Genomic DNA, 106,015 nt, shown 5'->3' with positions numbered 1-106,015 from the left:
TTTAAACGGTATTCCAAGAATCATTGACAGAAAATATTTATAGAACACAGTTATAAAACCAATTGTTTTCTTTATATTTTCCTGAACTATATGACAAAGTTCAAATGAAGGATGTGTGTTCCTCATTTTTGTTCAGCTTGTTGTTCAGCTGTGTATTTGCAATACACTGAAACTCTTAATGATTGTGAAATAAGAGCCTTCTACAATCAAGCATTAACCCTCCATCTCTTAAAAGGGACTTTTTCCTTCTCACTCTTGCCAAAGTGGTTGCTTATAGGGGGTCATATGATTGTTGGGTTTTTCTCTGTATGTGTTATTGTCGGGTCTACCTTACAATATAAAGCGGTTGAGTTTGAGGCTGATGCAACAAAAACCAGTAAGTAGTAGAGATGGACCGATCCGATATTACGTATCGGTACCGGTCCGATACTGACGTACTGACTCATTTAAAATGTTTAGCTTTTAATAAATAATTATCTGAATCTTACACCCAAAGTTTTAATCTGATGTAAAATGTATAGAAGTCCATTACTGTATACAGTGCCTTGCAAAAGTATTCGGCCCCCTTGAACTTTTCCACATTTTGTCACATTACAGCCACAAACATGAATCAATTTTATTGGAATTCCACGTGAAAGACCAATACAAAGTGGCGTACACGTGAGAAGTGGAACGGAAATCATACATGATTCCAAACATTTTTTACAAATAAATAACTGCAAAGTGGGGTGTGCGTAATTATTCAGCCCCCTGAGTCAATACTTTGTAGAACCACCTTTTGCTGCAATTACAGCTGCCAGTCTTTTAGGGTATGTCTCTACCAGCTTTGCACATCTAGAGACTGAAATCCTTGCCCATTCTTCTTTGCAAAACAGCTCCAGCTCAGTCAGATTAGATGGACAGCGTTTGTGAACAGCAGTTTTCAGATCTTGCCACAGATTCTCGATTGGATTTAGATCTGGACTTTGACTGGGCCATTCTAACACATGGATATGTTTTGTTTTAAACCGTTCCATTGTTGCCCTGGCTTTATGTTTAGGGTCGTTGTCCTGCTGGAAGGTGAACCTCCGCCCCAGTCTCAAGTCTTTTGCAGACTCCAAGAGGTTTTCTTCCAAGACTGCCCTGTATTTGGCTCCATCCATCTTCCCATCAACTCTGACCAGCTTCCCTGTCCCTGCCGAAGAGAAGCACCCCCAGAGCATGATGCTGCCACCACCATATTTGACAGTGGGGATGGTGTGTTCAGAGTGATGTGCAGTGTTAGTTTTCCACCACACATAGCGTTTTGCATTTTGGCCACAAAGTTCCATTTTGGTCTCATCTGACCAGAGCACCTTCTTCCACATGTTTGCTGTGTCCCCCACATGGTTTGTGGCAAACTGCAAACGGGACTTCTTATGGTTTTCTGTTAACAATGGCTTTCTTCTTGCCACTCTTCCATAAAGGCCAACTTTGTGCAGTGCACGACTAATAGTTGTCCTATGGACAGATTCCCCCACCTGAGCTGTAGATCTCTGCAGCTCGTCCAGAGTCACCATGGGTCTCTTGGCTGCATTTCTGATCAGCGCTCTCCTTGATCGGCCTGTGAGTTTAGGTGGACGGCCTTGTCTTGGTAGGTTTACAGTTGTGCCATACTCCTTCCATTTCTGAATGATGGCTTGAACAGTGCTCCGTGGGATGTTCAAGGCTTGGGAAATCTTTTTGTAGCCTAAGCCTGCTTTAAATTTCTCAATAACTTTATCCCTGACCTGTCTGGTCTCTAAATCCAATCCAGAATCTGTGGCAAGATCTGAAAACTGCTGTTCACAAATGCTGTCCATCTAATCTGACTGAGCTGGAGCTGTTTTGCAAAGAAGAATGGGCAAGGATTTCAGTCTCTAGATGTGCAAAGCTGGTAGAGACATACCCTAAAAGACTGGCAGCTGTAATTGCAGCAAAAGGTGGTTCTACAAAGTATTGACTCAGGGGGCTGAATAATTACGCACACCCCACTTTTCAGTTATTTATTTGTAAAAAATGTTTGGAATCATGTATGATTTCCGTTCCACTTCTCACGTGTACACCACTTTGTATTGGTCTTTCACGTGGAATTCCAATAAAATTGATTCATGTTTGTGGCTGTAATGTGACAAAATGTGGAAAAGTTCAAGGGGGCCAAATACTTTTGCAAGCCACTGTATAGTAACTGTTAAGTCTAATATACCCTAGTAAGCTATAGTACTTTTTCCTTTGGGAAGATACCATCTGTGCAGTCTGCAATTCTGTTGAAGAAAGATGTTGAATCTATTTAATTTTTTTTTTTTTTTTCACACTGCATCAAATTAAAGTTGATTACGTCGATTAAGCATCATGAGGTGGAGGGTGGGGGGTGGTTCCCTTTTTTTTTTTGCTGGGAGTTTGCAACCCTATTAGTTAGGTTGCTTAATATTTCTGCTAAGTACTCTTTAAAATACCAGAATAGGAAGGATGGAATAGGTTTAAATTTATTAGATTGATCAGTGTTGGTGAACTATGAAATATTTTGGGTGCAGTGTATTTTTTACATACAAGTATAACAGAATAGCTTTAGTGTTGTTGTTTATTTAAACTTGAGTATGAACTTGCAGCAAGATATTAAAAAAACAGTTTTATTGATTAAAAAACACACTATATCGGATTCATATCGGTATCGGCAGATATCCAAATTTATGATATCGGTATCGGTATCGGACATAAAAAAGTGGTATCGTGCCATCTCTAGTAAGTAGGGTGTACAGCGTACACTGTAGTCTATAGCACACAGGAGTACTAGGTTATTATGTATACGTTGGTAAGCTGTCTTGTAGCAACTGATGAATTGAAACAAATGAGCATGCTGGGTTTGTAACAGTGCAACAAACATTACCTGTACTTTTATTAACTGCACAAGTAGTAGTGGTCATTAGCTACTAGATAACTGGGTAATAGTGTCATGGGTTTGTAGCTCTGTCCACCATTTTAGGGAACATATTTTGTTTTAAAGTAAGTTGCCTTTCTGGAGGACTTATATGATCTAATCTAAAAATGATCTAATATGCATAGCCACATAATTATAGATTATTATCTAAAAAAAACCCCCACACACTGTGTTTTAAAGAAAATACATTAAGAAACAGATTATAGTAGTTTTATCTTTCAAATATGACAAAATGCTGATTTTACAGCAGCAAAATTATTGTATCTCTACAGTTTAAACATTTAAAAAGCTTTCTGCCTGCACAGAGTGGATAGTCAAGCAAATTGAATCCTCATAAATATATTATTTTATATTTATTACTTAATTTTTTTATTCTCATTATTTTATTGTTATAGCACTAAGAATAAATAATAAGGGAAGGATTCTGGATCAGCACCATGAAAACTTGTGGCCATAGTATATACAGTATTCTGGAAAAGTAAAAAATATCACTGTATGTGCATGTGTGTGTTTTATGCGTATAGATTTTAAAAAATATTACTCATGATATAACATTGTCCAGACCTGCCCTGTAAGGACATGAGCAGGAAACAGTGACAAAAGGAGCTGCATGAGGCTGCTAAAGGCAGTGGATCTCTCACCAACTGGATTAAAAAGAGCACAGATAACAATAACACATGTACTGGTTGTTGCATTGCCGAGGTATTCAAGTATAAAAACAATAATAAACACAATGTTTTGGTGCAATAACGTTTTTCTATCATTACTTTATTAGCTGCAAGAGTCGTTAAGTGTGGATATTTAAATAATAGATTAATGCAATAGCAAATTCTGCCTTTTTCTCAGATGGACAGCAAGTGGAGACTGATAGATGAGAGATGGAAGGAGTAAGAGAGGCAAGTGAGTCACAGGCAGAGCTCAGTTTTTTTGTTTGTTTTTTTAAATCTGGTGCTTTATGATTCCAAGCGCTGTCACCAGTCTTTGCATTTTATTATTATCTCATAACACTTGTTTAATCAGCTACCATCTCTCCCATGGACTTTTTAATGTCTGCAGCCTTAGATCAGCAGCAGGAGCAGCAGCAACCCCTCAACAGCAACATTGTACCCCATCAGCTAAAACATAGGCTATGTTTGCTTTGCATTGGCCCCACCTGATGACAGTGATATAGTGTGATGCGATTCCTTATTAGATTGTGAATGTGTGTTGTTTTTATTTGCTCTGGTTCTATGTGCCCTTTTTTAACTTTGAGCACCTACCCCTTCAAACATCTCTACACGTCCCTGGCCACCAGTGCCCCATCCAGGTCTGACCACAGACACAACCGAGTTGAACCCCCAGAGAAACCCGTCCCTAGGGAATCCCCAGGCATCCCAAGCCCGTACCTACCCCCACATCAACCACAATAACGAAGGCGGTACAAAACCACGACCCCCAACCACCTCTAGATGATTGAGCCAATCAAAGGAGCCCAGAGTAATTGTTCTAATGTGGTGACAGAGACTGTATCAAGACCAATATGATCTATCAGGCGGTCTTTGTAATGGTTAGAATTAAGATTATTTTTATTTTTCCAGTTCATGAGGACAGCCTTCTTGGTGATGCATAGGGCAGTGAGAACCATGTCAGTTATATTCATCTCTGTAGTGATGTTATCCAAGCTGCCCAACAAGCACACTAGAGGGGAGGCTGAAATGTTACATTAAGTCTTCACATATCCATCGCAAAAAACCTCTAAACTGGTGGACCAAAGAGAGTGGATGTAATTGTCAGGTGTATTGTCTTGACATTGTGAGCAGTTACTAGAAGACATAAAACCCATCTTGACCAGTATGGTGCACTCACCATTGACCTGTATGGTGCACTCTATGTAGTATTTTGTATTGTATTAATTGTAGGCTGGGATTTCTAATCAATTTAAAGGTTTTTAAGCATACCTGAGACCAGGAGTTTTGGTCTAAGCTGACTGATAAATCCCGTTCCCATTTTGCCATAGGAAGGGATATCGATTCATCTATTTCATCTATTCTGTATATTTTGGACAGTAATTTGGGAGTTTTAAGAGTAAGAAATTGTACCACACATGGTCATGTTTGTAATTCAACTTGACTGGGTTTGAATTTCTTTTTTACTATGGATTTAATTTGTTGATATTCTAAAAACCTTATCTTATTAATTCCATAGTGTATAACTAGTCTGCCAAACGGAATAAAGTCTGTTTCTTCTAATATATGCTCCAAGTATTTAATTCCTTTACAACTCCTATCTGGGAAGTTAATCATATTATTGTTCTATGTCAGAGTTGTTTCAAATAGGTATGCGTTTGCATGGGATTAATGAAGACTCCATAATTTTTAGAAACTCCCACCATGCTGTCAGAGAGGAGCTGATGTTGATGCTTTTGAAGCATTTGTGTTGTTTGATGTTTAAGCTGATAAATAGGTCTGAAATCTCTATATTATTGCATAGTGCCTGTTCTACATCTAGCCAAAGCTCATCAAAGAAGGTATGTTTTAACCATCCTGAGATGAATTGTAGCCTGTTGGCCAAGAAGTAGTGTTGAAAGTTAGGCAGATCTAATCCTCCTTTATCCTTGGTCCTTTGTAGTATTTTTAAGCTGATACGCAGGGGGTTATTATTCCAAAGCAATTTAGAAATAGACAATTCCAGAGATCTAAACCAGTCTGGTGATGGTTTGTTCGGGATCATTAAAAATAAATAATTGACTTTTGGCAAGACCATCATTTTTATTGCAGCGACCCTTCCCATGAGTGATATGGGTAGAGATTTCCATCTAGCCAGATCGTCATCTACTTTCTTTAAAGTGGGATGTGGTTTAATTTAGTTAAATCTGCAAGCTCATACCTAAATATTTAATATTTCCAGATTGCAGTGGGGTAGAAGAAGAATTACTGAAGGAGCAATTAATCAGAAGAACTGTAGATTTTAACCAGTTAACTGAATAATCTGAAACTCTTGAAAAAGAGTTTATTAATGTAATTACCTCAGAGTGATTGGTTTGTGAGTTTTTGAAAAAGCAACACATCATCCAAAGACTGATTTCATGTTCTACGTTTTTGCATTTTATGCCCTTAATTACTGTATCCTGTCTGATTGCTGCTGTTAGTGGTTCAATAAAAATTGCAAAAAGTGAAAGGGAGAGTGGGCATCCCTGCCTGGTGCCCCGCTGGAGACAGAAGCTGGAGGATGTTTGATCATTCGTCCTCACACAAGCTGTTGTGGAATTATATAATACTTTTTACCAGTTTATGAAAGAGTTTCCAAATCCAAATTTGTGTAAAGTTGCAAATACAAATTTTCTCTAATAGTAAATAATAAAAATAATCATGATTATTATTTTTAATAATAAAAATAATAAAAAATTCCTTAACTCTGTCAAATGCTTTTTCTGCATCTAGAGACAATATTGTGGTTTCAATGTTTTTAGTACAAGAATAGTCTATTAAATTATGTAATCTACGTGTATTTGTTTATGAGTGCATCCCTTTTATGAAACCAGTTATCTCAGGATGTATAATGAGGGGGTTATCTTCTCTAATCTCTTTGAGAGAGCTTTGCTGAGTATTTTAAGGTCTACATTAATAAGGGATATTGGACGATAGCTCGAGGGAAATACAGGGTCTTTGTCTGGTTTTAGCAGTAGTCTGCCATTTTCCTTGATTTCCTGCAACATTCTGTGGAATACTGATGGCAGAATTGTCCTGAATTCTGCTGGAAATCCATCTGGACCTGGAGCCTTATTATTGGGCATACTTTTCAGGGCTTCCTTAAGTTCACTTGATGTCAGCGGTGAATCTAGTGCTATTGCTTGACTGTCTGGTAACTTTGGAAGGGTTACGTTGTCAAGAAACGGATCAATTTCATTTTTAGATGGGTTTATGAATATAAAGGTGAATATAAAGTTTTATAAAAATGCCTAAAAATCTTGTTTATTCTTTCAGGTTCATATACTGTGTTCCCAGATAAGTCTTTAACATCACATATAATATAATTGTTTTTTCCTTCTTTATTTTTTACTGGTTAGTTAGAAATTGTTACCATGTTCAAAATTTTGCAAGCGAAGTCTTTGTACTTTGTTAAGTATTGATAATTTAATGATTAGAAATCTACCCTCTGGGTCTATAACTGTATTGAGTACTGTGAAAGTAATATTTTTATGTGTGTATGTATTAAAATTGCTACTACCCCTTGTCTAGAGCTCTAGCAGGCTGAGAACACATTAGGAAATTCAGGTGTTTTAAGTTCATTTGTAGCTGTGACAGGTCTATGAGTCTCTTGTAATAAAATAACTTCTGCCTGTAGTTTTTTAAGCTGGTTAAATATCTTTAACCTCTTTTCTCTGGAGTCAGCTACATGCCAGCTGATGTGCACCATATCAACTGGGATGACAACTTGGGAGCCTCCTTGGATGTGTAAACAAACTTATATCTTTAAAAGAACAATGTGAAATAACCCTGAAGGTAGAGTCAGAAGGACCTTTAACCTGCAAAGTTCAATGTGTCACACCTTAGAGAAAGATGCTTCGAGGCAAAACAGATTCATGTACATGTACCTCACATTTCTCTTATTATCTTTGAACTCTAAATAGCAGCAGAAAATTTTGATTTTCTTTAAAGTCTGAGTCTTTGAAGTGGTGTCGTAAGGTTACCTCACCTTATTTGCCAGCGTGGCCATCAAAGTCAGTAACAGTTCTCAAGATGATTTTCCGACTAGTGTAAGGCAGTGGAAACTGCTGTTTGAACTCAAACTACAGCATTACTATGTGCACATTTTTTCAAAAGGAAAATCTTTCATTTCTCTCCTCTATCACCATCAAACATAACAAACACCCACTTACATAAAACACTCCCCACAGCACCGATTTATGTGAAACCTAACAGTTTCTTTGTTTTGAGAAATTGACGTGGCAGATCTTAGCACTAATTGTGAATCTGGTATGTGGCTGTTATACAATATGGTGTCAAACAAAAAGGAATCTATTTTCAAGTCTGATGAGGTCAGGAAGGTGCTGAGAAAACAGGTGATTCAGAAAGCAAATGCAATCATATGTCTAGTTGTCATTATAAGGAATAGATTTAAAGACAAATGTTACAAAGCACAAAGAAAACTACTGCATAAGAGAAAATAGTAAAACAATGACAATATACAAACATGGAACCTTTCTAATGGGGAATTCGAGCAATTTTACATTTCTAAGTATTTTCTTTGCTAATGATGTGGTGCCTCTTAAGCCCCATGCCCCCGGTACCAGGGGCAAAAGGGAGGAGATCACGTTTAATCGGTTATAACGCCGGTTGAGAAATATAACTCCAGACATGTGTGGTATCCACAGAAACCTCAGAATCTCAGCTACAATGTCATATAAACCATTTCTACAACCACCAAACACACCGAAAACAAGCCGCGATTAAACGAGCAGTTACGTAATGCGCAGAAGTCTGCTAAACACGCAAACGAGAACCAGAAAGTCTTCAGACTTCATGTAACCGGTTATAAATAGGCTGGCTAGCTTCCAGGGCTATCACTGCATAAACACACAAAGTTTGACCACGATCGGACCAAAATTCACCGAATTAGCCGCAAAAGAAGAAAAAAATTAGGCGAGAATAAAATCTACTTCCTTTTTCTGTGTTCCAGTCTCAGTAACTTTGACACAGTAATATCCGCTTTAATATTTACACCTCTGATTAAATGTCCCAAGTGTTAGCTTCATTTTGATACCAAGATTGTAAGGACGGAGTTTGTAATTGCAGAGAAATAATCAATTTAATTTAGGCATTGCATTTTCGAGCAGGAAGCTCAGAAACCCCCTTGGGGCTGAAGAGGTTAACAGAGACTCACAATGGTTTTCATTTAGACAAATCAGTTTAAAATGACAAGATTTTAACTTGTAGATTGTATTTAAGTACAAGCTGTACTATTAATATAACTGTCAACTGTGTGTATTTTGGGTCAGTTTTATTCATCTTTATTTTAAATGAAGTTCACACAGTTGGATGTATTTTTCTGACTTTATACACATTTTTTCAATAAAATGAAATTTGTGAGTCATTAAACAATCCATGATATTTTTATTTGTTCATGCTGGAAACAGGTGTTGCAAGTATTTTCCGTAGTCTCTTCTCAAATAAAATATGTTCTCACAGTTTCCAGTTAAAGTTGTGGAACAACGAAATCGGCCAGTGGTCTCTGCAAGGCAGAGTCAGCAGATGTGAGCCAGCAGTTCATCATGAGAGGAGAGGCAATGCTATAGTCACTGGCATTGCCACTACAAAAGAAAGGGAGGGAAAAATTTCATTCATGTTTACATAGTAAAATATTGGTAAATATCATAAACAGCAACAAAAAAAGATATGTACTTGGTAACATTGATCTCCTGGTTTTTAATCTTTAGTTTTGTAGCCGGAACTTGTTGTACCTTCTCATAAACCACTGACTTTAGAGCTGGAAAAATAACATGAGAACAAACTCACATTGAATACTCACACAAGAAGGTCTTTTTACAGAAAGCACCACCTTTGGTTGCAAACTTTTATAATAATAATATGATGCAAACAAATGCAGCACACATTTCACAAGTAATGTATACAACTTTAAAAAACACACAACAACTTTTCACTCACCTAAAAGTCCATCAGTGTTGTTGGCCGAGGGATGCTGTCTTAAAACTGGCCAAAGGAATTTAATGCTGTTCTTCTCATGAACTAAAATAACCAGGCGCACGTCTCCTGCTGCAATGTCTATTTCATTGTTGCGCATAATCACTGTGACACTGGAAAAATATATCAAAAGGTCAAATTTTATATATATATAGATATATATCTATATATCTATATAGATATATACATATATACATATGTCAAGTCTTTAAAGGTTTGAAGTAGATTTTGGCAGATTTGAACCCTGTTGATGTTACCCTGTATTAGAAAGGTAAGTAGAACATACAGTAGTAAATATGTAAATCAAATTCCAATATTCTAATACTGTGATTCTTGAGTTGAGTCACTGAAAGTAATTCAAGCCATTAAATACCATGCAAGTCTTATTTAACCACATGTGAATACGGCCACACATCTGTACACAATGCTGAGAGTATGAGCCTGTAAAATCACCTTCCAGCAGTGACGAGATCCTGTCCAGTGTGATGTGTTTCTGTCTGTCCATCTCGTACAGTGACCCCTTTGGTGTCAATCTCAACATGCTGGTTAGTTTTGAAGTGTATGAAAATTCTCTTGAAACCTCTGTTTGCAACTGAATCAAGCTCACCATTCACAAACAGCTCTAGCACAAAAGAGAAGTGCAACTCAAAACCACACCACAAGTTGGAAGGTTATTATAAAAATGGAGATGAGAACCAATAATGAAATTTTATTTCACAGGAAATACAAAAACAAGAGTTCATTAGCTTAGCAAAACTGAAGACTACTGACCCCTGCTGGGATGATGAAGAAGTTTAAGGCTGAGAGCACCACTGACATCAAAGCACAGCGGAACAGTCTGATTCTCAGCTTTTAACAAAAACCTGTGGAGAAGAGGAGCTAGAGATACACGGATACAATGTTAGAATGGAAATATACATTTGACTTTTCTCTTGTGAACCAAAAATCAAGCACTTGCATACTCGTTTTCAGTTTCAGTAACATGTACAATCTTGAAGGTTTTTGATTGAGGGATCTGTTATTACATATAATACATAGATCCTGACTTATGGAGTATTTCATTCCTAAAAATTGGTTTGTTTTTTCCTAGCTGTTTTTCTCATGTATTTTGTGATTGTTAAAAACAAAACAAAAAATAACAAACTAACCAAAAATATTTTTTAGCGTAATATGTCAAAGCAAATAAAATAAATGGATTAAATAAGATTTTAGAGCCTGGCCCGTCCCATGTTATCGCAGGTTCAGATTTCTGTTAAAGTAGGTAATGCCTAATGCGGATGTTTAAAAATTTCAGAAAATTTTCATTAAAAATAATTCTATATATATCCAACTCCAACTATATCTATTTAATACAGTACCATCAGTTGCTTGCAGAGGATCGCCATGAAGTGAATAATGTTCTACGAATACATCAAGGAGAATTTCTGTAAACAGATTTACACAATGCTAGTTACATACACTAATATTGCAAAGCCAAAAAAACGTTAAAGTTTATTGTATGCCTTTGGGATATATTTGTATAATAAACATCAACATTTTTTGATGCATTACAGCAAAACACTAAACAGATATGTTAATCCAATTTTCACCACTCAGCCTCAGGTTTTATAAGTTTTAACTGTTACCCCACCTACGATGTAAATGTAGATAATTCAATTATTAGAGTGACTGAATTAGAGGCTTGTCCAGTTCCTTATTAGTTGAACACTGGTTGGTGTTACATATACAGAAAGAAAAAAAAGACACCTTTGAACTACAGTACACTACAGAAAAAAACATTTACCTTTTACAGTAGGTCGCTTTTTGCGGGATTGAGATGGCTTGGCTGAATGTTAGAATTAAATATATTAGTTTCTTTAAAAAATACCATTTTACATTTAGAAAATATTTTAAAAAACAACTCTAAAATATAGCATATAATACTCAAATGACTTTTTTACAGCAAAAAACAGAAGCAGAGACACATCCACAGATTCAATTTCATAAACCTGATTTTAATGGTTTACCTATAATACATAATACATAATACTACCCCAAATAGTATAAAAACGTGTGCGGTAGAAAAACAATTAAAAAGAAAATTATGAATTTTATGAAATATGATTTTCATATTATGAAAAAATTAAATAATTCATAAATCATTAGCACAAATGTGTATCAATCTCTAAGAAATAGTTTTTAACTTATCATCTCACAAATGTGACCAAATTGGCTCATAATTTTCTTGACCGGTAAAAAAGCCATGAATGTTAAACTGGTTCGAAAACCAATGTAAACTGAGTAGCAATTTTTCAGTAATGTAATTTAGACTTACCCACCTTCACTACATCTGTTCCTGGCAGCTTCACTGTTACACCTCTTTACCTCTCATTTATACAAATGTATTCTGTTGTTTACTGACTTTTCTCCAGAGCATACCTCCACTGCTCTGGGTTCTTGTCCTCCTTTCCCTTCTGTCACTACATCTTACTTTTGAAATCATATTGTGTTTTTTTCATGTTACTTTGGAATATTCTGCGTTTTTTTTTTTTTTTTTAGTCTAAGCATTTGATATTTTATTGGTGTAATAAATTTAAGAGGAAAATCTCTTAATAGTAGTGTTTGAAGTCTTTGAATTACAAGGATCACTATTCCCTATTATTGCTATACTCTGTAAAAAAAAAAAAGAAAATCCTTCTTAAACCACAATAATCCTTTAAATGTTGTGTTAAATATGGATTTATATCATCTTGCCACAAAATAACCCCAAACATATTTTTATGCATTTTCAAATGATAGAAACATGTTTTACTCGAAAAAGCAAAGTAAAAACAAATCAAAGCTAAATGTAGCAAAAACATCCAGCACAATGTTTAAGTGACACAAAATACATAATTTAAATCTAGATTACAAAAGAAAATAAAGTCAGATAAATTTTAAACTGAAAAAAATATTTAACTCCAAACTGTCAACTGCAGATTACACAGGTATGAGAGTTTGCTCATAAGATTATTTTTTAAATCACAAAAGACTGAAAAGCATATAAATCCCAAATACTCACCAAAGTAAAATCCTCTATCTGAAAAAAAGATAAAACAAACAGTGATTAATTTACTTTGCAACTTGAAATCAGTCTTAGTAATAGAAATAAAAACCCACATTAGATTAATACTAAAATTCTGCAAAAATGTTTAGCATTTCTGTGATGTATAAAAAATGAACTGACATTTACAGTGATTTTTCTGGTCTTACTGGCCACATTCATGTAGTACTTTATCTACTTCCCACTATAGAAACACACTGTAGAATTACCAGTTAACAAGTGTGTTAACTCCTATTTCCACGTATTCATCATACTGCTGCACTGAAATATTGTGAGATGCACACACACACACACACACACACACACACACAATACCAGCTTCATTTTTTTGTTTTTCAATTCATTTAGTTACTCTCCTCGCTGGATTTGCTCATTTCAGTGTAGCTTTAGTTCAAAAGTTTATTTGTACTTTAGTTAGTTTGATATTCAGTATAAATCTTTTCAGTAGCTACATCAGAATATAGTATGCAGCATGTGTCATATCATACCTTCAGTAAAAAATTGATAAATATCTACTATTTCTCCTGTAACAAGAACAGCAAAAAGAGCACGTGAAAGCAAGAAATAAACATCACATTTACATTTATAGTCAAATCAATTTAATTTAATGTATTTAACACCAAATCACATCAGTATCAAGGCACTTTATATTGTAAGGTGAAGACACTACAATAATTCAGAGAAAACCTGAACAATCAGATGACCAGCTATGTATATAATAATGAACTACTCAAATGGCCTAAAGGTTTCATGAATGAATCCAAGTGCCTTCCTCTTGTAAATCCAAACATTTCTTTTTGAAAAACAAATTAAAGCAGGAATTGCTTCTTTGGAGCAAACTGATGATGATGATAGAAGCTATCATTATTGTTATTATTATTATTATTATTATTTGAAGAAATTTGGATTAGAAAATTTAAAATAAATGAAAATTCAAAATTAAACTAATGTAGCTCCAAGAAAATACTTTCAACAAAGGCAGGCATAAGAGAGGGTTTGCATGGAAGGTTTGAACACAAAAAACTGTAAGGCTTCCAAAACCCTACAGAAATCATGTTACATGTACATGGTCACTGCTAGTACAAGTAATAATCATAATCATAGTCATAATATTATATCTGTATTTATAAATGGCATACTAAGGAGGAGTAATGCTGCAAACTATGAAACATTTTTGTAATATTTATTGAGAAATTTCAGATAAAATTATGGGAAACGTTTGAAATTTAACTGATGAGTCAGATAATGAAAATGTGTTTAATCCTATTTGAATTAATTAAGCATTAATTATTAACTGTAGGGTATTGCTGTTTAATGCTATACCATCAAATTGTAATATATTCAGCAGTACAAGATGGTAGCTATGTATTCATTTTTTTTCCATTGCCTTAAAAAATGTACTTAAAACTAAGTTAAGGGTTCTCATATTATACTAAACTACATTTTTAGGGAAATAAAATGTCTTAATAGTTAAAGTAGAAAACACCATATTAAAAAGTAGAGGTTGAAAATGTGCATGTAGGTACAGTATGTAAGAGTCAGTTGTTAAACTGTTGTATTCTGTCAAAACGAATACTTAATTATGGTAATGGTTTGGGGGTTTTTTTGACATTTTTATGTCTATAAAAAGAAAGATGCATTTTATTTAATTCTATCCTAACAGAGTACCTGGATCAAGTGAGGAGAACCAGCTCTCAAAGGCTCTCTCAACAGCAGGGTCTATAGTTGTTGCTGAAAAGAAAAAAAGAATTAATTGATGTGGAAAAAAATATGCCAGTATTTCAATCAAATGTAAAACAATTTAACAAATGTGCACCAACCTAAATACCAAACCTGAATAAATATTGATCATTTACATATATTTTTTAACTTAGGTTTTTAACTTTTAACTTTTTAACTATTCTGATCATTTTCTCTTTTTAGAAAAACCTTCCTGTGCACAAAATGTCTAAAAGTACACGTACAATCGCTTTTACTCACTTAAACCTTAACAGCAGGCTGACATTATTGTTAGCTTACAAAATAATCCCTGAAGTGCAAACCACAAAAACAAATCACAAAACGCACAACAAATTGAAAAGCGCAAAAACAAATTGAAAAGCGCAAAAACAAATCTCTTAACGCAAAAACAAATTGAAAAGCGCAACAACAAATCACTTAACGCAAAAACAAATTGAAAAGCGCAAAAACAAATTCACTTAACGCAAAAACAAATTGAAAAGCGCAAAAACAAATCACAAAACGCACAACAAATTGAAAAGCTCAAAAACAAATTGAAAAGCGCAAAAACAAATCTCTTAACGCAAAAACAAATTGAAAAGCGCAACAACAAATCACTTAACGCAAAAACAAATTGAAAAGCGCAAAAACAAATCACAAAACGCACAACAAATTGAAAAGCGCAAAAACAAATTGAAAAGCGCAAAAACAAATCTCTTAACGCAAAAACAAATTGAAAAGCGCAACAACAAATCACTTAACGCAAAAACAAATTGAAAAGCGCAAAAACAAATTCACTTAACGCAAAAACAAATTGAAAAGCGCAAAAACAAATCACAAAACGCACAACAAATTGAAAAGCGCAAAAACAAATTGAAAAGCGCAAAAACAAAAACCAAACCGGAAGAGGTAGGTACCAGTGCTGCAACAACAGGCATCACTGATTGGATGATGGATCCGGTAGCCTTTTGAACCGGAAGTTGTTCTGTTTGGAAGTTTGGTGACTGCTCTACCAACTTTTTTCCACAACTTGGACAAAACATGTTGGCTGTATCCCAATTCAGGGTCTGCAGCCTTAAAGGCTGCATTTTAAGGCCGATTACGTCACAGCGGCGCGCCGAAGGCCGTCCCAATTCAAAGGCTGCTCAAATGCGGCCCTCAAATTCGCCCTTCATTTCCTGAATTTTAAGGCTGTGGCGGTGTAGACTTCGTGGCCCAACATATCCCACAATTTATAGCGCGGCAGTCACTGTGGATAATTTTGCCGCAGACGGCAGAAGCATAGCGGCCGAAGAGTAAACTGTTAAACGTAAGTACTGAATATGATCTCACTTTTTTATGTGCAAATGTTTAATAATGAGGAACATTAAAACATTACTGTTGGCCACATGTCGGCAAAGTTATTTGCCATTAGCGATGTTTGTACTTTCAGCGTTTGCTTTGTTTTAAAGCATTTAAAATATAATAATACAATAGTTGACCTTAATCTTACAGAGAATGTGATGATTTTATGGATAATTAAAGTCAGTCATATATCCACAAACACAACAAGCTGAAAGTCAGTGATGCTGCTCGGTTTGCAGTCCTGAATATCACGGCACAAGCAGGATTCACTGCACTGTTAATGTTAGCTATGTTATATTCAGTGTTGGGTAAGTTACTTTAAATTAGTAACTTAGTTACATTACTAGTTACTTCTCTAAAAAAGTAACTCAGTTACTTCAAGTTACTCGTTACTTTCAAAGTAACTAGTTACTAGGGAAAGTAACTTTGGTTTTACTCAGAATTCTCTTGTTAAAACCTCTTCAGCCCCAAGGGGGTTTCTGAGCTTCCTGCTCGAAAATGCAGTGCCTAAATTAAATTGATTATTTCTCTGCAATTACAAACTCTGTCCTTACAATCTTGGTATCAAAATGAAGCTAACACTTGGGACATTTAATCAGAGGTGTAAATATTAAAGCAGATATTACTGTGTCAAAGTTACTGAGACTGGAACACAGAAAAAGTAAGTAGATTTTATTCTCGCCTAATTTTTTTTTGTAATTTTTAGCATATAACCCTTTTAAAAATATGCCTCAGAAGCATTCTGGTTCCAGAAATCCAGTAACCAACATATAAGCATAATCTGTGCAAAGATTTGTGTTTCTAAAGTAAAACAGTGAAAAACTACAGCCCTGTCAATACATGAATATCCAGACGTTGTACAAAAATGTCCAATTTTGGCACACAATTGGACACCATGCCAGTTTATTTTTTTAGGTATTAAAGAGCAGAAATTAATAAATTTTATTAACAGGCCTAAAAATGCTTTGTTTAAAAATATATTTTTGAAGAATTAACCACACATTTACATGCAATGGTCCTTTTCTGCCGTGCGCATGGAGCGCTGCATTGGGCTCTGGCCCTTTAAACTTTGAGGGGCTGTAACATTGGTTTCTTTCGGTCAATTTGCATGATTGACACCTCTTTTTAATCGTTTTAGCCAATAGATTCAAAGTAACGATGCCACGTTCACGTCACTTCAACCAATCAGACGTTGTAATGCCAAAACCCACGTGTGTCCAAATTTATTGCATGTGGCGTCTGTCCAGTCACGTGTCTGTAGGTGGGTCTAAAATGGAGGCTGTTGACGGAAACCGCTCTGATGCGGCTAGGTTGGCATGGTAATTACCGGCTATCACATGGCTACCGGCTACCGGCGAAAATAACGGAGGAAATCGGGACGGTAAGCCAATTTCTGTGTTAGCGCATTTGCGCCACTGTGTGTTTTCGTGGTCTTATTTTGCGGCTAATTCGGTGAATTTTGGTCCGATCGTGGTCAAACTTTGTGTGTTTACTCAGTGATAGCCCTGGAAGCTAACCAGCCTATTTATAACCGGTTACATGAAGTCTGAAGAATTTCTGGTTCTCGTTTGCGTGTTTAGCAGACTTCTGCGCATTTACGTAACTGCTCGTTTAATCGCGGCTTGTTTTCGGTGTGTTTGGTGGTTGTAGAAATGGTTTATATGACATTTTAGCTGAGATTCTGAGGTTTCTGTGGATACCACACATGTCTGGAGTTATATTTCTCAACCGGCGTTATAACCGATTAAACGTGATCTCCTCCCTTTTGCCCCCGGTACCGGGGGCGTTGGGGCTTAAGAGGTTAATGTGTTGCTTCCGTAACTGGATACCCAGCAAGATTGCCAGTCTTCTAGCTTGCTTACTTGCCACAAGTGCACTGTGCCACCTACCAACAGAAAGGAAAAAATGTGCACATTTCCACGAGAGAAATCCCACGCCTGGACCGTCGTTGACCGCCGCCATGATTCTAGCCTGCTTTTTACATCCAACACAAAAACTGCAGTGGTGGTGCTTTTGATTGTACTCAGAACTTGGAAATTCTGCCTTCTGAATAGGAAGATGTAGATAACACCAGACTGCAGATGAGCTGCATACAGAGCTGGACTGGGACAAAAAAATCGTCCCAGACATTTTGACTATTATAGGAAAAATCATAAAGCCTTTGAATGAAAATAAACACTGTTGTGACAGTGATGTACACTGTTCTGATGGTATATATGTATTAATCTATCAATTGTTTGTTGTAAGACTCAGATAATTATTTTTTTAAAAGCGAGACATTTTAAATGAGAATAATAAAGAAAAGTATTTCCTTGTGCCCCCCTTTCTCTGTTAATGCCCTACCTGGCCCCCTGGCAACACTTTGCTAGACCCGCCCCTGCACAGTTACCAGCTGTCAGCTACTTAGAAAAGGATGCTGGTGTTATTTGTCTCTCAGAAACAGCTCATAACTTCCCTTCAACTCATTCATGTCACCTAACAGGTAAACCTGTTTCTCCATCACCTGTTCAGCTCTGATGATTCAGTAAGGACATCTCCTGGTTTCATCTGCATGTTTCCCTCTCACCAGATAACCAAACCGACATCATGACCAGCAGCTTTACAGCTGTGGCTCCAGCAAACATCAGCTGATACTAGAAATTAATATTAAATAAATTCTAACAACAGCTGATCAAGCTTAAACTTGCTGCTGTTGTTTAACGCGACATCCGCTGGTTTCCTCTTTCTGGCGCAAAGTGGGCGATAAATAAACAAGAGAAAAAGCCGATCAGCTGATCATTGATCAGTTTCGTGATTGAAGTAGAAACAGGAGAGGAGAGAATGAGAGGAGAAGAGGCAGCTGTGCAGCTTCAGCTTTGTGTCTTTTTCATTGTAGCTGAAGTCCGGGACAAACTGTGTTCCTTTTCACCTCAGTACGAAACGCGTAATATATTCTCTGAATACGAGACGATTCTGTTTTTTAGGGGACGGTTGGCAACTCTAATAATTAACCGTATGAACAAAATAAAGTTCAACATCAGTAACATAGCACCCACCCAGCTGTATAGAAACTCCATCATGCTAGCTAGCACGCAGTACGAAAATGTCAGCATACCGAAAATAAACTCCACCTAAACTTGGTTTATATCTGACCCAGATAGACTGCAGGTCATAACTTCTTACCTGAAGTTCAGTTCACCTGACACGCGGACCGGCAGCCGCTTCGGGTCTCTCCTCTTGCCTCCCTTTTCCTTCATCCACCTGCTGTACTGCTGGCTTCCACCACTTGCTAATGTTACTGAATCTGTGGAAGCTCCGCGATATCCACCACACGAAGTAACGAGTAACGAGCCTATCTAAATCCCAGTAACGAGTAACGCGTTCCTGGTTTTGGCATAATAACTAGTTACCGTGCTCGCTACCACAATAATAACGTAGTTACTGTAACGCGTTACTTAATAACGCGTTAGTCCCAACACTGGTTATATTGCTGCCTCTGTTCGGTGGTGTCGAGCCAAACGGACTTTAACGTGTGTTTGAACGAGCTGACGGTTCACTCGCTAAGCTGAAAGAAAGATGCTTTAATCACAGGAGTCACACGTGTCCACTGGACCATCTGGGAACTCTTCTTGTTTAGCACTCATAATAACACAAACACTAAATCCTCCTTCTCTTGTGCTGTTTTGTAGCAGTGTATACACCTGAGACTGTCACCTGTCTGTCTGTCCTGCACTCTCTCTCTGTTTCTTTCTCTCTGATTGTGGAATAAAAGTATGAACATGTATTTATAAGTTACACTTGTGTTTGAATCCTGCAGCTATATCACATTTGATTTCCATGTGTGACAACTGCAAGTGTCCAGAGTGAGGACAGACTGAGGGACCCACTGCTGCACATCATCTGTGAGGCTTTGCACCCTGATGATCCACCAGGACAAACTCAGCAGTGTGTGAGGAAGAGGAGGAGGAAGAGCCAGCAGCAGCTGACAGATGGGGAGAATAGACAGACTGTTCCCTGTTTGTGAAGGACTGCTAGAAACATTTAAAATAACTAATTATCTGTCCTGAATCATTATTAGGTAATGTTCAGATAATTTGATCATTCCAGTGTTTTCAGTGTGGGAGAAAGTACTCAGGGCCTTCAAGTTACACACTATGAAAGGCAGCAACAAGTTTAATATTCAGAAACCTAAAGTATGTATCAGCAGCAGAATGGAGCTAAAAATAAATGTTTGTTTCAGTTCTATGAAGCTTTGAGTATTTTGGATTAGTAGTACTGCTGTGTTTGTTGCATCATATTGCTGTAATTGTTTATATGCTTTATATATTCTGAGGTAAGTTGATCTATAGTGTTACATCATATTCTATAAGGATGTTATGTGTTTGTATACTTTCTGCCCAGTTTGACCCATTTAGCAGAAGTCAGCCTGTTTAAGGCTCTGATGTCTATTCTGTATGACTTAAAGCAGTTATGACATGGTCTGATTTTCTCACCCAATAAAGGGATATTTAATATATCAGTCTACTCTTCATTCTATCAGACACAGTTATCACAGCTCGTACATTTTCTTTTTACACATATATGTAAGCATTGAGCCAAATTTAGTAATGCCAACATATTAAACGAACAATATTTGTCTCTTATATATAAAACATCTATATATACACTGTCAAAGACACTTGTCTTTGAGTGAAGATTTAAGGTGATAGGACATATAAATAACTGCAACTTGAATCTTTACTGAAGCTCAGTATTAGACACAGAGTTCACTCACATGAATTTCACTCACATGTGCTGTACCAGTGTACCTGCACATGTGATGTGACAATAGAAGTGATTTGATTTGAGAGTTCAAACTCACTGCTGTAATAACTTATGATTAATATAATAACTATGATATTGGCCATGTCATATTTACACTGACTTTAGTCTCATGAACAACATTAGCTAATTGTTATTTACTAGCTAATCTTACATGACTGTTCAGTACAGATATGAAGGCCAGCAATCATATTTTACAGTCCTGTGGTCTCAGCCTCAGATACTTATTAAATCACACAAAGCTCGTGTAGAAACAAACACACGAACAAAATATATTCTCCTTCATTTCCGTCAAAGCTGTATGAAACGTTTCCAGCGGTTGGTGTTATGGTTGCTAGGCAACCTGGGCAGCGCGACGGAGGCTAGACCGTCCCATTTCACAAGCCTCGCACTTCCGGCCTTAGCGGTCTTTGAGTACGCGGCCCTTGAGGATCGTTGAGGCTGCGTACTTTAAGGCTGCAGACCCTGAATTGGGATACAGCCGTTGACTGCTCTTTCTCATAACCACGTTCGGCAGAACAACTTCCGGTTCAAAAGGCTACCGGATCCATCATCCAATCAGTGATGCCTGTTGTTGCAGCATTGGTACCTACCTCTTCCGGTTTGGTTTTTGTTGTTGCGCTTTTCAATTTGTTTTTGCGCTTTTCAATTTGTTGTGTGTTTTGTGCTGGACTACTGTAATTCTTTATTATCAGGATGTCCTAAAAACTCACTGAAAAGCCTTCAGCTGATCCAAAATGCTGCAGCAAGGGTACTGACAGGGACTAGAAAGAGAGAGCATATTTCTCCTGTTTTGGCTTCCCTTCATTGGCTTCCTGTTAAATCCAGAATTGAATTCAAAATCCTGCTCCTCACATACAAAGTCTTAAATAATCAGGCCCCATCTTATCTTAATGACCTTGTAGTACCATATCACCCCATTAGAGCACTTCGCTCTCGCTCTGCAGGCTTACTTGTTGTTCCTAGAGTATTTAAAAGTAGAATGGGAGGCAGAGCCTTCAGTTCTCAGGCCCCTCTTCTGTGGAACCAGCTTCCAGTTTGGATTCGGAGACAGACACTATCTCTACTTTCAAGATTAGGCTTAAAACTTTCCTTTTGCTAAAGCATATAGTTAGGGCTGGACCAGGTGACCCTGAATCCTCCCTTAGTTATGCTGCAATAGACGTAGGCTGCCGGGGATTCCCATGATGCATTGAGTTTTTCCCTTCCACTCACCTTTCTCACTCACTATGTGTTAATAGACCTCTCTGCATCGAATCATATCTGTTATTAATCTCTGTCTCTCTTCCACAGCATGTCTTTATCCTGTTTTCCTTCTTCACCCCAACCGGTCGCAGCAGATGGCCGCCCCTCCCTGAGCCTGGTTCTGCCGGAGGTTTCTTCCTGTTAAAGGGAGTTTTCCTTCCCACTGTCGCCAAAGTGCTTGCTCATAGGGGGTCATATGATTGTTGGGCTTTTCTCTGTATTTATTATTGTGCTATCTACTGTACAATATAAAGCGCCTTGAGGCGACTTTTGTTGTGATTTGGCGCTATATAAATAAAATTGAATTGAATTGAATTGAATTGAATTTTGTGATTTGTTTTTGCGTTAAGTGAATTTGTTTTTGGGCTTTTCAATTTGTTTTTGCGTTAAGTGAATTTGTTTTTGCGCTTTTCAATTTGTTTTTGCGTTAAGAGATTTGTTTTTGCGCTTTTCAATTTGTTTTTGCGCTTTTCAATTTGTTGTGCGTTTTGTGATTTGTTTTGCGCTTTTCAATTTGTTTTTGCGTTAAGAAATTTGTTTTTGCGCTTTTCAATTTGTTTTTGCGCTTTTCAATTTGTTTTTGCGCTTTGTGATTTGTTTTTGCGCTTTTCAATTTGTTGTGCGTTTTGTGATTTGTTTTGCGCTTTTCAATTTGTTTTTGCGTTAAGTGATTTGTTGTTGCGCTTTTCAATTTGTTTTTGCGTTAAGAGATTTGTTTTTGCGCTTTTCAATTTGTTTTTGCATTAAGAGATTTGTTTTTGCGCTTTTCAATTTGTTTTTGCGCTTTTCAATTTGTTTTTGCGCTTTTCAATTTGTTTTTGAGCTTTTCAATTTGTTGTGCGTTTTGTGATTTGTTTTTGCGCTTTTCAATTTGTTTTTGCGTTAAGTGAATTTGTTTTTGCGGTAAGTGAATTTGTTTTTGCGTTTTTCAATTTGTTTTTGCGTTAAGAGATTTGTTTTTGCGCTTTTCAATTTGTTTTTGCGTTAAGAGATTTGTTTTTGCGCTTTCAATTTGTTTTTGCGCTTTTCAATTTGTTTTTGCGCTTTTCAATTTGTTGTGCGTTTTGTGATTTGTTTTTGTGGTTTGCACTTCAGGGCCACCGTACCAATCCTGAATATTTCTGCTCTCAGCTAATATCACATTAGATAACCCTTGAGATGGTCAAAAGTGCTTAGACTGACAAAAAAAAACTTAAGAATTTAAGTGCAATAAAATTATGCTTTTATAATTATAAAAAATTGAATAATCAGAATAACTTGACTTCTTGCTACTGGACTTGGTCTGTAGCTTGCCTCTTGTGCAGCTAAAAAGTTGAAGGGAAAGAGGCTGGCTGACAAAGTTGAAGTGAGATGGCTCATAAACAAATGGGCATCTTCTTTAATAGGCCACGATGTACTGTATCTGAGATAGCAGCTGCTAATGCAATTGCTCAGAGTGGTCGTAATAATTTCTGACATCCAAATTTGTGTCATCAAAGTGTAGTCACCCTCACTGTTTCTTTATCTTGATGTAGTAAAGCTGTCCCTGTGCAGTATGGAATCATTTTTATACAGGAAAATGTTTATAGTTTTCGGAGACTATAAGGAGAAAAAAAATTTTTGTGTGTGTGTGTCAATGTGTCACACACAATATAGACAAAGAAAATGTCATTGTGTTTACGCTTGTGGATCATATTATACACATCTGTAACACTTTGAGACATATTTCTCTGCATAAACAAAAATATGAAATTTAGAGAAAAAAAATCTTAAACAGTTAAAGTGTTTTTGTTAAACCTCTTGAATTAAAGCTAAAACCTTTCGGTGGTGTACAGAGTCAAAATTACCAAAAAAGCAAACTCATGCTATATTTAATGTTATTTTGGTGTAGAGTTTTTTTAAGTATTTAATTTTTTCAGTGAGAAATGTAAATATCTGCATTTAGGAAGAGTGAAAATAATCTTTAACAATTAAAAGAAAACGTCATGATGAATACTACTCGTTTTGCATTGTCTTTGTTTGTGCTGCTCACCAACATTATCACTCCTGTGACGAGTAGAAGTACCACCGTGTCTTGAAATGGACTGACGTCCAGGGGGCTTCATACTCTGCGGTGCTTCACATTCCTTAGGTTTATGAAGCACATGTATGGTCTCTCCCAGAGGCTTTGTGACCACCATAGATGTGAGCGGCGTCACAAAGCTGTACTTCAGTGAAAGCCTCAAAGCCTCCTTCTTCACTTGCTCTTTCTCAGGTCCAGATAACTGGAGCCTGTGTCATAAAGCATTAAGTAAATATAACGATTGATTTAGTAGTAATATATGATAAAGTAATTTACACATATTTATGTATCTTTAATTCTTCCATGTCCCCAGATATTCTGTATATACTGTATATACAGATATACTGTCTGAGTCCCAACTTTGGAAAATTAAAGAACATTTTAGTGGAATCTAATATGGACATAGAAACATGGGAAAAAAATAGATAAACTCATTGTTATGTAAACATCCTGCCTTCTTTTTATTTGACATATTTGAGCCAAATAAAAAGAAGACTTTAGAGCCAAGATGCTGAATTTTAACTGTATTCTGCTGCTGTAGTAAACATATTGCCTGTCTTTGTTGTAGCTGTAGATTTTTAACTTGTTTTGTAAATTGCAGCTTAGTTGTTGAGACCGTGGGATGCCATTTATGTTATGAATAAGCACACAACTTCAGAAGCTGATTCAAAAATCTTTTAGTGGACAAATTGTTTCTTGCCAGGGAAAACATTTTAAAATGGTCACTGAGTTCTTCAAACATGATCAAACTTGGATGGAAGGAAAGGAAACTATGACTTCCTTCTCCTTGCCCATAAATTCATGCTACATTGTAACTATTAATGTTACTTTTGACCAAATGAACTTTTGCCTTTTGGACTGCAAGTTACATCAAATGATTTAAAGACGTTACCTTGGGTTTCAGGGAAATATATGTGGGGCCTTTTCCAGTATCCCAGATTAGTTATGCACTCAACAGGTAATGAAGAGAAAAATTTGTGTTGCTGCCCTTTAAAAAGTAGCTGATTGGGAAATAACACAAGAAGAAAGATGGCATATATGGTACTTACTCTTTGTCCAGAAGCTGTTTAACTGTGAGGTAGGCCCAAACTCTCTGGATAAGGTCATCAGACACACTTCCACCAGATTCCACAATGCCATTTGGGTCAGAAAATACTAACCTTCTATTACTCTGTCATAATTAAAATATATTGTAATGTCAATATGCAGGGAAAAAAACTTTCACAAGATTACAGCTGATAAATATCTTAGATCAAACATTACCGAAATGGCCACAACTTGAAGTGTGAAGGTTTCAATGTTATTATCTGTGATCTCACCGGCCACCACAATCTCTGAACCATTATAATAGTGACTGAAGTTAGTCTGGGTTAGATTGGTCCCACCCACATAGATCATTGTCACATCTGTCAGCAGAGGAGTTGCCACCTCTTCATAGAAACCCTGTTGACATACAGTGTGGACATGATGCAAATCATGCTAATTTCTTCCTAAATTTGTAGTGATTTCAAATCATGTGGTAGGAAGAATACAAAATACCTTCAGCTGTAAATCAGCATCAGAGTCTACATAAATCCGTCGTGCCACACCGTTATTTTGCAGCGACATTTTCTCAAGGAACTCAAAATCAACATCAAAACCAAAACCCAGACAGTACAGTGGGAATTTGCCTGCAACAGCCTGTCTTACATTTGACTGTATTTTCTCCAGATTTGTCACCCCTGAAAATACATAAGACACAGTCAGTTCAGCTCAAAAACAATGGAATCCCACACTTGATAAAACAAAAAGCTAAAACGAAAAATATTGAATAACTGATCTGTACTCATTAATCTCCCTGCATTCTTGAGTGTTGTGCTGCAAATGTATTCTTTACATCACACATGCTGTCCAAACTCCATGCTGTCATCATCACTCCAGCCTTGCCTGCCTTCTACAAGTGCTAAAAATCTCAATGCTCTTCTATCAGCCTGCCTTTCAGACTCATTTGTAGTACCTCCTCATTTGTACCTAGTTGGAGATCCTACATCTCTACCTCTGCATCTAAACTCTGAGAAGTCCTGTCCTACCGTTACTGGACTCCACTCTGCCATGTTAATTTGTCAAAGTCTTATTGCCAAATCTCAAACTGTTCTTCATTAAACCATGTTCAGGTCTTTCAAATGATCTCTCCTTATTGAAATCACAATAAACTCATTGACTAAAATCATTAAGTCCAGAAGTATTTGTGCACATTTTTGTACAGGTGTCATTTGTTACAACCTGTGGTTGGCTGTCCATCTGTGAGGAGTATAAGGATTGATGCTGAACCTTCTCTGTCATGCGTGTTCAGCATATTTGCTCCTTGCAGCAGTGCTTGATTGATGTCTGTGTCTGAAAGTCAACAACAAAGTTTCAGTACTGTAATTCTTCTTTTAACGGTTTGATATTAAAAGATATATACTGATTTCTGCAACTCCTCACTTCCTCCAGCTTGAATGTTGCGTGCAAAGTTTTTGGCGCTTTCCACATTTTTACTGTTGGCCTGAACAAGTTCCAATTTCCAGGGAAAAATGTTGCCATCAAAAGTGATCAAACCAAAATGGTCATCTTCTGCCAGGTCATTCAAAATATGGATTAATGCGATCCTAGTCTGGGCAAAAACAACATTTACACATTACAGACTTTTATAACAGATTAAAAAAGACATTAAAAGAAATAGTGTTTTTGTAAATGATAGACATAGCAAACCCTTTAAACCATTTACCTGCTCTATTTTTCTGCCTTGCATTGAGCCACTTTTGTCAATAACAAGGACGACATTTTTGGAAATTCGGGGAAGATTGGATGGAGCAAAGTGATGAACAAAGTAACCAGCAGATTTCTAAAGAGCAGGAAAAAAGATTGCTTTAGTCAAATTTTTATTTAATAGCCAGACAAAGGATATGGTACTGATTTGCAAAACCTTTTCTGGCCCATGCAGTTTATGTTGTGTGTAAATTGCTAATTGATCAGGGTTTACCTTGATGTCTCCCAATTCATTGTTCCTGTTGACATCATAAACAATAACCAGATCTCCATTCATACCCTGCTCTCCACAGTTGTCACACATTGTCTGTTGATCCACTGTTGGATAGAAATACACCCATGCCTAGAAACAGAAAGAATTGCATTCTTTAGACTCTTGATCGAGTGAGAGGTCAGTGATTTTAATTTCTGTCAAAACACTATCCTGTGCTTCTCATTGCTTTGACTTGATAAATCTGAAAGGTGCATATACAAGTCACTGTTACCAAAACATTTGGACACTGTAGATTAGAAATAAAGAGAAAATGCAGTGATTTTTAAACAATTTAAACTCCCCATTGAAAAAAAACAACAACTCGGAATCTGAGTTTTTTTGTCTGAGGTTCAATAAAAGTTTTGCAATGCGTTTAATGCATAAAATATTAAAAGAAAATCAGAATTCATTATTATGAGTAAAAGTGAGGAATTGCTCAACATTCTGACATATATAGCGCAGGAAGACTTCAATAGTTCAAGACTAACATGACCCAAAACAACAATGCAAATACTGTAGGATTCGATTACATTATGTCACATAACACCAGAGATATGATACAGTACACAGGGACAGTTGAAATTAGTATTTAACAGATGTGATCATTGGGCATTCAGTTGGTACTGCATTAACAAAATTTGTAGTTGTAATCACTATCTTCTTCTATCTCTCATTCACACACATGCATTCTGTCATGTTTCTTGTTTCTGCTGACGTTCATTTATACTTGCCAACCTTGAGACCTCAGAATTAGGGAGACATTCAAAAGTGCTGTTGGGGGGGGGGGTCATATACATATATATACAAAAAAAACTTTTTCTCAGATGAAACTCGGATAAAATAAATTACATTTCACCGTTATTATTGTCCGGCTGGAAACAGCGGGGGTGTCCGAATTCAGAGGCTGCATCCACCTGAGGACCCGGCCTTCGCGGTCTACGTGGGCCGGGTCCTCCGAAACACCGGTAGGCCAGAAGTGAGCGACTGTGAAATTGGACGGTCTAGCCTTCACAATTACGTCACAAACTCTCTCGGTCTGCTCCTTGCTATCTAAAGTATAACCGGACGCTGGCGTAAATTCTCGACCATCTCACACTTCTGTTTAATCAGTTTTCTGTTTGACGTTTATTCAGCTATGTGAAAACCCCGGAGGAACCCTCCCGAGGGATTAATAAAGTTTTATTTAACTTTAATCTCAGCCAAACCGATTTACTCATGAAAAAATAAAACACTGAAAAAGCCAAACAATAACATTTTTAAGTTATCTAAGTGACTTATATTTAACCCGAGTAGCGAAAGACCGTGGGGGTTGAAAACGATGTGCCGCTCAGATATTTGAAGTTTACACAGCTACATTCCCACCTGAAAATATGTTAAAAGTTTATTTTGCAAATCAGAAAGAGTAATAAGAGTAACATTAAAACTAAGTAGCTGCCCCCATTGTTGAAAACTTGAATTGGCTGGGACACGTTATGAATTCTGTTGTTCAGGTGGAAAATCAGGAGACATTCGGGAGAATGGTGGCTCCGGGAGATTTTCAGGAGGGGCACTGAACTTCGGGATTCTCCCGGAAAAATCGGGAGGGTTGGCATGTATGCGTTCATTCCTCTTCTCTCTAGAGCATATCCCCACCTTTCCTCACTACAAATCTGTCACTTCAGCAACACAAAACACCACTGTTTCTCATGCAGTTCCACAGTTCTACTTGGCAATCTATCATACGTCATGTGAATCAACTGGCTTTTTACTCTTTATCCTCTTCGTAGCTGCCCTCACTTCTTCTTTAATAATCCTCTGCACTTCACGATTCACTGTCATTCCTCCATCTGTCCTTTCTGTCTAATTTTCTTCAGTTCCTCAAATTATTTATTCCATTTTTTCAACAAACTCTCTTCATTTGTTAATACATTACCATTACCTATTACGCTAACCTGCTGCACATTCTCTCCAGTTTGATCTCTCAATCTCAAAGTCCTTTTCTCCTTTCTTAGTGTCCAGCCTCACGTACAACCCACTAAGAGCCTTTTCCTTTGCCACATCTCTTTGCTGTATGCATAGATTGTTTTTTAGGCTTCCTCTTATTGCAAACTGTTGTGGCTCTTGGTGTTTATAAAACTGACATTTGTGTTATAACTGTACCTGTTTATTAACATGTGTTTTGGTGATGGCATTAGCGAGGGCTTTGGTGCTCAGGCCTCCTTTCACATCAATGAAATTGATGCCAGCTTCCTCGTGAATGTACACATCCACCTGGGATCAAGTATAATAAAATAAAACAGAAGTTCTAATCATGTGTGGTCTCATCTCAGCATTGTTTTCCTAAACAATCACTGAACAGATACCAAGATGGAAGTCACCTTGAAGTCTTTGACAGGCTGCATGGGTCGAGCATGAATTTGCAGCTCGTACTTGCCATGTGTGCGTTTCATCAGTTCCTCATATGTGAGTTCAAAAGTGACCTTTTTGTGAGCAGCCACAGTTACAGAGGTCTTAAATTCCTCCAGAGTCCTTCCTACAGAACTGTAGCAGAAACAATGATCATTTCATATAAATGCATTTAAAAATTAGTTATTCCTGAAGACCAAACATGATTTTTGAGTAAACTGACTAAAAAGAAAGGATTAAAGTGATATTTGGCAGGTGAGGGGACCCCCAAGATCAGGTAGTATGCAGTGTAGTGTGGGGAAACGAATTACTTTGTAATAAGTCACATATACATAATCCCTTTTGGGAGCTTTTTTTTTTGTTGACATTTTTCTTTATGTAAAGAGTGTGCTCAGCTAACCTGCGCTACTATTCCAGTTTTCACTGCTCTTTGTGGATTTGGACAACTGCATTCAAAAGTGTACAAACTTAGCTAGCTATAGCCTGTGGCTAATTTAGTACACTCAAATTGTTTTGTACACTCCTTCAGAAATTCAGAATTCAGCAAAACATCATGAATTGGTTCAATATCTGATTTAAAATATCTACAATAAATGAGGATATGACATGTAAGATTTAACTTTCTAATCTAAGCTACTGAGCTGTGCAACCCGGGATGTCATTGTTTCACTTTAATCCCTGCTAAAAGGTTTTTTCCTCCTCACACAGTTAAACAAAAATAATTTTAGAGAACTGAAGATAGAAGAAGACATAAAAAAAATGTTACAGGGATTTTTTTCACATAAACCTTTAAGTTAATTAATGAATTTAAATACCTGACAAGTCCAGCACTTTCACCACGTGACACAGCTTCAGTGTACTGCTGCTGAGCTTGCTCCTTAGCTTTCACAACACCATCATAAACTTGGCCATCGATAAACCTGAAGAGGACCAAGAAAAGCCCTTGTGTAAATGCACACACTGCTGAGTATCCTGTAATATGTTCTTTACTGTAGAATTCTTTATTCTCAAATGTCTCTGGATGGTTACAGATTATTTTAACTTCGCACACATTCGAAATTTACTGATGAAGGCATTCTTGGGAATCCGAACATGGAATTCAATTTCCTTTGACTCGTCCATACGATTGACCACACGGCTTGTGATGACAGTGGTGGCATAACGACTGGTCACTGTGGAGTTGATGTGAAAGCTGTAGATGTCCCAGTCATCCTGAGAAAAAACGACAGGCTTAACTGATCTCATTGACTGGTGTCAGTGGAATTTCATTGGTCTCACTGCAAAAACCCTCAAATTAGTTTTCATCTTGTATTCAGGGCACACACTCAAAAGAGCATGACACTCACTTACTTTTATACTTTTACTTTTTATGCATCAGAAGGGGACTTGTTAGAAATATCCAACACATGTTTCCATAGTTCAAACAACTAAACAAGCCAAATTTACCTTAACCAATCAACACCATCATCAAATAACAAGCTCTAACAATTAAAATGAGATCTGTGATTGTGGATGCATAGAAAGGATAAGGTAGACATACAAACACATACAGTTAGAATTCTTTCACTTCATGGGACATTACATGATGTTATATTGCTTAGCAGAACACTTCATCTTACACCAATCCTTCTTTTTGTCTCCAAAGTAATGCGCAGCTGCCAGTGTTAATGTGTCAGCTGACTTGTACGCACACACAGCACATGAACAAAATGAAATAATCCTGAGGATTGTCACAAGAACCTTCAACCCACTGAGTTTGGTGTTGAACTGACAGAAAGATGTTGAGACACAAAATATTCAATCGCACACCTCAGATACCTCACTATCTGTGAAATATTAATTGCAGAGGTACATAAAAAGGTTATTTTGTTTTCTTTTGTTTTTGTCTTTTAAACTATTTATTTAACTATTTATATTTAATTTTTAATTATGGATCTTTGAAGTGGTGCTATGGCCGTTTATGTATTTTGACCCTACCTTGTTTGGCAGTGTGGAAGCCAAAGCCAGCTGCAGCCCAATGAGGGTGAGCTGCACCACAGTTCTCCCCATGATGCCTCCTAGCAGAGCACAAACACAGCTGAAACTGTCTTTTGAAGTCAAACAAGGACAACATTATTATGTACATAATTTTTTTTAAAGGGCAAACTTCACTTTCTCTCCCTCCTCTTTCACCTTCCACCCACACAAAATACTCCCCCAAAGCAGTAATTTACCAGAAATCCAGCAGTTTCGGTAAACTTTAATGTTGACATTGAGGGTCAAACCAGTACACATCACAAGGACTTTGTTCTACGAGAATCTTTTCTGTGATAGGTAATACTGTTTTGGTCAATTTGAATGAAAGAGACAAATTGACTTCACACTAGAGAAGAAACAATTATGTGAATTGTTTGGTGTCAAGCAAAAATGTATATACTTCAAGTATTTCTAACCTTTTATAGAAGACAAATATCTTTCATGGTGAGGAAAGTGCTAAGAAAACCTGAGACAGTGATAGCAAATTTAGAAGTCACATGACATTTAGTCCAGAATTACATTTATTTATGTATTTATTTACTTGTTTTTCCAGAGTGGATTTCATATGATTGGCTTTGTAATATTCTGACTTTCAAACCAGCAAGTCCTTTTTAAAAATAAAATAAAGATTACATGAGTCATTCAGCAATGTGGGATACATATTATTTATATTATATATATTATTCATGTTGGTAACAGGAGGAAAGCAATTTATGTAATAGGTCCTTGCCTTATTTTGTTCTTAATGATTTATCTAGGGCTGCAGCTATCCATTATTTTAGCAATCGAGTAATCTATCGATTATTCCATTGATTAATCAGATAAGAAATACTTTTGTCTTATTAATCAGTAATAATTTTCAAAAGAGAACAAGACACAGGTCTTTCAAAATGAATTTTTACTGCATATAACATCTGTCAAATAACAACTAAACCCTTTGATTGTATGTATGTGCCATATTACATTTTTTTCATAAAGAAAACATTTTCTTAAATAGAAAAATGTATACAGGGTGGGCCATTTATATGGATACACCGTAATAAAATGGGAATGGTTGGTGATATTAAAGTCCTGTTTGTGGCACATTAGTATATGTGAGGGGGCAAACTCCTCAAGATGGGTGGTGACCATGGTGGCCATTTAGAAGTCGGCCATCTTGGATACAACTTTTGTTTTTTCAATAGGAAGAGGGCCATGTGACACATCAAACTTATTGGTAATGTCACAAGAAAAACAATGGTGTGCTTGGTTTCAACGTAACTTTATTCTTTCATGAGTTATTTACAAGTTTCTGACCACTTATAAAATGTGTTCAATGTGCTGCCCATTGTGTTGGATTGTCAATGCAACCCTCTTCTCCCACTCTTCACACACTGATAGCAACACCACAGGAGAAATGCCAGCACAGGCATCCAATATCAGTAGTTTCAGTTGCTGCACATCTCATATCTTCACACCATAGACAATTGCCTTCAGATGACCCCAAAGATAAAAGTCTAAGGGGGTCAGATCGGGAGACTTTAGGGGCCATTCAACTGGCCCACGACGACCAATCCACTTTCCAGGAAACTGTTCATCTAGGAATGCTCAGACCTGGCACCAATAATGTGGTGGTGCACCATCTTGCTGGAAAAACTCAGGGAACGTGCCAGCTTCAGTGCATAAAAAGGGAAACACATCATCATGTAGCAATTTCAAATATCCAGTGGCCTTGAGGTTTCCATTGATGAAGAATGGACCCACTATCGTTGTACCCCATATACCACACCAAACCATCACTTTTGTTGTTCCAACAGTCTTGGAGGGATCCATCCAATGTGGGTTAGTGTCAGACCAATAGCGGTGGTTTTGTTTGTTAACTTCACCATTCACATAAAAGTTTGCCTCATCACTGAACAAACTCTTCTGCGTGAAGTGAGGGTCCTGTTCCAATTTTCGTTTTGCCCATTCTGCATATTCTGTGCGCCGATCTGGGTCATCCTCGCTGAGATGCTGCAGTAGCTGGAGTTTGTAAGGGTGCCATTTGTGAGTAGCTAATATCCGCCGAAGGGATGTTCGACTAATGTCACTCTCCAGTGACATGCGGCGAGTGCTACGCTGTGGGCTTTTGCTGAATGAAGCTAGGACAGCCACTGATGTTTCTTTATTAGTGACAGTTTTCTTGCGTCCACATTTTGGCAAATCCAACACTGAACCAGTTTCACAAAACTTAGCAAGCAGTTTGCTAACTGTAGCATGGGAGATGGGTGGTCTCGTAGGGTGTCTTGCATTGAAATCTGCTGCAATGACCCGGTTACTGCGTTCACCAGATATCAACACAATTTCGATCCGCTCCTCACGTCTTAACCTCTTCGACATGTCAATGGCTGTGAACAAAGAGAAACTTCTAAATAACTCATGAAAGAATACAGTTACGTTGAAACCAAGCACACCATTGTTTTTCTTGTGACATTACCAATAAGTTTGATGTGTCACATGGCCCTCTTCCTATTGAAAAAACAAAGTTGTATCCAAGATGGCCGACTTCTAAATGGCCACCATGGTCACCACCATCTTGAGGAGTTTGCCCCTCACATATACTAATGTGCCACAAACAGGACTTTAATATCACCAACCATTCCCATTTTATTATGGTGTATCCATATAAATGGCCCACCCTGTATATGTAAATAATTTCAAGTACAGTCAAATGTCAAATCATATATATATCTATATATATATATATAGATATATATATATATATAGATATATCTATACATATATATGCCTTCTTGTTCCAGTAGCCCACTTCTCGTCAGGGTGCCCTGGTTCCTCAACAACAAGAAGGTATCGGTGGGCAAGAGACGAAAACAGTGCGTTGTTGGAATGTTACTACGCAAGTAACCCTGGCGGAAGGGGTTACGTGAATAGGATGAGGGACCTATGGATTCTTCGATACCCAACATCCACAATGACAGCGAAACAACTAGTAGCTCAGTGTTCCAAAATTGGAAGAAGGGACTGCTCTCACAGCTAGAGATTGACGAGGTACAACATAAATGCTACGGCAAGGGCGAGCCAGGACGCCAGGTCAGAGGGGAGATATCATCACCCCCACCCGAGATTGGGTACAAAGCCCCAAGTGCGATAGGAGAAGGATCGTTGAGTGCGAGAGGAACTGACCTGAAAGATAGGATCATGGCCAAGCTTGAAACCTGGATCCCCCATAGCTGGTTACCAAGATTACGTGAAGTACCCTCAGAAGGTCTGCTAGATGATGTTAATGCAGCACGACGGATGATACCTACAGCCACGCTTACCGAGACTAACAAGCTGATCTACAATACGGCAGCAGTGATCAGTGAGATGCAGAGATGGGCAGTAACGCGTTACTTGTACTTGTACTGTAATGCGTTACTGTAATCCGATTACTTTTTTCAAGTAACGAGTAATGTAAGGGATTACCATTGCAAAAACGGTAATTAGATTACCGTTACTTTCCCGTAGGAACGCTGCGTTACTGCGTTACTAAAACCGTGAGTTTTTTGCGAGAATGTCTCATGATAGTGACGTAAGCGAGTACGACGTTTGTGACAACAGCTGTCTGCAGATCAACAATGGATAATATATCAAGTATGGGAGAGAGTATGAGCGTGCAGCGTTTAAAGCGTGGAAGTACTGACCTTACTTTGAGTTTGATTCCATAAAAAGTGACAAAAACATTAGCGTCCGTTGTGCGTGGGAAGAAAACTTCTTTTTACAGCGAAAAAAAACCCCTTAACTTCCAAGCAAGCGCCAAGTGCGCTACGACTGTAATGGGAAATTCACAGAGAAACTCGCGGATTCTTCCACTGACCGCTGCGGCACACCTGCACCAGGGTAAACCTCCGCCTACCCCAGTCCTGCTTTACAGGTGAAAATAGGGCAACTAGCCTTTGACTTTATTTATTTTCTGCTGTGTTTTACTTGCATCTATTTGAAAGAGTGAGTGTAAACACAAAAAAATATTTTATTTTATGTGCTGGAATGTACAGAAAATAGGTTTAAATGTTAAACAAATTTCTTCCAGTCAGAGAATGTTGCATATAATTTAATTTTTGCTTGATGCATAAAGTTAAAAGATTAAAACTAATAAAACAAGTTTTAAAAAGAGACATTTCCATTTGATTACATTTTGTATGATGGATTATGCAGAAAAAGTAGAATTGGGCTGAAAGATCTATCGCTTTATCACCTATTCAGGTTGTAAATTGTGTTTTTAAAAAGTAACTAAGTAATTAATTACTTTTGAAAATAAGTAATCAGTAAAGTAACGGGATTACTTTTTGGGGGAAGTAATCAGTAATTAGTTACTGATTACTTTTTTCAAGTAACTTGACCAACACTGGTGAGATGCTTGGCTATAAGTTGAACAGCCACAAGGAGCAGTACCCTCCATGGAGAAGGAGGCTAGAGGGCAAGATCAAAGTAGCACGGAGGGAGGTTAGCCAACTAACGGAGTTGCAGAAAGGTGCGACAAAGAAGGTGCATAAAAAATACAGCAAGCTGTCCATACCTGAGGCCTTGGAAACTGCCAAGCAAAGACTCACAGCCTTGGCCAGCCGCTTGAGGAGGTACACCAGGGAGATAGAAGGCAGGAGAATAAACCAGCTGTTCTCGACAGAACCAGCAAAGGTGTACTCTCAGTGGCAAGGGAACAATAAGAGAACAGCACCACCAAGGCTGGAGACAGAGCAATACTGGAAGAGCATATGGGAGAAGGATGCAACCCATAACGGCAATGCTCAGTGGCTAGTGGATCTGAGGGCAGACCACAGCAACCTCCCTGAACAGGGTCCAGTAACCATCACGGTGGCAGACATCCAAGCAAGGGCCTCTAGTATGAAGAGTTGGACAGCACCAGGCCCCGACATTGTTCACGCCTACTGGCTGAAGAAGCTGACTGCACTCCACGAGCATCTGGCAGCACAAATGAACCAGCTGCTAGTTGACGAGAGACACCCGGAATGGCTAACCGAAGGTCGGACGGTCCTGATCTCCAAGGACCCCAAGAAGGGACCGGTCCCATCCAACTACCGACCAATAACCTGCCTCAGTACTACATGGAAGCTCCTGTCAGGCATCATATCGGCTAAGATGAACAGGCACATGGGTCAATACATGAGCGGGGCACAGAAAGGGATTGGCAAGGATACCAGAGGCGCAAAAAACCAGCTACTGGTAGACAGGACAGTCAGCCGAGACTGCAAGACCAGGTTGACCAATCTGTGCAATGCCTGGATTGATCACAAGAAGGCCTATGACTCAATGCCCCACAGCTGGATACTGGAATGCTTAGAATTGTACAAGATCAACAGGACCCTAAGAGCCTTCATCAGGAACTCAATGGGGATGTGGCGTACAACACTAGAGGCCAACTCCAAGCCCATAGCACAAGTCACCATCAAGTGCGGGATCTACCAAGGAGATGCTCTGTCCCCACTGCTGTTCTGCATAGACCTGAACCCCCTCAGTGAGATCATTAACAAGACTGGCTACTGATACCGACTACGGAACGGAGCAGTTGTCAGCCACCTCCTGTACATGGATGACATCAAGCTGTATGCCAAGAGTAAACGAGACATCGATTCACTGATACACACTACCAGGATATACAGCAATGACATCGGGATGTCATTCGGGCTGGAGAAGTGTAGTCAGATGATAACAAAGAGGGGGAAGGTAGTCAGAACTGAGGGGATCGAGCTACCAGAAGGCAACATTGCAGACATAGAGGACAGTTACAAGCACCTGGGGATCCCACAGGCGAATGGGAACGATGAAGAGGCCGCCAGGAAAGCTGCAACCACCAAGTACCTTCAGAGGGTCAGGCAAGTCCTGAGGAGTCAGCTGAACGGTAAGAACAAGATCCGGGCTATCAACACCTACGCCCTGCCCGTGATCAGGTACCCAGCTGGTATAATAAGTTGGCCAAAGGAGGAGATAGAAGCCAGTGACATAAAGACAAGAAAGCTCCTTACCATGCATGGATGGTTTCACCCCAAGTCCAGCACCCTGAGGCTGTACGCTAAGCGGAAGGAAGGGGGCCGGGGACTGGTGAGTGTCAGCACCACAGTCCAGGATGAGACAACAAACATCCAAGAATACATTGGGAAGATGGCCCCAACTGACCGAGTGCTCAGTGAATACCTCAGGCAGCAGAAACCCAAGAAAGAGGAGGGAGACGAGGAACCATCATGGAAGGACAGGCCCCTGCACGGTATGTACCACCGGCAGATAGAGGAGGTGGCTGATATCCAGAAATCCTATCAGTGGCTGGACAAAGCTGGACTGAAAGACAGCACAGAGGCACTAATCATGGCAGCACAAGAACAAGCTCTGAGTACAAGATCCATAGAGGCTGGGGTCTATCACACCAGGCAAGACCCCAGGTGCAGGCTGTGTAAAGATGCCCCTGAGACTATCCAGCACATAACAGCAGGGTGCAAGATGCTAGCAGGCAAGGCATACATGGAACGCCATAACCAAGTGGCCGGCATAGTATACAGAAACATCTGTGCCGAATATGGCCTGGAAGTTCCGAGGTCAAAATGGGAGACACCCCCAAGGGTGGTGGAGAATGACCGAGCTAAGATCCTGTGGGACTTCCAGATACAGACGGACAAAATGGTGGTGGCTAACCAACCGGACATAGTGGTGGTAGACAAACAGAAGAAGACGGCCGTAGTGATCGATGTACCAGTTCCGAATGACAGCAACATCAGAAAGAAGGAACACGAGAAGCTGGAGAAATACCAAGGGCTCAGAGAAGAGCTCGAGAGGATGTGAAGGGTGAAGGTAACGGTGGTCCCCGTGGTAATCGGAGCACTAGGTGCGGTGACTCCCAAGCTAGGCGAGTGGCTCCAGCAGATCCCGGGAACAACATCAGAGATCTCTGTCCAGAAGAGCGCAGTCCTGGGAAGAGCTAAGATACTGCGCAGGACCCTCAAGCTCCCAGGCCTCTGGTAGAGGACCCGAGTTTGAAGGATAAACCGCCCACAGTGGCGTGCTGGGTGTTTTTTTAAATGTATGTATGCATGCGATCTAACCCAAGGCATAAAAATGTACCTTTACTCTGGCTTCTTGAAGGCTTTCTGACATTAATAGGAGTCAAGTTCTTGTGCTGCTGGAAACAGACGTTATGACGGTCTAGATGTTAATAATGAATATTAATAATAATTCAGTGTTTCAGAGTTTAATGGCCCATGTACATTTTCATTGGCTTGGTAAAAAAAGCTTTTATTTATATATGTTAAAAATATTAATGCAGTTTAACCTCTTAGGACCTGGCGTCCACATATGGGGACATCACATTTTGGGTTGTCCAGACCACAATACTAAATTTTGCTCTTTCAAATGGCTTTCCAATGAGTCATATTGCTCTAAGGGGCACAATTGTTGTTTTTCATTTTGAGTTTTGCACATCATTACTCAATTGTGACTTTATAGTGTTGTTACGGTAAACTAGGGGACTCAAGCGTGGGACTCAAGAAATTTATTTACAAACGCCAGGTGATATGTAAAACAGTGAATAAGGTGCAATGCACAATTTCATTTATTTTATTTCATTTATTTATTTGTTTCACACATGGTTAAACAGTATTTCATTTCCTAAATTTTGATAGAACAGTGGCAGTATAATATCCTCGTAAGTGGATATCGGGCCCTTGTCTCGACCAAAACAACCCAAAATGTGATGTCCACATATGTGGACGCCAGGTCCTAAGAGTTAAAGAAAACCTTTTGGGCAAACTACGGCCCGCGGGCAACATCCGGCCCATTGGTCATTTTAATCCAGCCTGCCAAAGATTTCTACAGACTTGCCCAAATCAATTAATATCATAATTATGACTACATTAATTTGTCCTCGTCCCGTAATTCCTGACATTCCACCAGTTGGCGCATTAGGCGGAGTTGCTTAAATAGTTAAATACTATGAAAGGTAGCAATTGAAACTGATTGATCTCAATGTGTTGTCCAACTTTCTTAAACTGGATGAGTTTAAAAATTTTTAAGACCAGAAAAATGTCCAAACATTCAGAAGCTGACACAGAGGATGCTGATGTTGTTTGGCTCTACATGTGTGTGTGAACAGTCTTTTAGTGTGAAGAACACCAACAAAAGAACCCTACAGGTCCCAGTTGAGTGATGAACACTCAGATCTGTTCTGAGAATTGCCACAACAAAACTGACACCAGACTTTGATTCATTGGAAAAAAAAATGTTGATCAACAACACTGTTCCCACTAAAAGTGAACGCAAGTGTTAAGACTGAAATGCCGTATTTATGTTTATGCTTGATATGTATGCATCTGGTGCTGGCCCAACACGTCTGTCAAATTTTAAAAGTCAATGTATCTCCTGAGATGGCACAACACTGTTCTATAGTATAACTATCTTTCAGATAAATCACCCAGGAAAGCATATTTCATTTAAGTAAAAGAATCTAATTAGTTTTAACTTTCTGTTTAACAACAAAGTGTAGAATAAATGCCTATTAATGTCAACTCTATCTATTGTCATTTGTTAGATTTGGGTCAGATTAGAAGTTACACTGAAGTAACACAGTGGTGTTTTTCTGTGCAATTGTTTCAGTAGAATTCACATGGTTGGATGTATTATTTTGACACCACAACCTCCAAATCCTTATTTTTTTTTTCTTTCTTTAATAAAATGATGTAGACATGAGTCATTCTGCAATCTGGGATACTTTATTTGTTCATTTTAACAGGTGGAAGGACATTTTCCACAATAAGTTTATTATTAATAATAATAATAATAATAATAATAATAATTAATAATGTTTTCTCTACTTTTAAACCACATATTTTCTAGTAATTCAGCATAGTTCACACTTAAAGTTGTGCCATGAAAAAATCTGCCAGTGGTCTCTGCAGGGCAGAGTCAGCAGACATAAGCCAGCAGTTCTTTGTGACAGGAGGGTCGGTGCTGTAGTCAATAGCGCTGTCACTACAAAAGAAAAACAAGCTCATGTCTTGGTGGAATCTTAAACAGTTTTATGTTTTGAATGAAGAAACTGAAAACATTACAAAAATGTACCTTGTAACATCTGTCTCTTGGTTTTTAATCTTTAGTTTTGTGACAGGAACTTGCTGCACCACCTCATACACTGCTGGCTTTACAGCTGGAAAAAGGGAGTAAAATAATGAAACAAAAGCTGACACTGAAAACCAGATACTAAAACAGACACAGCAACAAGATACTTTTACAGAAACCACCTATGCTCGGTGCAAACTTTGTTTTTATTCTTAACATGACACTGACAAATTCATTAATTTCTTAAGCAATGAACAAAGTATGTGCATGCATGTCGTTTCACTCACCTAAAAGTCCTTCGGTGTTGTTGGTTGAGGGTTGCTGTCTTAAAACTGGCCAAAGGAGTCTTTGGCCATTTTTCTCATGTTGTGAGATGACCAGGAGAATGTCTTCAGCTGCAATGTGAATTTCAGTGTTGTACACAGTCACTGTAACACTGGAAAAATATGGACTTTATATGAATATTTTAAAGCTCTTTGAAGATTTGAAAGACCTTCACAGATCATTTCACTTGTCTTGGCTGACTACTGCCCTACTGAGGGCTGTAATAGACATTTCACAGTGTCACAACTCCATGTAATCCAACAAACCTGCTTCTACCTGGAAGGTTCAACAAAGCTAAAAAGAAAATGAGAATTTAATATACAGGGTGGGCCATTTATATGGATACACCGTAATAAAATGGGAATGGTTGGCGATATTAAAGTCCTGTTTGTGGCACATTAGTATATGTGAGGGGGCAAACTCCTCAAGATGGGTGGTGACCATGGTGGCCATTTAGAAGTCGGCCATCTTAGATACAACTTTTGTTTTTTCAATAGGAAGAGGGCCATGTGACACATCAAACTTATTGTTAATGTCACAAGAAAAACAATGGTGTGCTTGGTTTCAATGTAACTTTATTCTTTCATGAGTTATTTACAAGTTTCTCCTTGTTCACAGCCATTGACATGTCGAAGAGGTTAACATGTGAGGAGCGAAATTGTGTTGATATCTGGTGAACGCAGTAACCGGGTCATTGCAGCAGATTTCAATGCAAGACACCCTATGAGACCACCCATCTCCCATGCTACAGTTAGCAAACTGCTTGCTAAGTTTCGTGAAACTGGTTCAGTGTTGGATTTGCCAAAATGTGGACACAAGAAAACTGTCACCAATGAAGAAACATCAGTGGCTGTCCTAGCTTCATTCAGCAAGAGCCCACAGCGTAGCACTCGCCGCATGTCACTGGAGAGTGGCATTAGTCGAACATCCCTTCAGCGGATATTAGCTACTCACAAATGGCACCCTTACAAACTCCAGCTACTGCAGCATCTCAACGAGGATGACCCAGAATTTGCAGAATGGGCAAAACAAAATTGGAACAGGTCCCTCAGTTCACACAGAAGATTTTGTTCAGTGATGAGGCAAACTTTTATGTGAATGGTGAAGTTGGTGTGGTATATGGGGTACAACGATAGTCAATGGAAACCTCAAGGCCAATGGATATTTGAAATTGCTACATGATGATGTGTTTCCCTCTTTATGCACTGAAGCTGGCACGTTCCCTGAGTTTTTCCAGCAAGATGGTGCACCATCACGTTATGGGTGCCAGGTCCGAGCATTCCTAGATGAACAGTTTCCTGGAAAGTGGATTGGTCATCGTGGGCCAGTTGAATGGCCCCTGTTGTCTCCTGATCTGACCCCTTAGACTTTTATCTTTGGGGTCATCTGAAGGCAATTGTCTATGGTGTGAAGATGCGAGATGTGCAGCACCTGAAACTACAGATATTGGATGCCTGTGCTGGCATTTCTCCTGGGGTGTTGCTATCAGTGTGTGAAGAGTGGGAGAAGAGGGTTGCATTGACAATCCAACACAATGAACACATTTTATAAGTGGTCAGAAACTTGTAAATAACTCATGAAAGAATAAAGTTGCGATGAAACCAAGCACACCATTGTTTTTCTTGTGACATTGCCAATAAGTTTGATGTGTCACATGGCCCTCTTCCTATTGAAAAAACAAAAGTTGTATCCAAGATGGCCGACTTCTAAATGGCCACCATGGTCACCACCCATCTTGAGGAGCTTGCCCCCTCACATATACTAATGCGCCACAAACAGGACTTTAATATCACCAACCATTCCCATTTTATTACGGTGTATCCATATAAATGGCCCACCCTGTAGAATGTAATATATAATACCCGTAATAGAAACTTTTCTAAGCTTGAGAAAGCTTACCATGGGCAGGGCCTTTTATTCAAGCACTAGTTGTAAAAAGAATTTCATGAAATTAATGACAACTTTATGCATATTACAATCCCAAAATATCAGCACACACCTTTGGATTTCCTGCTACTCAATGGAAGACTGATAATCTTCACTTCAGTGTATCTTTACTTGGGTGCTTCTGTATAGATCTGCATACATGCATGCATCCCTGACTGATGACTGTCCTACAGGCCTGTTCTCTAAACCTCTGGGAAATCTGCATGTGCATGTGCTCTAGTGCTCTACAGCTGCAAGACATCTCAATACCTGGTGGTGTATCAAGTTGTATCTGCTATGTGTTAGACGTGTATTACAAGCAATCAGTAGCCGTGTCCAAATACAGGGGCTGCATCCCTCGGAGGCCGCATTTGAAGGCCGATTAGATCACAGCCCTGGTGATGAAGGCTGTCCCAATGCGAAGGCTGCTCCAAATGCGGCCCACAAATGCGTCCTCCTTTTCACCAGATTTGAAGGATGGGCCAGGTGGATCCTTCGTGGCCCAATATATCCCAGGATTCATAGCACAGCTGTGGATAGTTTTTCGAAAAAAATGCCACACGGCTCAAGTGGGTGGCCAAGAGTAAACTTTAAAAGTAAGTAAGTACTGAGTTTTATATCACTTATTTATGAGGCGATGCAAATGTTTTAATAACGAAGAACATCAAATACGTCACATGACATTAGTGATGTTAGTGCCGACGGTTCACTCATTAAGCTAAAAAAAAGGTGGTTTAATCATAGGAGTCTAACATGTGACCAATGGACCAATGTACTGGGAACTCATCTTGTTTAGTACTCCTTATATAACAAACAGAAAATACTTATTCTCTGTTGCTGTTTTTTAGTAGTGTTTACCACCTGAGACTTTCACCTTTGTGTCTGTCCTGCACTTTTCCCTTCTCTCTCTTTTTCTTTCTCTCTGATTGTTAAATAAAAGTATGAACATAAGTTACACTTGTGTTTGAATCCTACAGCTTATTGCATATTTGATTTCCATGTTTGAGAACTGCAAGTGGTCAGAGTCAGGACAGATGGACCCCACTGCTGCAGATCATCTGTGAGGTTTTGCACCCCTGATGATACACCAGGACAAACTAAGCAGTGTCTGAAGAAGCAGTCCCTTGGTTTAAATAACCAATTATCTGTCCTAATTATCAGTCTTATTAGGCAATGTTAAAATGATTTTATCACTCCAGTGTTTTCAGTGTCAGAAAGATTACTCTGGGCCTTTAAGTTAAAAACTATGAAAGGCAGTTAAACATTTTTATATTAGGTCATTTTTAATATATCAGTCTACATTTTCACTTTTCATTTTATCACAAACATACAGTTATCCCAGCTCGTAAATTTTCTTTTTACCCCTATATGTAAGCATTCAGACAAATGTAATAATGCCAACATATTTAAAAGCCAATATTTGTCTCTCTTATATACATCTATATTTACACTATAAAAGATGTATTGTGTTTGAGATGAAGATATAAAGTGATAGGAAATATAAATAAATGCAACTTGAATCTTTATTGAAGCTCAGTATTTGAAACTGAGTTCTAGTTCAGTGCTGTAAGTTTTTAATTAAATACAATAAATCTAATATTGACCATATTATATTTACATTACCAAATTGAGATGACACTAGTGTCATGAACAACATTAGTTGTTATTACTAATTGTTACTAATTGTTATTTATTACCTAATCTTAAAATTATTGTTCGGTATAGAAATGAAGCCCAACAATCATGTTTTTACAGTCCTGTGTTCTCAGCCGCAGATACTTAACAAATAAGAAAACCTCATGAAAAAACCAAACAAACAAAAAAGATCATTTTTCGCCTTCATTTCTGTCAAACATTCCTCTATAAAATGTTTCTAGCGGCTAGAAGCATGGTTGCTGGGCAACCTGAGCAGTGTGACTAAGGCGAGACAATCCCATTTAACAGCTTCAGACTTCCGGCCTTCTCGGTCTTGAAGGACCCGCCTCGTGAACAGTGAAGGCTGAGTCCTTCGAAGGATGCGGTCCCTGAATTGGGACACAGCTAGTATGTGCTTGAGACTGACTGGAACTGAACCGTGGGGACAGGCTGGGACAGGTGATGGAAGGATATCATGTGTTGTATGGCTAAAGAAGTTTATCCTATTTGTCTCCATGAGCCATTTTAAGATGATGCTTCAATCAGTGGCTGTTGATCAACGGTCAGGACAATTTGCATATCAGTGATCAAGAAACACACCTCACAGCCCATTGTTCATTCAGTAGTGCTAGTTTCAGTCATTGTGCAAATGTACTGTTTATAAGGTTGGGGAAACCTGCAGTCAACTAAGACTGAAAAAGTCACTTGGATGAGTGACAAAACATTTCTAGTTCTATTATTGTAGGGTCTACCTTACTATTTGGCGCTGTATAAATAAAACTGAATTGAATTGGATGAACGGAATCAAATTTTTGGCCTTTCTGCAAGTTGTTCCTAGCTTTTCCCATTCAAAACCTCTTTTGTCCTGGTATATTTGTCTTACAATATTCCAATATTGAAGGGTTGCTGTTGCATCCAGAACTAATTTTGTTGGATTCTTTTTCTTTCCTGTTGCTAAAGAGTGAGACCTCTCACCACCATGTTCTCAGTTTCTCTGGGTATCTCAGCTTGAGAGCTGGTGTGTAGGGTAGTTAAAGCAAATTACATAATTTGAGCATTTTAAAAATACTCAAGTAAATATTGTGCTACGAAGCTTATACACTGCTATTGATGTGTTTGTAGTTGTGATAGAAATGAACCTTTTATTTTTATTTTATGACAGACATGTTTAAATTAGTGAGATTTGGCCAAATCTCACAAAATACTCCATAAAAAAAGGGTACAATTAAAATTATTAATGGCCCAAATTGCCCTTTTTAGGTTGCATTTCCCAGGATATGTTGACATCAGAGATGTATACACTGATCGCCTCATGTAAATCTTGGGGAAAGAACTGAATAAGGGCGCACGTCTCTAAACAATACTGTGAGAACATACGTGTTGACCATTATACTGCAAAATCACCTGCCAACTGTCGAGGGATCCTGTCCAGCAGCTTGATATGTCACTGTCTGTCCATCTCGTACAGTGACCCTCTGTGATTCAGCGTCAACCTCAACATGCTGGTGAGTTTTGAGGTGTATAAAAATTTTACTGAAACCTCCGTTTGCAATTGAATCTAGCTCACCATTAACAGACAGGTCTAGAACAAAAGAGAAATGCTGCTCTTTAACCACTATAAAAACTGGGGGAGAAAAATAAAAATGCTCATGAGAAAGACTACTACTGACCTCTGCTGGGGTGGTGAAATAGTTTAAGGATTATAGCTCCACTGAAGTCAAAGCAGAGTGGAACAGTCTGATTCCCAGTTGAGTTGAGCAAAAACCTGTGGAGAAGAGGAGCTAGAGGTATAGAGACACAAAGTTAGACTCTGGAATCTGAAAATAATCTGAAAATAAAGAGCTGTGAAATCAACACTTACTCAACTCTTTTCATGCATTGGGCATTTTTGAAATTTTTTTTTCATGTTTTGGAAAAGTAGACATAAAACACATACTTTGTCTATTTCACAATTCTGAAAATGAATCCATTTTTATATATATATAAAAAAATAATAATAATTTTCCCATGCAGTCATAGAATGTTAGAAAACTTGCCTTAAGTTAAGAAAGTGTCATGGTGATATTGATTTTTTTTTAAATTTTCACCTATAAATACAAGTTTTCCAATAAAAGTGTAAGATACTTTAGAAAATGCATAGCACTAAAGACCATTTTATCCAAAAATTATTTTTCCCCTTTTTTTTGTAGGAATTTTTTTCCAAAGTCCCCTCTTTAAAATCTTTGATTTTCTTAGAACAAAAAAGTATTTCATCAATGCGATACTGTACCTGCAGTTTCGAAATCATAAGACATGTCGAAATCAGCTGTAAAAACATTTACACACATCTAATTACATAAAGTTAATATTGCAAAGCTGCAGAGTATATCATAATAAATAAGGATAATTAATTCATTTATAATTGAGTTTAATTGATGCTTTTATTAACATCCATGCTCTGACACTAAAGTTCTAAACTAAATCTTTAAACAGCTCACACACACACACACACACACACACACACACACACACACACACACACACACACACCTTTAGTGGTGTCTCCCATGGGGATTTGTAATCCATATACAGCAGGTGTTCCTGTACACTAACCTGGCCACTAGGTTGTACCTCCCAGTTTAAGTTGTCTCAGCTTGCATCTTACATCCTGCTTCTGTCTGACTCACATCTATTTGACTCAGTCTGTTACATACTCCCTTTCTTTCATTCACAGAACATCTCTGAACTGTAAGCGATCGTCTCCTCAGCTGAACTGGAGAATGTTGTTGTATTGGTTTGATTTGCTCACCAAACGGAACCACCCGCACTCTATAACCACTAGCAGGAGTAAGGTGTGCTAAATTGGGTTGACCTCCTGGCGACGGCCATCTCTGTGATGTTTCACCTTCCTTGGGTTTATGAAGCACATCTGTGTTCTCTCCTGGAGGCTTTGTGACCACCATAGATGTGAGAGGCGTCACAAAGCTGTACTTCAGTGACAGCGCCATAGCTTCCTTCTTCACTTTCTCTTTCTCAGGTCCAGATAATTGAAGCCTGTGTGACAAAGTATAAAATGGTGTTGTATGTAACTTCACACATTACAGGTGTTAAGCTAAATCCATGTCCTAAAATATGTATCTTAGAGACTTTCTTCACAGAAAGTCAATTCAGCAAAGTTCACCAAAAAACACACAATCTATTGTTTGTTACAGGGAAAATAAAGTCTAACCAAATCATGGAGATCCATTACCAGACCATAGACAGCCTGGCTGCCTATGTTGTCCAAATCCTTAGCTCCTGAGACACATACTTTTATGATTAAGTGTAAAAACTCTGCCTTTAAAAAGATGTGAAAAAAAGTTGTTTTTGAAATTTAGGGAGATGAACAAACATAATTGTACTAATATAATTTTATATGGGAGATGTTTAATAGAAAGGTAAGAAATGGAGATGTTGATGTTAAACTACCCAACACTGAAGAGAACACAGTTTATTACTGCAGCCATATTATCTGATGTCCCTTTAACAGACTTCTACTTGGAATTTTGGGACTAAATTTCAACCTGTTGCCCTGATCTAACAAACTTAAAACATTTACTGTTACTGCAGTTCACCTGTCCTTTTGATACCTTGTACATTCAAATTTCATTCTATACATTCAAGTTTGAGTCTCTATGTTTGAGTTTAATTCTATATATTCAGACATCCATTCAATATATCCAGACTTTTCTTATAATGTATATATAATGTGATCCTAAACAGCATCCCATGATTATAAATGCTTAAAATATCTGAAAAGTAAAGAAAGCAAAGTATAAAATAAATAAACAGTTTTGATTTATAAAAAAAAAAAATAGTGTTTTGAAGACACTGATGTAGCGGTAGAAACTTTAAAGACATAAAATCTGATTACACATTTAAGAGTCATACAAGGAAAGATGGCATATATTATACTCACTCTTTGTCCAGAAGCTGTTTAACTGTGAGGTACGCCCAAACCCTCTGGATACGGTCATCAGACACTGTTCCAGTGGATTCCACGGTTTCATTTGGGTTAGAGAATATTATTCTTCTATTACTCTGTAATAAATTAAGTGTATCGTCAGTCTATCGTAAAAAAGGTTTGAGAAGAGTTCTGCTGATAAGTCCTGTGGATTGATTCTTACTGAAATGCCCACAACTTGAGGGGTGAAGGTTTCAATGTTATTATCTGTGATCTCACCGGCCACCACAATCTCAGAACCATTATAATAGTGACTGAAGTTAGTCTGGGTTAGATTGGTCCCACCCACATAGATCATTGTCACATCTGTCAGTAGAGGTGTGGCCACCTCTTCATAGAAACCCTGTTGACATACAGCGTGGAAGTGATACAAATCATGCTCTTTCTTTTCTTTCAATTCTCAGGGTTTCAACTCACATAAAAGAGTATCTATAATTTAAATACCTTCAGCTGTAAATCAGCATCAGAGTCTTCATAAATCCGCCGTGCCACACCGTTATTTTGCAGCGACATTTTCTCAAGGAAATTAAAATTAACATCAAAACCAAAACCAAGACAGTACAGTGGGAATTTGCCTGCAATAGCCTGTCTTACATTTGACTGGATTTTCTCCAGATTTGTCACCCCTGAAAAGACACAAAACTCATAATAAATCGGGACAGTTAATCACAATAAGCTCACAAACACCTCAATTTCATGAAATTTTTGTGTACATTTGTTTACAGATGTGCTTTATTATAACCTGAGGTTGGGTCTCCATCTGTGAGAAGTATAAGGATAGATGCTGAACCTTCTCTGTTATGTGCATTCAGCATACGTGCTCCTTGCAACACTGCTTTATTTATGTCTGTGGCTGAAATGCAAGAAAAACAAAGTCTCAGTCCACTGTTCATTGGCCAAATGTTTATATTTCAAAATATGTATTTAATACAAAATCTCACATCCTCTGTCTTGAATATTGCGTGCAAAGTTTTTGGCGCTTTCCAGGTTTTTGCTGTTGGCCTGAACGAGTTCTCGCTTCCAGTAAGAAATTCTGTCATCAAAAGTGATCAGACCAAAGTGATCATCTTCTGCCAGATCATTCAAAATGTGGACTAATGCGATCCTCGTCTGGGTAAGAAAACATAATTTACACACATTTTTGTTAGTTAAAATTTAAAAAAATGAAAAAAGTATAAATAAAATCATATAAGAAACAGACCCTTCAAATACTTTACCTGCTCAATTTTTCTGCCATGCATTGAGCCACTTTGATCAATAACAAAGACGACATTTTTTGGTATCCGAGGAAGATCAGATGGAGCAAAATGATGAACAAAGTACCCGTCAGATTTCTAAGGTGGAGTTATTAAAAAAAATAAACTTGATTGTTTATAGGATTATTCAAGAGGCTTTTTAGCCCAAATTATACAGTTTGTGTTGCTAAAAGACCAGGATTTACCTTGATGTGTCCCAGTCCATTATCCCTGTTAACATCATAAACAATAACCAGATCTCCATTCATACCCTGATCTCCACAGCTGTCACACATTTTCTGTTGGTCGACTGTTGGATAGAAATACACCCACGCCTGGAAACAGAGTGAATCACAGTGTTTAGAAACTTGGAAGAGAGCGATGTCAGTGATTTTATTTTCTGTTTTCCGATTTGGGCTGATATTTATATTGTTAAAAATCGCAAATTAAACATTCTCAGAATTACTCATTTGTCTCAAATTAATGCAACATGACTTTACATACAAAGAGTGTCAGAGAAGCCTAACCTTTAGAAAAAAAATGAGATAAGAATCTACAAATATGTGTTCAAGAACCAAAACTTTAACCCAGAGGTCACTAACAGGTGGACCATGGTCCAGGTTTTGAAAACGCACTTGCCAAATTGAATGTGAGTTAAACCATTTCATGTAATGCCACTCAGCCAATCAACTCTGTGGATTCCAGGTGATAAACACTGGACTCTATAGTGCCAATAGTTGAGAGGTAGTCATTTCTCTAGACCCAGCTGTCTTAGCTAATTATAGGCCAATCTCCAACCTTCCTTTCATATCAAAAATCCTTGAAAGAGTAGTTGTCAAACAGCTAACAGATCATCTGCAGAGGAATGGCTTATTTGAAGAGTTTCAGTCAGGTTTCAGAGCTCATCACAGCACAGAAACAGCTTTAGTGAAGGTTACAAATGATCTTCTTATGGCCTCTGACAGTGGACTCATCTCTGTGCTTGTCCTGCTAGACCTCAGTGCTGCGTTTGATACTGTTGACCATAATATCCTATTAGAGCGATTAGAACATGCTGTAGGTATTACAGGTACTGCACTGCAGTGGTTTGTATCATATCTATCTAATAGACTCCAATTTGTTCAAGTAAATGGAGAGTCCTCTTCACACACTAAGGTTAAATATGGTGTTCCACAGGGTTCAGTGCTAGGACCAATTCTATTTACATTATACATGCTTCCCTTAGGCAGCATCATTAGAAGACATAGCATAAATTTTCACTGCTATGCAGATGACACGCAGCTCTATCTATCCATGAAGCCAGGTAACACACACCAATTAGTGAAACTGCAGGAATGTCTTAAAGACATAAAGACCTGGATGGCCGCTAACTTTCTGCTTCTTAATTCAGATAAAACTGAGGTTATTGTACTCGGCCCTGAAAATCTTAGAAATATGGTATCTAAGCAGATTCTTACTCGGATGGCATTACCTCGGCCTCCAGTAACACTGTGAGGAACCTTGAGTCATTTTTGACCAGGACATGTCCTTCAATGCACATATTAAACAAATATGTAAGACTGCTTTCTTCCATTTGCGCAACATCTCTAAAATTAGAAATATCCTGTCTCAGAGTGATGCTGAAAAACTAGTTCATGCATTTATTACTTCCAGGCTGGACTACTGTAATTCTTTATTATCAGGATGTCCTAAAAACTCACTGAAAAGCCTTCAGCTGATCCAAAATGCTGCAGCAAGGGTACTGACAGGGACTAGAAAGAGAGCATATTTCTCCTGTTTTGGCTTCCTTCATTGGCTTCCTGTTAAATCCAGAATTGAATTCAAAATCCTGCTCCTCACATACAAAGTCTTAAATAATCAGGCCCCATCTTATCTTAATGACCTTGTAGTACCATATCACCCCATTAGAGCACTTCGCTCTCGCTCTGCAGGCTTACTTGTTGTTCCTAGAGTATTTAAAAGTAGAATGGGAGGAGAGCCTTCAGTTTTCAGGCCCCTCTTCTGTGGAACCAGCTTCCAGTTTGGATTCGGGAGACAGACACTATCTCTACTTTCAAGATTAGGCTTAAAACTTTCCTTTTGCTAAAGCATATAGTTAGGGCTGGACCAGGTGACCCTGAATCCTCCCTTAGTTATGCTGCAATAGACGTGGCTGCCGGGGATTCCCATGATGCATTGAGTTTTTCCTTCCACTCACCTTTCTCACTCACTATGTGTTAATAGACCTCTCTGCATCGAATCATATCTGTTATTAATCTCTGTCTCTCTTCCACAGCATGTCTTTATCCTGTTTTCCTTCTTCACCCCAACCGGTCGCAGCAGATGGCCGCCCCTCCCTGAGCCTGGTTCTGCGGAGGTTTCTTCCTGTTAAAGGGAGTTTTTCCTTCCCACTGTCGCCAAAGTGCTTGCTCATAGGGGGTCATATGATTGTTGGGCTTTTCTCTGTATTTATTATTGTGCTATCTACTGTACAATATAAAGCGCCTTGAGGCGACTTTTGTTGTGATTTGGCGCTATATAAATAAAATTGAATTGAATTGAATTGAATTTGATAAGACAGTATAGAAGAAAAGAAGAAAGAGAATAAGAATAAAAATAGCAACACATGCAGTTTTACCTGCTGTTTCAAGCAATTATAAACTGCCTGAAGCAGTTTGTAAGAACTGACCTTTTCACTTTCTTGATACAAATGGTTCCTGAGACAACTTTTTCAGGTTTAAGGAACATAGACTTATGGAACTTCACCATGTTTGGCTCCACACACAAAAGCAAGGCAGTTTTGTCCAAAGTGAACATAATCAAAACTAATCATCAGTGTGCACCTCCACAGGTGTGTGAGATTTTTAACCAATGTTCAGTTCTATGCTGTGTGACCAATAATAGTTTTGGAATTATTTTTCAAATTATTTCTCAAAAGGTTTTGTCAGGGTCCCTGTGCCTACCCGGTCGGCTCAGCATGGCTACATGTTTTTATTTTCATTTTTGTTCCTGCTCTCTCCCTTCCTCTCTTTCCCTCCTCCCTCGGCCTGGGCGGAGCTCACCTGTGGGCTCCTGACCCACACACCTGTGGCTCATCACGAGTGTTCCAGCTCCTTTATAGGATGGCAGCTCTGTGTCTCTCATCGCTGGACCGTTGCCGACCCTCGTCAGTGTAACTCCAGCTCAGTTAACTCTAGAGTGTTTCTCAGTGACCTTCCATTGTAATCCCTTTGTGTCTCTGTGTACAGATCCCCTGGACCCACCCCTGTGTTTTCTGAAGTGATCGAGTGTGCTTTCTGTGGAGTGTGAAGAGGAGTGTGGAGTGGACGGAGGTGTGTGCGTGGACTTTCAACGTCTTTCCCTTTCGTGTGTGGACCCCCGGAGTCTGGCCTTCCCCTCACTTTTGTAAATAGATCACCTGGTGAACTGTGATAAAGACTCTTGTGTTTTCGAGACTTGGGGCCTGCGCGTGAGTCCGTTCCGTCCCGTTGTGACAGGTTTTGCAATTGTACTGATTTCATTTGATTTGACAGTCTATATTGCACACCAAATAATTTCACATTGTGATCATCTGGATCTTTGCTTGAAGAAATGTTAGTTGAATACCCCTGCTTTAAACCTCATTCTTCTGTACAAGGATGAGAAATGAGCCATAATGTTGGAAGAAATGTCATAGTTACCGTAATGATTATTTGTGCATTTTACTCCATTTATTTTCATACATTATACACTAAGATCAAGCTCCCTCTTACTTCAAATGAATAACAACCTGTTAGTACCTCAAACTGTCTCTTGTTAGAAAGCTCATAATTTTTTTACTGTATTACAACAAAAGATTTCAGTACCTGTTTATCTGCATGTGTTTTGGTGATGGCATTAGCGAGGGCTTTGGTGCTCAGGCCTCCTTTCACATCAATGAAACTGATGCCAGCTTCCTCGTGAATGTGCACATCCACCTGATATTAAATACAATATAATAAAACAAAATATCTCATCATGTGTGCTGTTATCTCAGCATTTTTCCACTAATAGATACCAACAAGACAATCACCTTGAAGTCTCTGACAGGCTGCATGGGTCGAGCATGGATTTGCAGCTCGTACTTGCCATGTGTGCGTTTCATCAGTTCCTCATATGTGAGTTCAAAAGTGACCTTTTTGTGAGCAGCCACAGTTACAGAGGTTTTAAATTCCTCCAGAGTCCTTCCTACAGAACTAAAGCAGAAACAATGATCATTTCACTTACTTGTAATTATGGCTGTAGTTTGAGTAGGGAGTAAGGTTAACTCAAATTATATTTTCCTATTTGCATTCGCATTAACATTATTTTAAAGAAATGAAGAAAGAAGAGAAAACACAAGAACAGACCCAACTAATTTTCAATGACAGAAATATTTTCTTTTTCTTCTTCTTTATCCAAAGGAACACTCAGTGTATTTGTACAATACCTATAATATTAATCATTTAGTTAATACCTGACAAGTCCAGCACTTTCACCACGGGACACAGCTTCAGTGTACTGCTGCTGAGCTTGCTCCTTAGCTTTCACAACACCATCATAAACTTGGCCATCGATAAACCTGAAGAGGACCAAGAAAAGCCCTTATGTAAATGCACACACTGCTGAATATCCTGTAATTTGTTCTTCAGTGTAGAATTCTTTATTTGCAAATGTCTCTGGATGGTTACAGATTATTTTAACTTCACACACATTCGAAATTTACTGATGAAGGCATTCTTGGGAAGCCGAACATGGAATTCAATTTCCTTTGATTCGTCCATACGATTGGCCACACGGCTTGTGATGACAGTGGTGGCATAACGACTGGTCACTGTGGAGTTAATGTGAAAGCTGTAGATGTCCCAGTCATCCTGAGCAAACACAGGAGGCACGTTTCACCAAAAACAAACAAACAAAAAAAGCCTCTCTTCAGGTCTTTTTAATGTCCAAATAACATGACAGTATTGCAAGTTATAATTACACATATCTAGGAATAAATCACTTAATGGGAAAGGCCATTTGATCCTTAACCTAACACTGACCAGCACCTTTATTAAATGCCAAGCTCTAAACATTAAAATAAGTTCATAGTCCACTTTTTACCCTGATCTCAGACAAATAATAAGGTAAACATATGCACACAGTCAGTATTTCTTCACTTCAAAAGACGTTACATTATCTTCTATTCTGTTCCCTTGAAGTGCTCTGTTGGTCCTTTATGTCTACTGAACTTACCTTGTTTGGCAGTGTGGAGGCCAAAGCAAAAAGGAGTCCTATGAGCGTGATTTGCACCACAGCTCTCCCCATGATGCCTCTAACCAAAATACCAGCAAAGCAGCTGAAACGCTCTTTTGAACTTAAACAAGTACACCGTTATTATGCACACAGTGTTTTTTAAAGGGCAAACTCACTCGCTTACACAAACACCGTCTCACACAAACATTCCCAGGAAACTGTAATTTACTGCTTACCCAGCACTTTATTAGACCTTTAATATTTACATTGAGGATCAAAACGTGTGCACTTCAACCAAACGTGGCCAAACTTTGGTCCCACAGCTGTCTTTTTCATTTGTGATAAGCAATTCACTGTTGGTGAATGTGACTAATATTATTGTCTCAGGCCAAAAATAGTTTATTTACGTATGATATACGTATGACATATTTATTTAAGTATGAACAGCTTTTTTTGAAACAGTATGAATGTAACAAGGACTGGAGAGGTCTGGAAAAACAGGGAAAAAAAACGAGAGATGTGATGTAAAATTTGTCGAAATGGTCTTTGTGATGGGAAGTAATAAAATCTGTGACGATCATAAATTTTATCACGTCATAAAGTATTAAAAATAATAATAATAATTCATGTTTAACTTATGTATTAGTGAGAAATGAAATGTATGGAACAATAATTTATACTTGTGTTTTGGGCACACATTATTTTCATAACTGCTTTTATTCACGGTTGGATGATGGATGTGTGTGTGTGTGTGTGTGTGTGTGTGTGTGTGTGTGTGTGTGTGTGTGTGATATTACATAGGTAAGGCTTTATAACAACATAGAGGAGTAGTGATGGTGAAAGTTGGATAATTTGTACCCTCCCACACTCTGTGTGAGTCAGACGTCCCAGTGAGAGAGTCCAGAGAGACATCTGGATATTCACACAACGGTCACTCAGCAGCTAATGAGAAGCCCTGAGGGTTCAAGCCGCGACCTGGAGCTCCTCCTTAAAGCATCAATAGTAAGTAAGGATGGCCCTCACCTCAAACTCAACCAGTGAGAAAACTGATAACTTATTCTGTAGATGATCATTGAGTAACAGCTGTTGGGGGGTTATGACACCCTGTCACCTGAAGCCATGGGTCAGAGAGAGAAACCAGGTTCTTGCTTGCTTGACATTTACGTATTGGAAATAGCCTTATGTGTCAAACCAGCGAGCTGGAGCTCCTCCCTGAAGCACCAATAAAGTAATTCAAAGAGAGGGTGGCCTTAATCTCTGCTAATGAGAAGAGCAGCAAGGCAGGCTTTTACCAGATCAATAAAAAAAAATTGTCAACATCACAACCTAGTTTCAAGGGGGGGAGAGAGTGCAAATAAATAACAAATTACTTTAACACTAAAATTTAACTGAGAAATCAGCTACGAAGAATGAGAACTTTTCACCACTGTGGGCATGAGGCCCTGCAGCCTTTCGCTGCTCAGCCCAACACAAACAACAGGGCATCTACACCAGAGAAGCTTTGGATATATGTTTGCAGAGTCCATAAACCAGCTGAAGAAACTCTGGAAGAACAATGGGCTTTAAATTCTGTCCCAGAACTGAACCTCTACCAGTTTAAAGTCATGAACTTTTTAAACTGCTAACAATCAGAGTCACTTTGACAGCCTCTGACTGGGCAGTATTGACTTTGACTGTCACCCCCAAGATTAATACAAGCCTGAGAGAGATGCATCAATAAGGAGAGGCCCAGACCAGAGATCAGCAGACAGATAAAAAAAAAGACATCATCAAAAACTGTCAGTACCAGGCTCTAATCCAGAGTCAAATTTTCTTCTATCAGTGTCGTTGGAAAAAGTAAGGGTTACTTTTTGGTTTCTTTGGTTATTTTTCCTCTTAAAATAAAAAGACAAAGCTGCTGTTCAGGCAGTATCCCCACTCTGGGCAGGTTGGTGTGAGGTCTATCAATAAATAGCCATGCGGTTCTTTGGTGGTTTCTTCAAAACTCTCCAAGAAGAAATGTTGGAGTCCAGGAAATGTTTAACAAGCTAATGTATTAATCTGTAATTTATCATGGATGTTTTGAATAACAGCACGTAAGTACTGTTCATTCTGATGGTTCTGCTGTTTACCTTGCAAAAACACATTATGAGTCAGCATCGTGACACTAATGGTTTTATGGTGTCTGTAATGTGTAAAAATACAGACCACCTATTAAGGTTTGACAAATGACATTGTCCAAAAAACTAAAATGATTCTGGTGAGAGGGAAACAAACTTTCATCTTCAAAAAAATTAGGCAACCCTTTAATGAATTTAATCCTGGCCATGCTGGCCATGAAACATGAACATGAAGAAACCATAGATGACCTGGAAAGTGCCTGAGTCCTTGTTAGCATTGGACATGCTCTTACCATTTATTTGGTCACATGTACTCATTGGACTTACCCAACCGATTTTAAGTAAACATTTGTGGCTGAAAAAAATCTGGAACATTCCTGGATGTGATCTGGCCTTAACAAAGGCTCAAAAATGGGCAATAATTTTTTTTTCATATGAAACCAAAGTGGGCGATAAACAAACAAGAAAGACTGGACTTGCGGAAGAAAAGCCGATCAGCTGATCATTGATCAGTTTCATGTTTGAAGTAATAACAGGAGAGGAAGGGGGAGTGAATGAGAGAAGTAGATGCAACTGCGCAGCAAAGACAGAATAACTCCAGCTTTGTGTCTATTTTTTAATTCTAGCTGAAGTACGGGACAAATCGCTTTTCACCTCAATATGGAACTCCGATGGCCAGTCCAGCTGTGGCCACCCTCAAGGCTCTATATATATATGTGTTATGAGAGTGTGAGTAATGTGGATGTTGTGAGATTATTCTGTTATCATATGTTACCTTATATCTGTAATCAAAGCAGTTGAATTATGATACTGCTGTAGATCATATTATACCCCTTAGTATAGAGTGTGTGATCAGTATGTAGTTTTAGTTTGCATTATACTTCTGACTTAAAAGAGTGTGAAAATCATTAGATCTATTTGATTGACCTGTATTATTCGACACTGTTGAATGTGTTACACTGTTTCTTGACATTTCATACTGCTGAATCATGAAGAGAATGTTGTGTGCAGGAGACCTTGTGTCTAGAATAGAAGAGAAAGACCACATTCCATACCCCCACCTTTACGGAGAGCAGAAAAACAAGGAGCCGAGGTCATAACTTAGGCGCCGTAAGAGAGAAAACATGTGAATGTTTAGGCTTTTACGACTAGGTGGGGGCCACTAGGGGCTATAAAAGGCTGAGTAACCCGTCACCATTTTGAGACTTGCTGTGACCCTCTGCAGGCAGGTCTCCCCATCATGATGGTTCTTATGCTCTTAAAGGTTGAATTGTATGGAAATAAAATATTGTTGATTGAGCATTTATACACCGAGTATTGTCCTTCCTTCAGCCCAAAGATTAAAAGAATTGGGAGATTTTAACAACTTGGTGCCGTGACCCGGATCTTTGGCGTGCTGAGGAGGGGCAGATTTGGCCTGTGGTGAGATCGTGGGGCGAGGCGAACAGAGGACCGGTCCAAACAGAAAGGTAAGCACAGCCTGTTGTATTATAAATACCAAATGTGCATATTGGGCTTTCCAAATTAATCTGTTCGCTGAGTTACACGTATTTTCACATTAAATTTGTCGGTGTCTGGTTTTTGGCATGAGATACTAACAACATAAGTTGAGGCTGAATTCCAGTGTGTTAGATAAACTGCTTCTACCAAGAAACTAATAATACACTACGTTGAGCTAGTTGCAGCCCACTTTACCTTCCACATTTAACTTTGTCTAAGACTGGCTTCTGTAGCAATAATACATTAGAATCTTTTGGAGACGCGGCCATAAGTCCAGTACATTGAATAGAGGTTTTGAAGTTGGTTTATGGTGTCGGTTAAGCCCTCGTTGATGCGGCCATAAAATTAGTATAAAATTAAGGTTAAGCAGATGCTGGCTTACGGTGTCGGTTAAGCGCCAGTAACGCGTAATGCGTAACGCGTCCGTAGGTTTTGGTTTATGATGCGGCCGTGTTCTGGTGATGCGGTCGTAAGTGCAGCATGAGTGGTAGCTGGTTTCAGCACATTGAATAGAGGTTAGACGGTGGTTTATGGTGTCGGTTAAGCCTCGAGGGCTGCGGTCATAAAATTATAAGTAAAATATTTACTTCACCCCGATTAAAGGTAAAGCAGACGCTGGTTTATGGTGTCGGTTTTGAGCCTCGGGGACGTAGGCATCACTTCTGTTTATGATGCGATTTTGCCCGTGGTGGCGGCCATAAGCGCAGTGAAAAGGGGTACATGGTCTATGGTGCGGTTGTGCTTGGAAGAGTTCTAACAGTTGAGCTTAGAGGTTTCTGTGTAAATTTCCGCTTATGAAAAGCGCTCTCTGTGAGTCTCACTGCTGGTGAAACGCGCTGTGTGTGTGAGGCGCGCTCTGGGTGCTGTTCTGTGTGTGTGAGGCGCGCTCTGGGTGTTGTTCTGTGTGTGTGAGGCGCGCTCTGTGTGTGAAGCGTGAACACAGTGACAGTGACGGTTGATGTGTGAATAGGAGGACATTAGTGCGAAGAGAATGCTTTAAGATCAAAGGTTGACGCCTAGTGGACCTGTGGAAATTAAGTTTGTCCTGGGGTTGGCTCCCCCACCGTGTGTTGGACGCGACGCACGGACCAGCGGCGTCTGGAGGTCCAGGTTTATCACCTGAGAACTCAGGGCCCTCAAACGATAACAGAGTAACACTGGAACCGCTGTGTAGTCACGGGTTCACATTTACTCTGGAATAGAACAAGAGAATGCTTTCACATCTAAGGTTGAGTTCTATCATAGGTGAAATATAAAAAGGTTGAATTCCTCGTTTCAGTGGTTGAAATTGTTGTGTGCCTGTCCCCTGACGAGTGTGAAATTAAATAAAGAGGGAATTTGGAGCCACATAGAGATAGACGGGCATAATTGGGTGTATTACTCTGTGGTGTAATAAAAAATAATAAAAAAAGGAGAGAGAGACAGTAAGAGGTGTGTAGTGGAGAATTATTGAGGAGTAGAGAGAGGAATATGTTGGGAGACTGACGTGCAGTTTGCGCTGTCAAGGTGGGCGTGTTGCCTGCTTATCTGTTTAACAATGATGACAATGATATTAAATAAATCTCTTAGTGTGTTAATACAGGTGGCTACGGACCTGGACCAACTGCCCCACAAGCACAGCAGCGAAGCAAAATTATAGTAATGGGAACCACACCCAGCACGAATCAGCAGCTGTGAAACAGACAGCAGCGAGGAGAGAATTAGAGGAGAAATTAAGAGAAGTTTTAACACAAAATTGGGGCCAACAAACTTGTGGAGGTTGGGAAGGCGTCCGAGCATCACAACAAAAGGTGAAACAAAAACACACACACGAGCAGAGAAATGTGAGAAAAGGCTCCTTGTAAGGTAACGCCTAGTTTGAGAAAAAGTTAAAATTAACCTGCCTATAAATGTACACACATGCAATGAAAAACAGCTTACACTCATGAACATGTGAAGATTTTCCAGCAAGGTTAAAGCAGCAAAAATTAACATACTTCTGTTGTTAAATGATGAAGTTTATTCATTACTAACAAATAAACCCTCTGGGTTGCAGGACAACAATTTAGCTTCAAAGAAAAAGAAAATAAAGAGACTGGTATGACCAACTAGTGATGAAATAACAAATTTAGTGGTTAACAGTCAAAGTGTGAGATGTTTTCTGATGATTGAACAACACAAGTGATTACTGACGGAAAGAAAATTCTCTTTTGTGAGTTTAAACATGATCTTAAGAATTTGAACATGTGCATGTTGTCCTGTCAACTTGGTGGGTTATGAGTTGATTATATCGTGAGAAAAAAAAAAAAAAAAAAAAGAGAGAGGCTGACACAGGGCCTGGCCCGGTGTTTCTCCCCCTCTTTGTAACACAGCCAATACAACATCATTTTCCTGTTCGTACACTTCTGTTTGTTTTTGGTTTGTTTTGTTTTTGTTTTTTGTTTTTTCTCTTTATGTTTAATTACAGGCTGCTTTGCCGGTCCTGAAAGCCGAGGCTGACCTGGACTCCTGCTCTCCCCTCTACGTGACCCTGACCAAATGCTGCAACAGCTGGACCCACAACAACAACCTGAAAATGTCAACAGTGCTGCAGGAATGCGATCTCATGCAGCAGAGACGGAGAGCACTAAACCTAAGGCCCGCTTCACTACACGGGGGAAAATTCTCAGACAGCTTCAAGCTGACAGAGCTGTGACGAGACGCCCGCCAAGCCCGAATGAAAAGTGAGGCCGAGCAAAGGAATGCTGACCTTAACAACTCTGCATTAACACTGTGCAGGACAGTCACGGACCAACATGCATGATCGGGCAGCAGAGAAAAGGGCGTGACCGAGACCGAAGGACCAGCTGAGGTCAAAAGGCACCTCAGAATGGACAAAAACACAGAGGAAGATGCAGGTTTCACCTGCAGTGAGTATGGACTGGAGAAAGGACTGCCCCAATTGGGGTCAGAACCAGGATGGACAGAACTTTGAGCAGCAGCAGCAGCAATGGTGGCAAACAGACTGAAAAGGAGGAGGGCAGGACCCCAGGGCATGCTTCAGGCTGTGGTTTACCCAAGACACCAGAACAGGAAAGTGATGAACACAAACACACACGTCTACATACACTGACTCAGAATGAAGAGAAACACACATACAAACACATACACTGATTGCTTCAGTGAAAAATCACATACACACACATTGAAATGCTGATTCACTGAGAAGTGATCCACACACATACACATACACATACACATGCACACGCTTGTAAGCGAAGAGTGATGTGCACACACACACACACACGCTGATGCAATGAAGAATGCTTTGCTAACAAATGCTTATGCTGATATGCAAAATGCTGCACACAAATATCCCAATACATCATTTTTATGAGGAGCCATTGATTACCATTGATTACTTAAAATGTGTTTTATGTCACCCAGAGGACATTTATGTAGATTTTAGGGGTACGGTCTGAAACAGTTGGGTTATGAAAACAATGTCTGTGTGTGATATCTGTTTATGGCTCAAGGCCTTGACTGAATTCTTTGCTGTGCTTCACACAGCCCTGATGAGGAACAGTGGCACAGAGTGAAAATGATGAATTAATAGTGTAAGTTTTAGGTCGGAGTAGTGCATTTTCTGTGATTGAAATTTAATTCAAGGAGGAACAAAAGGTGTCACGGCACCTGAGGTTCTCATTCCCACACAATATTGTCCCGGCAGGAAGCAAAACGTTCCTGTGAATTTCTGGTTGATTTTTTGGTTTTGCTTAGCGCTAGCTTGATTTTATCAGTGAGCTTTGGCTTGTGTTCTTTCTCGTAAGCGAGAGAGGGATAGTTTTATGCTTGGACATGTCTGCAACGGGCCCTAGTTTGTGTTATTTTTATTAGTATTTTGTTGGTTACGTCTGTTTTCGTTTTTGTTACAGTGCACTGAGGAAAAAAACATCTGAGAGGTGTGATCCACCGGTGGTGATATTTTGTGAGTTCATGATTTAACAATCAGCTCTTTAAACCAGGCCTGAAAGATTGAGATTTAAAGCGCTATAAAATATTATTACTGTAAACAGTTGCAAAGTGTGCTTCTCCATGATTGTAATTGGCTTGGGAGAAATTCACTTATATGGGACACTGATTGTGTGGTAAGTCCTGAGTCTAACAGGATTGCAGCGAGTCAATCCAGTCCAAAAAACAAGGAATAGTTTCCTTTAAAATGATGACATCATCTTGCTGGTGATGGATGCTCGAATAGGTCGCGCGAGACTCCATTATCAGCAACATCTGGTATGAATGGGTGTGAATGGATGCATGTGACTGGACGGTGATGGACGGACTAAAAGTTTTGACTGACTTGATACTGAGACAATGACTGCACCAACTTTAGGATTAGTAAATGCCAACGAACAATTCACCTAGCCGGCAAGAGAAGGGTGGATGCTTCGCTTTGTTTTGTTTTGTTTTTGCAGGAGCAGGAGGATAAGAGAGACTGGAGGAGGAGACGGTAGCTTCACATGAGAGTGTGGAACTGCAGACTTAACCCTTTGGTTGCTAATGCTAATTTTGAGGTCTGAGATATGATGTCACTAACCTTTTTAATTTTCTAGCTCCGGTGAATTGACACATGGGAGTGTGTCAAAAAGGGGGGAGTGGAAGTTGAGTTTGAACATCAAGCAATGGAAGTTGAGTTTGAACATCAAACAATGGTTATATAAAAATTTTTATGACTTTATTTGTGTGTTTAATAATTTAGGTATGGTAAAACTTAAGCTTATAGTGTTAGAATAAAAATGGTTAATTTGTTTTGAATCACTAGAAGAACAACGGATAACAACATTAGATTATCAAGGCTAGGGAGAGAGGTGTTTTGATTTTCTGCCTTACAGAGAGAGGAACAGACACCAGACGAGGTCACGGAGATACGAGGACCCTTCACAGCAGAGACAGATGTAGGGACTGCCGAGACAGCAACTGGGGTCAAGTGTCATGGCGTTTGGGCTCCTCGAGAAGATGGATCCCATAAACACAGCAATAACCATGAAGGGGTTGGCCAAAATCTAGGAACACCAGACCAACGAGGTTCGAGGGCTCTTGGCAAAAGGGGACACGGCGGTGACCCCAAAATACACAGATCTTTGTTTGGAATCGGGCAGAATAATCCCTGATCTGTGCAACGACTAAAGGCTGGTCTAACCCCGGAGGTCGAAGAAAGAAGCTGAGAATCACCCAACTGGAAGATACTGGTAGCTGCAGCAATAAAATAAAGGTTAAAAGCTCCTGAGACAGAGGTTCTAGTCTGAGTATATTTGAAAGGTATAAGGTGGCATCAAAATGGGGGTGGAAAACTGGAGCACCAAAATAAAGCTGTGGGAGAACTGGGAGTGATGGGAGTGTCATCTGTAACTGCTGTTATTGTTGTAAATCTAATTTTTCTTGCATCTGAACTGCGTAAACACAAGAGGTCATCCCACATATGGTCCACCCGTTAAAGGGGGACAGAGGGCCTCAGGACCAAGAAGAACTGGACCTTGTAACGCTGGAGTGTATGTTATAAGTGATCTCTTAAAAAAAGAGATCAAAAGGGGGAATTGTGAGATTATTCTGTTATCATATGTTACCTTATATCTGGAATCAAAGCAGTTGATGTCATGATCCTGGGTCCTTTTGACCCAGCGTTTTGTGTTTTCTATTAGTGTCATTTTGGTTCTGTTCTTCCTCCTGTTTAGTGTTATTCCGTTCTGTCGTCTACTCCTGTGTTAAGTCTGCGTTTCCTAGTCTGTGTCTTTGTGTGTATGTGTTTCCTGTTTTATTGTGAAGGTCTGCGTCTGATGTGAGTGTTTTTAGTTTGCCTCCCTTGTCTCGTCATGTTAATCTCTCCCAGCTGTGTCCCCCACCTGTGTGTAATCTCCCTGTGTTCTCTGAGTGTATTTTAGTCGTGTCTTTTGTCTTAGTGATTGCTGGTTCGTCTGTGTTGTTTCCCCTCGATGTCCCTGCGTCTCTCCGTGTGTGTTTCCTCGGACCTCCCCGCATCTGCGTTCTGGTTTGTTTTGTTAGTATGACCCAGTTTAGGTTTTAGTTTCTTTTTCCCAGTACCTTTGTTGTTCGTTGTCCTTCCTTCAATAAATACTCACCTGCACCTGAGCTGCTGTTTTGGTCCCAAAATAATTCCACACGGCTTGCACCCGCGAACCGTGACAGCACGAACCAGCCAACATGGACCCAGCAGCAGTAAATCCGTCGGAAGAGCTCCGGGACGACATCATTTATAATGTGGAGAATCTTCTCGGCCTGTGGCTGGAACACCCCCCGGAAGAGCTTCGCCGCGTAGTGGAAAGCCGGCTACAACGGCTCTTTTCCAGCCTGCCATGGCTACTGGAGTCTCTTCCCCCGACCATGCAGGCTTTTCTTCACCTCACACCACACCTTCTCTCCGCCACTCCTGCCCCGCTGCCCGACTCGCCGGATGTGTTCTTGCCCGGCTCGTCGGAGCCGTCTGCGGGGAGGAAACGCCGATCGCGCCGTCGGCGCGCCACCCCACAGCCGGTTGTTCGGACTTCTAATTCGCCGGCTGTGGTGAGTGAGGACTCTTTTCTATCTTCGGACTGTGGAACTGTTTATTCCGGGACTGTCTTCTGTGCAGCAGATGATTTTGTGAACAGCTCATCGCCTGCTCAGCAGCCGCTTTCAGCTCAGTTTTCTGATGTCATTCCACCGCTGCTTTCAGAACTCAGGCCCTGCAGGAGGGGCAAGCTGCGGCGAAAGAAGGCTTATGTGGTGGAGGACACTGGGCTTACTCCGCTGCAATCCTTTGCCTTGTATTTGGGACTTCCACGTTCAGAGCTACACAATCTTCCCGCCTCCTCGTCCCAGTCTCGCTCCACCACACCTCCCCAGCCTCCAGTGGCTCACTTAGCTGCCCAGCCTCCAGTGGCTCACTTAGCTGCCCAGCCTCCAGTGGCTCACTTAGCTGCCCAGCCTCCAGTGGCTCACTTAGCTGCCCAGCCTCCAGTGGCTCACTTAGCTGCCCAGCCTCCAGTGGCTCACTTAGCTGCCCAGCCTCCAGTGGCTCACTTAGCTGCCCAGCCTCCAGTGGCTCACTTAGCTGCCCAGCCTCCAGTGGCTCACTTAGCTGCCCAGCCTCCAGTGGCTCACTTAGCTGCCCAGCCTCCAGTGGCTCACTTAGCTGCCCAGCCTCCAGTGGCTCACTTAGCTGCCCAGCCTCCAGTGCTCCAAGTTTCACCCGCAATTCAGGCCCCAGTGCCGCCTGTAGTTCAGGCCCCAGTGCCGCCTGTAGTTCAGGCCCCAGTGCCGCCTGTAGTTCAGGCCCCAGTGCCGCCTGTAGTTCAGGCCCCAGTGTCCCCCGCAGCTCCAGTGTCCCCCGCAGCTCCAGTGTCCCCCGCAGCTCCAGTGTCCCCCGCAGCTCCAGTGTCCCCCGCAGCTCCAGTGTCCCCCGCAGCTCCGTCGCTCATTCCGTCACCAGTCTCACACACTCACTTCATGCAGGGAGAAGGTCTAAGTTCCTCCCAGGGAGATTCAAGCGAAGTAATGCACTCCAGGGCCTCCCCAGAAGCTAGGTTTCACCCCCCAGCTGTTTCTGGACCCCTGAAGATTAAGCAGCTCTCAGAGAACTCCTCCGTGTCAGTGTTGCCTGGGCAAAACCAGTGCTCGGTGCATTGCCAGTCACCTCTGTGTCAGCTAGTGGCCTCCATGACCGCTGGCTCAGTCATGGCTTCCGCTGGAGGGTCCGAGGGACCGCTCCGGCCTTCGTCTCCTGTCTCCGCTGGAGGGTCCGAGGGACCGCTCCGGCCTTTGCTTCCTGTCGTCGCTGGAGGGTCCGAGGGACCGCTCCGGCCTTTGCTTCCTGTCGTCGCTGGAGGGTCCGAGGGACCGCTCCGGCCTTTGCTTCCTGTCGTCGCTGGAGGGTCCGAGGGACCGCTCCGGCCTTTGCTTCCTGTCGTCGCTGGAGGGTCCAAGGGATCCGTCCGGCCTTTGCCTCCTGTCGTCGCTGGAGGGTCCAAGGGATCCGTCCGGCCTTTGCCTCCTGTCGTCGCTGCAGGGTCCAAGGGATCCGTCCAGCCTGCAGCGCCTCCGTCTCCGGCTTCCACGCCGCCGCCAGCTGCAGCGCCTCCGTCTCCGGCTTCCACGCCGCCGCCAGCTGCAGCGCCTCCGTCTCCGGCTTCACGCCCGCCGCCAGCTGCAGCGCCTCCGTCTCCGGCTTCCACGCCGCCGCCAGCTGCAGCTTCACCATCCACGCCAGCGGCAGCCTCACCATCTACGCCGCCAGCTGCAGCGCCGCCGCCTCCGGCTTCCACGCCGCCGCCTGCAGCGCCGCCGCCTCCGGCTTCCACGCCGCCGCCTCCGGCTTCCACGCCGCCGCCTGCAGCGCTTCCGTCTCTGGCTTCCATGCCAGCTGCCGCCTCTTCATTCACGCCAGCTGCAGCGCCTCCGTCTCCGGCTTCCACGCCGCCGCCAGCTGCAGCTTCACCATCCACGCCAGCGGCAGCCTCACCATCTACGCCGCCAGCTGCAGTGCCTTCGTCTCCGGCTTCCACGCCGTCACCTGCGGCCTCTTCGTCTCCGGCTTCCACGCCGCCGTCACCTGCGGCCTCTTCGTCTCCGGCTTCCACGCCGCCGCCAGCTGCGGCCTCTTCGTCTCCGGCTTCCACGCCGCCGCCAGCTGCAGCGCCGCCGCCTCCGGCTTCCACGCCGCCGCCTGCAGCGCTTCCGTCTCTGGCTTCCACACCAGCTGCCGCGTCTTCATTCACGCCAGCTGCAGCGCCTCCATCTCCGGCTTCCACGCCGCCGCCAGCTGCAGCTTCACCATCCACGCCAGCGGCAGCCTCACCATCTACGCCGCCGCCTGCAGCGCCGCCGCCTCCGGCTTCCACGCCGCCGCCTGCAGCGCTTCCGTCTCTGGCTTCCATGCCAGCTGCCGCCTCTTCATTCACGCCAGCTGCAGCCTCACCATCTACGCCGCCACCTGCAGTGCCTTCGTCTCCGGCTTCCACGCCGCCACCTGCAGTGCCTTCGTCTCCGGCTTCCACGCCGCCACCTGCGGCCTCTTCGTCTCCGGCTTCCACGCCGTCACCTGCGGCCTCTTCGTCTCCGGCTTCCTCGCCGTCACCTGTGGCCTCATCAGCCTCGCCTGGTCCAGCCTCCGAGTCTTCAGCCTCGCCTGGTCCAGCCTCCGAGTCTTCAGCCTCGCCTGGTCCTACCCCGTCGGGGTCCGCAGCTGACTGGCCACCTTCCAGGCCACTGGCCAGGCGACATCGCCGTCGTGGGCGGCCCCCGGACCGCCTCCGCCTGGGTCGCCGCCGCTGCCGTCCTCACGGCCGACCCCCTGAACTGTGCCCACGTCGGCGCCGCTGCCGTCCTCACGGCCGGCCCCCTGAACTGTCCGGGCTCCTGGGTTGTCGGCCCCCGGGCCGGCCCCCTGACCTGGGTCCACATCGCCACCGTGGCCTTCCGCACGGTCGGCCCCCGGAACTGTTTGGACTCCTGTGCGGTCGGCCCCCTGGCCGGCCCCCTGAACTCTTCTGTTTTGGACTCTGTTTTTTGGGGCTCCTTTTGTTGTTGTCTTTTGGTTTTGGACTCGTGTTGTGTTTTCTGGTGCTCCTGTTTTGTTTTGGCTTCGAGCCCTCCTTCCTGGGCCCCCACCGCCCGCCCTGGTCGGGTTGTTTTCTGTTTTGGGCGTTTCTTGGTTTTCTTGTTTTGGGCTGTCTGGGGCCAGCCTTTGAGGGGGGGGTACTGTCATGATCCTGGGTCCTTTTGACCCAGCGTTTTGTGTTTTCTATTAGTGTCATTTTGGTTCTGTTCTTCCTCCTGTTTAGTGTTATTCCGTTCTGCCGTCTACTCCTGTGTTAAGTCTGCGTTTCCTAGTCTGTGTCTTTGTGTGTATGTGTTTCCTGTTTTATTGTGAAGGTCTGCGTCTGATGTGAGTGTTTTTAGTTTGCCTCCCTTGTCTCGTCATGTTAATCTCTCCCAGCTGTGTCCCCCACCTGTGTGTAATCTCCCTGTGTTCTCTGAGTGTATTTTAGTCGTGTCTTTTGTCTTAGTGATTGCTGGTTCGTCTGTGTTGTTTCCCCTCGATGTCCCTGCGTCTCTCCGTGTGTGTTTCCTCGGACCTCCCCGCATCTGCGTTCTGGTTTGTTTTGTTAGTATGACCCAGTTTAGGTTTTAGTTTCTTTTTCCCAGTACCTTTGTTGTTCGTTGTCCTTCCTTCAATAAATACTCACCTGCACCTGAGCTGCTGTTTTGGTCCCAAAATAATTCCACACGGCTTGCACCCGCGAACCGTGACAGCTGAATTATGATACTGCTGTAGATCATATTATACCCCTTAGTATAGAGTGTGTGATCAGTATGTAGTTTTAGTTTGCATTATACTTCTGACTTAAAAGAGTGTGAAAATCATTAGATCTATTTGATTGACCTGTATTATTCGACACTGTTGAATGTGTTACACTGTTTCTTGACATTTCATACTGCTGAATCATGAAGAGAATGTTGTGTGCAGGAGACCTTGTGTCTAGAATAGAAGAGAAAGACCACATTCCATACCCCCACCTTTACGGAGAGCAGAAAAACAAGGAGCCGAGGTCATAACTTAGGCGCCGTGAGAGAAAAACATGTGAATGTTTGAGCTTTTACGACTAGGTGGGGGCCACTAGGGGCTATAAAAGGCTGAGTAACCCGTCACCATTTTGAGACTTGCTGTGACCCTCTGCAGGCAGGTCTCCCCATCATGATGGTTCTTATGCTCTTAAAGGTTGAATTGTATGGAAATAAAATATTGTTGATTGAGCATTTATACACCGAGTATTGTCCTTCCTTCAGCCCAAAGATTAAAAGAATTGGGAGATTTTAACAATGTCTAAGTTGTGGAATAAAATTGAGGCACAGGTGGCCAGAAGGGGACGGGGGGGCCTCCCCTGCACCCTGGTGACACACCTGCACCCCAAGGCCCTACCTGTGTGGGTGGGTGTGGTGGAGCGGGAAGAGGGAGGCAGCCGGGGATGGGGAGGAAAAGAAGAAGGGAGGGGCAAGATGCCCCTCCCTAGGGCCAGCTCCCCCGCTGACCCCAGTAGGCACCCCCGTCCTCTGGTACCCACCAAGGCAAGGGAGCCCAGGCCCATCCAGACCGGGGCCTACGGCAGCAGCACCGCCAAGCCCCACAGGACCCGGGGCAGCCCACCCGACCCCACCGCAGAGGAAACTGTACCCACCCTAACATTCAATCATCTCCGAGACTACACAAGACAATAGACACCCAGGTTAAGTTTATTCTCCACCTCTCCTATGTCTCTCCCCCACCTGCAGAGTGGACTCCTGCAAGGATGGAACAACCTCCCTGCCAGTTGAAGAGTCCCCCAGTTGGGCCGATGCACCAGAGGCCCCCTGCGCCAGGGCTGAGCCCCCGTGCACCTACCCGCCCACAACCTCGGCGACACACCGACGAGGACCGAAGCCCCCAAGGCCCAGCCAGAGCCCCAGCATGGAGGCGAAGCACCCCCGAACCCCAAGCCCTCAGCCGGAAAAGGGTGGAGTGCCCACTCCGGGTCGGGGATGAGTTCCTGCCCCAAGTGGAGGAGTTCAAGTATCTCGGGGTCTTGTTCGCGAGTGATGGGAGAAGGGAGCCGGAGATCGACAGACGGATTGGTGCTGCGGCTGCAGTGATGTGGACGCTGCACCGGTCCGTCGTGGTGAAGAGGGAGCTGAGTGTAAAAGCGAAGCTCTCAATTTACCGGTCGATCTACGTCCCTACCCTCACCTATGGCCTCGAGCTGTGGGTAGTGACCGAAAGAACGAGATCGCGGATACAAGCGGCAGAAATGGGCTTCCTCCGAAGGGTGTCTGGCCTCTCCCTTAGAGATAGGGTGAGAGGTTCGGCCATCCGGGAGGGGCTCAGAGTAGAGCCACTGCTCCTCCACATCGAAAGGAGCCAGTTGAGGTGGTTCGGGCATCTGACAAGGATGCCTCCTGGGCGCCTCCTGGGTGAGGTGTTCGGGCATGTCCCACCGGGAGGAGGCCCAGGGCAGACCCAGGACACGCTGGAGAGATTATATCTCTCGGCTGGCCTGGGAACGCCTTGGTATTCCCCCGGATAAGCTGGAGGAGGTGGCTGGGGAGAGGGAGGTCTGGGCTTCTCTGCTTAGGCTGCTGCCCCCGCGACCCGGCCTCGGATAAAGCGGATGAAGATGGATGGATGGATGGATGGATTTAGCCAAATCTCACAAAATACTCCATACAAAAAAGTGTACAATTAAAATTATGGACGGCCCCCAAACGGCCCTTTTAAGGTTTCATATGTTTTGCAATATATATAACTGACATCAGAGATGTACATAATGATCGCCTCATGTAAATCCTGGGAAAAGAACTGAATAAGGGCGCACGTCTGTAAACAATACTGTGAGAACATACGTTTTGACCATTATACTGCAAAATCACCTGCCAACTGTCGAGGGATCCTGTCCAGCAGTTTGATATGTCACTGTCTGTCCATCTCGTACAATGACCCTCTGTGATTCAGCGTCAACCTCAACATGCTGGTGAGTTTTGAGGTGAATAAAAATTTTGCTGAAACCTCCGTTTGCAATTGAATCTAGCTCACCATTAACAGACAGGTCTAGAACAAAAGAGAAATGCTGCTCTTTAACCACTATAAAAACCCGGGGAGAAATATAAAAATGCTCATGAGAAAGACTACTACTGACCTCTGCTGGGGTGGTGAAATAGTTTAAGGATTATAGCTCCACTGAAGTCAAAGCAGAGTGGAACAGTCTGATTCCCAGTTGAGTTGAGCAAAAACCTGTGGAGAAGAGGAGCTAGAGGTATAGAGACACAAAGTTAGACTCTGGAATCTGAAAATAATCTGAAACAAAGAGCTCTGCAATCAACAACTCTTTTCATGCACTGGGAATTTTTGAAATTTTTTTCAGAGTTTTGGAAAAGTAAAAATGAAACACTTTAATTTTACATACTTTGTCTATTTCACAATTCTGAAAATGAATCTATTTTTTATATTTAAAGAAAAAAATTATTTTCCCATGCAGTCATAGAATGTTAGAAAACTTGCCTTAAGTTAAGAAAGTGTCATGGTGATATTGATTTTTTTTTTTTTTTAATTTTCGCCTATAAATGAAAGTTTTCCAATAAAAGTGTAAGATACTTTAGAAAATGCATAGCACTAAAGACCATTTATCCAAAAATTATTTTTTCCCCTTTTCTTTTTTTGGAGGAATTTCTTTCCAAAGTCCCCTCCTTAAAATCTTTGATTTTCTTGAAACAAACAAAGTATTCCATCAATGCAATACAGTACCTGCATAGTAATAGGACATGATGTAACGATGGGACCTAATCTTAGGATCGAAATCAGCAGCTGTAAAAACATTTACACAAATCTAATTACATAAAGTTAATATTGCAAAGCTGCAGAGTATATCATAATAAATAAGGATAATTAATTCATTTATAATTGAGTTTAATTGATGCTCATATTAACATCCATGCTCTGACACTAAAGTTCTAAACTAAATCTTTAAACAGCTCACACACACACACACACACACACACACACACACACACACACACACACACACACACACAACTTTAGTGGTGTCTCCCATGGGGATTTGTAATCCATATACAGCAGGTGTTCCTGTACACCAACCTGGCCACTAGGTTGTACCTCCCAGTTTAAGTTGTCTCAGCTTGCATCTTACATCCTGCTTCTGTCTGACTCACATCTATTTGACTCAGTCTGTTACATACTCCCTTTCTTTCATTCACAGAACATCTCTGAACTGCAAGCGATCGTCTCCTCAGCTGAACTTGAGAATGTTGTTGTATTGGTTTGATTTGCTCACCAGAAAGCGCAAAACTCAGCTGACCAGTATTAGGAGTAAGGTATTCTAACATCACATCACATCTCTGTGATGTTTCACCTTCCTTGGGTTTATGAAGCACATCTGTGTTCTCTCCTGGAGGCTTTGTGACCACCATAGATGTGAGAGGGGTCACAAAACTGTACTTCAGTGACAGCTCCATAGCTTCCTTCTTCACTTTCTTTTTCTCAGGTCCAGATAATTGAAGCCTGTGTGACAAAGTATAAAATGGTGTTGTATGTAACTTCACACATTACAGGTGTTAAGCTAAATCCATGTCCTAAAATATGCATCTTAGAGACTTTCCTCACAGAAAGTCAAGTCAGCAAAGTTCACCAAAAAACACACAATCTATTGTTTGTTACAGGGAAAATAAAGTCTAACCAAATCATGGAGATCCATTACCAGACCATAGACAGCCTGGCTGCCTATGTTGTCCAAATCCTTAGCTCCTGGGACACGTACTTTTATGATTAAGTGTAAAAACTCTGCCTTTAAAAAGATGTGAAAAAAAGTTGTTTTTGAAATTTAAGGAGATGAGTGATGATGAAGAAACATAATTGTACTAATATAATTTTATATGGGAGATGTTTAATAGAAAGGTAAGAAATGGAGATGTTGATGTTAAACTACCCAACAATGAAGAGAACACAGTTTATTACTGCAGCCATATTATCTGATGTCCCTTTAACAGACTTCTACTTGGAATTTTGGGACTAAATTTCAACCTGTTGCCCTGATCTAACAAACTTAAAACATTTACTGTTACTGCAGTTCACCTGTCTTTTTGATACCTTGTACATTCAAATTGTATTCTATACATTCAAGTTTTAGTCTATATGTTTGAGTTTAATTCTATATATTCAGACACCCAATCAATATATCCAGACTTTTCTTATAATATATATATATACATATATGTACAATACATATATACAAATATATATATGTATATATATATATATATACATATATATATATGTCAGTGTGTGAAGATTGGGAGAAGAGGGTTGCATTGACAATCCAACACAATGGGCAGCACATTGAACACATTTTAAAAGTGGTCAGAAACTTGTAAATAACTCATGAAAGAATAAAGTTACGTTGAAACCAAGCACACCATTGTTTTTCTTGTGACATTACCAATAAGTGTCACATGGCCCTCTTCCTATTGAAAAAACAAAAGTTGTATCCAAGATGGCCGACTTCTAAATGGCCACCATGGTCACCACCCATCTTGAGGAGTTTGCCCCCTCACATATACTAATGTGCCACAAACAGGACTTTAATATCACCAACCATTCCCATTTTATTACCGTGTATCCACATAAATGGCCCACCCTGTATATGTAAATAATTTCAAGTACAGTCAAATGTCAAATCATATATATAGATATAGATATAGATTTATCTATAGATATATATATATATGTATGTATGCATGCGATCTAACCCAAGGCATAAAATGTACCTTTACTCTGGCTTCTTGAAGGCTTTCTGACATTAATAGGAGTCAAGTTCTTGTGCTGCTGGAAACAGACGTTATGACGGTCTAGATGTTAATAATGAATATTAATAATAATTCAGTGTTTCAGAGTTTAATGGCCCATGTACATTTTCATTGGCTTGTTAAAAAAGCTTTTATTTATATATGTTAAAAATATTAATGCAGTTTAACCTCTTAGGACCTGGCGTCCACATATGGGGACATCACATTTTGGGTTGTCCAGACCACAATACTAAATTTTGCTCTTTCAAATGGCTTTCCAATGAGTCATATTGCTCTAAGGGGCACAATTGTTGTTTCTCATTTTGAGTTTTGCACATCATTACTCAATTGTGACTTTATAGTGTTGTTACGGTAAACTGGGGGACTCAAGCGTGGGACTCTGTTGCTTGAAGAAAGAACAAGAAATTTATTTACAAACGCCAGGTGATATGTAAAACAGTGAATAAGGTGCAATGCACAATTTCATTTATTTTATTTCATTTATTTATTTGTTTCACACATGGTTAAACAGTATTTCATTTCCTAAATTTTGATAGAACAGTGGCAGTATAATATCCTCGTAAGTGGATATCGGGCCCTTGTCTCGACCAAAACAACCCAAAATGTGATGTCCACATATGTGGACGCCAGGTCCTAAGAGTTAAAGAAAACCTTTTGGGCAAACTACGGCCCGCGGGCAACATCCGGCCCATTGGTCATTTTAATCCAGCCTGCCAAAGATTTCTACAGACTTGCCCAAATCAATTAATATCATAATTATGACTACATTAATTTGTCCTCGTCCCGTAATTCCTGACATTCCACCAGTTGGCGCATTAGGCGGAGTTGCTTAAATAGTTAAATACTATGAAAGGTAGCAATTGAAACTGATTGATCTCCAATGTGTTGTCCAACTTTCTTAAACTGGATGAGTTTAAAAAATTTTTAAGACCAGAAAAATGTCCAAACATTCAGAAGCTGACACAGAGGATGCTGATGTTGTTTGGCTCTACGTGTGTGTGTGAACAGTCTTTTAGTGTGAAGAACACCAACAAAAGAACCCCACAGGTCCCAGTTGAGTGATGAACACTCAGATCTGTTCTGAGAATTGCCACAACAAAACTGACACCAGACTTTGATTCATTGGGAAAAAAATGTTGATCAACAACACTGTTCCCACTAAAAGTGAACATAAGTGTTAAGACTGAAATGCCGTATTTATGTTTATTTGATATGTATGCATCTGGTGCTGGCCCAACACGTCTGTCAAATTTTAAAAGTCAATGTATCTCCTGAGATGGCACAACACTGTTCTATAGTATAACTATCTTTCAGATAAATCACCCAGGAAAGCATATTTCATTTAAGTAAAAGAATCTAATTAGTTTTAACTTTCTGTTTAACAACAAAGTGTAGAATAAATGCCTATTAATGTCAACTCTATCTATTGTCATTTATTAGATTTGGGTCAGATTAGAAGTTACACTGAAGTAACACAGTGGTGTTTTTCTGTGCAATTGTTTCAGTAGAATTCACATGGTTGGATGTATTATTTTGACACCACAACCCCAAATCCTATTTTTTTTTTTTTTCTTTCTTTAATAAAATGATGTAGACATGAGTCATTCTGCAATCTGGGATACTTTATTTGTTCATTTTAACAGGTGGAAGGACATTTTCCACAATAAGTTTATTATTAATAATAATAATAATAATAATAATAATAATAATAATAATGTTTTCTCTACTTTTAAACCACATATTTTCTAGTAATTCAGCATAATTCACACTTAAAGTTGTGCCATGAAAAATCTGCCAGTGGTCTCTGCAGGGCAGAGTCAGCAGACATAAGCCAGCAGTTCTTTGTGACAGGAGGGTCGGTGCTGTAGTCAATAGCGCTGTCACTACAAAAAAAAAAACAAGCTCATGTCTTGGTGGAATCTTAAACAGTTTTATGTTTTGAATGAAGAAACTGAAAACATTACAAAAATGTACCTTGTAACATCTGTCTCTTGGTTTTTAATCTTTAGTTTTGTGACAGGAACTTGCTGCACCACCTCATACACTGCTGGCTTTACAGCTGGAAAAAGGGAGTAAAACAATGAAACAAAAGCTGACACTGAAAACCAGATACTAAAACAGACACAGCAACAAGATACTTTTACAGAAACCACCTATGCTCGGTGCAAACTTTGTTTTTATTCTTAACATGACACTGACAAATTCATTAATTTCTTAAGCAATGAACAAAGTATGTGCATGCATGTCGTTTCACTCACCTAAAAGTCCTTCGGTGTTGTTGGTTGAGGGTTGCTGTCTTAAAACTGGCCAAAGGAGTCTTTGGCCATTTTTCTCATGTTGTGAGATGACCAGGAGAATGTCTTCAGCTGCAATGTGAATTTCAGTGTTGTACACAGTCACTGTAACACTGGAAAAATATGGACTTTATATGAATATTTTAAAGCTCTTTGAAGATTTGAAAGACCTTCACAGATCATTTCACTTGTCTTGGCTGACTACTGCCCTACTGAGGGCTGTAATAGACATTTCACAGTGTCACAACTCCATGTAATCCAACAAACCTGCTTCTACCTGGAAGGTTCAACAAAGCTAAAAAGAAAATGAGAATTTAATATGGAATGTAATATATAATACCCGTAATAGAAACTTTTCTAAGCTTGAGAAAGCTTACCATGGGCAGGGCCTTTTATTCAAGCACTAGTTGTAAAAAGAATTTCATGAAATTAATGACAACTTTATGCATATTACGATCCCAAAATATCAGCACACACCTTTGGATTTCCTGCTACTCAATGGAAGACTGATAATCTTCACTTCAGTGTATCTTTACTTGGGTGCTTCTGTATAGCTCTGCATACATGCATGCATCCCTGACTGATGACTGTCCTACAGGCCTGTTCTCTAAACCTCTGGGAAATCTGCATGTGCATGTGCTCTAGTGCTCTACAGCTGCAAGACATCTCAATACCTGGTGGTGTATCAAGTTGTATCTGCTATGTGTTAGACGTGTATTACAAGCAATCAGTAGCCGGATCCAAATACAGGGGCTGCATCCCTCGGAGGCCGCATTTGAAGGCCGATTAGATCACAGCCCTGGTGATGAAGGCTGTCCCAATTCGAAGGCTGCTCCAAATGCGGCCCACAAATGCGTCCTCCTTTTCACCAGATTTGAAGGATGGGCCAGGTGGATCCTTCGTGGCCCAACATATCCCAGGATTCATAGCACAGCTGTGGATAGTTTTTTTGAAAAAATGCCACACGGCTCAAGTGGGGTGGCCGAAGAGTAAACTTTTAAAAGTAAGTAAGTACTGAGTTTTATATCACTTATTTATGAGGCGATGCAAATGTTTTAATAACGAAGAACATGAAACACGTCACATGACATTAGTGATGTTAGTGCCGACGGTTCACTCATTAAGCTAAAAAAAAGGTGGTTTAATCATAGGAGTCTAACATGTGACCAATGGACCAATGTACTGGGAACTCATCTTGTTTAGTACTCCTTATATAACAAACAGAAAATACTTATTCTCTGTTGCTGTTTTTTAGTAGTGTTTACCACCTGAGACTTTCACCTTTGTGTCTGTCCTGCACTTTTCCTTCTCTCTTTTTTCTTTCTCTCTGATTGTTAAATAAAAGTATGAACATAAGTTACACTTGTGTTTGAATCCTACAGCTTATTGCATATTTGATTTCCATGTTTGAGAACTGCAAGTGGTCAGAGTCAGGACAGATGGACCCCACTGCTGCAGATCATCTGTGAGGTTTTGCACCCCTGATGATACACCAGGACAAACTAAGCAGTGTCTGAAGAAGCAGTCCCTCTTTGTGAGGGACTGCTAAAAATGTTTAAATAACCAATTATCTGTCCTAATTATCAGTCTTATTAGGCAATGTTAAAATGATTTTATCACTCCAGTGTTTTCAGTGTCAGAAAGATTACTCTGGGCCTTTAAGTTAAAAACTATGAAAGGCAGTTAAACATTTTTATATTAGGTCATTTTTAATATATCAGTCTACATTTTCACTTTTCATTTTATCACAAACATACAGTTATCCCAGCTCGTAAATTTTCTCTTTACCCCTATATGTAAGCATTCAGACAAATGTAATAATGCCAACATATTTAAAAAACAATATTTGTCTCTCTTATATACATCTATATTTACACTATAAAAGATGTATTGTGTTTGAGATGAAGATATAAAGTGATAGGAAATATAAATAAATGCAACTTGAATCTTTATTGAAGCTCAGTATTTGAAACTGAGTTCTAGTTCAGTGCTGTAAGTTTTTAATTAAATACAATAAATCTAATATTGACCATATTATATTTACATTACCAAAGTGAGATGAAACTAGTCTTATGAACAACATTAGTTGTTATTACTAATTGTTACTAATTGTTATTTATTACCTAATCTTAAAATTATTGTTCGGTATAGAAATGAAGCCCAACAATCATGTTTTTACAGTCCTGTGTTCTCAGCCGCAGATACTTAACAAATAAAAAAACCTCATGAAAAAACAAACAAACAAAAAAAGATCATTTTTCGCCTTCATTTCTGTCAAACATTCCTCTATAAAATGTTTCTAGCGGCTAGAAGCATGGTTGCTGGGCAACCTGAGCAGTGTGACTAAGGCTAGACAATCCCATTTAACAGCCTCAGACTTCTGGCCTTCTCGGTCTTCGAAGGACCCGGCCTACGTAGACAGCGAAGGCTGAGTCCTTCGAAGGATGTGGTCCCTGAATTGGGACACAGCTAGTATGTGCTTGAGACTGACTGGAACTGAACCGTGGGGACAGGCTGGGACAGGTGATGGAAGGATATCATGTGTTGTATGGCTAAAGAAGTTTATCCTATTTGTCTCCATGAGCCATTTTAAGATGATGCTTCAATCAGTGGCTGTTGATCAATGGTCAGGACAATTTGCATATCAGTGATCAAGAAACACACCTCACAGCCCATTGTTCATTCAGTAGTGCTAGTTTCAGTCATTGTGCAAATGTACTGTTTATAAGGTTGGGGAAACCTGCAGTCAACTAAGACTGAAAAAGTCACTTGGATGAGTGACAAAACGTTTCTAGTTCTATTATTGTAGGGTCTACCTTACTATTTGGCGCTGTATAAATAAAACTGAATTGAATTGGATGAACGGAATCAAATTTTTGGCCTTTCTGCAAGTTGTTCCTAGCTTTTCCCATTCAAAACCTCTTTTGTCCTGGTATATTTGTCTTACAATATTCCAATATTGAAGGGTTGCTGTTGCATCCAGAACTAATTTTGTTGGATTCTTTTTCTTTCCTGCTGCTAAAGAGTGAGACCTCTCACCACCATGTTCTCAGTTTCTCTGGGTATCTCAGCTTGAGAGCTGGTGTGTAGGGTAGTTAAAGCAAATTACATAATTTGAACATTTTAAAAATACTCAAGTAAATATTGTGCTACGAAGCTTATACACTGCTATTGATGTGTTTGTAGTTGTGATAGAAATGAACCTTTTATTTTTATTTTATGGCAGACATGTTTAAATTAGTGAGATTTGGCCAAATCTCACAAAATACTCCATACAAAAAAGTGTACAATTAAAATTATTAATGGCCCAAATTGCCCTTTTTAGGTTGCATTTCCCAGGATATGTTGACATCAGAGATGTATACACTGATCACCTCATGTAAATCCTGGGAAAAGAACTGAATAAGGGCGCACGTCTCTAAACAATACTGTGAGAACATACGTTTTGACCATTATACTGCAAAATCACCTGCCAACTGTCGAGGGATCCTGTCCAGCAGCTTGATATGTCACTGCCTGTCCATCTCGTACAGTGACCCTCTGTGATTCAGCGTCAACCTCAACATGCTGGTGAGTTTTGATGTGAATAAAAATTTTGCTGAAACCTCCGTTTGCAATTGAATCTAGCTCACCATTAACAGACAGGTCTACAACAAAAGAGAAATCCTGCTCTTTAACCACTATAAAAACTGGGGGAGAAATATAAAAATGCTCATGAGAAAGACTACTACTGACCTCTGCTGGGGTGGTGAAATAGTTTAAGGATTATAGCTCCACTGATGTAAAAGCAGAGTGGAACAGTCTGATTCCCAGTTGAGTTGAGCAAAAACCTGTGGAGAAGAGGAGCTAGAGGTATAGAGACACAAAGTTAGACTCTGGAATCTGAAAATAATCTGACAATAAAGAGCTGTGCAATCAACACTTACTCAACTCTTTTCATGCATTGGGCATTTTTGAAATTTTTTTCAGCGTTTTGGAAAAGTAAACATAAAACACATACTTTCTCTATTTCACAATTCTGAAAATGAATCCATTTTTATATATATAAAAAAAATAATAATAATTTTCCCATGCAGTCATAGAATGTTAGAAAACTTGCCTTAAGTTAAAAAAGTCATGGTGATATTGATTTTTTTTTTAAATTTTCACCTATAAATACAAGTTTTCCAATAAAAGTGTAAGATACTTCATAATGCATAGCACACAGACCATTTTATCCAAAAATTGTTTTTCCCTTTTTTTTGGAGGAATTCTTTCCCAAAGTCCCCTCTTTAAAATCTTTGATTTTCTTAGAACAAAAAAAGTATTCCATCAATGCAATACAGTACCATCAGTTAAGTCAATCGGGGCATCAACAGGCTCTGAATAATCTGCAAATAATTTAAACAGCACTAGTTACATACCGGAAAATTTCAGATCTCCGGTTGATATTGCATGACTTTGGACAACACAATAAAAGAAATCTTTGAATGTCTTAGAACAAAAAAAGTATTCCATCAATGCGATACTGTACCTGCAGTTTCGAGATCATAGGCCATGCCGTAATCAGCTGTAAAAACATTTACACACATCTAATTACATAAAGTTAATATTGCAAAGCTGCAGAGTATATCATAATAAATAAGGATAATTAATTCATTTATAATTGAGTTTAATTGATGCTTTTATTAACATCCATGCTCTGACACTAAAGTTCTAAACTAAATCTTTAAACAGCTCACACACACACACACACACACACACACACACACACACACCTTTAGTGGTGTCTCCCATGGGGATTTGTAATCCATATACAGCAGGTGTTCCTGTACACCAACCTGGCCACTAGGTTGTACCTCCCAGTTTAAGTTGTCTCAGCTTGCATCTTACATCCTGCTTCTGTCTGACTCACATCTATTTGACTCAGTCTGTTTCATACTCCCTTTATTTCATTCACAGAACATCTCTGAACTGTAAGCAATCGTCTCCTCAGCTGAACTGGAGAATGTTGTTGTATTGGTTTGATTTGCTCACCAGAAAGAACCCACCGCCCACTATAACCACTAGCAGGAGTAAGGTGTGCTAAATTGGGTTGACCTCCTGGCGACGGCCATCTCTGTGATGTTTCACCTTCCTTGGGTTTATGAAGCACATCTGTGTTCTCTCCTGGAGGCTTTGTGACCACCATAGATGTGAGAGGGGTCACAAAGCTGTACTTCAGTGACAGCTCCATAGCTTCCTTCTTCACTTTCTCTTTCTCAGGTCCAGATAATTGAAGCCTGTGTGACAAAGTATAAAATGGTGTTGTATGTAACTTCACACATTACAGGTGTTAAGCTGAACCCATGTCCTAAAATATGCATCTTAGAGACTTTCCTCACAGAAAGTCAATTCACCAAAAAACACACAATCTATTGTTTGTTACAGGTAAAATAAAGTCTAACCAAATCATGGAGATCCATTACCAGACCATAGACAGCCTGGCTGCCTATGTTGTCCAAATCCTTAGCTCCTGAGACACATACTTTTATGATTAAGTGTAAAAACTCTGCCTTTAAAAAGATGTGAAAAAAAGTTGATTTTGAAATTTAGGGAGATGAACAAACATAATTGTACTAATATAATTTTATATGGGAGATGTTTAATAGAAAGGTAAGAAATGGAGATGTTGATGTTAAACTACCCAACAATGAAGAGAACAGTTTATTACTGCAGCCATATTATCTGATGTCCCTTTAACAGACTTCTACTTGGAATTTTGGGACTAAATTTCAACCTGTTGCCCTGATCTAACAAACTTAAAACATTTACTGTTACTGCAGTTCACCTGTCTTTTTGACACCTTGTACATTCAAATTTCATTCTATACATTCAAGTTTCAGTCTATATGTTTGAGTTTAATTCTATATATTCAGACATCCATTCAATATATCCAGACTTTTCTTATAATGTATATATAATGTGATCCTAAACAGCATTCCATGATTATAAATGCTTAAAATATCTGAAAAGTAAAGAAAGCAAAGTATAAAATAAATAAACAGTTTTGATTTATAAAAAAAAAAATAGTGTTTTGAAGACACTGATGTAACGGTAGAAACTTTAAAGACATAAAAGCTGATTACACACTTAAGAGTCATACAAGGAAAGATGGCATGTATTATACTCACTCTTTGTCCAGAAGCTGTTTAACTGTGAGGTACGCCCAAACCCTCTGGATACGGTCATCAGACACTGTTCCAGTGGATTCCACGGTTTCATTTGGGTTAGAGAATATTATTCTTCTATTACTCTGTAATAAATTAAGTGTATCGTCAGTCTATCGTAAAAAAGGTTTAAGAAGAGTTCTGCTGATAAGTCCTGTGGATTGATTCTTACTGAAATGGCCACAACTTGAGGGGTGAAGGTTTCAATGTTATTATCTGTGATCTCACCAGCCACCACAATCTCAGAACCATTATAATAGTGACTGAAGTAAGTCTGGGTTAGATTGGTCCCACCCACATAGATCATTGTCACATCTGTCAGTAGAGGTGTGGCCACCTCTTCATAGAAACCCTGTTGACATACAGCGTGGAAGTGATACAAATCATGCTCTTTCTTTTCTTTCAATTCTCAGGGTTTCAAATCACATAAAAGAGTATCTATAATTTAAATACCTTCAGCTGTAAATCAGCATCAGAGTCTTCATAAATCCGCCGTGCCACACCATTATTTTGCAGCGACATTTTCTCAAGGAAATTAAAATTAACATCAAAACCAAAACCGAGACAGTACAGTGGGAATTTGCCCGCAATAGCCTGTCTTACATTTGACTGGATATTCTCCAGATTTGTCACCCCTAAAAAGACACAAGACATACCCAGTTCAGCTCAGAAATAATGTACGCTTATAATTCATAATAAATCAGGACGGTTAATCACAATAAGCTCACAAACACCTCAATTTCATGAAATATTTGTGTACATTTGTTTACAGATGTGCTTTATTATAACCTGAGGTTGGGTCTCCATCTGTGAGGAGTATAAGGATAGATGCTGAACCTTCTCTGTTATGTGCATTCAGCATACGTGCTCCTTGCAACACTGCTTCATTTATGTCTGTGGCTGAAATGCAACAGCAACAAAGTCTCAGTACACTGTTCATTGGCCCAATGTTTATATTTCAAAATATGTATTTAATACAAAATCTCACATCCTCTGTCTTGAATATTGCGTGCAAAGTTTTTGGCGCTTTCCAGGTTTTTGCTGTTGGCCTGAACGAGTTCTCGCTTCCAGTAAGAAATTCTGTCATCAAAAGTGATCAGACCAAAGTGATCATCTTCTGCCAGATCATTCAAAATGTGGACTAATGCGATCCTCGTCTGGATAAGAAAACATAATTTACAGACATTTTTGTTAGTTAAAATTTTTAAAAAAAGAAAAAAGTATAAATAAAATCATATAAGAAACCAACCCTTCAAATACTTTACCTGCTCAATTTTTCTGCCGTACATTGAGCCACTTTGATCAATAACAAAGACGACGTTTTTTGGTATCCGAGGAAGATCAGATGGAGCAAAATGATGAACAAAGTACCCGTCAGATTTCTAAGGTGGAGTTATTAAAAAAAATAAACTTGATAGGTTATAGGATTATTCAAGAGGCTTTTTAGTCCAAATCATACAGTTTGTGTTGCTAAAAGACCAGGATTTACCTTGATGTGTCCCAGTCCATTATCCCTGTTAACATCATAAACAATAACCAGATCTCCATTCATACCCTGATCTCCACAGCTGTCACACATTTTCTGTTGGTAGACTGTTGGATAGAAATACACCCACGCCTGGAAACAGAGTGAATCACAGTGTTTAGAAACTTGGAAGAGAGCGATGTCAGTGATTTTATTTTCTGTTTTCCGATTTGGGCTGATATTTGTATTGTTAAAAATCGCAAATTAAACATTCTCAGAATTACTCATTTGTCTCAAATTAATGCAACATGACTTTACATACAAAGAGTGTCGGAGAAGCCTAACCTTTAGAAAAAAATGAGATAAGAATCTACAAATATGAGTTCAAGAACCAAAACTTTAACCCAGAGGTCACTAACAGGTGGACCATGGTCCAGGTTTTGAAAACGCACTTGCCAAATTGAATGTGAGTTAAACCATTTCATGTAATGCCACTCAGCCAATCAACTCTGTGGATTCCAGGTGATAAACACTGGACTCTATAGTGCCAATAGTTGAGAGGTAGTCATTTGAAAAGACAGTATAGAAGAAAAGAAGAAAGATAATAAGAATAAAAAATAGCAACTCATGCAGTTTTACCTGCTGTTTCAAGCAATTATAAACTGCCTGAAGCAGTTTGTAAGAACTGACCTTTTCACTTTCTGGATACAAATGGTTCCTGAGACAACTTTTTCAGGTTTAAGGAACATAGACTTATGGAACTTCACCATGTTTGGGTCCACACACAAAAGCAAGGCAGTTTTGTCCAAAGTGAACATAATCAAAACTAATGATCAGTGTGCACCTCCACAGGTGTGTGAGATTTTTAACCAATGTTCAGTTCTATGCTGTGTGACCAATAATGGTTTTGGAATTATTTTTCAAATTATTTGTCAAAAGGTTTTGCAATTCTACTGATTTCATTTGATTTGACAGTCTATATTGCACACCAAATAATAATGATTATTTGTGCATTTTACTCCATTTATTTTCATACATTATACACTAAGATCAAGCTCCCTCTTACTTCAAATGAATAACAACCTGTTAGTACCTCAAACTGTCTCTTGTTAGAAAGCTCATAATTTTTTTTACTGTATTACAACAAAAAGATTTCAGTACCTGTTTATCTGCATGTGTTTTGGTGATGGCATTAGCGAGGGCTTTGGTGCTCAGACCTCCTTTCACATCAATGAAACTGATGCCAGCTTCCTCGTGAATGTGCACATCCACCTGATATTAAATACAATATAATAAAACAAAAGATCTCATCATGTGTGCTGTTATTTCAGCATTTTTCCACTAATAGATACCAACAAAACAATCACCTTGAAGTCTCTGACAGGCTGCATGGGTCGAGCATGGATTTGCAGCTCGTACTTGCCATGTGTGCGTTTCATCAGTTCCTCATATGTGAGTTCAAAAGTGACCTTTTTGTGAGCAGCCACAGTTACTGAGGTCTTAAATTCCTCCAGAGTCCTTCCTACAGAACTAAAGCAGAAACAATGATCATTTCACTTACTTGTAATTATGGCTGTAGTTTGAGTAGGGAGTAAGGTTAACTCAAATTATATTTTCCTATTTGCATTCGCATTAACATTATTTTAAAGAAATGAAGAAAGAAGAGAAAACACAAGAACAGACCAAACTAATTTTCAATGACAGAAATATTTTCTTTTTCTTCTTCTTTATCCAAAGGAACACTCAGTGTATTTGTACAATACCTATAATATTAATCATTTAGTTAATACCTGACAAGTCCAGCACTTTCACCACGGGACACAGCTTCAGTGTACTGCTGCTGAGCTTGCTCCTTAGCTTTCACAACACCATCATAAACTTGGCCATCGATAAACCTGAAGAGGACCAAGAGAAGCCCTTATGTAAATGCACACACTGCTGAATATCCTGTAATTTGTTCTTCAGTGTAGAATTCTTTATTTGCAAATATCTCTGGATGGTTACAGATTATTTTAACTTCACACACATTCGAAATTTACTGATGAATGCATTCTTGGGAATCCGAACATGGAATTCAATTTCCTTTGACTCATCCATACGATTGGCCACACGGCTTGTGATGACAGTGGTGGCATAACGACTGGTCACTGTGGAGTTAATGTGAAAGCTGTAGATGTCCCAGTCATCCTGAGCAAACACAGGAGGCACGTTTCACCAAAAACAAACAAACAAAAAAAGCCTCTCTTCAGGTCTTTTTAATGTCCAAATAACATGACAGTATTGCAAGTTATAATTACATATCTAGGAATAAATCACTTAATGGGAAAGGCCAATTGATCCTTAATCTAGCACTGACCAGCACCTTTATTAAATGCCAAGCTCTAAACATTAAAATAAGTTCATAGACCACTTTTTACCCTGATCTTAAACACATGATAAAGTAAACATGTACACACGGTCAGTATTTCTTCACTTCAAAAGACGTTACATTATCTTCTATTCTGTTCCCTTGAAGTGCTCTTTTGGTCCTTTATGTCTACTGAACTTACCTTGTTTGGCAGTGTGGAGGCCAAAGCAAAAAGGAGTCCTATGAGTGTGATTTGCACCACAGCTCTCCCCATGATGCCTCTAACCAAAATACCAGCAAAGCAGCTGAAACGCTCTTTTGAACTTAAACAAGGACACAGTTATTATGCACACAGTGTTTTTTAAAGGGCAAACTCACTCGCTTACACAAACACCGTGTCACACAAACATTCCCAGGAAACTGTAATTTACTGCTTACCCAGCACTTTATTAGACCTTTAATATTTACATTGAGGGTCAAAACGCAATGCGCTTCAATAAACGTGGCCAAACTTTGGTCCCACAGCTGTCTTTTTCATTTGTGATAAGCATTCTGACAAATCAAAGATCAGCAATCTAGCTTTTCACTGTTGGTGAATGTGACTAATATTATTGTCTCAGGCCAAAAATAGTTTATTTACGTATGACATATTTATTTAAGTATGAACAGCTTTTTTTGAAACAGTATGAATGTGACAAGTACTGGAGAGGTCTGGAAAAAAAAACAGGAAAAAAAAAAAAGCGAGAGATGTGATGTCAATTTTGTCGAAATGGTCTTTGTGATGGGAAGTAATAAAATCTATGACAATCATAAATTTTATCACATGTCATAAAGTATTAATAATAATAATAATAATTCATGTTTAACTTATGTATTAGTCAGAAATGAAATGTATGGAACAATAATTTATACTTGTGTTTTGGGCACACATTATTTTCATAACTGCTTTTATTCACGGTTGGATGATGGATGTGTGTGTGTGTGTGTGTGTGTGTGTGTGTGTGTGTGTGTGTGTGTGTGTGTGTGTGTGTGTGCGATATTACATAGGTAAGGCTTTATAACAACATAGAGGAGTAGTGATGGTGAAAGCTGGATAATTTGTACCCCATTGGAAGTGCATAATTAATTTTATTTGGTTTTTATGCAAAATTAGATCACAATCAGTGAAACTTAGACCCTCCACACTCTGTGTGAGTCAGACGTCCCAGTGAGAGAGTCCAGAGAGACATCTGGATATTCACACAACGGTCACTCAGCAGCTAATGAGAAGCCCTGAGGGTTCAAGCCGCGACCTGGAGCTCCTCCTTAAAGCATCAATAGTAAGTAAGGATGGCCCTCACCTCAAACTCAACCAGTGAGAAAACTGATAACTTTTTCTGTAGATGATCATTGAGTAACAGCTGTTGGGGGGTTATGACACCCTGTCACCTGAAGCCATAGGTCAGAGAGAGAAACCAGGTTCTTGCTTGCTTGACATTTACGTATTGGAAATAGCCTTATGTGTCAAACCAGCGAGCTGGAGCTCCTCCCTGAAGCACCAATAAAGTAATTCAAAGAGAGGGTGGCCTTAATCTCTGCTAATGAGAAGAGCAGCAAGGCAGGCTTTTACCAGATCAATAAAAAAAAATTGTCAACATCACAACCTAGTTTCAAGGGGGAGAGATAGTGCAAATAAATAACAAATTACTTTAACACTAAAATTTAACTGAGAAATCAGCTACGAAGAATGAGAACTTTTCTCCACTGTGGGCATGAGGCCCTGCAGCCTTTCGCTGCTCAGCCCAACACAAACAACAGGGCATCTACAATGGCACCAGAGAAGCTTTGGATATATGTTTGCTGAGTCCATAAACCAGCTGAAGAAACTCTGGAAGAACAATGGGCTTTAAATTCTGTCCCAGAACTGAACCTCTACCAGTTTAAAGTCATGAACTTTTTAAACTGCTAACAACCAGAGTCACTTTGACAGCCTCTGACTGGGCAGTATTGACTTTGACTGTCACCCCCAAGATTAATACGAGCCTGAGAGAGATGCATCAATAATGAGATGCCCAGACCAGAGATCAGCAGACAGATAAAAAAAGACATCATCAAAAACTGTCAGTACCAGGCTCTAATCCAGAGTCCAAACGTCTTCTATCAGTGTCTTTGGAAAAAGTAAGGGTTACTTTTTGGTTTCTTTGGTTATTTTTCCTCTTAAAATAAAAAGACAAAGCTGCTGTTCAGGCAGTATCCCCACTCTGGGCAGGTTGGTGTGAGGTCTATCAATAAATAGCCATGCGGTTCTTTGGTGGTGTCTTCAAAACTCTCCAAGAAGAAATGTTGGAGTCCAGGAAATGTTTAACAAGCTAATGTATTAATCTGTAATTTATCATGGATGTTTTGAATAACAGCACGTAAGTACTGTTCATTCTGATGGTTCTACTGTGTTTACCTTGCAAAAACACATTATGAGTCAGCATCGTGACACTAATGTTTTTATGGCGTCTGTAATGTGTAAAAATACAGACCACCTATTAAGGTTTGACAAATGACATTGTCCAAAAAACTAAAATGATTCTGGTGAGAGGGAAACAAACTTTCATCTTCAAAAAAATTAGGCAAGCCTTTAATGAATTTAATCCTGGTTATGCTGGCCATGAAACATGAACATGAAGAAACCATAGATGACCTGGAAAGTGCTGGAGTCCTTGTTAGCATTGGACATGCCCTTACCATTTATTTCGTCACGTGTACTCATTGGACTTACCCAACCGATTTTAAGTAAACATTTGTGGTTGAAAAAAATCTGGAACATTCCTGGATGTGATCTGGCCTTAACAAAGGCTCAAAAATGCTAAAAGAAAACAGGGAACAGTGTAGACAAGATATGGGAAGTAGACTGTGGAGGATTAAAGAGCATCTCTGAACCTTGTCATACAAACTTCCAGTCAGAATATCATGCAGGGATGAGTCCAGAATAAACAGGACAAGAGGTCAGTATCAGCAAATCTTTATACACTTTTATGACTAAAAAGGGTTTGCAATAAAATGTGACTATCACAGTGAAGTCCACTAACGACTAACAGAGTACCTTTAATGGTGCAACCTGCCAGCAATGTAACATCACCTGATAACTCAGTCTAGCTAGCAGGAAAATTATAGGTGCTTTTCTTTAACCAAATCTACTCCAAATAAATACCAAATAAATATGATCCCAAGTGTTTTCCTAAGGAAATAATTGGTACCAAATTGCTGTGAGATGTTTGCACATTTCCCAATTAATATTGCACCAGTCCCAGTTGACATAAAGACAAAGCCAAGGAAAAAAGAATCTGTTTAAAATCCGGCCCTACTCTAAAACAAACTAGAGAGAAGAAAAACAGTGGTATAATCACATGTGCAGCCTGTCCTCCAACAGTATGAAAGAGCAAAATTTAGTATTGTGGTCTGGACAATCCAAAATGTGATGTCCCCATATGTGGACGCCAGGTCCTAAGAGGTTAAACTGCATTAATATTTTTAACATATATAAATAAAAGCTTTTTTTTAACAAGCCAATGAAAATGTACATGGGCCATTAAACTCTGAAACACTGAATTATTATTAATATTCATTATTAACATCTAGACCGTCATAACGTCTGTTTCCAGCAGCACAAGAACTTGACTCCTATGAATGTCAGAAAGCCTTCAAGAAGCCAGAGTAAAGGTACATTTTTATGCCTTGGGTTAGATCGCATGCATACATACCCACACACATATATATATATATATATATATATATATCTATATCTATATATATATGTATGATTTGACATTTGACTGTACTTGAAATTATTTACATATACAGGGTGGGCCATTTATATCGATACACTGTAATAAAATGGGAATGGTTGGTGATATTAAAGTCCTGTTTGTGGCACATTAGTATATGTGAGGGGGCAAACTCCTCAAGATGGGTGGTGACCATGGTGGCCATTTAGAAGTCGGCCATCTTGGATACAACTTTTGTTTTTCAATAGGAAGAGGGCCATGTGACACATCAAACTTATTGGTAATGTCACAAGAAAAACAATGGTGTGCTTGGTTTCAACGTAACTTTATTCTTTCATGAGTTATTTACAAGTTTCTGACCACTTATAAAATGTGTTCAATGTGCTGCCCATTGTGTTGGATTGTCAATGCAACCCTCTTCTCCCACTCTTCACACACTGATATATATATATGTGTATATATATATATATACATATATGTATTTGTATACATGTATTGTACATATATGTATATATATATATATATATATATATATTATAAGAAAAGTCTGGATATATTGATTGGGTGTCTGAATATATAGAATTAAACTCAAACATATAGACTAAAACTTGAATGTATAGAATAAAATTTGAATGTACAAGGTGTCAAAAAGACAGGTGAACTGCAGTAACAGTAAATGTTTTAAGTTTGTTAGATCAGGGCAACAGGTTGAAATTTAGTCCCAAAATTCCAAGTAGAAGTCTGTTAAAGGGACATCAGATAATATGGCTGCAGTAATAAACTGTTCTCTTCATTGTTGGGTAGTTTAACATCAACATCTCCATTTCTTACCTTTCTATTGAACATCTGCCATATAAAATGATATTAGTACAATTATGTTTGTTCATCTCCTTAAATTTCAAAAACAACTTTTTTTCACATCTTTTTAAAGGCAGAGTTTTTACACTTAATCATAAAAGTACGTGTCTCAGGAGCTAAGGATTTGGACAACATAGGCAGCCAGGCTGTCTATGGTCTCGTAATGGATCTCCATGATTTGGTTAGACTTTATTTTACCTGTAACAAACAATAGATTGTGTGTTTTTTGGTGAACTTTGCTGAATTGACTTTCTGTGAGGAAAGTCTCTAAGATACATATTTTAGGACATGGGTTCAGCTTAACACCTGTAATGTGTGAAGTTACATCCAAAACCATTTCACACTTTGTCACACAGACTTAAATTATCTGGACCTGAGAAAGAGAAAGTGAAGAAGGAAGCTATGGAGCTGTCACTGAAGTACAGCTTTGTGACTCCTCTCCCATCTATGGTGGTCACAAAGCCTCCAGGAGAGAACACAGATGTGCTTCATAAACCCAAGGAAGGTGAAACATCACAGAGATGTGATGTGATGTTAGAATACCTTACTCCTGATACTGAGCAGCCGAGTTTCGCGCTTTCTGGTGAGCAAATCAAACCAATACAACAACATTCTCGAGTTCAGCTGAGGAGACGATTGCTTACAGTTCAGAGATGTTCTGTGAATGAAATAAAGGGAGTATGAAACAGACTGAGTCAAATAGATGTGAGTCAGACAGAAGCAGGATGTAAGATGCAAGCTGAGACAGCTGATACTGGGAGGTACAACCTAGTGGCCAGGTTGGTGTACAGGAACACCTGCTGTATATGAATTACAAATCCCCATGGGAGACACCACTAAAGTTGTGTGTGTGTGTGTGTGTGTGTGTGTGTGTGTGTGTGTGTGTGTGTGTGTGTGTGTGTGTGTGTGTGTGAGCTGTTTAAAGATTTAGTTTAGAACTTTAGTGTCAGAGCATGGATGTTAATATGAGCATCAATTAAACTCAATTATAAATGAATTAATTATCCTTATTTATTATGATAAACTCTGCAGCTTTGCAATATTAACTTTATGTAATTAGATGTAAATGTTTTTACAGCTGCTGATTTTGATCCTAAGATTAGGTCCCATCGTTACATCGTGTCCTATTACTATGCAGGTACTGTATTGCATTGATGGAATACTTTTTGTTTGTTTCAAGAAAATCAAAGATTTTAAGGAGGGGACTTTGGAAAGAAATTCCTCCAAAAAAAGAAAAGGGGAAAAAATAATTTTTGGATAAAATGGTCTTTAGTGCTATGCATTTTAAAGTATCTTACACTTTTATTGGAAAACTTTCATTTATAGGTGAAAATTAAAAAAAAAAATCAATATCACCATGACACTTTCTTAACTTAAGGCAAGTTTTCTAACATTCTATGACTGCATGGGAAAATTATTTTTTTCTTTAAATATAAAAAATAGACTCATTTTCAGAATTGTGAAATAGACAAAGTATGTAAAATTAAAGTGTTTCATTTTTACTTTTCCAAAACTCTGAAAAAAATTTCAAAAATGCCCAATGCATGAAGAGAGTTGTTGATTGCACAGCTCTTTGTTTTCAGATTATCTTCAGATTCCAGAGTCTAACTTTGTGTCTCTATACCTCTAGCTCCTCTTCTCCACAGGTTTTTGCTCAACTCAACTGGGAATCAGACTGTTCCACTCTGCTTTGACTTCAGTGGAGCTATAATCCTTAAACTATTTCACCACCCCAGCAGAGGTCTGTAGTAGTCTTTCTCATGAGCATTTTTATATTTCTCCCTGAGTTTTTATAGTGGTTAAAGAGCAGCATTTCTCTTTTGTTCTAGACCTGTCTGTTAATGGTGAGCTATATTCAATTGCAAACGGAGGTTTCAGCAAAATTTTTATTCACCTCAAAACTCACCAGCATGTTGAGGTTGACGCTGAATCACAGAGGGTCACTGTACGAGATGAACAGACAGTGACATATCAAGCTGCTGGACAGGATCCCTTGACAGTTGGTGTTAGAGTGAATTGTTAATGTTTGTCATTTTTATGCTTACCATCCATTTCTACATTGTTTAACTGTGGGATGAAAGCAGTTCCACAGTCCCCCTCCCCAGATTCTTGAGTTTTTGGGTGAGGGGCTGTAGGTTTGATTACAGACACATCCTATCTGGAAGGTCTGTTTGATGTAAGCTTCCTGCCCAGCAGGTCTCTCTCACACACACACACACACACACACACACACACACACACACACACACACACACACACATATATATACATACAGTGCCTCGTCTTTGTAACCAAGGGGGGTTAAGAGGGGAGGTACGTGTTGTAAACTATTGTGTGAACTGTAACAGTTTGTCAATAAATAGCTGTGAGGGAAGCTGCTCTTTGAAGGACTTTGGGCTTGAGACAGGTTAGGAGCGTGAGCTCCAAGAGCTGGTTCTTGACCAAAGGCCTCCCTGCTTAAGTAATGTCGATCGAACACTGTTGCCTTGTTTTTCTTTCATGGGAATAAGTCCTGGATACAGCGGGGTCTGAGTTTAGACCCAACATTTATTTGGTCCTCCGAGCCGGAGCCTAACACATCGCATTCACCGAGGAGAGGGAGAGGACGCCACCGCAGTCTGCTAGCATCCATTGTCTGGGACGATTGACGAAAGCCCTGGTACTTTGCTTTGTTCCTGGCCGGACAGTTTGCGCCTGAACTCCCCTCGGGATGGATGGCGATTGACGGGAACCAGAGACTCTTCCCATGAACGGAAACAACACGAACAGTGAGTACAGAAGGCCTTAGAGAGCGGCTACGTGCCCGTGCGTTAAAGCAGGTACGTGAGTGCTCAAACTGTGCGTGTAGACGCAAGCTGCCTGGTTTCTCCGCCAGTGTTTTTGTTTGTTTTTAATCTTTTTTGATTTATTTAAGGAGGGTTAAGTCGGTTTCTCCACCGAAGGAGGTTTAAAGAGGTTTCTCCACCGAATAGAAGGAGGGTAAGGACGGTTTCTCCACTGAAAGGAGGATAGAGCTCTATAAAGATAAAAAAAAAAAAAAAAGGTTCTCCGCAGTTAAGGGCGTTGAGTGTATGGTTTCTCCACCAATGGTAAGGAGGAAAGAGCTCGCCGCGGTAAGGGGGATTATAGGCCTAAAAAGAGTGTGAATGAGCGTATATGTGTGTGAGTGCCAGTAAAGTGAACGCAGCAGCACAGAAGGAAACCTAAGTGGTGTTAACGGATTTCGGTGACCTGTTATGTACACGTAGCCTGGGTTTTGGTGTAAGTCGCGTTGCCTGCTGCAAACTTAAAAGAAGTCTGCCTTGAAAGAGGATGAAATACACAGCAAAGTTTTTATTGGGCAGCACGTGGTGTGTGGATCGTTGAAGAATGAAGTGAAATTGTGCGCTAAGCAGAAGTGAGTGTGAGCGTGTCTGACGTCACGGTGTGTGTGAAGGTATCCAGCTGGGGTAGACGTGATTCTGCAGGTCACCTTCCCAGCGGACAAAGAAATAACATAGTTGTGTTGATGAATGATAACACAAAGAGTGTTTGGTGTTTCTCAGCCTGAAACAGCTGTAATGCTACTTTCTGTTTTGGAGAGAAGGACAGTTTTAAAAAAACAGAGAGAGAGAGAGATGTGTGTTGTTTTAAGCAGTGATGAGAATAATGAAAATGTGATGAGAGGAACACAAAAACATACAGAAAATGGATTAACTATTCTAACCCTACATGCATATACACAATGAATGATACTCATGAAGACCAGACAGCATCTTAAGCATGAGATTCTGTTTGTCATCTTGTCCAAGTCACTAGTAAGATGAAAGTGATACATAGACTAGTGGACTGAATATTATAGGAGGACAGATGACTGCATCATAGAGGAAAACAGAATGCTGATGAGGGGTTTTAAATGAGTGAGCTGAGTGAGCTGATTGTGAGTTTCTGGTGTGTGAAGAAGTTTTACCATGGCACACATTTGGTTACATGAGAAGAAACTTATTATGTGATGAGACAACAGGGTTATGCTGTATGTTGTGTGTGGCTGATTGGATGAATGTTTGAGATTGATCTAGCTGTTGATTTGTCTTTTGTTACTAAGTTGAGCCTGCCAAATGGGTTGTTACAATTTATCCCCCTGGCATGAAGAACACGTGTCATGACTTAACAAGGCCTTTCTTTCCTTTGCTTTCCTTTATTTTCTTTCCTTTCTTTTTATTTTGTTACTTTCATGGTGCACTGAAGGTTTCGTTTGATGATCTCTGTTTGAGCAAATATGCACGATTAGAATAGAAGCGTTATACGACTCGTCGTCGAGAAAACTGTTGCAAAAGTTGAGTTTCTCCAAAAATTAAAATGGGCTTGGGAGAAAGCCACTTATTTGGGACAATCAGAAAACAAGTCCCTGCCAAAAAGGATTCAGCGACGTAATCCGATTCTAAAGTTTTTCTTTTTCTTTTGAAATGACGTCATTGCTGGCAGTAGAAACTTATTGCGTCACGAGAGATTCTACTGTCAGCAAATAAAAAAATGAGTGGAAAAACTGACTGACAAAAGCTGACAAGACTGACTGACTTAACACCATTGTGTGAAGTTAACCCCCACCTGACAAAGGTGTGGATGTATCTCTGTGTGTGTCTCTATTGCAGGAGCAGAAGGAGACCACAGGAGGAAACTTGGGTCACATGACTATGTGAACTCTGCAAATTTAGCCTTTTAGTTTAAAATTCTCTGTGTCTGTGAATTCACCATGGGTGTGTCATTAACTACTTTGTGTTGCTCACAGAGATTACTGTGAGAATGAGTGTATACGAATGCGCAGCGCTAACATTTACCTTTCTTTTTACAGCAGATGGTTAATCATGTGATTCGATCATGTGATTTATAGCAGGACGCATCTTAATGATGTTTTTCTATCACAGGATTACTGAGATTTTGAGTGAAGAAAACTGTGGTTACAGGCTGTGTGTTGATGATGAAATTACACTGTGTTATGGAGAAAATATGAAAATTACAGGGGAGAAGTGAATACAGTGTGACACTGTGTTTGAAACCAGTGTTACTTCTTTTTACAGCAGAGTGTTAACTTTATGACCTTTTTACAGCATCTCTGGAATCTGGATGGCCGGCACCTGATGAACCGTGTGTTTGGCTAATGTTTGTTTTTCTTTAAGAGTGCTTGTAAAGGATTCAGCACAGACAGACAAGTGACAATTGAACAAATGTGCAGTGGTTACAGAATAGTTGAATATGGGGCTCATTAGCTGGCCACTATTGAGCTCACAGTGATAAAAATGAGTGGAGTGACAAACTTAAGGAAAGTCACCGATTAAATTGTGGAATAAATTGGGATGATTCATGATTTGGGACAAATTATGATAATAATAATAGTGATTTAATGACTGGAGAAAACCTGCACATGATATTTGTCTTTTATGCTGAATACTTTATTACTCTTATGATCTATAGTTGGTTGAGAATGTGAAGTTTGATTTAAAGACTTTGTCTTCCAGGATACAGGCTCTGGGTGGAGCTGAGAGTTAAACAAGCTAAACATTTAATTGCTGACTGATGTTTTTACACAGGGTTACAGGTTGGAGTGAAGATGCTCCAAGGGACAAACCCTGGAGATTGTTTTAGGGAGACTGTGCAACATTCTTGTACATGTCTCATTGGGGAGTTGACACATGGCGGAAGCCATGTGGTGAGAGGAGTGTCATTTTAATTTGCAGATGTCGTGAGGTGCCATGACGAAAAGGAGTGACTGAGAGGATCGTCCATAAGATGGAAGCTGAGGCCAGGAGAGAGGCTTCAGGAGGATCGGAGATCACCTTCAGCACAGAGAGCTGTGCTACTGGGCTTCCAGGAGATCGTCATGAGGAGACTCTGCACTGCAAAATCTTAAATGAGATAAAAGAGTTTCGACATTGATGTTGAGGAAGACAACTAAGGTGTACGACGTGCTCTGCCTTTAAAATCTTCAGCAACGTTGAATCGTGAGAACCTGAGGGAGTGTGCCAGGCTCCAAAAAGTGACAGCGCAGAGGAGGTCCAGCGATGGACTTGTGGTTCTGTGAACAGCACAAATGCCAGGTGACTGTGAAATAACTAACAGCACTTTTTCCACAAGTGAAGCCAGTAACTTACTATCCTACTAGATTAGCTCTAGTTGCTTGTGCTTTACCTCCATGCATGAGATCAGTATGTGCAGCAGCTTAAGCTGTACAATGTTTCAGGATATAGTTTTTCACCTTTTTGACACTGTTAGTTCCACACGAGGTAGATGTCTACTACTGCAGGCTAAAATTACATTTCTGTCACCTACAAGACACCTGTCTTTAATGTTACTGTTACTCTCACAACCACATATTACCATAAAGTGATGCACAATTCTGAATCCGTCAAACCTTTTGCCAACGAAAGAAGAGGGCACTTCTCATGAGTGTAGAGAGCACGTAGAGAAGGAGTGTAAGCCGAGGGATGACTTAATAGATGTGCCACTTGGTGAGGGAAAGGTTTGGTTTGTTGATGGTTTGAGTTTTACAACAGTAGAGGGACAGACTAAAATAGGTTTTACCGTAGTAGATAGTGCGAAAGTTATCTGTGCAGGACAACTGACATGTTTCATATTTGCTTGAGTAGCAGAGATAGTAGGTTTAACGGAAGTGTGTAATGCTGAAGAGTGTCAATATACACTGATAGCCAGTATGCATTTGCTACATTACATTTCTTTGTAGTACAGTGGGTGAGACGAGGTGTGACAGCCTCTACAGGGAAACCTGTAGAACACGCCAAACTCTTGCGAAATCTGCTGGAGGCAGAGTTATTGCCCAGTAGAATTGGCGTTTGCAAATGTGTAGCACACATGTGAGGGAAAGATCCAGTTGCATTAGAGAATGCTTTTGCACATAAGATCGCGAAAGACGCAACTTTACGAGAACATGGTGTTAACATTTTAGCAGTGCAATGCCAGCAGACGTTGGCTATTATGTGGAATGCACTGGTAGACATGCAGGGCCACTCACCTACTGCAGGAAAACAGCTGTGACTTACAGAAGGAGTGAGCTTGCAGGATGGTGTTTGTTATCTGTGTGATAAACCAATACTGCCTTAGAATTTATATAGGACTGCTGCTATTTTGCGCCATGGGCTTTGCCATGTCACAACAGGAGGGAGATAATGAGTAGTTTATACTTTAAGATTAAAATACCCTTAAAAAAAATTTTTGCAGGTCATGTATGATATGTTGCAAGCACAATTCTCGGGGTAATTTGAGACCTAAGAGAGGGAAATTCCCCAGACCCGGTCACCCATTTTAAGTTATTCACATGGACTTTATAGAGCTGTCCAACTGTAATAACTATAAGTACTGTTTAGTGATAGTGTGTCCTTTTTCAAAGTGGGTAGAAATTGTACAAACTAGAAAAGCAGATGCCATTTCGGTTGCCAAAGCAATATGTAAGAATATCATTTGGAACATGGGATTCCCAAGACCATTTATAGTGATAATGGTCCACATTTTGTAAATGAAGTTATTAGATTAATGGCACAACATCTAGGGATAACACTAAAACATCATTGTTTATATCACCCACAAAGTGCAGGGTTGATAGAGAGACCTAATGGAACAGTAAAGTTAAGACTTAGGAAGAGACGCAGGACATGGTTAAACGGTATAGAATTAGTTAAGATGTATATGAATGTACATGAGGATTACTCCAACAGAGAATGGTCTGACTCTTTGAGATTATATATGTTAGAGTATTTAGAGTTCTAGTCTTCTGTAGTGATGATAGAAAAGCAGAAGAGAGATCATATTAGCAGATTAGATGCTTAAAATGTTTAAAAATGAATAAGTCTTGAGAACAAATGATCTGCCAGATGATTCTGTTCTCTGCAGGAGCAGTGTCTGAAGTCTGGAGATTGGATGTTGATAAGGCCATGGAGAGGAAGTGCTGGTCCAGTCCACGGTGGGAAGGTCCCTATCGGATGCTGCTGACGACGACCACAGCAGTGAAGATTGCTGAAAGGATTACTTGGATACATCAAGCGCACTGCAAGAAGGTGACACACATCCAGGCCAGCTCGGGGTAAGTGGCAGGAAGACCGGGTACAAAGGGGGGGGAAAGCCTCCAGGGCCCCTCGTCTCAATCCGGTGAAGAAACCAACTGAGCCACAGGTACTCATCAGAATGGCTGGGAATGTGCTGTGCGCCTTCTTGTGCCTGTGGACCCAGAGTGGGATGACAGGAGCGCACTGGGACAGAGCAAATCACACCCAGTACCCGCATGGGGTTTTTAACAACTACTGGTGGCAGTTTGTGAACACAACCGCTCACATAAAGAACGAGACCAATGGTTATGCTTGTGATGCCACTGTCTACACATTCTTCTGGACTGTGGCCATATAGCATCACTGAGAGCGAGACAGTTGTTTGGTTGCCTTGGCAACACATCCAGGAGTAAACGTACTTGAAACACTGCCAACTTTTCAACTGCTCTGAACCTGACTGGACGGTTGATTCACCAGTAGCTGGGAAGGTGAACTGCTCTGGTACAACAGACCTGCTAGTCTGACTTAAGAATTTGACTTGCTGCAGGACATTGAACAACTAAACGAACCGGAAACAGGCCAGTTGCCTATGTGTATGAAGGGCAATGGATTAGTCCAAGTTGGAGATTTACCATGAAATTTGTGCAACATCACCTATTCTTTGTGTCCTCTGCAAGAAGGATGCAAACAGAGAAGCCTTTTGTCTACATTTACATCATGAACACTTCTCTAAGCTGGTTGAGGTTTTGAGCCAAGAAGATCAAAACAGCTTGATCCAATTTCCTTTACAAAACTTTTCCTGTGGTGACAACAGGACAGGAGAAGAGTTGTAAATGCAGACTAGAAAGCGAAAATTTCAGAAGAAATTTTAAGTGTGCCTATGCCGCTGCTAATCACTGTAGTTTGCCATTCATACGGCTACAGAGAGCAAAACTCAGCAGAGCAGCCATTCTCCACCATGAGTTATGATAAAAACAAACACCGCTCGCGCCTCACAGATGACAGCTTACAGTTTTGGGTAAAGATGAGGTGACTTCAGTTACAGCCCGATTTGCAGGCGTTGTGCACAGAGGTTCATGAGCAGAAGTCCCATTGTATCACGGCAGACCCCGACAATGTTTGCATGAACATGCTTTGAAGCATTACGTTATGGACCACTTTTCACACATGGTTGGTGTACCCACACAGGCAGCTGTAGCTTTTCAACTCATAGCCCAACACACACCCAAAAACAGCCAAGAGAGCACAGACTTTACACCCGTGGGTCCACCTCCCCTGCAGCGGCACTGCAGACCACGCCCGACACACACATCAAACACATAAAATAAATATTTATGCACTTTCGCATTCACTTTTTGTTTTTGTTATTTTTACACAGTGTTCTGAATGATGAACAATGGTCTACAGCCAATCTTGTGTATTATTATACAAACTTTGGTTGTAAGATTCAGATAAGTATTTAATAAAAGCTAAATATTTTATATGAGAGTAAGAAAGAAAAGTATATCTTTATGTCCACCTTTCTCTGTTAATGCCCTACCTGGCCTCCTGGCAAAAGCTTTGCTAGATCCGCCCCTGCACAGTTACCAGCTGTCAGCTACACAAAAAAGGAGCTTGGTGTTTACAGGGAGTGCAGAATTATTAGGCAAATGAGTATTTTGTCCACATCATCCTCTTCATGCATGTTGTCTTACTCCAAGCTGTATAGGCTCGAAAGCCTACTACCAATTAAGCATATTAGGTGATGTGCATCTCTGTAATGAGAAGGGGTGTGGTCTAATGACATCAACACCCTATATCAGGTGTGCATAATTATTAGGCAACCTCCTTTCCTTTGGCAAAATGGGTCAAAAGAAGGACTTGACAGGCTCAGAAAAGTCAAAAATAGTGAGATATCTTGCAGAGGGATGCAGCAGTCTTAAAATTGCAAAGCTTCTGAAGCGTGATCATCGAACAATCAAGCGTTTCATTCAAAATAGTCAACAGGGTCGCAAGAAGCGTGTGGAAAAACCAAGGCGCAAAATAACTGCCCATGAACCGAGAAAAGTCATGCGTGCAGCTGCCAAGATGCCACTTGTCACCAGTTTGGCCATATTTCAGAGCTGCAACATCACTGGGTGCCCAAAAGCACAAGGTGTGCAATACTCAGAGACATGGCCAAGGTAAGAAAGGCTGAAAGACGACCACCACTGAACAAGACACACAAGCTGAAACGTCAAGACTGGGCCAAGAAATATCTCAAGACTGATTTTTCTAAGGTTTTATGGACTGATGAAATGAGAGTGAGTCTTGATGGGCCAGATGGATGGGCCCGTGGCTGGATTGGTAAAGGGCAGAGAGCTCCAGTCCGACTCAGACGCCAGCAAGGTGGAGGTGGAGTACTGGTTTGGGCGGTATCATCAAAGATGAGCTTGTGGGGCCTTTTCGGGTTGAGGATGGAGTCAAGCTCAACTCCCAGTCCTACTGCCAGTTTCTGGAAGACACCTTCTTCAAGCAGTGGTACAGGAAGAAGTCTGCATCCTTCAAGAAAAACATGATTTTCATGCAGGACAATGCTCCATCACACACGTCCAAGTACTCCACAGCGTGGCTGGCAAGAAAGGGTATAAAGAAGAAAAACTAATGACATGGCCTCCTTGTTCACCTGATCTGAACCCCATTGAGAACCTGTGGTCCATCATCAAATGTGAGATTTACAAGGAGGAAAACAATACACCTCTCTGAACAGTGTCTGGGAGGCTGTGGTTGCTGCTGCACGCAATGTTGATGGTGAACAGATCAAAACACTGACAGAATCCATGGATGGCAGGCTTTTGAGTGTCCTTGCAAAGAAAGGTGGCTATATTGGTCGCTGATTTGTTTTGGTTTTGTTTTTGAATGTCAGAAATGTATATTTGTGAATGTGGAGATGTTATATTGGTTTCACTGGTAAAATAAATAATTGAAATGGGTATATATTTGTTTTTGTTAAGTTGCCTAATAATTATGCACAGTAATAGTCACCTGCACACACAGATATCCCCTAAAATAGCTAAAACTAAAAACTACTTCCAAAAACTTTCAGCTTTGATATTAATGAGTTTTTTGGGTTCATTGAGAACATGGTTGTTGTTCAATAATAAAATTATTCCTCAAAAATACAACTTGCCTAATAATTCTGCACTCCCTGTATTTGTCTCTCAAAAATAGTTCATAACTTCCTTCAACTTATTCATGTCACCTAAAGAGTAAACCTGTTTCTCCATCACCAGTTCAGCTCTGATGATTCAGTAAGGACATCTGCCGTTTTACAGCTGTAGCTCCAGCAAACATCAGCTGATACCAGAAATTAAAAGCAAATGAATTCGAACAACAGCTGATCAAGCTTAAACGTGCTGCTGTTGTTTTGCGCGATAAACAAACAAGAGAAAACGCCGATCATTGATCAGTTTCATGACTGAAGTTTCAACAGGCGAGAGAATGACAGGGAGGCTCTCATAAAGTTCAACATGCGCACACAGCTGTATAGAAACTCCATCGTGCTAGCTAGAGCGCAGTACGAGTTATTGTAAGTGATTGAAAAAGTCAGCACAACGAAAAATAAACTACACCTAAACTCGGTTTATATCTGACCGAAATAGAGTGCAGTTCATAACTTCTTACCTGAAATTCAGTTCACCTCACGCTCCTGCCTTCGCTTTCCTGATCCATGATTGACCACCGCGTTAGCAATCGCCTGCCCGGCCTCGTATGTCTCGTTGGCGGCATGTCCTTTCTGTCACACACGGTGGATAGCTGCCCTCTGTTGTAGCTCCACCACCAAACAACTCAGTTATTTTTCCACATCGACCAGCATCATCGGCCCATATAAATGAAAAATAAGTCCAGCTAAGACACAGACCCTTGCCGAGCGATCGGGCGATGAAACAAATTTTAGCTACCTCACTATCAGCCAAGCCTGGGTGGTTTTTCACGAAGGGTCACTAGCGGCGCTAGCTAGCTAAGCTAGCAGCGCTAGCTAGCTAGCCGGCTATCAGCAACACATAAGAGAACTGTTGCTAAATAAACTACACCTAAACTCGGTTTATATCTGACCCAAATAGAGTGCAGGTCATAACTTCTTACCTCAAATTCAGTTCACCTCACGCTCCTGCCTTCGCTTTCCCTGATCCACGATTGACCTCCGTGTTAGCAAACACCGGTCGCCTGCCTCGTATGTCTCATTCGCGGCATGTCCTTTCTGTCATACACCGGTGGATAGCTGCCCACTGTTGTAGCTCCGCGTTATAGCACCACCAAACAACTCAGTTATTTTTTCCACATCCAGCTGTAACTCCGATTCTATGCGAGCATTTGCGAGACCGGGGAGGTGAAACGACAGAGAGAGTCCCTCGCTATCCATTTGCAGCCAAGTCGCGGCAGCTAGCTAGGTAGCCGGCTAGCTGTCAGGCAGGACCGACGTAGTCAGAGCACTGTCGCTAAATATGGGATGTCTTGATAAAACAAGCAGATATTTGAAGTTTACACACCTACATTCTCGCCTGAAAATATCTTAAAAGCTTATTTTGTGACCTAGAAACACGAATAAAAGACATATAAAATGAAGTGGTGGCCGCCATTGTTCACTCTGTAGAGGCGTGCTATGAATTGTGGGATATGGAGTTTTCAACACAAGGATAAATCTTTTCGGCTGTACTACTCCCGGTATACCACTAGAGAGAGCCAAGACACCACAAATGAAGTCTGTTTCTATGGCGCCAAAAGAAGAATCTTTCTAAATTTGCACTAAAATATTAATATTTAAAAAACTATAAAAGTCATGAACACCAAAAGTCGTACCATACTAGTCCAGCTCCAGCCGCACAAAATGATCTAACATATGTAACCCTAATGTCAAAACTGTTTGGCAGAGGAGCGCGGGAAAATTTTCACTAAAATATTAATATTTCAAAAACTATAATAGTCTTAAACACCAAAAGTCATAGCACACCATTCCAGATCCAGCCGCACAAAATGAGGTAACATATATGAAGTTTGTCTCAAAACTGCGGGGCGAGTTTCGCTGCAAAATTTCAGGCGGAAACTGGAGAATAATAATAACTAGAAAAATTTGCATTTCCTGCGAAAATGCTGTGTGGATGCCTTAACGCTGAAGCTGTCTGCTGAAAAGCTGAAAAAGATGAAAAGTTGCAAAAAGTTGTATGGTGGTGGAAAAAAAATGTCACCCTGAGCAGGATTCGAACCTGGACCTCCTGGGAGCAAGGTGGCTACTCATCTCACTGTGCCAAATTCAATCTCACAAGTTAAGAGATGGAGAGACTGACAATTATGGTGAAATGAGCAGAAACTGCTGAGAATTGCGCTGATAAGAGGTGAAATGGTTGAAAATTTTGCAGAAAAGAGGTGAATCAGCAGAATTTCTGCAGAAAAGAGGCAAAGAAGCAGAACGTTGTGCTGAATAGAGGTGAGTCAGCAGAATTTCTGCTGAAAAGAGGCAAAACAACCTGTTTCTGCTCAAATTCACCAATCAGAGGTCTGTCTGCTTCATCAGGTGGGTACTTGTATGTATTTCTGCCATGGAGCGTTAACAAGAATCTGAGGTCCATATTAGAAAAGCTGCTAAAATCATAAAACTTGCGCTGAAAAGAGATGAATCAGCAGAGTTTCTGCTGAAAAGAGGTTTTTTTTTCCTGAAAACCGCCAAAAAAGCTGGAATTTGTGCTGAAAAGGGGTGGAAAAAAAATGAAAATTTTGCTGAAAAGGCTAAAGCATACCAAATCAAACTATTTGTGCCAAAAGATAGTGTTTCTGCCATATTGTGGTACTACTACATTACAACATGAATACGGATTAAAGATGAAAGAAACTGGCAACAAATTCCTCCACTACAAACCAGTCTGATACCACTTCTTTGCAGTGTTCACGTTTACTAAGGCACTACCCAAAAGGCGCCACAAGAGGGCACTCCAACACAAGAGATGACCTATGTACACTGATGCACTTAGTAACAGTCAGCCTCCTTGAATTGGCAGAAATACTGTGATTTAGTAGTAATACTATAACATAACAGATATACTGTGATGTTGCAGACATAGTATGTTTTTGCACTACTCATTTGTAGTGAAAAAAATTAGCAATATAAATTACAGGTCTGTGATAGTGTATAAATTTGTAGTGAAAAAATTTTTTTGACCAAGGTGGGATTGAACCCACGACCTTGGAGCTGCAGAGCCGTGTCATTACTGATTGCGCCACCTGGAAAGGGGGCGGGTCGCTGAAAAACAAACACATCAGCAATCAGAAATAGATCGCGATGAGAGGCGAAAAGCGCCGTTTTTTGGAGTTACAAAACGTCGTGTAACTCAAAAACTAGGAGGCCTAGCAGCATAATTCTTGTACTGGGTGAATCAGCGGACTTTGGTGTATTTTGACTACGATTTTCATTGCTCTTTGTAGCTCCGTCGCGGAGATATGACAAGAGAAGAAACGGGTTCATTTTAAGAGTTTGAAAACAAACATAATTTATGACTCAACAGGAAGATAACACTTTGCTTTATTAAAATTATTGTGGCATGCAGAGGAATCTTGCAAAGAAACTCACAGGGAGAGATTGAGCCTGTATTTCCACCCCAAGCTGGTAGGGGGAGCTTTTTATTGAACATGCTTGTGCTACAATGTGCTTCAAGGGTCAATAACAGCATAACAGAACTCACTTATGGTACTGCATTCTTCCTATAAAACAATAACTGTCAGTGACTTTGTACCGTAGTATAAACACAACATTCAAGACAACAGTTAAAAAGTAACGTAACCATAAACAATGAAACAAGAACATCTAAAATGCAGCACATGTCCCAAGGAATGATGGGAGAGAACTAGCTGTTCCCTCAACACGCCACATTATTTATGATTTGTGATTTGGCAGAAACACTGGGACTTGGTATAAATATTATGATTTACATGAAATACTTTGACTTACCAGAAATTCTATAATCTAGCAAAAAGCACTTCAGCATAGCAGAAATTCTATGATTGAGCAGAATTACTAGGATTTAGCACAAACACTATGATTTGTCTAAAAAACCCTTTATTTTGCAGTTATATTGTGATTTGGCAGAAATACTATGCTTTGGAACAAATACCAAGATTTGGCAGAAATACTATGAGCAGTAATAATATAACATAGCAGAAATACTGTTATTTTGTGAAAATACTATGCTTTGGCACAAATACCATGATTTGGCCAAAATACTATGATTTAGCAGAAATACTATGATTTAGCAGAAATACTAAGATGTAGTAGAAGTACTTTGATTTAACAGAAATACTATTATGGAGGAGTAATACTTTAAAATGGGAGAAATATTGATACACACACACACACATACACAGAGCCTAAAGGGAACAGTGGCTGTTAAGAGTCTGGGCTTGATATATCTAGGTCAGTTAAAGTAGCTGCACC

At 40.0% G+C, this 106,015-nt stretch overlaps 3 protein-coding genes and 1 long non-coding RNA gene across 5 annotated transcripts; 1 reads left to right on the top strand and 3 right to left on the bottom strand.

The window, feature by feature from the left end:
* Positions 1–9,010: 9,010 nt before the first annotated feature.
* LOC116324214 (inter-alpha-trypsin inhibitor heavy chain H3-like) lies at positions 9,011–31,389 on the bottom strand. Its single transcript, XM_039612637.1, has 23 exons — positions 31,249–31,389; positions 30,323–30,483; positions 30,087–30,191; positions 29,244–29,406; positions 29,026–29,136; positions 26,848–26,976; positions 26,593–26,709; positions 26,310–26,478; positions 26,109–26,219; positions 25,386–25,567; positions 25,110–25,289; positions 24,896–25,017; positions 23,817–24,055; positions 14,366–14,428; positions 13,186–13,221; positions 12,656–12,673; positions 11,399–11,440; positions 10,974–11,039; positions 10,387–10,494; positions 10,069–10,237; positions 9,580–9,728; positions 9,316–9,400; positions 9,011–9,224 (listed from the first exon to the last, which is right to left on the bottom strand). The coding sequence occupies exons 1-23, from the start codon at positions 31,318–31,320 to the stop codon at positions 9,110–9,112; spliced, it is 2,712 nt and encodes a 903-aa protein (XP_039468571.1). The 5' UTR covers positions 31,321–31,389; the 3' UTR covers positions 9,011–9,109.
* Positions 31,390–39,994: 8,605 nt separating this feature from the next.
* LOC120440320 (inter-alpha-trypsin inhibitor heavy chain H3-like) lies at positions 39,995–54,819 on the bottom strand. Its single transcript, XM_039612647.1, has 19 exons — positions 54,679–54,819; positions 54,154–54,314; positions 53,918–54,022; positions 53,495–53,657; positions 53,289–53,399; positions 49,671–49,799; positions 49,447–49,563; positions 49,171–49,339; positions 48,972–49,082; positions 48,674–48,855; positions 48,393–48,572; positions 48,185–48,306; positions 47,036–47,280; positions 46,517–46,552; positions 45,918–46,028; positions 45,652–45,829; positions 40,650–40,798; positions 40,366–40,450; positions 39,995–40,275 (listed from the first exon to the last, which is right to left on the bottom strand). The coding sequence occupies exons 1-19, from the start codon at positions 54,748–54,750 to the stop codon at positions 40,161–40,163; spliced, it is 2,541 nt and encodes an 846-aa protein (XP_039468581.1). The 5' UTR covers positions 54,751–54,819; the 3' UTR covers positions 39,995–40,160.
* Positions 54,820–75,235: 20,416 nt separating this feature from the next.
* LOC120440249 (inter-alpha-trypsin inhibitor heavy chain H3-like) lies at positions 75,236–86,372 on the bottom strand. 2 transcript variants are annotated; one of them, XM_039612354.1, is made up of 20 exons: positions 86,131–86,361; positions 85,608–85,768; positions 85,372–85,476; positions 84,949–85,111; positions 84,743–84,853; positions 83,606–83,734; positions 83,382–83,498; positions 83,105–83,273; positions 82,906–83,016; positions 82,570–82,751; positions 82,289–82,468; positions 82,081–82,202; positions 80,945–81,189; positions 80,442–80,477; positions 80,257–80,298; positions 79,664–79,774; positions 79,398–79,575; positions 75,893–76,041; positions 75,609–75,693; positions 75,236–75,517 (listed from the first exon to the last, which is right to left on the bottom strand). In XM_039612354.1, the coding sequence occupies exons 1-20, from the start codon at positions 86,200–86,202 to the stop codon at positions 75,388–75,390; spliced, it is 2,598 nt and encodes an 865-aa protein (XP_039468288.1). In that variant the 5' UTR covers positions 86,203–86,361; the 3' UTR covers positions 75,236–75,387. The 2 variants fall into 2 exon arrangements, with proteins under 2 accessions (XP_039468288.1, XP_039468289.1); XM_039612355.1 differs by lacking the exons at positions 75,236–75,517; positions 75,609–75,693 and having other exon boundaries at positions 75,893–76,000; positions 86,131–86,372.
* Positions 86,373–87,113: 741 nt separating this feature from the next.
* LOC120440275 lies at positions 87,114–91,682 on the top strand. The gene is made up of 3 exons (XR_005613130.1): positions 87,114–87,247; positions 90,898–91,124; positions 91,620–91,682. It is a non-coding gene; the product is annotated as an uncharacterized LOC120440275 (long non-coding RNA).
* The last annotated feature ends 14,333 nt before the right edge of the window (positions 91,683–106,015 follow it).

The sequence above is a fragment of the Oreochromis aureus genome, linkage group 5 (genome assembly GCF_013358895.1).
Source record: "Oreochromis aureus strain Israel breed Guangdong linkage group 5, ZZ_aureus, whole genome shotgun sequence".
Taxonomy (NCBI): Eukaryota; Metazoa; Chordata; class Actinopteri; order Cichliformes; family Cichlidae; genus Oreochromis; species Oreochromis aureus.
This window is presented reverse-complemented; position numbering and strand designations above follow the sequence as displayed.

What these genes read in the sequence shown, in the direction of transcription:
- LOC116324214 (XM_039612637.1), bottom strand. Translation starts at nt 31,320, where the DNA reads ATGGGGAGAACTGTGGTGCAGCTCACCCTCATTGGGCTGCAGCTGGCT. An exon ending in AGCCTGTCAAAGACTTCAAG is followed by an intron (nt 29,137 to 29,243) that starts GTGACTTCCATC and finishes ACTTGATCCCAG; the next exon opens with GTGGATGTGTACATTCACGA. An exon ending in AAACAGCTTCTGGACAAAGA is followed by an intron (nt 24,056 to 24,895) that starts GTAAGTACCATA and finishes TTTATGACACAG; the next exon opens with GCTCCAGTTATCTGGACCTG.
- LOC120440249 (XM_039612354.1), bottom strand. Translation starts at nt 86,202, where the DNA reads ATGGGGAGAGCTGTGGTGCAAATCACACTCATAGGACTCCTTTTTGCT. An exon ending in TTCATCAGTAAATTTCGAAT is followed by an intron (nt 85,477 to 85,607) that starts GTGTGTGAAGTT and finishes GGTCCTCTTCAG; the next exon opens with GTTTATCGATGGCCAAGTTT. An exon ending in GATCCCTCGACAGTTGGCAG is followed by an intron (nt 76,042 to 79,397) that starts GTGATTTTGCAG and finishes ATATTTTTCCAG; the next exon opens with TGTTACAGTGACTGTGTACA.
- LOC120440320 (XM_039612647.1), bottom strand. Translation starts at nt 54,750, where the DNA reads ATGGGGAGAGCTGTGGTGCAAATCACGCTCATAGGACTCCTTTTTGCT. An exon ending in ATGGACTGGGACACATCAAG is followed by an intron (nt 49,564 to 49,670) that starts GTAAATCCTGGT and finishes ACTCCACCTTAG; the next exon opens with AAATCTGACGGGTACTTTGT. An exon ending in AGTGCGGGTGGTTCCGTTTG is followed by an intron (nt 46,553 to 47,035) that starts GTGAGCAAATCA and finishes ATGTTTTTACAG; the next exon opens with CTGATTTCGACATGTCTTAT.